The 123,313-nt window shown below is 46.5% G+C and overlaps 2 protein-coding genes and 1 pseudogene across 9 annotated transcripts; 1 reads left to right on the plus strand and 2 right to left on the minus strand.

Moving 5' to 3' along the window:
• The window catches only part of LOC124019913, a 174,347-nt pseudogene extending 127,761 nt beyond the window's left edge, over positions 1-46,586 (plus strand).
• Positions 46,587-60,954: 14,368 nt separating this feature from the next.
• Positions 60,955-64,906, minus strand: LOC124019917 (serine-rich adhesin for platelets-like). 7 transcript variants are annotated; one of them, XR_006835871.1, is made up of 2 exons: positions 62,754-64,906; positions 60,955-61,992 (listed from the first exon to the last, which is right to left on the minus strand). XR_006835871.1 is itself a non-coding variant. In XM_046335363.1 (2 exons), the coding sequence occupies exons 1-2, from the start codon at positions 64,904-64,906 to the stop codon at positions 63,164-63,166; spliced, it is 1,707 nt and encodes a 568-aa protein (XP_046191319.1). In that variant the 3' UTR covers positions 60,955-63,163. The 7 variants fall into 7 exon arrangements, 3 of the variants coding, with proteins under 3 accessions (XP_046191319.1, XP_046191316.1, XP_046191317.1); XR_006835870.1 differs by having other exon boundaries at positions 60,955-62,155; XR_006835868.1 differs by having other exon boundaries at positions 60,955-62,040; positions 62,582-64,906.
• A 290-nt stretch (positions 64,907-65,196) lies between these two features.
• LOC124019918 (receptor-type tyrosine-protein phosphatase O-like) lies at positions 65,197-120,906 on the minus strand. Of its 2 annotated transcripts, XM_046335364.1 has the most exons (15): positions 120,767-120,906; positions 111,827-111,963; positions 109,670-109,808; positions 103,768-103,888; positions 101,830-101,898; positions 98,456-98,539; positions 96,227-96,262; positions 91,519-91,600; positions 91,211-91,301; positions 90,932-91,008; positions 89,895-90,152; positions 73,008-73,162; positions 71,576-71,711; positions 68,209-68,328; positions 65,197-65,336 (listed from the first exon to the last, which is right to left on the minus strand). In XM_046335364.1, the coding sequence occupies exons 1-14, from the start codon at positions 120,870-120,872 to the stop codon at positions 68,227-68,229; spliced, it is 1,593 nt and encodes a 530-aa protein (XP_046191320.1). In that variant the 5' UTR covers positions 120,873-120,906; the 3' UTR covers positions 65,197-65,336; positions 68,209-68,226. The 2 variants fall into 2 exon arrangements, with proteins under 2 accessions (XP_046191320.1, XP_046191321.1); XM_046335365.1 differs by lacking the exon at positions 98,456-98,539.
• Positions 120,907-123,313: the final 2,407 nt, after the last annotated feature.

The following is a 123,313-nucleotide window of genomic DNA, read 5'->3' on the forward strand; positions in this document are numbered from 1 at the left end:
TGTAGTTAATCATTACAGATTTAAAGTAAATGCAACATGTGATACAGTATGAGGTACTACACCTCCTCTTCCACGCTATTCTTTTTCGCCAAGCTTGGAAAATACACAGAGAAGAGATAAACAGGGACTGCTGTTGTAAAGGAAAGTCCTAGTGTTTTACACTGATTGACTATAGCAGCATCTCCAGCAACAACAACACAGCTCATGTTGAGCCTGGCAGCGACTGTCAATCTACACCTACATTACATGACTTCATTTAGTGATTAACAAAGGAAGTCTGTCTGTGGTTGTGTGCCTTTTAAACACTACTGTCTTCTCTTGCAGCAAATCCTGAACCACATTCTGGACCACATCGAGTTCTTCGTGACCAAACTGCAGAAAGCGGCTGAGGCCTTCAACGAGCTCTCTAAGAGGAAGAAATCTAAAAAGAACAAGAAGAAGGGACCCGGAGGTGGGTGTTGTAGTTCTTTAGATCTAGTTTGTAGTCCTCCTGGCCTGGTCCTGATCTTCATTCTACTCTCCATGACCTCGTTACTGTTGGGTGTTGTAGTTCTTTAGATCTAGTTTGTAGTCCTCTGGCCTGGTCCTGATCTTCATTCTACTCTCCGTGACCTCGTTACTGTTGGGTGGTGTAGTTCTTTAGATCTAGTTTGTAGTCTTTCTGGCCTGGTCCTGATCTTCATTCTACTCTCCGTGACCTCGTTACTGTTTCCCATTTACATCAAAACAGGAAACAATTAGGAAAACAATTGATGTTGCTTGACTAGTGACTAGTGACTGTCCTACTGTAATACTGTATGTACTAGACTAGGGACTAGTGACTGTCCTACTGTAATACTGTATGTACTAGACTAGTGACTAGTGACTGTCCTACTGTAATACTGTATGTACTAGACTAGTGACTAGTGACTGTCCTACTGTAATACTGTGTGTACTAGACTAGGGACTAGTGACTGTCCTACTGTAATACTGTATGTACTAGACTAGGGACTAGTGACTGTCCTACTGTAATACTGTATGTACTAGACTAGTGACGAGTGCCTATCCTACTGTAATACTGTATGTACTAGACTAGGGACTATCCTACTGTAATACTGAGTGTTACCTGTCATGTCTCTCTCCCTCCTACTGTAATACTGTATGTACTAGACTAGGGACTATCCTACTGTAATACTGTGTTACCTGTCATGTCTCTCTCTGTCCACCAGAGGGAGTGCTAACACTGCGAGCCAAGCCTCCCACTCAGGAGGAGTTTGTTGACTGTTTCCAGAAGTTCAAACATGCCTTCAACCTGCTGGTAAGACACCAAAGATGAATGATGTTATTTAATATATACTTTAACTGTAAAAATAACACACAAAAAACATCTAACATTATTTACAAAAAATGTGACTTTCCATGTCTCTCTCCTCCAGGGGAAGTTGAAGTCCCACATCCAGAACCCCAGCGCTGATGATCTGGTCCACTTCCTGTTTACACCACTCAGGATGGTGAGAGACAGACTGCTCTACTCTGTTATTCCATGTTATATTCCTGTTCACACCAGTCAGGATGGTGAGAGACAGACTGCTGTACTCTGTTATTCCATGTTATATTCCTGTTCCTGTTCACACCAGTCAGGGTGGTGAGAGACAGACTGCTCTACTCTGTTATTCCATGTTATATTCCTGTTCACACCAGTCAGGATGGTGAGAGACAGACTGCTCTACTCTGTTATTCCATGTTATATTCCTGTTCCTGTTTACACCAGTCAGGATGGTGAGAGACAGACTGCTCTACTCTGTTATTCCATGTTATATTCCTGTTCCTGTTTACACCAGTCAGGATGGTGAGAGACAGACTGCTCTACTCTGTTATTCCCTGTTATATTCCTGTTCACACCAGTCAGGATGGTGAGAGACAGACTACTCTACTCTGTTATTCCATGTTATATTCCTGTTCCTGTTCACACCAGTCAGGATGGTGAGAGACAGACTGCTCTACTCTGTTATTCCATGTTATATTCCTGTTCCTGTTCACACCAGTCAGGATGGTGAGAGACAGACTGCTCTACTCTGTTATTCCATGTTATATTCCTGTTCCTGTTCACACCAGTCAGGATGGTGAGAGACAGACTGCTCTGCTCTGTTATTCCATGTTATATTCCTGTTCCTGTTCACACCAGTCAGGATGGTGAGAGACAGACTGCTCTACTCTGTTATTCCATGTTATATTCCTGTTCCTGTTCACACCAGTCAGGATGGTGAGAGACAGACTGCTCTACTCTGTTATTCCATGTTATATTCCAGTTCACACCAGTCAGGATGGTGAGAGACAGACTGCTCTACTCTGTTATTCCATGTTATATTCCTGTTCACACCAGTCAGGATGGTGAGAGACAGACTGCTCTGCTCTGTTATTCCATGTTATATTCCTGTTCCTGTTCACACCAGTCAGGATGGTGAGAGACAGACTGCTCTACTCTGTTATTCCATGTTATGTTCCTGTTCCTGTTCACACCAGTCAGGATGGTGAGAGACAGACTGCTCTACTCTGTTATTCCATGTTATGTTCCTGTTCCTGTTCACACCAGTCAGGATGGTGAGAGACAGACTGCTCTGCTCTGTTATTCCATGTTATGTTCCTGTTCCTGTTCACACCAGTCAGGATGGTGAGAGACAGACTGCTCTACTCTGTTATTCCATGTTATGTTCCTGTTCCTGTTCACACCAGTCAGGATGGTGAGAGACAGACTGCTCTACTCTGTTATTCCATGTTATATTCCTGTTCACACCAGTCAGGATGGTGAGAGACAGACTGCTCTACTCTGTTATTCCATGTTATATTCCTGTTCCTGTTCACACCAGTCAGGATGGTGAGAGACAGACTGCTCTACTCTGTTATTCCATGTTATATTCCTGTTTACACCAGTCAGGATGGTGAGAGACAGACTGCTCTACTCTGTTATTCCATGTTATATTCCTGTTTACACCAGTCAGGATGGTGAGAGACAGACTGCTCTACTCTGTTATTCCATGTTATATTCCTGTTCCTGTTCACACCAGTCAGGATGGTGAGAGACAGACTGCTCTACTCTGTTATTCCATGTTATGTTCCTGTTCCTGTTTACACCAGTCAGGATGGTGAGAGACAGACTGCTCTACTCTGTTATTCCATGTTATATTCCTGTTCCTGTTCACACCAGTCAGGATGGTGAGAGACAGACTGCTCTACTCTGTTATTCCATGTTATATTCCTGTTCACACCAGTCAGGATGGTGAGAGACAGACTGCTCTACTCTGTTATTCCATGTTATATTCCTGTTCACACCAGTCAGGATGGTGAGAGACAGACTGCTCTACTCTGTTATTCCATGTTATATTCCTGTTCCTGTTTACACCAGTCAGGATGGTGAGAGACAGACTGCTCTACTCTGTTATTCCATGTTATGTTCCTGTTTACACCAGTCAGGATGGTGAGAGACAGACTGCTCTACTCTGTTATTCCATGTTATATTCCTGTTCCTGTTCACACCAGTCAGGATGGTGAGAGACAGACTGCTCTACTCTGTTATTCCATGTTATATTCCTGTTCACACCAGTCAGGATGGTGAGAGACAGACTGCTCTACTCTGTTATTCCATGTTATGTTCCTGTTCCTGTTCACACCAGTCAGGATGGTGAGAGACAGACTGCTCTACTCTGTTATTCCATGTTATATTCCTGTTCACACCAGTCAGGATGGTGAGAGACAGACTGCTCTACTCTGTTATTCCATGTTATATTCCTGTTCACACCAGTCAGGATGGTGAGAGACAGACTGCTCTACTCTGTTATTCCATGTTATATTCCTGTTCCTGTTTACACCAGTCAGGATGGTGAGAGACAGACTGCTCTACTCTGTTATTCCATGTTATATTCCTGTTCCTGTTCACACCAGTCAGGATGGTGAGAGACAGACTGCTCTACTCTGTTATTCCATGTTATATTCCTGTTCCTGTTCACACCAGTCAGGATGGTCACACCAGTCAGGATGGTGAGACAGACTGCTCTGCTCTGTTATTCCATGTTATATTCCTGTTCCTGTTCACACCAGTCAGGATGGTGAGAGACAGACTGCTCTACTCTGTTATTCCATGTTATATTCCTGTTCCTGTTCACACCAGTCAGGATGGTGAGAGACAGACTGCTCTACTCTGTTATTCCATGTTATATTCCAGTTCACACCAGTCAGGATGGTGAGAGACAGACGGCTCTACTCTGTTATTCCATGTTATATTCCTGTTCACACCAGTCAGGATGGTGAGAGACAGACTGCTCTGCTCTGTTATTCCATGTTATATTCCTGTTCCTGTTCACACCAGTCAGGATGGTGAGAGACAGACTGCTCTACTCTGTTATTCCATGTTATGTTCCTGTTCCTGTTCACACCAGTCAGGATGGTGAGAGACAGACTGCTCTGCTCTGTTATTCCATGTTATGTTCCTGTTCCTGTTCACACCAGTCAGGATGGTGAGAGACAGACTGCTCTACTCTGTTATTCCATGTTATGTTCCTGTTCCTGTTCACACCAGTCAGGATGGTGAGAGACAGACTGCTCTACTCTGTTATTCCATGTTATATTCCTGTTCACACCAGTCAGGATGGTGAGAGACAGACTGCTCTACTCTGTTATTCCATGTTATATTCCTGTTCCTGTTCACACCAGTCAGGATGGTGAGAGACAGACTGCTCTACTCTGTTATTCCATGTTATATTCCTGTTTACACCAGTCAGGATGGTGAGAGACAGACTGCTCTACTCTGTTATTCCATGTTATATTCCTGTTTACACCAGTCAGGATGGTGAGAGACAGACTGCTCTACTCTGTTATTCCATGTTATATTCCTGTTCCTGTTCACACCAGTCAGGATGGTGAGAGACAGACTGCTCTACTCTGTTATTCCATGTTATGTTCCTGTTCCTGTTTACACCAGTCAGGATGGTGAGAGACAGACTGCTCTACTCTGTTATTCCATGTTATATTCCTGTTCCTGTTCACACCAGTCAGGATGGTGAGAGACAGACTGCTCTACTCTGTTATTCCATGTTATATTCCTGTTCACACCAGTCAGGATGGTGAGAGACAGACTGCTCTACTCTGTTATTCCATGTTATATTCCTGTTCACACCAGTCAGGATGGTGAGAGACAGACTGCTCTACTCTGTTATTCCATGTTATATTCCTGTTCCTGTTTACACCAGTCAGGATGGTGAGAGACAGACTGCTCTACTCTGTTATTCCATGTTATGTTCCTGTTTACACCAGTCAGGATGGTGAGAGACAGACTGCTCTACTCTGTTATTCCATGTTATATTCCTGTTCCTGTTCACACCAGTCAGGATGGTGAGAGACAGACTGCTCTACTCTGTTATTCCATGTTATATTCCTGTTCACACCAGTCAGGATGGTGAGAGACAGACTGCTCTACTCTGTTATTCCATGTTATGTTCCTGTTCCTGTTCACACCAGTCAGGATGGTGAGAGACAGACTGCTCTACTCTGTTATTCCATGTTATATTCCTGTTCACACCAGTCAGGATGGTGAGAGACAGACTGCTCTACTCTGTTATTCCATGTTATATTCCTGTTCACACCAGTCAGGATGGTGAGAGACAGACTGCTCTACTCTGTTATTCCATGTTATATTCCTGTTCCTGTTTACACCAGTCAGGATGGTGAGAGACAGACTGCTCTACTCTGTTATTCCATGTTATATTCCTGTTCCTGTTCACACCAGTCAGGATGGTGAGAGACAGACTGCTCTACTCTGTTATTCCATGTTATATTCCTGTTCCTGTTCACACCAGTCAGGATGGTGAGAGACAGACTGCTCTGCTCTGTTATTCCATGTTATATTCCTGTTCCTGTTCACACCAGTCAGGATGGTGAGAGACAGACTGCTCTACTCTGTTATTCCATGTTATATTCCTGTTCCTGTTCACACCAGTCAGGATGGTGAGAGACAGACTGCTCTACTCTGTTATTCCATGTTATATTCCAGTTCACACCAGTCAGGATGGTGAGAGACAGACGGCTCTACTCTGTTATTCCATGTTATATTCCTGTTCACACCAGTCAGGATGGTGAGAGACAGACTGCTCTGCTCTGTTATTCCATGTTATATTCCTGTTCCTGTTCACACCAGTCAGGATGGTGAGAGACAGACTGCTCTACTCTGTTATTCCATGTTATGTTCCTGTTCCTGTTCACACCAGTCAGGATGGTGAGAGACAGACTGCTCTACTCTGTTATTCCATGTTATGTTCCTGTTCCTGTTCACACCAGTCAGGATGGTGAGAGACAGACTGCTCTGCTCTGTTATTCCATGTTATGTTCCTGTTCCTGTTCACACCAGTCAGGATGGTGAGAGACAGACTGCTCTACTCTGTTATTCCATGTTATGTTCCTGTTCCTGTTCACACCAGTCAGGATGGTGAGAGACAGACTGCTCTACTCTGTTATTCCATGTTATATTCCTGTTCACACCAGTCAGGATGGTGAGAGACAGACTGCTCTACTCTGTTATTCCATGTTATATTCCTGTTCCTGTTCACACCAGTCAGGATGGTGAGAGACAGACTGCTCTACTCTGTTATTCCATGTTATATTCCTGTTCACACCAGTCAGGATGGTGAGAGACAGACTGCTCTACTCTGTTATTCCATGTTATATTCCTGTTCACACCAGTCAGGATGGTGAGAGACAGACTGCTCTACTCTGTTATTCCATGTTATATTCCTGTTCCTGTTTACACCAGTCAGGATGGTGAGAGACAGACTGCTCTACTCTGTTATTCCATGTTATGTTCCTGTTTACACCAGTCAGGATGGTGAGAGACAGACTGCTCTACTCTGTTATTCCATGTTATATTCCTGTTCCTGTTCACACCAGTCAGGATGGTGAGAGACAGACTGCTCTACTCTGTTATTCCATGTTATATTCCTGTTCACACCAGTCAGGATGGTGAGAGACAGACTGCTCTACTCTGTTATTCCATGTTATGTTCCTGTTCCTGTTCACACCAGTCAGGATGGTGAGAGACAGACTGCTCTACTCTGTTATTCCATGTTATATTCCTGTTCACACCAGTCAGGATGGTGAGAGACAGACTGCTCTACTCTGTTATTCCATGTTATATTCCTGTTCACACCAGTCAGGATGGTGAGAGACAGACTGCTCTACTCTGTTATTCCATGTTATATTCCTGTTCCTGTTTACACCAGTCAGGATGGTGAGAGACAGACTGCTCTACTCTGTTATTCCATGTTATATTCCTGTTCCTGTTCACACCAGTCAGGATGGTGAGAGACAGACTGCTCTACTCTGTTATTCCATGTTATATTCCTGTTCCTGTTCACACCAGTCAGGATGGTGAGAGACAGACTGCTCTGCTCTGTTATTCCATGTTATATTCCTGTTCCTGTTCACACCAGTCAGGATGGTGAGAGACAGACTGCTCTACTCTGTTATTCCATGTTATATTCCTGTTCCTGTTCACACCAGTCAGGATGGTGAGAGACAGACTGCTCTACTCTGTTATTCCATGTTATATTCCAGTTCACACCAGTCAGGATGGTGAGAGACAGACGGCTCTACTCTGTTATTCCATGTTATATTCCTGTTCACACCAGTCAGGATGGTGAGAGACAGACTGCTCTGCTCTGTTATTCCATGTTATATTCCTGTTCCTGTTCACACCAGTCAGGATGGTGAGAGACAGACTGCTCTACTCTGTTATTCCATGTTATGTTCCTGTTCCTGTTCACACCAGTCAGGATGGTGAGAGACAGACTGCTCTACTCTGTTATTCCATGTTATGTTCCTGTTCCTGTTCACACCAGTCAGGATGGTGAGAGACAGACTGCTCTGCTCTGTTATTCCATGTTATGTTCCTGTTCCTGTTCACACCAGTCAGGATGGTGAGAGACAGACTGCTCTACTCTGTTATTCCATGTTATGTTCCTGTTCCTGTTCACACCAGTCAGGATGGTGAGAGACAGACTGCTCTACTCTGTTATTCCATGTTATATTCCTGTTCACACCAGTCAGGATGGTGAGAGACAGACTGCTCTACTCTGTTATTCCATGTTATATTCCTGTTCCTGTTCACACCAGTCAGGATGGTGAGAGACAGACTGCTCTACTCTGTTATTCCATGTTATATTCCTGTTTACACCAGTCAGGATGGTGAGAGACAGACTGCTCTACTCTGTTATTCCATGTTATATTCCTGTTTACACCAGTCAGGATGGTGAGAGACAGACTGCTCTACTCTGTTATTCCATGTTATATTCCTGTTCCTGTTCACACCAGTCAGGATGGTGAGAGACAGACTGCTCTACTCTGTTATTCCATGTTATGTTCCTGTTCCTGTTTACACCAGTCAGGATGGTGAGAGACAGACTGCTCTACTCTGTTATTCCATGTTATATTCCTGTTCCTGTTCACACCAGTCAGGATGGTGAGAGACAGACTGCTCTACTCTGTTATTCCATGTTATATTCCTGTTCACACCAGTCAGGATGGTGAGAGACAGACTGCTCTACTCTGTTATTCCATGTTATATTCCTGTTCACACCAGTCAGGATGGTGAGAGACAGACTGCTCTACTCTGTTATTCCATGTTATATTCCTGTTCCTGTTTACACCAGTCAGGATGGTGAGAGACAGACTGCTCTACTCTGTTATTCCATGTTATGTTCCTGTTTACACCAGTCAGGATGGTGAGAGACAGACTGCTCTACTCTGTTATTCCATGTTATATTCCTGTTCCTGTTCACACCAGTCAGGATGGTGAGAGACAGACTGCTCTACTCTGTTATTCCATGTTATATTCCTGTTCACACCAGTCAGGATGGTGAGAGACAGACTGCTCTACTCTGTTATTCCATGTTATGTTCCTGTTCCTGTTCACACCAGTCAGGATGGTGAGAGACAGACTGCTCTACTCTGTTATTCCATGTTATATTCCTGTTCACACCAGTCAGGATGGTGAGAGACAGACTGCTCTACTCTGTTATTCCATGTTATATTCCTGTTCACACCAGTCAGGATGGTGAGAGACAGACTGCTCTACTCTGTTATTCCATGTTATATTCCTGTTCCTGTTTACACCAGTCAGGATGGTGAGAGACAGACTGCTCTACTCTGTTATTCCATGTTATATTCCTGTTCCTGTTCACACCAGTCAGGATGGTGAGAGACAGACTGCTCTACTCTGTTATTCCATGTTATATTCCTGTTCCTGTTCACACCAGTCAGGATGGTGAGAGACAGACTGCTCTGCTCTGTTATTCCATGTTATATTCCTGTTCCTGTTCACACCAGTCAGGATGGTGAGAGACAGACTGCTCTACTCTGTTATTCCATGTTATATTCCTGTTCCTGTTCACACCAGTCAGGATGGTGAGAGACAGACTGCTCTACTCTGTTATTCCATGTTATATTCCAGTTCACACCAGTCAGGATGGTGAGAGACAGACGGCTCTACTCTGTTATTCCATGTTATATTCCTGTTCACACCAGTCAGGATGGTGAGAGACAGACTGCTCTGCTCTGTTATTCCATGTTATATTCCTGTTCCTGTTCACACCAGTCAGGATGGTGAGAGACACACTGCTCTACTCTGTTATTCCATGTTATGTTCCTGTTCCTGTTCACACCAGTCAGGATGGTGAGAGACAGACTGCTCTACTCTGTTATTCCATGTTATGTTCCTGTTCCTGTTCACACCAGTCAGGATGGTGAGAGACAGACTGCTCTGCTCTGTTATTCCATGTTATGTTCCTGTTCCTGTTCACACCAGTCAGGATGGTGAGAGACAGACTGCTCTACTCTGTTATTCCATGTTATGTTCCTGTTCCTGTTCACACCAGTCAGGATGGTGAGAGACAGACTGCTCTACTCTGTTATTCCATGTTATATTCCTGTTCACACCAGTCAGGATGGTGAGAGACAGACTGCTCTACTCTGTTATTCCATGTTATATTCCTGTTCCTGTTCACACCAGTCAGGATGGTGAGAGACAGACTGCTCTACTCTGTTATTCCATGTTATATTCCTGTTTACACCAGTCAGGATGGTGAGAGACAGACTGCTCTACTCTGTTATTCCATGTTATATTCCTGTTTACACCAGTCAGGATGGTGAGAGACAGACTGCTCTACTCTGTTATTCCATGTTATATTCCTGTTCCTGTTCACACCAGTCAGGATGGTGAGAGACAGACTGCTCTACTCTGTTATTCCATGTTATGTTCCTGTTCCTGTTTACACCAGTCAGGATGGTGAGAGACAGACTGCTCTACTCTGTTATTCCATGTTATATTCCTGTTCCTGTTCACACCAGTCAGGATGGTGAGAGACAGACTGCTCTACTCTGTTATTCCATGTTATATTCCTGTTCACACCAGTCAGGATGGTGAGAGACAGACTGCTCTACTCTGTTATTCCATGTTATATTCCTGTTCACACCAGTCAGGATGGTGAGAGACAGACTGCTCTACTCTGTTATTCCATGTTATATTCCTGTTCCTGTTTACACCAGTCAGGATGGTGAGAGACAGACTGCTCTACTCTGTTATTCCATGTTATGTTCCTGTTTACACCAGTCAGGATGGTGAGAGACAGACTGCTCTACTCTGTTATTCCATGTTATATTCCTGTTCCTGTTCACACCAGTCAGGATGGTGAGAGACAGACTGCTCTACTCTGTTATTCCATGTTATATTCCTGTTCACACCAGTCAGGATGGTGAGAGACAGACTGCTCTACTCTGTTATTCCATGTTATGTTCCTGTTCCTGTTCACACCAGTCAGGATGGTGAGAGACAGACTGCTCTACTCTGTTATTCCATGTTATATTCCTGTTCACACCAGTCAGGATGGTGAGAGACAGACTGCTCTACTCTGTTATTCCATGTTATATTCCTGTTCACACCAGTCAGGATGGTGAGAGACAGACTGCTCTACTCTGTTATTCCATGTTATATTCCTGTTCCTGTTCACACCAGTCAGGATGGTGAGAGACAGACTGCTCTACTCTGTTATTCCATGTTATATTCCTGTTCCTGTTCACACCAGTCAGGATGGTGAGAGACAGACTGCTCTACTCTGTTATTCCATGTTATATTCCTGTTCCTGTTAACACCAGTCAGGATGGTGAGAGACAGACTGCTCTACTCTGTTATTCCATGTTATATTCCTGTTCCTGTTCACACCAGTCAGGATGGTGAGAGACAGACTGCTCTACTCTGTTATTCCATGTTATGTTCCTGTTCCTGTTCACACCAGTCAGGATGGTGAGAGACAGACTGCTCTACTCTGTTATTCCATGTTATATTCCTGTTCACACCAGTCAGGATGGTGAGAGACAGACTGCTCTACTCTGTTATTCCATGTTATATTCCTGTTCACACCAGTCAGGATGGTGAGAGACAGACTGCTCTACTCTGTTATTCCATGTTATATTCCTGTTCCTGTTCACACCAGTCAGGATGGTGAGAGACAGACTGCTCTACTCTGTTATTCCATGTTATATTCCTGTTCCTGTTCACACCAGTCAGGATGGTGAGAGACAGACTGCTCTACTCTGTTATTCCATGTTATATTCCTGTTCCTGTTAACACCAGTCAGGATGGTGAGAGACAGACTGCTCTACTCTGTTATTCCATGTTATATTCCTGTTCCTGTTCACACCAGTCAGGATGGTGTGAGACAGACTGCTCTACTCTGTTATTCCATGTTCCCGTTCCTGTTCACACCAGTCAGGATGGTGAGAGACAGACTGCTCTGCTCTGTTATTCCATGTTATATTCCTGTTCCTGTTCACACCAGTCAGGATGGTGAGAGACAGACTGCTCTACTCTGTTATTCCATGTTATATTCCTGTTCACACCAGTCAGGATGGTGAGAGACAGACTGCTCTGCTCTGTTATTCCATGTTATATTCCTGTTCACACCAGTCAGGATGGTGAGAGACAGACTGCTCTACTCTGTTATTCCATGTTATATTCCTGTTCCTGTTCACACCAGTCAGGATGGTGAGAGACAGACTGCTCTACTCTGTTATTCCATGTTATATTCCTGTTCACACCAGTCAGGATGGTGAGAGACAGACTGCTCTACTCTGTTATTCCATGTTATGTTCCTGTTCCTGTTCACACCAGTCAGGATGGTGAGAGACAGACTGCTCTACTCTGTTATTCCATGTTATCTTCCTGTTCCTGTTCACACCAGTCAGGATGGTGAGAGACAGACTGCTCTACTCTGTTATTCCATGTTATATTCCTGTTCCTGTTCACACCAGTCAGGATGGTGAGAGACAGACTGCTCTACTCTGTTATTCCATGTTATATTCCAGTTCACACCAGTCAGGATGGTGAGAGACAGACTGCTCTACTCTGTTATTCCATGTTATATTCCTGTTTACACCAGTCAGGATGGTGAGAGACAGACTGCTCTACTCTGTTATTCCATGTTATATTCCTGTTCCTGTTCACACCAGTCAGGATGGTGAGAGACAGACTGCTCTACTCTGTTATTCCATGTTATATTCCTGTTCCTGTTCACACCAGTCAGGATGGTGAGAGACAGACTGCTCTACTCTGTTATTCCATGTTATATTCCTGTTCACACCAGTCAGGATGGTGAGAGACAGACTGCTCTACTCTGTTATTCCATGTTATGTTCCTGTTTACACCAGTCAGGATGGTGAGAGACAGACTGCTCTACTCTGTTATTCCATGTTATATTCCTGTTCACACCAGTCAGGATGGTGAGAGACAGACTGCTCTGCTTTGTTATTCCATGTTATATTCCTGTTCCTGTTCACACCAGTCAGGATGGTGAGAGACAGACTGCTCTACTCTGTTATGCATGGTTAAGCCAGATTCCACTCCACTCCGTCCCCACAACCTTCCAGGTGATCCAGACCTCTGGAGGGTCAGAGCTGGCTAAGAGCCTAGGGGTTAGTGGTGAGGGTTAGGGTAATGGTTTAAGAGCCTAGTAGTTAGTGGTGAGGGTTAGGGTAATGGTTTAAGAGCCTAGTAGTTAGTGGTGAGGGTTAGGGTAATGGTTTAAGAGCCTAGTAGTTAGTGGTGAGGGTTAGGGTAATGGTTTAAGAGCCTAGGGGTTAGTGGTGAGGGTTAGGGTAATGGTTTAAGAGCCTAGTAGTTACTGGTGAGGGTTAGGGTAATGGTTTAAGAGCCTAGTAGTTAGTGGTGAGGGTTAGGTTAATGGTTTAAGAGCCTAGGAGTTAGTGGTGAGGGTTAGGGTAATGGTTTAAGAGCCTACTAGTTAGTGGTGAGGGTTAGGGTAATGGTTTAAGAGCCTAGTCATTAGTGGTGAGGGTTAGGGTAATGGTTTAAGAGCCTAGTAGTTAGTGGTGAGGGTTAGGGTAATGGTTTAAGAGCCTAGTAGTTAGTGGTGAGGGTTAGGGTAATGGTTTAAGAGCCTAGTAGTTAGTGGTGAGGGTAATGGTTTAAGAGCCTACTAGTTAGTGGTGAGGGTTAGGTTAATGGTTTAAGAGCCTACTAGTTAGTGGTGAGGGTTAGGGTAATGATTTAAGAGCCTACTAGTTAGTGGTGAGGGTTAGGGTAATGGTTTAAGAGCCTAGGAGTTAGTGGTTAGGGTTAGGGTAATGGTTTAAGAGCCTAGTAGTTAGTGGTGAGGTAGAGCATGGCGCTTGTAACGCCAGGGTAGTGGGTTCGATCCCCGGGACCACCCATACGTAGAATGTATGCACACATGACTGTAAGTCGCTTTGGATAAAAGCGTCTGCTAAATGGCATATATTATTATTATTATTATTGGTGAGGGTAATGGTTTAACCTCTTCTCCTCCAGGTGATCCAGACCTCTGGAGGGACAGAGCTGGCTAAGAGCCTAGTAGTTAGTGGTGAGGGTTAGGGTAATGGTTTAAGAGCCTAGTAGTTAATGGTGAGGGTTAGGGTAATGGTTTAAGAGCCTAGTAGTTAGTGGTGAGGGTTAGGGTAATGGTTTAAGAGCCTAGTAGTTAGTGGTGAGGATAATGGTTTAAACTCTTCTCCCCCAGGTGATCCAGACCTCTGGAGGGACAGAGCTGGCTAAGAGCGTGGTGGTTCCTCTGTTGACCATAGAGGCTATAGACTTCCTGCACTCAGCTGGGACGCCAGAGGAAAGACACCTGTGGGTTGCCCTGGGGGAGGGGTGGACCAAGTGCAGGTAGGAGGCTAGAGGTCACGACGGGGTTAACATGGGGTCATAGGGGGTGAATGTTTGGTTAACGTGGGTTTAACGGTAATATCGGTCTCCAACCTCTTTATTAAAGCATCTTCTGTTCACTTACTGATGGAGTAACACCATTATGTTAGTCTAACTGAGATGCTGCTGTATGGAGTAACACCATTATGTTAGTCTAACTGAGATGCTGCTGTATGGAGTAACACCATTATGTTAGTCTAACAGAGATGCTGCTGTATGGAGTGACACCATTATTCTAGTCTAACTGAGATGCTGCTGTATGGAGTAACACCATTATTTTAGTCTAACTGAGATGCTGCTGTATGGAGTGACACCATTATTCTAGTCTAACTGAGATGCTGCTGTATGGAGTGACACCATTATTCTAGTCTAACTGAGATGCTGCTGTATGGAGTAACACCATTATTTTAGTCTAACTGAGATGCTGCTGTATGGAGTAACACCATTATTCTAGTCTAACTGAGATGCTGCTGTATGGAGTGACACCATTATTCTAGTCTAACTGAGATGCTGCTGTATGGAGTAACACCATTATTTTAGTCTAACTGAGATGCTGCTGTATGGAGTAACACCATTATTTTAGTCTAACTGAGATGCTGCTGTATGGAGTGACACCATTATGTTAGTCTAACTGAGATGCTGCTGTATGGAGTAACACCATTATTTTAGTTGACCTGAGATGCTGCAGTATGGAGTGACACCATTATTTTAGTCTAACTGAGATGCTGCTGTAGGCCCTCCTTGGTTGGGGACAGAAGCACCAGATCATCAGCAAACAGTAGACATTTGACTTCAGATTCTAGATGGGTGAGGCCTGGTGCTGCAGACTGTTCTAGTGCCCTCGCTCTTTCATTGATTTAAATGTTTGAAGAGGGTGGGGCTTAAGCTGCATCCTTGTCTCACCCCCCGGCCCTGTGGGAAGAAATATATGTGTTTTTTGCCAGTTTGTGCACATGGATTTTATAATGTTGTATATTTTTCCCCCAACCCCACATTCTATCAATTTGTATAGCAGACCCTAATGCCAAATTGAGCCAAAAGCTTTTTGAAGTCAACAATGCCTCTCTCTCTCTCTCTCTCTCTCTCTCTCTCTCTCTCTCTCTCTCTCTCTCTCTCTCTCTCTCTCTCTCTCTCCTTTCTCTCTCTCTCTCTCTCTTCCTACCTCTTTCCCTCTCTCCCTCCCTCCCTCCCGCCCTCCCTCCCACTTACCCCTTCTCCAGGTTGGAGTGGCCTAAGGACCACTACTTCCCTCCGTGTACGCTGCAGTTCCGTGATGGTTGGGAACCTCCCATGATGCCGTTCGTCCCCCAATCACGAGAGGCAGAGCTGAATCAGCTGACCCAGACCCTCGCCCACTCTGAGATCCTTAGACAGGAGGAGATGGTTCACAGGCTGTCTACTGAGGTACGCACCCTGACCCCTAACCCCTGACCCCTAACCCCTAAACTACTCTGAGGTCCTTAGACAGGAGGAGATGGTTCACAGGCTGTCTACTGAGGTACGCACCCTGACCCCTAAACTATGACCCCTAGCCCCTATCAATAATGACAGTCCCTTCATCAATAATGACAGTCCCTTCATCAGTAATGACAGTCCCTTCATCAATAATGACAGTCCCTTCATCAGTAATGACAGTCCCTTCATCAGTAATGACAGTCCCTTCATCAATAATGACAGTCCCTTCATCAATAATGACAGTCCCTTCATCAGTAATGACAGTCCCTTCATCAGTAATGACAGTCCCTTCATCAGTAATGACAGTCCCTTCATCAATAATGACAGTCCCTTCATCAATAATGACAGTCCCTTCATCAGTAATGACAGTCACTTCATCAATAATGACAGTCCCTTCATCAGTAATGACAGTCCCTTCATCAATAATGACAATATTTTCATCAATAATGACAGTCAATTGATGAATAATGACAGTCTCTTGATCAGTGATAATAACTGAGAGTTCAGCTGATGTGTTTGTGTTATCTGTTTCCCTCAGCATCCGGGTGTACAGGACTTCCCGTCTTCACAAGGGTATGCATTGGACAACAAGGCCTACAAACGCATGCACCTCTCGGACCAGGGCACGGCCGTGCAGGCCTTCAACCAGGCCGTCTCACGACACGTAGACCGGTAACACTGTGGTCACCTGACTGAACCCAACGCCCTGAAGAACTGGCCATGTTTTACCGTCTATAAAACCAATGCCCCTCTGGGCACACTTCACTTACTCTAAATCTGAACTGTAAAACTGTCCCCTCTCAACTGGGAAACATATTATTTCCTGCTGTTGTAGCATCTTCCAATCTCATCTCTCTCTCTCTGAGAGAGAATAAACATCACATCCCAGGTAGTAGCTAGCTAACTGTAGAATAAACATCACATCCCAGTGAGTGGCTAGCTAACTGTAGAATAAACATCACATCCCAGGAATTAGCTAGCTAACTGTAGAATAAACATCACATCCCAGTGAGTAGCTAGCTAACTGTAGAATAAACATCACATCCCAGGAAGTAGCTAGCTAACTGTAGAATAAACATCACATCCCAGTGAGTAGCTAGCTAACTGTAGAATAAACATCACATCCCAGGAAGTAGCTAGCTAACTGTAGAATAAACATAACATCCCAGGAATTAGCTAGCTAACTGTAGAATAAACATCACATCCCAGGAAGTAGCTAGCTAACTGTAGAATAAACATCACATCCCAGGAAGTAGCTAGGTAACTGAAGAATAAACATCACATCCCAGTGAGTAGCTAGCTAGCTGTAGAATAAACATCACATCCCAGGAAGTAGCTAGCTAACTGTAGAATAAACATCACATCCCAGTGAGTAGCTAGCTTGCTAACTGTAGAATAAACATCACATCCCAGTGAGTAGCTAGCTTGCTAACTGTAGAATAAACATCACATCCCAGGAAGTAGCTAGCTAACTGTAGAATAAACATCACATCCCAGTGAGTAGCTAGCTAGCTAACTGTAGAATAAACATCACATCCCAGGAAGTAGCTAGCTAACTGTAGAATAAACATCACATCCCAGGAATTAGCTAGCTAACTGTAGAATAAACACCACATCCCAGGAATTAGCTAGCTAACTGTAGAATAAACATCACATCCCAGGAAGTAGCTAGCTAACTGTAGAATAAACATCACATCCCAGTGAGTAGCTAGCTAGCTAACTGTAGAATAAACATCACATCCCAGGAAGTAGCTAACTGTAGAATAAACATCACATCCCAGTGAGTAGCTAGCTAACTGTGAAAATAAACATCACATCCCAGGTAGTAGCTAGCTAGCTAACGATTGAATAAACATCACATCCCAGGAAGTAGCTAGCTAACAATTAAATAAACATCACATCCCAGGTAGTAGCTAGCTAGCTAACGATTGAATAAACATCACATCCCAGGAAGTAGCTAGCTAACAATTAAATAAATATCACATCCCAGGAAGTAGCTAGGTAACTGTAGAATAAACATCACATCACAGGAAGTAGCTAGGTAACTGTAGAATAAACATCACATCACAGGAAGTAGCTAGCTAACTGAAGAATAAACATCACATCCCAGTGAGTAGCTAGCTAGCTAACAATTGAAGAAACATCACATCGCAGGAAGTAGCTAACAACAATTGAATAAACATCACATCCCAGGAAGTAGCAAACTAAGGATTGAATAAATATCACATCCCAGTGAGTAGCTAGCTATCTAACGGTTGAATAAACATAATGAGCGTCAGGTAGTAGCTAGCTGGCTAAAGGTAGCAGCATGAGGGACAGGAAGTAGTTATTTCCTACTGGTGTAGAATCTGCCAATCTCATCTCTTACTCTCCCCTATTGGTTCACACCGGATCCTCTTACATTGTGTCTGTATTCACAGTGTTGTCTCCTTTCCATTGGGATTCTCATCCTCCGTTCTTATCCTCTTAGGGGTTAACAGGCTAACACTCTGACTCTATAATGTTCTACTGTATATAAAAACATCACAACTCTGGGTGCTAGGGGTAATCTGGATCAATCACAGCCCCCTCTATCCTCTCCCTCTACCTCTGTTCTTTCTCTAACCTCTGATGTTAAAGTTGGGCCACTTCTCCTCGGCTGGGACAGTCAGTAGCAGTAGCATGTCGGTGTCTGTGGTCCATGTTTGGCTTTATCCCAGTTCAGTCATGTCCATAAGCATGTAGCTTGTACCACCACACCGTGCAGTGTGTCTCCTGTAGTGTCGTACTGTACTGTGGGTTTTTTGGACGTTGAGATGTGCTTGGTCTGTTGTGCACAACGCATGTTGTGGTTTTGGATGATGATATGATTGGATACGACATGTACATTCATCCTCAGTGTATCAGTTCTACTGTTAGTCCATCCGTCTAACCCCTGACCTCTTAACCTCTGACGTGAACAGGAACTACGATGCCCACGGCAGCAGAGGTCAGCCGAAACTGTTTGCCAAATCCAAGTATGACTTTGTGGCCAGAAACAACACGGAGCTGTCATTGGTACAGGACGAGGTTGTGGAGGTAAGGAACGGTTAACCCAAACATTTAACATGAAGGCTCACTGCAACATGTAACGTCAGTGTAATAACCCCAGAATAGTAAAGACTGTTGTTTCAGACCCTGCGTCACGGCACATAGTTATGAACGTCTTTGTTTCACCAATGTTGTCTTGTGTCGATCACGAGAACACTCATTTTACGACAAGAACCACTAGATGGCAGTGGAGAGCACAGACACATGTTGTGCTCAATGTTTGACCCCAGGGGAGAACGATTTCCCCCTCTCGATGAAGCCCACAAAGTTCATGGCCGACCGCGGTACTGTAGGCATTGTTTGCAGAAAATGGGATACCGCAGTATAGTGAATGGGAAAATGGCTTTGTGGTTAATCTTAGTGTAAATAAAATAAAAAATCGAACACAATCATGTTACCAGTAAATACCTCTATTACACCAGATGTATGTTCTTGAGCCGATTAGTTTAAAAGAAGTTGGAAGGATCATTTAGTTGCTAATGGCAGCCTGCAGTACCCCAGTCAATCAGAGGAGGCAGCACTGAGTTAGCCTGCAGTACCCCGGTCAATGAGAGGAGGCAGCACTGAGTTAGCCTGCAGTACCCCGGTCAATGAGAGGAGGCAGCACTGAGTTAGCCTGCAGTACCCCGGTCAATGAGAGGCAGCACTGAGTTAGCCTGCATTACCCCGGTCAATGAGAGGAGGCAGCACTGAGTTAGCCTGCAGTACCCCGGTCAATGAGAGGAGGCAGCACTGAGTTAGCCTGCAGTACCCCGATCAATGTGAGGAGGCAGCACTGAGTTAGCCTGCAGTACCCCGGTCAATGAGAGGAGGCAGCACTGAGTTAGCCTGCAACGTCACTTTGTCGCAAAGCTCAAACTGTGAGCATGTTACGTATCCATCGGAAGCCATCTTAACAGATGACTTTGTCTTCAAATGCCCTATTGCCACTTCACATAGGAATGAGTGGTGTCATGGGATCGATGGCTTTGTCGATTCATATACAGTCATTGGTTTAACCACATCTACCCCAAGTCAGGTCCATCTACAACACACTGTAACCAATCCTCCCCCTGGTAACCCTGGTCAGGTCCATCTACAACACACTGTAACCAATCCTCCCCCTGGTAACCCTGGTCAAGTCCATCTACAACACACTGTAACCAATCCTCCCCCTGGTAACCCTGGTCAGGTCAATCAGAGGAGGCAGCACTGAGTTAGCCTGCAGTACCCCGGTCAATGAGAGGAGGCAACACTGAGTTAGCCTGCAGTACCCCGGTCAATGAGAGGAGGCAGCACTGAGTTAGCCTGCAGTACCCCGGTCAATAAGAGGAGGCAGCACTGAGTTAGCCTGCAGTACCCCGGTCAATAAGAGGAGGCAGCACTGAGTTAGCCTGCAGTAACCCGGTCAATGAGAGGAGGCAGCACTGAGTTAGCCTGCAGTACCCCGGTCAATAAGAGGAGGCAGCACTGAGTTAGCCTGCAGTACCCCGGTCAATGAGAGGAGATAGCACTGAGTTAGCCTGCAGTACCCCGGTCAATGTGAGGAGGCAGCACTGAGTTAGCCTGCAGTACCCCGGTCAATGTGAGGAGGCAGCACTGAGTTAGCCTGCAGTACCCCGGTCAATAAGAGGAGGCAGCACTGAGTTAGCCTGCAGTACCCCGGTCAATGAGAGGAGGCAGCACTGAGTTAGCCTGCAGTACCCCGGTCAATAAGAGGAGGCAGCACTGAGTTAGCCTGCAGTACCCCGGTCAATGTGAGGAGGCAGCACTGAGTTAGCCTGCAGTACCCCGGTCAATGTGAGGAGGCAGCACTGAGTTAGCCTGCAGTACCCCGGTCAATGAGAGGAGGCAGCACTGAGTTAGCCTGCAGTACCCCGGTCAATAAGAGGAGGCAGCACTGAGTTAGCCTGCAGTACCCCGGTCAATGTGAGGAGGCAGCACTGAGTTAGCCTGCAGTACCCCGGTCAATGTGAGGAGGCAGCACTGAGTTAGCCTGCAGTACCCCGGTCAATGTGAGGAGGCAGCACTGAGTTAGCCTGCAGTACCCGGTCAATGAGAGGAGGCAGCACTGAGTTAGCCTGCAGTACCCCGGTCAATGAGAGGAGGCAGCACTGAGTTAGCCTGCAGTACCCCGATCAATGTGAGGAGGCAGCACTGAGTTAGCCTGCAGTACCCGGTCAATGAGAGGAGGCAGCACTGAGTTAGCCTGCAACGTCACTTTGTCGCAAAGCTCAAACTGTGAGCATGTTACGTATCCATCGGAAGCCATCTTAACAGATGACTTTGTCTTCAAATGCCCTATTGCCACTTCACATAGGAATGAGTGGTGTCATGGGATCGATGGCTTTGTCGATTCATATACAGTCATTGGTTTAACCACATCTACCCCAAGTCAGGTCCATCTACAACACACTGTAACCAATCCTCCCCCTGGTAACCCTGGTCCATCTACAACACACTGTAACCAATCCTCCCCCTGGTAACCCTGGTCAGGTCCATCTACAACACACTGTAACCAATCCTCCCCTGGTAACCCTGGTCCATCTACAACACACTGTAACCAATCCTCCCCCTGGTAACCCTGGTCCATCTACAACACACTGTAACCAATCCTCCCCCTGGTAACCCTGGTCCATCTACAACACACTGTAACTAATCCTCCCCCTGGTAACCCTGGTCCATCTACAACACACTGTAACCAATCCTCCCCCTGGTAACCCTGGTCCATCTACAACACACTGTAACCAATCCTCCCCCTGGTAACCCTGGTCCATCTACAACACACTGTAACCAATCCTCCCCCTGGTAACCCTGGTCCATCTACAACACACTGTAACCAATCCTCCCCCTGGTAACCCTGGTCCATCTACAACACACTGTAACCAATCCTCCCCCTGGTAACCCTGGTAACCCTGGTTCATCTACAACACACTGTAACCAATCCTCCCCCTGGTAACCCTGGTTCATCTACAACACACTGTAACCAATCCTCCCCCTGGTAACCCTGGTCCATCTACAACACACTGTAACCAATCCTCCCCCTGGTAACCCTGGTCAGGTCCATCCACAACACACTGTAACCAATCCTCCCCCTGGTAACCCTGGTAACCCTGGTCAGATCCATCTACAACACACTGTAACCAATCCTCCCCCTGGTAACCCTGGTAACCCTGGTTCATCTACAACACACTGTAACCAATCCTCCCCCTGGTAACCCTGGTCCATCTACAACACACTGTAACCAATCCTCCCCCTGGTAACCCTGGTTCATCTACAACACACTGTAACCAATCCTCCCCCTGGTAACCCTGGTCCATCTACAACACACTGTAACCAATCCTCCCCCTGGTAACCCTGGTCCATCTACAACACATTGTAACCAATCCTCCCCCTGGTAACCCTGGTCAGGTCCATCTATAACACACTGTAACCAATCCTCCCCCTGGTAACCCTGGTAACCCTGGTCAGGTCCATCTACAACACACTGTAACCAATCCTCCCCCTGGTAACCCTGGTAACCCTGGTTCATCTACAACACACTGTAACCAATCCTCCCCCTGGTAACCCTGGTCCATCTACAACACACTGTAACCAATCCTCCCCCTGGTAACCCTGGTCCATCTACAACACACTGTAACCAATCCTCCCCCTGGTAACCCTGGTCAGGTCCATCTACAACACACTGTAACCAATCCTCCCCCTGGTAATCCTGGTCAGGTGCTGGATGACAGGAAGCAGTGGTGGAAAGTGTGTAACTGCTCCGGGGCGTCTGGTTATGTGCCAAACAACATCCTGGAGGTCACCAAGGCTGTGGACGTCACGGTGCGGGGGGAACCCATCTATAGCCATACTATACAGGTGAGTCCCTGGACGGTGTCTCTGAATAAGGTATTGATATTCTCAGCATTTCTATGTTAATATTAGTCATGTTGATAGAGTAAAATAATACAATCGTGGCCAAATGTTTTGAGAATGACTCAAATATTAATATTCACGTCTGCTGCCTCAGTTTGTATGATGGCAATTTGCATATACTCCAGAATGTTATGAAGAGTGATCAGAGGAATTGCAATTAATTGCAAAGTCCCCATTTGCCATGCAAATTAACTGAATCCCCCCAAAAACATTTCCACTGCATTTCAGCCCTGCCACAAAAGGACCAGCTGACATCATATCAGTGATTCTATCATTAACACAGGTGTGAGTGTTGACGAGGACAAGGCTTGAGATCACTCTGTCATGCTGATTGAGTTCGATGAACACACTGGAAGCTTCAAGAGGGTGGTGCTTGGAATCATTGGTCTTCCTCTGTCAACCATGGTTACCTGCAAGGAAACACATGCCATCATCATTGCTTTGCACAAAAAGTGCTTCACAGGCAAGGATATTGCTGCCAGTAAGATTGCACCTAAATCAACCATTTATCGGATCATCAAGAACTTCAAGAAGAGCGGTCCAATTGTTGTGAAGAAGGCTTCAGGGCGCCCAAGAAAGTCCAGCAAGCGCAAGTACCGTCTCCTAAAGTTGATTCAGCTGCGGGATCGGGGCACCACCAGTACAGAGCTTGCTCAGGAATGGCAGCAGGCAGGTGTGAGTGCATCTGCACGCACAGTGAGGCAAAGACTTTTGGAGGATGGCCTGGTGTCAAGAAGGGCAGCAAAGAAGCCACTTCTCTCCAGGAAAAACATCAGGGACAGACTGATATTCTGCAAAAGGTACAGGGATTGGACTGCTGAGGACTGAGGTAAAGTCATTTTCTCTGAATCCCCTTTCCGATTGTTTGGGGCATCCGGAAATAAAGCTTGTCCGGAGAAGACAAGGTGAGCGCTACCATCAGTCCTGTTTCATGCCAACAGTAAAGCATCCTGAGACCATTCATGTGTGGGGTTGCTTCTCAGCCAAGGGTGTGGGCTCACTCACAATTTTGCCTAAAAACACACCCATGAATAAAGAATGGTACCAACACATCCTCCGAGAGCAACTTCTCCCAACCATCCAGGAACAGTTTGGTGATGAACAATGCCTTTTCCAGCATGATGGAGCACCTTGTCATAAGGCAAAAGTGATAACTAAGTGGCTCGGGTCCATGGCCCGGAAACTCCCCAGACCTTAATCCCATTGAGAACTTGTGGTCAATCCTCAAGAGGTGGTGGACAAACAAAAACACACAAATTCTGACAAACTCCAAGCATTGATTATGGAAGAATGGGCTGCTATCAGTCAGGAAGTGGCCCAGAAGTTGATTGACAGCATGCCAGGGTGGATTGCAGAGGTCTTGAAAAGAAGGGTCAACACTGCAAATATTGACTCTTTGCATCAAATTCATGTAACTGTCAATAAAAGCCTTTGACGCTTATGAAATGCTTGTAATTATACTTCAGTATTCCATAGTAACATCTGACAACAAATATCTGAAGACACTGAGGGAGACTTTGTGAAAATGAATATCTGTGTCTCAAAACATTTTGCCACGACTGTAGACTCCTCCACGACATGTTCACCAGTCCTATTGACAGAGTAAAGCATCTCATCAGCCATTAAATCATGTCCCTGTCATACATCTCATATTCATCTCTGTCTGTCTGTCTGTCTGTCTGTCTGTCTGTCTGTCTGTCTGTCTGTCTGTCTGTCTGTCTGTCTGTCTGTCTGTGTCTGCAACCTGTCTGTAACCTGTCTCTGTCTGTCTGTCTGTCTGTGTCTGCAACCTGTCTGTAACCTGTCTCTGTCTGTCTGTCTGTCTGCCTGTCTGTGTCTGTCTGCAACCTGTCTGTCTGTCTGTCTGTCTGTCTGTCTGTCTGTCTGTCTGTCTGTCTGTCTGTCTGTCTGTCTGTCTGTCTGTCTGTCTGTCTGTCTGTCTGTCTGTCTGTCTGTCTGTCTGTCTGTCTGTCTGTCTGTCTGTCTGTGTCTGCAACCTGTCTGTAACCTGTCTCTGTCTGTCTGTCTGTCTGCCTGTCTGTGTCTGTCTGCAACCTGTCTGTCTGTCTGTCTGTCTGTCTGTCTGTCTGTCTGTCTGTCTGTCTGTCTGTCTGTCTGTCTGTCTGTCTGCAACCTGTCTGTCTGTCTGTCTGTCTGTCTGTCTGTCTGTCTGTCTGTCTGTCTGTCTGCAACCTGTCTGTAACCTGTCTCTGTCTGTCTGTCTGCCTGTCGGTGTCTGTCTGTCTGTCTATCGGTGTCTGTCTGTCTGTCTGTCTGTCTGTCTGTCTGTCTGTCTGTCTGTCTGTCTGTCTGTCTGTCTGTCTGTCTGTCTGTCTGTCTGTCTGTCTGTCTGTCTGTCTGTCTGTCTGTCTGTCTGTCTGTCTGTCTGTCTCCATTCCACCTGCTCCTCTTTGTCTTTCACATAAAGCTAATGATGCCAAAGAAGGAGTTTGAGTTGTTCAAGGTATGGTTGGTTGGACCAGAGTCATACTGTATATATTATATATATGGCTCTGGGTTAGAATGGCTCTGTGTGCTGAGTGCCTTTAGTGCAGTGATGGGCAGCTTTGATGGGGGCCACAAAAATCTGAACTTATCATGAGGGTGCTGCAGTGGCTCACGAGTCTGTTTACCCACTTCCATACCCACACATGCAGTCGGAGCCGGCCCTAACCTTCTGCAGTCGGAGCAGGCCCTAACCTCCTGCAGTCGGAGCCGGCCCTAACCTTCTGCAGTCGGAGCAGGCCCTAACCTCCTGCAGTCGGAGCCGGCCCCTAACCTTCTGGTGGCCCTAACCTCCTGCAGTCGGATCAGTTTCCCCTAACCTTCTGCAGTTGTCTCCCTTCCATGTTATAGACGCCTAGATTCCCTCTGTAGTGTATCAGTTTCCCCGAGCTAGTGGAGCCGGCCCTAACCTCCTGCAGTCTGTAGTGTTTTAGTTTCCCCTGTAGCCGAGCTAGTGGAGGGATCTGTCTCCCTTCCATGTTATAGACGTCTAGATTCCCTCTGTAGTGTATCAGTTTCCCCTGTAGCCGAGCTAGTGGAGGGATCTGTCTCTCTTCCATGTTATAGACGTCTAGATTCCCTCTGTAGTGTATCAGTTTCCCCTGTAGCCGAGCTAGTGGAGGAATCTGTCTCTCTTCCATGTTATAGACGTCTAGATTCCCTCTGTAGTGTATCAGTTTCCCCTGTAGCCTAGCTAGTGGTGGGATCTGTCTCCCTTCCATGTTATAGACGTCTAGATTCCCTCTGTAGTGTATCAGTTTCCCCTGTAGCCGAGCTAGTGGAGGGATCTGTCTCTCTTCCATGTTATAGACGTCTAGATTCCCTCTGTAGTGTATCAGTTTCCCCTGTAGCCGAGCTAGTGGAGGGATCTGTCTCTCTTCCATGTTATAGATGTCTAGATTCCCTCTGTAGTGTATCAGTTTCCCCTGTAGCCGAGCTAGTGGAGGGATCTGTCTCTCTTCCATGTTAGACGTCTAGATTCCCTCTGTAGTGTATCAGTTTCCCCTGTAGCCGAGCTAGTGGAGGGATCTGTCTCCCTTCCATGTTATAGACGTCTAGATTCCCTCTGTAGTGTATCAGTTTCCCCTCTAGCCGAGCTAGTGGAGGGATCTGTCTCTCTTCCATGTTAGACGTCTAGAATCCCTCCCTCTATATCCTCCACCTTGTGGTTTCATCTGAACCATATTACCACCACCTTGTCAATGTGCTGTGGTTTCATATGAACCATATTACCACCACCTTGTCAATGTGCCGTGGTTTTGAGGTTTCTTGTCAGTTGTCTTTGCACCTGAGTGAGTTTGCGGTGGGACAATTACAGTACAACAACTCACAACCGTGTTTTTTTTCCCATTTCCTCATGCAAGCAATTACTGGGAGAGTTGAACGAGGTAACTAAGCAACGTCTGCTTCATATTAGTACAGTTACTGGGAGAGATGAACGAGGTAACTAGGCAACGTCTGCTTCATATTAGTACAGTTACTGGGAGAGATGAACGAGGTAACTAGGCAACGTCTGCTTCATATTAGTACAGTTACTGGGAGAGATGAACGAGGTAACTAGGCAACGTCTGCTTCATATTAGTACAGTTACTGGGAGAGATGAGGCAACGTCTGCTTCATATTAGGTAACTAGGCAACGTCTGCTTCATATTAGTACAGTTACTGGGAGAGATGAACGAGGTAACTAGGCAACGTCTGCTTCATATTAGTACAGTTACTGGGAGAGATGAACGAGGTAACTAGGCAACGTCTGCTTCATATTAGTACAGTTACTGGGAGAGATGAACTGCTTCATATTAGTACAGTAACTAGGCAACGTCTGCTTCATATTAGTACAGTGGATGGATTCTGTTGGAGATGATTGTATCTGTTGTTTTTGATTATTATATATTTTTTTACCCCTTTTTCTCCCTAATTTCGTGATATCTAATTGGTAGTTACAGTCTTGTCTCATCGCTGCAACTCCCGTACGGACTTGGGCCGTGCGTCCTCCGAAACACAACCCAGCCAAGAAGCACTGCTTCTTGACACAGCGTGCATCCAACCCGGAAGCCAGCCGCACCAATGTGTTGGAGGAAACACTGTGCACCTGGCAACCTTGGTTAGCGCGCACTGCACCCGGCCCGCCACAGGAGTCGCTAGTGCGCGATGAGACAAGGATATCCCAGCCGGTCAAAACCCTACCCTAACCCGGACGACGCTGGGCCAATTGTGCGCTGCCCCATGGGTTTCTCGGTCGCGGCCGGCTGAGACAGAGCCTGGACTCAAACCCAGAATCTCTAGTGGCACAGCTAGCACTGCGGCGATGCAGTGCCTTAGACCACTGCGCCACTCAGGAGGCCCAGGCTAGATCTGTTCTGAGTTCACCACTACAGTCTCCTCGTCTCTTGTCCTCCTCAGAAACAGCGGACGGACTACGTCCCCAAACCCATGGCCCCCCCCATGCCCCCCATCCCCACACCCCCCATCCCGACACCCCTCCCTCCTGCCCCTCCACGTCTCCCCACCCCTCCCCTGCCCCCCGGCCGAACCCCCCGCCCCCTCCCAGCACGGTGAGCAGACAGAGCAGCAACACCTCCAGCGACTCCGGAAGCATCCCAGCCAGCGTCACCATGAGAGACCACCCAAACCAGAGACCCCAGCCAGTCAACCGTAAGGCACACCTGGCTTCATGTAACCTTAGGAAAGGTTGTTGGGTGTCTGTACTGTAATGTCTAATGGGTGTCTGTACTGTAATGTCTAATGGGTGTCTGTGTACTGTACTGTCTAATGGGTGTCTGTACTGTACTGTCTAATGGGTGTCTGTACTGTACTGTCTAATGGGTGTCTATGTACTGTACTGTCTAATGGGTGTCTGTGTAGTGTACTGTCTAATGGGTGTCTGTACTGTACTGTCTAATGGGTGTCTATGTACTGTACTGTCTAATGGGTGTCTGTACTGTACTGTCTAATGGGTGTCTATGTACTGTACTGTCTAATGGGTGTCTGTGTAGTGTACTGTCTAATGGGTGTCTGTGTACTGTACTGTCTAATGGGTGTCTATGTACCGTACTGTCTAATGGGTGTCTGTACTGTACTGTCTAATGGGTGTCTGTGTACTGTACTGTCTAATGGGTGTCTAATGGGTGTCTGTGTACTGTACTGTCTAATGGGTGTCTGTGTACTGTACTGTCTAATGGGTGTCTAATGGGTGTCTGTGTACTGTACTGTCTAATGGGTGTCTGTACTGTACTGTCTAATGGGTGTCTGTACTGTACTGTCTAATGGGTGTCTGTACTGTACTGTCTAATGGGTGTCTGTGTACTGTACTGTCTAATGGGTGTCTAATGGGTGTCTGTGTACTGTACTGTCTAATGGGTGTCTGTGTACTGTACTGTCTAATGGGTGTCTAATGGGTGTCTGTGTACTGTACTGTCTAATGGGTGTCTGTACTGTACTGTCTAATGGGTGTCTATGTTACTGTACTGTCTAATGGGTGTCTGTACTGTACTGTCTAATGGGTGTCTGTGTACTGTACTGTCTAATGGGTGTCTGTACTGTACTGTCTAATGGGTGTCTGTGTACTGTACTGTCTAATGGGTGTCTGTGTACTGTAATGTCTAATAGTGATCAAATGGCTGTTGTTGGGTGTCTGTGTACTGTAATGTCTCCTGGTGGCTGGGTCAGGGCAGGGTTAATATCAGGAGTCTGGATTAGTGTTAGGGTCAGGGGTCAGCGGTCAGGGTTGGGGTTTAGGTGGTATGGTTAATGTTGTGTCCTGTATGGAGGAGGGTCAGGGTTCAGGGTTTGGGTTTAGGTGGTATGGTTAATGTTGTGTCCTGTAGGGAGGAGGTTCAGGGTCAGGGTTAGGGTTTAGGTGGTATGGTTAATGTTGTGTCGTGTAGGGTCAGGGTTAGGGTTTAGGTGGTATGGTTAATGTTGTGTCCTGTATGGAGGAGGGTCAGGGTTCAGGGTTTGGGTTTAGGTGGTATGGTTAATGTTGTGTCCTGTAGGGAGGAGGGTCAGGGTTCAGGGTTAGGGTTTAGGTGGTATGGTTAATGTTGTGTCCTGTAGGGAGGAGGGTCAGGGTTCAGGGTTGGGGTTTAGGTGGTATGGTTAATGTTGTGTCCTGTAGGGAGGAGGGTCAGGGGTCAGGGTTTAGGTGGTATGGTTAATGTTGTGTCCTGTAGGGAGGAGGGTCTGGGGTCAGGGTTTAGGTGGTATGGTTAATGTTGTGTCCTGTAGGGAGGAGGGTCAGGGGTCAGGGTTTAGGTGGTATGGTTAATGTTGTGTCCTGTAGGGAGGAGGGTCTGGGGTCAGGGTTTAGGTGGTATGGTTAATGTTGTGTCCTGTAGGGAGGAAGTCCAACATGGAGGAGGTTCAGGACGAGTTGATGCACCGCCTCACGTTGGGTCGAAGCGCCAACAAGAAGTTTGCTGTTCCTGCTCGCAGCACCTCCCTCCCGTCCGTCAACATCACGTACGACTCCTCCCCTGACGAGGTCAAGGCCTGGCTGCAGCTAAAGGGGTTCAGCTCTGTGTACGTCATCTCACTACCGTTCAACAGGTCACTTAGAAATGTCCATGTTTTCCATGCAAACATACAGGAAATATAGTCAAGACGTTGACAAGGTTATAAATCATTATTTTTTTCAATTGAAATTATAATTGTGTCCTTCAAAACTTTGCTTTAGTCAAAGAATCCTCCATTTGCAGCAATTACAGCCTTGCAGACCTTTGGCAGTCTAGTTGTCAATGTGTTGAGGTGATCTGAAGAGATTTCACCCCATGCTTCCTGAAGCACCTCCCACAAGTTGGATTGGTTTGATGGGCACTTCTTATAGGGTCAAGCTGCTCCACATCACATTGCCTCCCCCAGACCATCACATTGCCTCCCCCAGACCATCACACTGCCTCCCCAGACCCTGCCTCCCCAGACCATCACATTGCCTCCCCAGACCATCACATTGCCTCCCCAGACCATCACTGCCACCCCCAGACCATCACACTGCCTCCCCCAGACCATCACATTGCCTCCCCCAGACCATCACATTGCCTCCCCCAGACCATCACATTGCCTCTCCCCCAGACCATCACATTGCCTCCCCAGACCATCACACTGACCTCCCCAGACCATCCCTCCCCAGACCATCACATTGCCTCCCCCAGACCATCCATTGCCTCCCCCAGACCATCACATTGCCTCCACCTCCCCCAGACCATCACATTGCCTCCCCCAGACCATCACATTGCCTCCCCCAGACCATCACATTGCCTCCCCAGACCATCACACTGCCTCCCCCAGACCATCACATTGCCTCCCCCAGACCATCACATTGCCTCCCCAGACCATCACATTGCCTCCCCAGACCATTGCCTCCCCAGACCATCACATTGCCTCCCCAGACCATCACATTGCCTCCCCAGACCATCACATTGCCTCCCCCAGACCATCACATGCCTGCCTCCACCTCCCCCAGACCATCACATTGCCTCCCCAGACCATCACATTGCCTCCCCCAGACCATCACACTGCCTCCCCCAGACCATCACATTGCCTCCACCTCCCCCAGACCATCACATTGCCTCCCCCAGACCATCACATTGCCTCCCCCAGACCATCACACTGCCTCCCTCAGGCCATCACACTGCCTCCACCAGACCATCACATTGCCTCCCCCAGACCATCACATTGCCTCCCCCAGACCATCACATTGCCTCCCCCAGACCATCACATTGCCTCCCCCAGGCCATCACATTGCCTCCCACAGACCATCACATTGCCTCCATACTCCTATGTAGATATTCCATAACAAATCTGCCGTTTCCAGTTTCAATAGTCATTTACAACATTAACAATGTCTACACTGTATTTCTAATCAATTTGATGTTATTTTAATGGACCAAAATTCAACTTTTCTTTCAAAAACAAGGACATTTCTAAGTGACCCCAAACTTTTGAAGTGTATATGTATGTAATATCATCTATATATCTATATGAGAATACATCCTATTGTATGGTATAGTACTGATACCTCCTCTCCTGACGAGGTCAAGGCCTGGCTACAGCTGAAGGGATTCAACTCGTTCAACTGGACATATAGAAATATTAGTTCTATCTGACTATGTGGAGATGACTGCTGGTGTCCCCCAAGGTTCTATTCTGGGTCCTGTGCTTTTCACTATTTAAATGAATGAGCTCAACTCTGGTGTGGCTTTTGTCTATTTCTACGGTGCTGATGACTGCCGTACTCCTGTGCTACTACCCGTCTCTACAGTACCATTACCAGTCTGGGAGTATTAACCGGAGCCCAGCTGTTCTCTCTAAATAAGGAGGAGCTGAAGACGGTGTGTCCAGACGACGGGGCCAGGGTCTTCAGTCAGGTGACCGTCCAGAAGGCTGCTCTGGAGGTGGGTAGTGCTTCTCCTCTTACTAAACCTGGTAACACTGAGCCGGCTAACCCTGCAAGCTAGCTGATTAACACTGTTAGACCAGGGATGAAGATACAGTAGCTAGCTGCCTTAAGGCAGAGTGCAGGGTTAAACCTGATAACACTGAGCCGGCTAACCCTGCAAGCTAGCTGATTAACACTGTTAGACCAGGGATGAAGATACAGTAGCTAGCTGCCTTAAGGCAGAGTGCAGGGTTAAACCTGATAACACTGAGCCGGCTAACCCTGCAAGCTAGCTGATTAACACTGTTAGACCAGGGATGAAGATACAGTAGCTAGCTGCCTTAAGGCAGAGTGCAGGGTTAAATCTGAACGGAAGGCAGCCAATCATAGCTGCCTCAAGGCAGAGTGCAGGGTTGAACCTGAATGGAAGGCAGCCAATCAGAGTGCAGAGTTAAACCTGAACGGAAGGCAGCCAATCAGAGTGCAGGGTTAAACCTGAAACGGAAGGCAGCCAATCAGAGTGCAGGGTTAAACCTGAACGGAAGGCAGCCAATCAGAGTGCGGGGTTAAACCTGAACGGAAGGCAGCCAATCAGAGTGCAGGGTTAGACCTGAACGGAAGGCAGCCAATCATAGCAGAGGATTCTACTGGCTGGGTGTCTGCTTTAGGGAATCTCTTCTTCTGAGTGTGTTTGATGTAACCACAGTACCTGCAAACACCTGTGTACCTATAAACACCTGTGTACCTATAAACACCTGTGTACCTGCAAACACCTGTGTACCTAAAACACATGTGTAACTATAAACACCTGTGTCTTTCTGTCTTGGTTAGAGGGGATAGTTCAGAGTGACATTCGTTATAGAATGGATGTTTCGGCGGTTGTCGTTCTTCACGTTCAATGATACCGAATTCCTAGCTGCAGTTTTAACCAGGTGGTATGGTTAAAAGGTGGTTAAAAGAGTGGCTTCAGGACTAGTCTCTGAATGTCCTTGAGTGGCCCAGCCAGAGCCCGGACTTGAACCTGATCGAACATCTCTGGAGAGACCTGAAAATAGCTGTGCAGCGATGCTCCCCATTCAACCTGACAGAGCTGGAGAGGATCTGCAGAGAAGAATGGGAGAAACACCCCAAATACAGGTGTGCCAAGCTTGTAGCGTCATACCCAAGAAGACTGGAGGCTGTAATCTGACAGAGGTGCTTCAACAAAGTACTGAGTAAATGGTCTGAATACTTATGTCAATGTGATATTTCTGTTTTTCTTTTGACATTTGCAAAAAAAAAACTAAAAAACGGCTTTTGCTTTGTCATTATGGGGTATTGTGATGTCATTATGGGGTATTGTGATGTCATTATGGGGTATTGTGATGTCATTATGGGGTATTGTGATGTCATTATGGGGTATTGTGATGTCATTATGGGGTATTGTGATGTCATTATGGGGTATCGTGATGTCATTATGGGGTATTGTGATGTCATTATGGGGTATTGTGATGTCATTATGGGGTATCGTGATGTCATTATGAGGTATCGTGATGTCATTATGGGGTATCGTGATGTCATTATGGGGTATCGTGATGTCATTATGGGGTATCGTGATGCCATTATGGGGTATCGTGATGCCATTATGGGGTATCGTGATGCCATTATGGGGTATCGTGACGTCATTATGGGGTATCGTGACGTCATTATGGGGTATCGTGACGTCATTATGGGGTATCGTGACGCCATTATGGGGTATCGTGACGCCATTATGGGGTATCGTGACGCCATTATGGGGTATCGTGACGCCATTATGGGGTATCGTGACGCCATTATGGGATATCGTGACGCCATTATGGGGTATCGTGACGCCATTATGGGGTATCGTGACGCCATTATGGGGTATCGTGACGCCATTATGGGGTATCGTGACGCCATTATGGGGTATCGTGACGTCATTATGGGGTATCGTGACGTCATTATGGGGTATCGTGATGTCATTATGGGGTATCGTGATGTCATTATGGGGTTTCGTGATGTCGTTATGGGGTATTGTGATGTCATTATGGGGTATTGTGATGTCATTATGGGGTTTCGTGTGTAGATTGATTGATGAGGAGAAAACAACATCTTTAATCCGTTTTAGAATAAGGCTGTAACGTAACAAAATGTGGAAAAAGTCAAGGGGTCTGAATAATTTCCCAATGCACTGTTTGCAGGTACATACAGGTATTTGCAGGTACATACAGGTATTTGCAGGTACATACAGGTATTTGCAGGTACATACAGGTATTTGCAGGTACATACAGGTGTTTACAGGAGTTTACAGGTACATACAGGTATTTACAGGAGTTTACAGGTACATACAGGTCTTTACAGGTACATACAGGTGTTTACAGGTACATACAGGTCTTTACAGGTACATACAGGTATTTACAGGTCTTTACAGGTACATACAGGTCTTTACAGGTACATACAGGTCTTTACAGGTGTTTACAGGAGTTTACAGGTACATACATGTATTTACAGGAGTTTACAGGTACATACAGGTATTTACAGGTACATACAGGTCTTTGCAGGTACATACAGGTCTTTACAGGTGTTTGCAGGTACATACATGTATTTACAGGAGTTTACAGGTACATACAGGTATTTACAGGTACATACAGGTCTTTGCAGGTACATACAGGTCTTTACAGGTGTTTGCAGGTACATACAGGTCTTTACAGGTGTTTACAGGTACATACAGGTCTTTACAGGTGTTTGCAGGTACATACAGGTATTTGCAGGTGTTTGCAGGTACATACAGGTCTTTACAGGTGTTTGCAGGTACATACAGGTGTTTGCAGGTACATACAGGTGTTTACAGGTGTTTGCAGGTACATACAGGTCTTTACAGGTACATACATGTATTTACAGGTGTTTACAGGTACATACAGGTCTTTACAGGTATTTACAGGTCTTTACAGGTACATACAGGTCTTTACAGGTACATACAGGTCTTTACAGGTGTTTACAGGAGTTTACAGGTACATACATGTATTTACAGGAGTTTACAGGTACATACAGGTATTTACAGGTACATACAGGTCTTTGCAGGTACATACAGGTCTTTACAGGTGTTTGCAGGTACATACATGTATTTACAGGAGTTTACAGGTACATACAGGTATTTACAGGTACATACAGGTCTTTGCAGGTACATACAGGTCTTTACAGGTGTTTGCAGGTACATACAGGTCTTTACAGGTGTTTGCAGGTACATACAGGTCTTTACAGGTGTTTACAGGTACATACAGGTCTTTACAGGTGTTTGCAGGTACATACAGGTATTTACAGGTGTTTGCAGGTACATACAGGTGTTTACAGGTGTTTGCAGGTACATACAGGTCTTTACAGGTACATACATGTATTTACAGGTGTTTACAGGTACATACAGGTCTTTACAGGTACATACAGGTCTTTACAGGTACATACAGGTATTTACAGGTCTTTACAGGTACATACAGGTCTTTACAGGTACATACAGGTCTTTACAGGTGTTTACAGGAGTTTACAGGTACATACATGTATTTACAGGAGTTTACAGGTACATACAGGTATTTACAGGTACATACAGGTCTTTGCAGGTACATACAGGTCTTTACAGGTACATACAGGTGTTTACAGGTACATACAGGTGTTTACAGGAGTTTACAGGTACATACAGGTATTTGCAGGAGTTTGTAGGTACATACAGGTCTTTACATGAGTTTACAGGTACATACATGAGTTTACAGGTACATACAGGTCTTTACATGAGTTTACAGGTACATACAGGTCTTTACATGAGTTTACAGGTACATACAGGTCTTTACATGAGTTTACAGGTACATACAGGTCTTTGCAGGTATATACAGGTGTTTTTTTTTATTTTTTTATTTTACCTTTATTTAACCAGGCAAGTCAGTTAAGAACATATTCATATTTTCAATGACGGCCGGTTTACAGGTACATACAGATATTTTCAGTTACATACAGGTCTTTGCAGGTACATACATGTATTTGCAGGTACATACAGGTCTTTACAGGTACATAAAGGTCTTTACAGGTACATACAGGTATTTGCAGGTATATACAGGTGTTTACAGGTACATACAGGTCTTTACAGGTACATACAGGTCTTTACAGGTACATACAGGTGTTTGCAGGTACATACAGGTCTTTACAGGTATATACAGGTGTTTGCAGGTACATACAGGTGTTTTCAGGGGTACTTGCAGTCTACATGCTCTTTAAAGCTTTGGCAAGGTGTGGTTTCTGTCTGGTCTCTGTCCTCCTGCAGGTCTTCTTCTGACCACTGCTGTCTTCAGACTCTAAACTCTCACTAAGGTATTGTTCCACTAGATCGGTTGTTCTAGGCTCTACTCTGTTGGCCAGCGTTCCTGTAGTCACGGCTCTCTTCTGTTCAGGACTTCTCCACACCTGTCTCACTAGGCTAACACACCTCATTGGTCTGTGGACTTCTCCACACCTGTCTCACTAGGCTAACACACCTCATTGGTCTGTGGACTTCTCCACACCTGTCTCACTAGGCTAACACACCTCATTGGTCTGTGGACTTCTCCACACCTGTCTCACTAGGCTAACACACCTCATTGGTCTGTGGACTTCTCCACACCTGTCTCACTAGGCTAACACACCTCATTGGTCTGTGGACTTCTCCACACCTGTCTCACTAGGCTAACACACCTCATTGGTCTGTGGACTTCTCCACACCTGTCTCACTAGGCTAACACACCTCATTGGTCTGTGGACTTCTCCACACCTGTCTCACTAGGCTAACACACCTCATTGGTCTGTGGACTTCTCCACACCTGTCTCACTAGGCTAACACACCTCATTGGTCTGTGGACTTCTCCACACCTGTCTCACTAGGCTAACACACCTCATTGGTCTGTGGACTTCTCCACACCTGTCTCACTAGGCTAACACACCTCATTGGTCTGTGGACTTCTCCACACCTGTCTCACTAGGCTAACACACCTCATTGGTCTGTGGACTTCTCCACACCTGTCTCACTAGGCTAACACACCTCATTGGTCTGTGGACTTCTCCACACCTGTCTCACTAGGCTAACACACCTCATTGGTCATTCTAAATCCAATCCACCACTTAGACAATCCAGTGTGCAGGTCAAGATACAGTATGTCTTGTACCAACTGCTCACATTGAAAAACAGTCTTAAGTTTGGATCAATATTTTCTCATACTTAAATAAGTATGATAACAGGCTGTTTTTCTAAATGTTGTGAAGCTGGCCAGCAGATGGAAACTAAAAACTGAGATTCCCCTTCCTAGATAACCACCAAGGTTTAAGAACCCTCTTCCTGGTCTCCTTCCTAGATAACCACCATGGCTTTAAGAACCTTCCTAGATAACCACCATGGCTTTAAGAACCCTCCTCCTGGTCTCCTTCCTAGATAACCACCGTGGCTTTAAGAACCTTCCTAGATAACCACCATGGCTTTAAGAACCTTCCTAGATAACCACCATGGCTTTAGGAACCTTCCTAGATAACCACCATGGCTTTAAGAACCTTCCTAGATAACCACCATGGCTTTAAGAACCTTCCTAGATAACCACCATGGCTTTAGGAACCTTCCTAGATAACCACCATGGCTTTAGGAACCTTCCTAGATAAACATCATGGCTTTAAGAACCCACCTCCTGGTCTCCTTCCTAGATAACCACCATGGCTTTAGGAACCCTCCTCCTGGGCTCCTTCCTAGATAACCACCATGGCTTTAAGAACCCTCCTCCTGGTCTCCTTCCTAGATAACCACCATGGCTTTAAGAACACACCTCCTGGTCTCCTTCCTAGATAACCACCATGGCTTTAAGAACCCTCCTCCTGGTCTCCTTCCTAGATAACCATCATGGCTTTAAGAACCCACCCCCTGGTCTCCTTCCTAGATAACCACCATGGCTTTAAGAACCCACCTCCTGGTCTCCTTCCTAGATAACCACCATGGCTTTAAGAACCCTCCTCCTGGTCTCCTTCCTAGATAACCACCATGGCTCATTGGTCTGTAGACCTGTCTAAGAACCCTCCTCCTGGTCTCCTTCCTAGATAACCACCATGGCTTTAAGAACCCTCCTCCTGGTCTCCTTCCTAGATAACCACCATGGCTTTAAGAACCTACCTCCTGGTCTCCTTCCTAGATAACCACCGTGGCTTTAAGAACCTTCCTAGATAACCACCATGGCTTTAAGAACCCTCCTCCTGGTCTCCTTCCTAGATAACCACCATGGCTTTAAGAACCTTCCTAGATAACCACCATGGCTTTAAGAACCTTCCTAGATAACCACCATGGCTTTAAGAACCTTCCTAGATAACCACCATGGCTTTAGGAACCTTCCTAGATAAACATCATGGCTTTAAGAACCCACCTCCTGGTCTCCTTCCTAGATAACCACCATGGCTTTAGGAACCCTCCTCCTGGGCTCCTTCCTAGATAACCACCATGGCTTTAAGAACCCTCCTCCTGGTCTCCTTCCTAGATAACCACCATGGCTTTAAGAACCTACCTCCTGGTCTCCTTCCTAGATAACCACCATGGCTTTAAGAACCCTCCTCCTGGTCTCCTTCCTAGATAACCACCATGGCTTTAAGAACCCTCCTCCTGGTCTCCTTCCTAGATAACCAACATGGCTTTAAGAACCATCCTCCCGGTCTCCTTCCTAAATAACCACCATGGCTTTAAGAACCCTCCTCCTGGTCTCCTTCCTAGATAACCAACATGGCTTTAAGAACCCTCCTCCTGGTCTCCTTCCTAGATAACCACCATGGCTTTAAGAACCCACCTCCTGGTCTCCTTCCTAGATAACCACCATGGCTTTAAGAACCCTCCTCCTAGTCTCCTTCCTAGATAACCACCATGGCTTTAAGAACCTACCTCCTGGTCTCCTTCCTAGATAACCACCATGGCTTTAAGAACCCTCCTCCTGGTCTCCTCCTGGTCTCCTTCCTAGATAACCACCATGGCTTTAAGAACCCTCCTCCTGGTCTCCTTCCTAGATAACCACCATGGCTTTAAGAACCCTCCTCCTGGTCTCCTTCCTAGATAACCAACATGGCTTTAAGAACCATCCTCCCGGTCTCCTTCCTAAATAACCACCATGGCTTTAAGAACCCTCCTCCAGGTCTCCTTCCTAGATAACCACCATGGCTTTAAGAACCCTCCTCCTGGTCTCCTCCTGGTTTCCTTCCTAGATAACCACCATGGCTTTAAGAACCCTCCTCCTGGTCTCCTTCCTAGATAACCACCATGGCTTTAAGAACCCTCCTCCTGGTCTCCTTCCTAGATAACCACCATGGCTTTAAGAACCCTCCTCTTGGTCTCCTCCTGTCTGTAAGCGTTGCCATCCCTCACCTCTCACCATGTAGCTCAGCCTGCACTGTCATGGAGAATCATATCATACCATATCACTACTACTACTACTAATGTCACTACAGGTCATTTTAGAACAGGTTGAGTGTTATTCAACTAATGGAACTGCAGGTAAGTTTAGAACAGGTTGAGTGTAATGTATAACACTACTAATGGAACTACAGGTCAGTTTAGAACAGGTTGAGTGTAATGTATAATACTACTAATGGAACTACAGGTCAGTTTAGAACAGGTTGAGTGTAATGTTTTATACTACTAATGTAACTACAGGTCAGTTTATAACAGGTTGAGTGTTATTCAACTAATGGAACTACAGGTCAGTTTATAACAGGTTGAGTGTTATACTACTAATGGAACTACAGGTCAGTTTAGAACAGGTTGAGTGTGATACTACTAATGGAACTACAGGTCAGTTTAGAACAGGTTGAGTGTAATGTTTTATACTACTAATGGAACTACATGTCAGTTTAGAACAGGTTGAGTGTTATTCAACTAATGGATCTACAGGTCGGTTTATAACAGGTTGAGTGTTATTCAACTAATGGAACTACAGGTCAGTTTAGAACAGGTTGAGTGTAATGTTTTATACTACTAATGGAACTACAGGTCAGTTTATAACATGTTGAGTGTTATACTACTAATGGAACTACATGTCAGTTTAGAACAGGTTGAGTGTGATACTACTAATGGAACTACAGGTCAGTTTATAACAGGTTGAGTGTGATACTACTAATGGAACTACAGGTCAGTTTATAACAGGTAGAGTGTTATTCAACTAATGGAACTACAGGTCAGTTTATAACAGGTTGAGTGTTATACTACTCATGGAACTACAGGTCAGTTTATAACAGGTTGAGTGTTATTCAACTAATGGAACTACAGGTCAGTTTATAACAGGTTGAGTGTTATACTACTAATGTAACTACAGGTCAGTTTAGAACAGGTTGGGTGTTATACTACTAATGGAACTACAGGTCAGTTTATAACAGGTTGAGTGTTATACTACTAATGGAACTACAGGTCAGTTTATAACAGGTTGAGTGTTATACTACTGGTTCTCAGTCCAAATGTCGGTAGGTCTGCAGGACAACAGCTCTCTCAGGCCAGAGCTAGCAAAGCCTACTGTCTGACCGGCCACAGGATTCTCCCACCAGACTGTCATCTACATTCACTAACAGTTTCCCTGTAGCAGCCCAGCTGGTGAGGCATCTCCCCTGTTCTCTAGTGGATTCGTAGAGTTATAAACACTAGAAGGGTTTCCAGAGAGACCTCACTACTGTTTTCAACTCTATGATTCAGCCCTGCTGGTGAGGCTTCTCCCCTGTTCTCTAGTGGATTTGTAGAGTTATAAACACTAGAATGGTTTCTAGAGAGACCTCACTACTGTTTTCAACTCTATGATTCAGCCCTGCTGTGATGAATGTGGACATTATTTAATTCCATAGTGTTCCCCTGTGGGAGACATCTCTACTGACTCTAACCTCCTTTCTCTGATATCTCTTTCTCTCTATATCCCCCCTCTCTCCTTTTCTCTCTCTATATCCCCCCTCTCTCTATATATCCCCCCTCTCTCCTTTTCTCTCTCTATATCCCCCTTTCTCTCTCTATATATCCCCCTCTCTCCTTTTCTCTCTCTATATCCCCCTCTCTCCTTTTCTCTCTCTATATCCCCCTCTCTCTATATATCCCCCCTCTCTCCTTTTCTCTCTCTATATCCCCCCTCTCTATATATCCCCCTCTCTCCTTTTCTCTCTCTATATCCCCCTCTCTCCTTTTATCTCTCTATATCCCCTTTTCTCTCTATATCCCCCTTTCTCTCTCTATATCCCCCTCTCTCCTTTTCTCTCTCTATCCCCCTTTCTCTCTTATATCCCCCTCTCTCCTTTTCTCTCTCTATACCCCCCTTTCTCTCTATATCCCCTTTTCTCTCTATATCCCCTCTTTCTCTCTATATCCCCCTTTTCTCTCTCTATATCCCCCTCTCTCCTTTTCTCTCTCTATATCCCCCTTTCTCTCTCTATATCCCCCCTCTCTCCTTTTCTCTCTCTATCCCCCCCCTTTCTCTCTATATCCCCCTTTTCTCTCTATATCCCCCTTTCTCTCTCTATATCCCCCTTTCTCTCTCTATATCCCCCTTTCTCTCTCTATATCCCCCTTTTCTCTCTCTATATCCCCTCTTTCTCTCACTATATCCCCATCTCTCTCCTTGTCTCTCTCTCTCTCTCCCTCCCCTCTCTCTCCCCTCCCCCTCTCTCTCTCCCTCCCTCTCTCTCTCCCTCCCCCTCTCTCTCCCCTCCCTCTCTCTCTCCCTCCCTCTCTCTCCCCCCCCTCTCTCTCTCCCTCCCCCCTCTCTCTCCCCTCCCTCTCTCTCTCCCCTCCCTCTCTCTCTCCCTCCCCTCTCTCTCTCCCCTCCCCCTCTCTCTCCCCTCCCCTCTCTCTCTCCCCTCCCCCTCTCTCTCCCTCCCTCTCTCTCTCCCTCCCCTCTCTCTCTCTCTCCTCTCTCTCTCTCTCCCTCTCCTCTCTCCCCCTCCCCCTCTCTCTCTCTCTCTCTCTCTCTCTCTCCCTCCCTCTCTCTCTCCCCTCCCTCTCTCTCCCCTCCCTCTCTCTCTCCCCTCCCTCTCTCTCCCCTCCCCCTCTCTCTCCCCTCCCTCTCTCTCTCCCTCCCTCTCTCTCTCCTCTCTCCCCTCTCTCTCTCCCTCCCCTCTCTCTCTCCCCTCCCCTCTCTCTCCCCTCCCTCTCTCTCCTCCTCCCTCTCTCTCCCTCCCCCTCTCTCTCTCCCTCCCCTCTATCTCCCCTCCCTCTCTCTCTCCTCTCTCTCTCTCTCCCCCTCCCCCTCTCTCTCTCCCCTCCCCCTCTCTCTCTCCCTCCCTCTCTCTCTCCTCTCTCCCCCTCTCTCTCCCTCCCCTCTCTCTCCCCTCCCCTCTCTCTCCCCCTCCCTCTCTCTCTCTCTCCTCCCCCTCTCTCTCCCCTCCCTCTCTCTCTCCCTCCCCCTCTCTCTCTCCCTCCCTCTCTCTCTCCCTCCCCCTCTCTCTCCCCTCCCTCTCTCTCTCCTCTCCCCCTCTCTCTCTCCCTCCCCCTCTCTCTCTCCCTCTCTCTCTCTCTCTCCTCTCCCTCTCTCTCCCTCCCCTCTCTCTCCTCTCCCTCTCTCTCTCCCTCCCTCTCTCTCTCCCCTCCCTCTCTCTCTCCCCTCTCCCTCTCTCTCCCCTCCCCCTCTCTCTCCCCTCCCTCTCTCTCTCTCTCCCCTCTCTCTCCCCTCCCTCTCTCTCTCCCCTCCCCCTCTCTCTCCTCCCTCTCTCTCTCCTCTCCCTCTCTCTCCCCTCCCCTCTCTCTCTCCCCTCCCCTCTCTCTCTCCCTCCCTCTCTCCTCTCCCTCTCTCTCCCCTCCCTCTCTCTCTCCCCCTCCCTCTCTCTCCCCTCCCTCCCTCTCTCTCTCCCTCCTCCCTCTCTCTCCCTCCCTCTCTCTCTCCTCTCCCTCTCTCTCTCCTCCCCTCTCTCTCTCCCCTCCCTCTCTCTCCTCCCCTCTCTCTCTCTCCTCCCCTCTCTCTCCCCTCCCCTCTCTCTCTCCCTCCCTCTCTCTCCCTCCCCCTCTCTCTCCTCCCTCCTCTCTCTCCCTCCCCCTCTCTCTCTCTCCTCCCTCTCTCTCTCCCCTCCCCTCTCTCTCTCCCCTCCCCTCTCTCTCTCCCCTCCCTCTCTCTCTCCCTCCCCTCTCTCTCCCCTCCCTCCTCTCTCCCCTCCTCTCTCTCTCCCCTCCCTCTCTCTCTCTCCCCCCCTCTCTCTCTCCTCCTCCCTCTCTCTCTCCCCCCTCTCTCTCTCCCTCCCTCTCTCTCTCTCCCCTCCCCCTCTCTCTCTCTCTCCCTCCTCTCTCTCTCTCCCCTCCCTCTCTCTCCTCCCCTCCTCTCTCCTCTCCCCTCTCTCTCCCCTCCCCCTCTCTCTCCCTCCCCCTCTCTCTCCTCCCTCCCTCTCTCTCTCCCTCCCCCTCTCTCTCTCCCTCCCTCTCTCTCTCCCCTCCCCCTCTCTCTCTCTCCCTCCTCTCTCTCTCCCCTCCCTCTCTCTCTCTCCCTCCCCCTCTCTCTCCTCTCCCTCTCTCTCTCCCCTCCCCCTCTCTCTCCCCTCCCCCTCTCTCTCCCCTCCCTCTCTCTCTCCCCCCTCCTCTCTCTCTCCCTCTCTCTCTCCCCTCCCCTCTCTCTCCCCTCCTCCTCTCTCCCTCTCCTCTCTCCCTCCTCTCTCTCTCTCTCCCCTCCTCCCCTCTCTCTCTCCCTCCTCCCCTCTCTCTCCCCCTCCCTCTCTCCCCTCCCCCTCTCTCTCTCCCTCCCCCTCTCTCTCCCCTCTCTCTCTCTCTCCCCTCTCCCCCCTCTCTCTCTCCCTCTCCCTCTCTCTCTCCCCTCCCTCTCTCTCCCCCTCTCTCTCCCCCTCCCCTCTCTCTCTCCCTCTCTCTCTCTCTCCCCCTCTCTCTCTCCCCTCCCTCTCTCTCTCCTCCCCCTCTCTCTCTCCCCTCCCCCTCTCTCTCCCCTCCCCCTCTCTCTCTCCCCCCCTCTCTCTCTCTCCCTCCCTCTCCCTCCCTCCCCTCTCTCCTCTCTCTCTCCCTCCCCTCTCTCTCTCCCTCCCCTCTCTCTCTCCCCTCCCTCTCTCTCTCCCTCTCCCTCTCTCTCTCCCCTCCCCTCTCTCTCCCCTCCCCTCTCTCTCCCTCCCTCTCTCTCTCCTCTCCTCTCTCTCCTCCCTCCCTCTCTCCCCCCCTCTCTCTCTCCTCCCCCTCTCTCTCCCCTCCCTCCTCTCTCTCTCCCTCCCTCTCTCTCTCTCCTCTCCCCCTCTCTCTCTCCCCTCCCCCTCTCTCTCCTCCCCTCCTCCCCTCCCCCTCTCTATCCCTCTCTCTCTCTCCTCTCCCTCTCTCTCTCCCCTCCCCTCCTCTCTCTCCTCTCCCTCTCTCTCTCTCCCCTCCCCTCCCTCTCTCTCCTCTCCCTCTCTCTCTCCCCTCCCCTCTCTCTCTCCCCTCCCTCTCTCTCTCCCTCCCTCTCTCTCTCTCCCCTCCTCTCTCTCTCCCCTCCCCCTCTCTCTCCCTCCCCCTCTCTCTCTCCCCTCCCTCTCTCTCTCCCCTCCCCTCTCTCTCTCCCCTCCCCTCTCTCTCTCCCTCCCCCTCTCTCCCCTCCCCTCTCTCTCCCCTCCCTCTCTCTCTCCCCTCCCTCTCTCTCTCCCCTCCCCCTCTCTCTCTCCCTCCCCCTCTCTCTCTCCCCTCCCTCTCTCTCTCCCCTCCTCTCTCCCCTCCCCTCTCTATCTCCCCTCCCTCTCTCTCTCCCCTCCTCCTCTCTCTCCCTCTCTCTCTCTCCCCTCCCTCTCTCTCCCCCCCCCTCTCTCTCCCCTCCCTCTCTCTCCCTCCCTCTCTCTCTCTCCCCTCCCCTCTCTCTCTCCCCTCCTCTCTCCCCTCCCCCTCTCTCTCCCTCCCCCTCTCTCTCTCCCTCCCCTCTCTCTCCCCTCCCTCTCTCTCCCCCCCCCTCTCTCTCTCCCCCTCCCCCTCTCTCTCTCCCCTCCCTCTCTCTCTCTCCCCTCCCTCTCTCTCTCCTCCCCTCTCTCTCTCCCCTCCCTCTCTCTCTCCCCTCCCTCTCTCTCTCCCCTCCCCTCTCTATCTCCCTCCCTCTCTCTCTCCCCTCCCCTCTCTCTCTCCCCCTCTCTCTCCCTCCCTCTCTCTCTCTCCCCTCCCTCTCTCTCTCTCCCTCCCCTCTCTCTCTCCTCTCCCTCTCTCTCTCCCCTCCCCCTCTCTCTCCCCCTCTCCCCTCTCTCCTCTCCCTCTCTCTCTCCCCTCCCTCTCTCTCCCCTCCCTCTCTCTCCCCCTCTCTCTCCCCTCCCTCTCTCTCCCCTCCCCTCTCTCCTCTCTCCTCTCCCTCTCTCTCTCCCTCCCCTCCTCTCTCCCCCCCCTCTCTCTCCCCTCCCCTCTATCTCCTCCCCTCCCTCTCCCTCTCTCTCTCCCTCCCTCCTCTCCCCTCTCCTCCCCTCCCTCCTCTCCTCCCCTCCCTCTCTCTCCTCTCCCCTCTCTCTCTCCCTCCCCTCCCTCTCCCCTCCTCTCTCCCCTCTCCTCTCCCTCCCTCTCTCTCCCCCTCTCTCTCTCCCTCCCTCTCTCTCTCCCTCCCTCTCTCTCTCTCCTCCTCTCTCCCCTCCCTCTCTCTCTCCCCTCCCCTCTCTCTCTCCCTCCCCTCCCTCTCTCCCCTCCCTCTCTCCCTCCCCCTCTCTCTCCCCTCTCTCTCTCCCCTCCCCCTCTCTCTCTCCTCCCCCTCTCTCCTCCCTCTCTCTCTCCCCCTCTCTCTCCCTCCCCTCTCTCTCTCCCCTCCCTCTCTCTCTCCCTCCCCCCTCTCTCTCCCCTCCCTCTCTCTCCCCTCCCCTCTCTCTCCCCTCCCCTCTCTCTCCCCTCCCTCTCCCTCTCCCCTCCCCTCTCTCTCTCCCCTCCCCCTCTCTCTCTCCCCTCCCCTCTCTCTCTCCCCTCCCTCTCTCTCTCCCCTCCCCTCTCTATCTCCCTCTCTCTCCTCTCCCCTCCTCTCTCCCTCTCCCCTCCCTCTCTCTCCCCTCCCCTCCCTCTCTCTCCTCTCCCTCTCCCCTCTCCCCTCTCTCTCCCTCTCTCTCTCCCCCTCCCTCTCTCTCTCCCCTCCCCTCTCTCTCCCTCTCTCTCTCCTCTCTCTCCCTCCTCTCTCCCTCCCCCTCTCTCTCTCCCCTCCTCTCTCTCTCCCTCCCTCTCTATCTATCTCCCTCCTCTCTCCCCTCCCTCTCTCTCTCCTCTCCCTCTCTCTCTCCCCTCCCTCTCTCTCTCCTCTCCCTCTCCTCCCCCCTCCCTCCCCTCCCTCTCTCTCTCCCTCTCCCCCTCCTCTCTCTCTCTCTCTCTCTCTCTCTCTCCCCTCTCCCCTCTCTCTCTCTCCCCTCTCTCTCTCCCCTCCCCCTCTCTCTCTCCCCTCCAGAGCAGTTCAGGGTCAGAGCTGCAGGAGATCATGCGGAGACGCCAGGAGAAGCTGTCGGTCACCGCCTGTAACTCAGGGGTCATGTGACGAGTGCAGCAGCCACTGAACCCTCCGGGCCTCGCCCAACCTCCCTCATGACCACGCCCCTTTACGTTGTCACGGTTTCTGTTTCCAGGACGCCACGGAGCGCGCCCAGTTCGCCGAGATCCTGAGACGACGTCAGCAGCTTCTGGAGCAGTCACCTTAGAAGAGAAGCAACACTAGACAGACAGACTGGAAGGTTCAACATGGACTACAGCACACAGAGTTAGCATCCCAACTGCATTTATACTACAGGGAGACCTGATGACAATACCTGTGCATTTATACTACAGCACACAGAGTTAGCATCCCAACTGGGGAGACCTGATGACAATACCTGTGCATTTATACTACAGCACACAGAGTTAGCATCCCAACTGGGGAGACCTGATGACAATACCTGTGCATTTATACTACAGCACACAGAGTTAGCATCCCAACTGGGGAGACCTGATGACAATACCTGTGCATTTATACTACAGCACACAGAGTTAGCATCCCAACTGGGGATGCCTGATGACAATACCTGTGCATTTATACTACAGCACACAGAGTTAGCATCCCAACTGGGGATGCCTGATGACAATACCTGTGGATTTATGTCCGTTATGTTTTGCACATGATGCTGGGAAAAATAGAAGGAGTAAATAGTTTCAACCTACACCTCATTGGACCAGAGTTGTCCTAGTTACAGGTAGGGGGGGGTGTAGGATAACACTGGACACAGAATGGATCAGGTGTGGTCTTGACCTACAGACGAAATAGAACCGATCAATATAACCATCGTCTGTGTATAGATTCTGATCTACACTATTTCAGTTATGAATGATAAGATGTTTATAATAACCAAATGTTGAATATAATCATTATTGTGTAAATCTTCTGGTTTACTGGTAAAGAGAATAATATTATATTGATGTATATATCCTCTTTTATGTTATGGTAATATGCCAAAATAGTAACTTGACATCAAATAAATTTCAGATACAGGTGTTTCAGAGTGTAAAGATGTTTTCTCTCATAAGGTGCATCAGATCATTTTGACTGTGATAAACATGCTTCCATTGAATCACGTATGTTGTCATAGCCAGTGGTGTAGGGTGACTGGAGAAGTGGGTAGACTCTTTCTTACCACGAACGGGCCAATCAGCAGTCTACAGTCTAATGGATATTTCCATCTGTAACGTGGTTTCTTACCACGAACTAGCCAATCAGCAGTCTACAGTCTAATGGATATTTGCCAATCAGCAGTCTACAGTCTAATGGATATTTGCATCTGTAACGTGGGTTCTTTTCCCCACAAATGCCATGTTGTAACATGGACTCTGTTCTAGGTCTACCGCCATGTGCACATTGCTGCACTTAAAAATGTGAAAAAACAATAGTTTATCTACATTGTAATGCTAAACATTCTGATCTGTTCAGGCTCATTGATAAGGCGGATACCTCCACTACACTACTTTGATATGCATCCTGGGGATTAAGAGGTGTGTAAACACAATGCCCACTGGGAAATAAGTGGGAATCTGGGGAATTCCTGAGGTGTGTAAACACAATGCCCACTGGGAAATAAGTGGGAATCTGGTGAATTCCTGAGGTGTGTAAACACAATGCCCACTGGGTAATAAGTGGGAATCTGGTGAATTCCTGCGTGTACCTCCACTGCACCAGTGACTATAGTTCTATCTTGTGGCACACTAGTCAGATCAATGTAACTAATCATGTCTACACAGGTGAGTTAACAGGTTAATCATGTCTACACAGGTGAGTTAACAGGTTAATCATGTCTACACAGGTGAGTTAACAGGTTAATCATGTCTACACTTACCTAGCTGACCTCTACACTTACCTAGCTGACCTCTAGACATGTTTAGTAGGTGACCTACCTAGCTGACCTCTACACTTACCTAGCTGACCTCTACACTTACCTAGCTGACCTCTACACTTACCTAGCTGACCTCTAGACATGTTTAGTAGGTGACCTACCTAGCTGACCTCTACACTTACCTAGCTGACCTCTAGACACGTTTAGTAGGTGACCTACCTAGCTGACCTCTAGACATGTTTAGTAGGTGACCTACCTAGCTGACCTCTACACCTACCTAGCTGACCTCTAGACATGTTTAGTAGGTGACCTACCTAGCTGACCTCTACACCTACCTAGCTGACCTCTAGACATGTTTAGTAGGTGACCTACCTAGCTGACCTCTAGACATGTTTAGTAGGTGACCTACCTAGCTGACCTCTACACCTACCTAGCTGACCTCTAGACCTGTTTAGTAGGTGACCTACCTAGCTGACCTCTACACCTACCTAGCTGACCTCTAGACATGTTTAGTAGGTGACCTACCTAGCTGACCTCTACACCTACCTAGCTGACCTCTAGACATGTTTAGTAGGTGACCTACCTAGCTGACCTCTACACCTACCTAGCTGACCTCTAGACATGTTTAGTAGGTGACCTACCTAGTTGACCTCTACACTTACCTAGCTGATCTCTAGACATGTTTAGTAGGTGACCTACCTAGCTGACCTCTAGACATGTTTAGTAGGTGACCTACCTAGCTGACCTCTACACCTACCTAGCTGACCTCTAGACATGTTTAGTAGGTGACCTACCTAGCTGACCTCTAGACATGTTTAGTAGGTGACCTACCTAGTTGACCTCTACACTTACCTAGCTGATCTCTAGACATGTTTAGTAGGTGACCTACCTAGCTGACCTCTAGACACGTTTAGTAGGTGACCTACCTAGCTGATCTCTAGACATGTTTAGTAGGTGACCTACCTAGCTGACCTCTAGACATGTTTAGTAGGTGACCTACCTAGCTACACACAGATATTATAATGGTAAAAAATCTCTTCAATCGGTTAGTTTTCCTGTCTCCAGGTTTTCGGAGGACTTCTCATTCCACAGGTAGTTTAAACTACAGACTTTGAGTCCAATGTTTTCTTAATCTGGGAAAAATGACTGGAAAACAGTGTTTTATTTAGTAAAACAATTCTACTCCAACACGGGGACAGTAACAGCAGTGTGGCGACTACAGACATGTCATGTTGAATCACCTTGTAGAGAATCACAAGTCATGTTGAATCACCTTGTAGAGAATCACAAGTCATGTTGAATCACCTTGTAGAGAATCACAAGTCATGTTGAATCACCTTGTAGAGAATCACAAGTCATGTTGAATCACCTTGTAGAGAATCCCAAGTCATGTTGAATCACCTTGTAGAGAATCCCAAGTCATGTTGAATCACCTTGTAGAGAATCCCAAGTCATGTTGAATCACCTTGTAGAGAATCCCAAGTCATGTTGAATCACCTTGTAGAGAATCACAAGTCATGTTGAATCACCTTGTAGAGAATCCCAAGTCATGTTGAATCACCTTGTAGAGAATCACAAGTCATGTTGAATCACCTTGTAGAGAATCACAAGTCATGTTGAATCACCTTGTAGAGAATCACAAGTCATGTTGAATCACCTTGAAGAGAATCACAAGTCATGTTGAATCACCTTGTAGAGAATCACAAGTCATGTTGAATCACCTTGTAGAGAATCCCAAGTCATGTTGAATCACCTTGTAGAGAATCACAAGTCATGTTGAATCACCTTGTAGAGAATCCCAAGTCATGTTGAATCACCTTGTAGAGAATCCCAAGTCATGTTGAATCACCTTGTAGAGAATCCCAAGTCATGTTGAATCACCTTGTAGAGAATCACAAGTCATGTTGAATCACCTTGTAGAGAATCCCAAGTCATGTTGAATCACCTTGTAGAGAATCACAAGTCATGTTGAATCACCTTGTAGAGAATCACAAGTCATGTTGAATCACCTTGTAGAGAATCACAAGTCATGTTGAATCACCTTGTAGAGAATCACAAGTCATGTTGAATCACCTTGTAGAGAATCACAAGTCATGTTGAATCACCTTGTAGAGAATCCCAAGTCATGTTGAATCACCTTGTAGAGAATCCCAAGTCATGTTGAATCACCTTGTAGAGAATCCCAAGTCATGTTGAATCACCTTGTAGAGAATCACAAGTCATGTTGAATCACCTTGTAGAGAATCACAAGTCATGTTGAATCACCTTGTAGAGAATCCCAAGTCATGTTGAATCACCTTGTAGAGAATCCCAAGTCATGTTGAATCACCTTGTGGAGAAGTCATGTATCCACTGCTTTTGACAATAGACACACAATCTGTCTGATATTGCAACATTTTATTTTTCCAACACACACACACACACACACACACACACACACACACACACACACACACACACACACACACACACACACACACACACACACACACACACACACACACACACACACACACACACACACACACACACACACACACACACACAGAGAGAGACATCCATTAAAACTCTGTGATGATAATCCTAGTAGCAGATCATCCCTCTAATTTAAGTGACACAATGCACAATAATGGCAGCAATGAGAAACAAGACTGACTGGACTGATGCACTGAGCAACAGAGAACTGTGAAACGTGTACAATACCCAACGTAGTTGTGACAGCCAGTCATATAGAGTACCCAACGAGTAACGTCTGTGTTTTGTCTGTCAGTAGCTGTGACAGCCAGTCATATAGAGTACCCAACGAGTAACGTCTGTGTTTTGTCTGTCAGTAGCTGTGACAGCCAGTCATATAGAGTACCCAACGAGTAACGTCTGTGTTTTGTCTGTCAGTAGCTGTGACAGCCAGTCATATAGAGTACCCAACGAGTAACGTCTGTGTTTTGTTGTCAGTAGCTGTGACAGCCAGTCATATAGAGTACCCAACGAGTAACGTCTGTGTTTTGTCTGTCAGTAGCTGTGACAGCCAGTCATATAGAGTACCCAACGAGTAACGTCTGTGTTTTGTCTGTCAGTAGCTGTGACAGCCAGTCATATAGAGTACCCAACGAGTAACGTCTGTGTTTCTCTCCCTGGTTCCAGCCAGTCATATAGAGTACCCAACGAGTAACGTCTGTGTTTTGTCTGTCAGTAGCTGTGACAGCCAGTCATATAGAGTACCCAACGAGTAACGTCTGTGTTTTGTCTGTCAGTAGCTGTGACAGCCAGTCATATAGAGTACCCAACGAGTAACGTCTGTGTTTTGTCTGTCAGTAGCTGTGACAGCCAGTCATATATAGTACCCGACGAGTAACGCCCAACTCCGGTCCTCCAGTACTCCTAACAGCCCAACTCCAGTCCTCCAGTACCTCCAACAGCCCAACTCCAGTCCTCCAGTACCCTAACAGACCAACTCCAGTCCTCCCAACAGTGTTTCCCAACTCCAGTCCTCCAGTACTCCCAACAGCCCAACTCCAGTCCTCCAGTATCCCCAACAGTGTTTCCCAACTCCAGTCCTCCAACAGCCCAACTCCAGTCCTCCAGTACCCTAACAGACCAACTCCAGTCCTCCCAACAGTGTTTCCCAACTCCAGTCCTCCAGTACTCCCAACAGCCCAACTCCAGTCTCCCAACAGCCCAACTCCAGTCCTCCAGTGTCCCCAACAGTGTTTCCCGACTCCGGGCCTCTAGTACTCCCAACAGCCCAACTCCAGTCCCCCAACAGCCCAACTCCAGTCCTCCAGTGTCCCCAACAGTGTTTCCCAACTCCGGGCCTCTAGTACTCCCAACAGCCCAACTCCAGTCCCCCAGTACTCCCAACAGCCCAATTCCAGTCCTCCAGTATCCCCAACAGCCCAACTCCAGTCCTCCAGTATCCCCAACAGCCCAACTCCAGTCCTCCAGTATCCCCAACAGCCCAACTCCAGTCCTCCAGTATCCCCAACAGCCCAACTCCAGTCCTCCAGTATCCCCAACAGCCCAACTCCAGTCCTCCAGTATCCCCAACAGCCCAACTCCAGTCCTCCAGTATCCCCAACAGCCCAACTCCAGTGCTCCAGTATCCCCAACAGCCCAACTCCAGTCCTCCAGTATCCCCAACAGCCCAACTCCAGTCCTCCAGTATCCCCAACAGCCCAACTCCAGTCCTCCAGTATCCCCAACAGCCCAACTCCAGTCCCCCAGTATCCCCAACAGCCCAACTCCAGTATCCCCAACAGCCCAACTCCAGTCCTCCAGTATCCCCAACAGCCCAACTCCAGTCCCCAGTATCCCCAACAGCCCAACTCCAGTCCCCCAGTATCCCCAACAGCCCAACTCCAGTCCCCCAGTATCCCCAACAGCCCAACTCCAGTCCTCCAGTATCCCCAACAGCCCAACTCCAGTCCTCCAGTATCCCCAACAGCCCAACTCCAGTATCCCCAACAGCCCAACTCCAGTCCTCCAGTATCCCAACAGCCCAACTCCAGTCCCCAGTATCCCCAACAGCCCAACTCCAGTCCTCCAGTATCCCCAACAGCCCAACTCCAGTCCCCAGTATCCCCAACAGCCCAACTCCAGTATCCCCAACAGCCCAACTCCAGTCCCCAGTATCCCCAACAGCCCAACTCCAGTCCTCCAGTATCCCCAACAGCCCAACTCCAGTCCTCCAGTATCCCCAACAGCCCAACTCCAGTCCTCCAGTATCCCCAACAGCCCAACTCCAGTCCTCCAGTGTCCCCAACAGCCCAACTCCAGTCCTCCAGTATCCCAACAGCCCAACTCCAGTCCTCCAGTATCCCCAACAGCCCAACTCCAGTCCTCCAGTATCCCCAACAGCCCAACTCCAGTCCTCCAGTATCCCCAACAGCCCAACTCCAGTCCTCCAGTATCCCCAACAGCCCAACTCCAGTCCTCCAGTATCCCCAACAGCCCAACTCCGGTCCTCCAGTATCCCCAACAGTACATATGTTTGTTGTGGCTCCGGAGAAGCACCTGATTCTATTTGACACCCAACTTGCCTTGACAAGTTGAATCAGGTGTTTTTGTCCAGGGGGTACTGGAGTTGGGCTGATGGGGTACTGGTGTTTGGCTGTTGGGGTACTGGAGTTGGGCTGTTGGGGTACTGGAGTTGGGCTGATGGGGTACTGGTGCCTGTTGGGGTACTGGAGTTGGGCTGATGGGGTACTGGAGTTGGGCCAACTGGTGTTTGGCTGTTGGGGTACTGGAGTTGGGCTGTTGGGGTACTGGAGTTGGGCTGATGGGGTACTGGAGTTGGGCTGTTGGGGTACTGGAGTTGGGCTGATGGGGTACTGGTGTTTGGCTGTTGGGGTACTGGAGTTGGGCTGTTGGGGTACTGGAGTTGGGCTGATGGGGTACTGGAGTTGGGCTGTTGGGGTACTGGAGTTGGGCTGTTGGGGTACTGGAGTTGGGCTGATGGGGTACTGGTGTTTGGCTGTTGGGGTACTGGTGTTGGGCTGTTGGGGTACTGGTGTTGGGCTGTTGGGGTACTGGAGTTGGGAAACAGTAGTGCACTATATAGGGAATAGGGCCCTGGTCTAAAGTAGTGCACTATATAGGGAATAGGGTCCTGGTCTAAAGTAGTGTACTGTATAGGGAATAGGGCCCTGGTCTAAAGTAGTGTATTGTATAGGGAATAGGTGGTAATTTGGGATGCTCCTTGTATGCGCCAGCAGGAAGATAACATGCAGTTAAAACCCTTCCATTTTGCTCCAAAAGGACGTGTTACTGCAGCTATGATAGAATAACCTCAACTAGGCTCTTCTGGCTCATGTTACGCTCACTGACACACTCCAGTTACACAATGAGTGGGTGGTACATGGAGAATCAGAGTTGTTCCAGAATGAGTACAGGGAGAAACAGAGTTGTTCCAGAATGAGTACATGGAGAATCAGAGTTGTTCCAGAATGAGTACATGGAGAAACAGAGTTGTTCCAGAATGAGTGGGTGGTACATGGAGAAACAGAGTTGTTCCAGAATGAGTACATGGAGAATCAGAGTTGTTCCAGAATGAGTACATGGAGAAACAGAGTTGTTCCAGAATGAGGGGGTGGTACATGGAGAAACAGAGTTGTTCCAGAATGAGTACATGGAGAAACAGAGTTGTTCCAGAATGAGTGGGTAGTACATGGAGAAACAGAGTTGTTCCAGAATGAGTACATGGAGAAACAAAGTTGTTCCAGAATGAGTACAGGGAGAAACAGAGTTGTTCCAGAATGAGTACAGGGAGAAACAGAGTTGTTCCAGAATGAGTACAGGGAGAAACAGAGTTGTTCCAGAATGAGTACATGGAGAAACATAGTTGTTCCAGAATGAGTACATGGAGAAACAGAGTTGTTCCAGAATGAGTACATGGAGAAACAGAGTTGTTCCAGAATGAGTACAGGGAGAAACAGAGTTGTTCCAGAATGAGTACATGGAGAAACAGAGTTGTTCCAGAATGAGTACATGGAGAAACAGAGTTGTTCCAGAATGAGTACATGGAGAAACATAGTTGTTCCAGAATGAGTGGGTAGTACATGGAGAAACAGAGTTGTTCCAGAATGAGTACATGGAGAAACAGAGTTGTTCCAGAATGAGTACAGGGAGAAACAGAGTTGTTCCAGAATGAGTGGGTAGTACATGGAGAAACAGAGTTGTTCCAGAATGAGTACATGGAGAAACAGAGTTGTTCCAGAATGAGTACATGGAGAATCAGTTGTTCCAGAATGAGTACATGGAGAAACAGAGTTGTTCCAGAATGAGTACAGGGAGAAACAGTTGTTCCAGAATGAGTGGGTAGTACATGGAGAAACAGAGTTGTTCCAGAATGAGTACATGGAGAAACAGAGTTGTTCCAGAATGAGTACATGGAGAAACAGAGTTGTTCCAGAATGAGTACATGGAGAAACAGAGTTGTTCCAGAATGAGTACATGGAGAATCAGAGTTGTTCCAGAATGAGTACATGGAGAAACAGAGTTGTTCCAGAATGAGTACAGGGAGAAACAGAGTTGTTCCAGAATGAGTGGGTAGTACATGGAGAAACAGAGTTGTTCCAGAATGAGTACATGGAGAAACAGAGTTGTTCCAGAATGAGTACATGGAGAAACAGAGTTGTTCCAGAATGAGTACACTGAGAAACAAAGTTGTTCCAGAATGAGTACACTGAGAAACAGAGTTGTTCCAGAATGAGTACACTGAGAAACAGAGTTGTTCCAGAATGAGTACACTGAGAAACAAAGTTGTTCCAGAATGAGTACATGGAGAAACAGAGTTGTTCCAGAATGAGTACACGGAGAAACAGAGTTGTTCCAGAATGAGTACATGGAGAAACAGAGTTGTTCCAGAATGAGTACATGGAGAAACAGAGTTGTTCCAGAATGAGTACATGGAGAAACAGAGTTGTTCCAGAATGAGTACATGGAGAAACAGAGTTGTTCCAGAATGAGTACATGGAGAATCAGAGTTGTTCCAGAATGAGTACATGGAGAAACAGAGTTGTTCCAGAATGAGTACAGGGAGAAACAGAGTTGTTCCAGAATGAGTGGGTAGTACATGGAGAAACAGAGTTGTTCCAGAATGAGTGGGTAGTACATGGAGAAACAGAGTTGTTCCAGAATGAGTACATGGAGAAACAGAGTTGTTCCAGAATGAGTACATGGAGAAACAGAGTTGTTCCAGAATGAGTACATGGAGAAACAGAGTTGTTCCAGAATGAGTACATGGAGAAACAGAGTTGTTCCAGAATGAGTACATGGAGAAACATAGTTGTTCCAGAATGAGTGGGTAGTACATGGAGAAACAGAGTTGTTCCAGAATGAGTACATGGAGAAACAGAGTTGTTCCAGAATGAGTACAGGGAGAAACAGAGTTGTTCCAGAATGAGTGGGTAGTACATGGAGAAACAGAGTTGTTCCAGAATGAGTACATGGAGAAACAGAGTTGTTCCAGAATGAGTACATGGAGAATCAGTTGTTCCAGAATGAGTACATGGAGAAACAGAGTTGTTCCAGAATGAGTACAGGGAGAAACAGTTGTTCCAGAATGAGTGGGTAGTACATGGAGAAACAGAGTTGTTCCAGAATGAGTACATGGAGAAACAGAGTTGTTCCAGAATGAGTACATGGAGAAACAGAGTTGTTCCAGAATGAGTACATGGAGAAACAGAGTTGTTCCAGAATGAGTACATGGAGAATCAGAGTTGTTCCAGAATGAGTACATGGAGAAACAGAGTTGTTCCAGAATGAGTACAGGGAGAAACAGAGTTGTTCCAGAATGAGTGGGTAGTACATGGAGAAACAGAGTTGTTCCAGAATGAGTACATGGAGAAACAGAGTTGTTCCAGAATGAGTACATGGAGAAACAGAGTTGTTCCAGAATGAGTACACTGAGAAACAAAGTTGTTCCAGAATGAGTACACTGAGAAACAGAGTTGTTCCAGAATGAGTACACTGAGAAACAGAGTTGTTCCAGAATGAGTACACTGAGAAACAAAGTTGTTCCAGAATGAGTACATGGAGAAACAGAGTTGTTCCAGAATGAGTACACGGAGAAACAGAGTTGTTCCAGAATGAGTACATGGAGAAACAGAGTTGTTCCAGAATGAGTACATGGAGAAACAGAGTTGTTCCAGAATGAGTACATGGAGAAACAGAGTTGTTCCAGAATGAGTACATGGAGAATCAGAGTTGTTCCAGAATGAGTACATGGAGAAACAGAGTTGTTCCAGAATGAGTACAGGGAGAAACAGAGTTGTTCCAGAATGAGTGGGTAGTACATGGAGAAACAGAGTTGTTCCAGAATGAGTGGGTAGTACATGGAGAAACAGAGTTGTTCCAGAATGAGTACATGGAGAAACAGAGTTGTTCCAGAATGAGTACATGGAGAAACAGAGTTGTTCCAGAATGAGTACACTGAGAAACAGTGTTGTTCCAGAATGAGTACATGGAGAAACAGAGTTGTTCCAGAATGAGGGGGTGGTACATGGAGAAACAGAGTTGTTCCAGAATGAGTACATGGAGAAACAGAGTTGTTCCAGAATGAGTGGGTAGTACATGGAGAAACAGAGTTGTTCCAGAATGAGTACATGGAGAAACAAAGTTGTTCCAGAATGAGTACAGGGAGAAACAGAGTTGTTCCAGAATGAGTACAGGGAGAAACAGAGTTGTTCCAGAATGAGTACAGGGAGAAACAGAGTTGTTCCAGAATGAGTACATGGAGAAACATAGTTGTTCCAGAATGAGTACATGGAGAAACAGAGTTGTTCCAGAATGAGTACATGGAGAAACAGAGTTGTTCCAGAATGAGTACAGGGAGAAACAGAGTTGTTCCAGAATGAGTACATGGAGAAACAGAGTTGTTCCAGAATGAGTGGGTAGTACATGGAGAAACAGAGTTGTTCCAGAATGAGTGGGTAGTACATGGAGAAACAGAGTTGTTCCAGAATGAGTACATGGAGAAACAGAGTTGTTCCAGAATGAGTACAGGGAGAAACAGAGTTGTTCCAGAATGAGTGGGTAGTACATGGAGAAACAGAGTTGTTCCAGAATGAGTACATGGAGAAACAGAGTTGTTCCAGAATGAGTACATGGAGAATCAGTTGTTCCAGAATGAGTACATGGAGAAACAGAGTTGTTCCAGAATGAGTACAGGGAGAAACAGTTGTTCCAGAATGAGTGGGTAGTACATGGAGAAACAGAGTTGTTCCAGAATGAGTACATGGAGAAACAGAGTTGTTCCAGAATGAGTACATGGAGAAACAGAGTTGTTCCAGAATGAGTACATGGAGAAACAGAGTTGTTCCAGAATGAGTACATGGAGAATCAGAGTTGTTCCAGAATGAGTACATGGAGAAACAGAGTTGTTCCAGAATGAGTACAGGGAGAAACAGAGTTGTTCCAGAATGAGTGGGTAGTACATGGAGAAACAGAGTTGTTCCAGAATGAGTACATGGAGAAACAGAGTTGTTCCAGAATGAGTACATGGAGAAACAGAGTTGTTCCAGAATGAGTACACTGAGAAACAAAGTTGTTCCAGAATGAGTACACTGAGAAACAGAGTTGTTCCAGAATGAGTACACTGAGAAACAGAGTTGTTCCAGAATGAGTACACTGAGAAACAAAGTTGTTCCAGAATGAGTACATGGAGAAACAGAGTTGTTCCAGAATGAGTACACGGAGAAACAGAGTTGTTCCAGAATGAGTACATGGAGAAACAGAGTTGTTCCAGAATGAGTACATGGAGAAACAGAGTTGTTCCAGAATGAGTACATGGAGAAACAGAGTTGTTCCAGAATGAGTACATGGAGAATCAGAGTTGTTCCAGAATGAGTACATGGAGAAACAGAGTTGTTCCAGAATGAGTACAGGGAGAAACAGAGTTGTTCCAGAATGAGTGGGTAGTACATGGAGAAACAGAGTTGTTCCAGAATGAGTGGGTAGTACATGGAGAAACAGAGTTGTTCCAGAATGAGTACATGGAGAAACAGAGTTGTTCCAGAATGAGTACATGGAGAAACAGAGTTGTTCCAGAATGAGTACATGGAGAAACAGAGTTGTTCCAGAATGAGTACATGGAGAAACAGAGTTGTTCCAGAATGAGTACATGGAGAAACATAGTTGTTCCAGAATGAGTGGGTAGTACATGGAGAAACAGAGTTGTTCCAGAATGAGTACATGGAGAAACAGAGTTGTTCCAGAATGAGTACAGGGAGAAACAGAGTTGTTCCAGAATGAGTGGGTAGTACATGGAGAAACAGAGTTGTTCCAGAATGAGTACATGGAGAAACAGAGTTGTTCCAGAATGAGTACATGGAGAATCAGTTGTTCCAGAATGAGTACATGGAGAAACAGAGTTGTTCCAGAATGAGTACAGGGAGAAACAGTTGTTCCAGAATGAGTGGGTAGTACATGGAGAAACAGAGTTGTTCCAGAATGAGTACATGGAGAAACAGAGTTGTTCCAGAATGAGTACATGGAGAAACAGAGTTGTTCCAGAATGAGTACATGGAGAAACAGAGTTGTTCCAGAATGAGTACATGGAGAATCAGAGTTGTTCCAGAATGAGTACATGGAGAAACAGAGTTGTTCCAGAATGAGTACAGGGAGAAACAGAGTTGTTCCAGAATGAGTGGGTAGTACATGGAGAAACAGAGTTGTTCCAGAATGAGTACATGGAGAAACAGAGTTGTTCCAGAATGAGTACATGGAGAAACAGAGTTGTTCCAGAATGAGTACACTGAGAAACAAAGTTGTTCCAGAATGAGTACACTGAGAAACAGAGTTGTTCCAGAATGAGTACACTGAGAAACAGAGTTGTTCCAGAATGAGTACACTGAGAAACAAAGTTGTTCCAGAATGAGTACATGGAGAAACAGAGTTGTTCCAGAATGAGTACACGGAGAAACAGAGTTGTTCCAGAATGAGTACATGGAGAAACAGAGTTGTTCCAGAATGAGTACATGGAGAAACAGAGTTGTTCCAGAATGAGTACATGGAGAAACAGAGTTGTTCCAGAATGAGTACATGGAGAATCAGAGTTGTTCCAGAATGAGTACATGGAGAAACAGAGTTGTTCCAGAATGAGTACAGGGAGAAACAGAGTTGTTCCAGAATGAGTGGGTAGTACATGGAGAAACAGAGTTGTTCCAGAATGAGTGGGTAGTACATGGAGAAACAGAGTTGTTCCAGAATGAGTACATGGAGAAACAGAGTTGTTCCAGAATGAGTACATGGAGAAACAGAGTTGTTCCAGAATGAGTACACTGAGAAACAGTGTTGTTCCAGAATGAGTACATGGAGAAACAGAGTTGTTCCAGAATGAGTACACTGAGAAACAAAGTTGTTCCAGAATGAGTACACTGAGAAACAGAGTTGTTCCAGAATGAGTACACTGAGAAACAGAGTTGTTCCAGAATGAGTACATGGAGAAACAGAGTTGTTCCAGAATGAGTACATGGAGAAACAGAGTTGTTCCAGAATGAGTACATGGACAAACAGGAATATATATACAGTGTGTCGGATGGGGAATTGCGGTAATAGAAGCCCTGTCATGTAACTCGTGATGCATATTTCTGATAACTTTCACAAAAGCTTTTCCAGAAATCCTGTTTGGAGGATTTCCTTCTATTTCCCTCCTATGTAATGTAAGGTCAATATGAGGTCAGGGTGGTTGACTCTTCACCTCTGTAAACCCATGTAATTTAACCTATGTAATGTAAGGTCAATATGAGGTCAGGATGGTTGACCCTTCACCTCTGTAAACCCATGTAATTTAACCTATGTAATGTAAGGTCAATATGAGGTCAGGGTGGTTGACCCTTCACCTCTGTAAACACTTGGTGCTCCTCTAACTAAGGAGTGGTCAGACAGACGGCTGGACAGAGACAGATGAGCTGGAGACGGATGGCTGGACAGAGACAGATGAGCTGGAGACGGACGGATGGACAGAGACGGATTGACGGAGACAGATGAGCTGGAGACGGACGGATGGACAGAGACAGATGAGCTGGAGACGGACGGATGGACAGAGACAGATGAGCTGGAGACGGACGGATGGACAGAGACAGATGAGCTGGACAGAGACAGATGAGCTGGACAGAGACAGATGAGCTGGACGGAGACAGATGAGCTGGACGGAGATAGATGAGCTGGACGGAGACAGCTGAGCTGGAGACAGACGGCTGGACAGAGACAGATGAGCTGGACAGAGACAGATGAGCTGGACGGAGACAGATGAGCTGGAGACGGACGGATGGACAGAGACAGATGGACAGAGACAGATGAGCTGGACAGAGACAGATGAGCTGGACAGAGACAGATGAGCTGGAGAGAGACAGATGAGCTGGAGACGGACGGATGGACAGAGACAGATGAGCTGGACAGAGACAGATGAGCTGGAGACGGACGGATGGACAGAGACAGATGAGCTGGACAGAGACAGATGAGCTGGACAGAGACAGATGAGCTGGACGGAGACAGATGAGCTGGAGACGGACGGATGGACAGAGACAGATGGACAGAGACAGATGAGCTGGACAGAGACAGATGAGCTGGAGACGGACGGATGGACAGAGACAGATGAGCTGGACAGAGACAGATGGACAGAGACAGATGAGCTGGACAGAGACAGATGGACAGAGACAGATGGACAGAGACAGATGAGCTGGAGACGGAAGGCCAGTACAGTAGCCCTAACTCTTAACTCAGTAGCTGCTGCACCAACATTCAAGATCATGTAATGATCCCTATTTAGTAAACACTCAACTGTTCGATAATGTACCTCAATAATAATGTACCTTGATAATGCTGAGCCAGAGTGAGGATTTGATTTGATATTTTTCCAGTTATTCCCTTTCCTTACTGTCCAGAGGTCCCATATAGATGGAGGTAAACTGGACTTCACCCCTCTCCCTGTGACATCAGAACTGTGCTGTCTGTAGGTCTGATGTCATCACCTGGAGACACAGGAAGTGCCTAATCTGATATGTACATTTACAACATGCACCGTTCATGTCTCAACACTCGATTGCAACTAATGCAATTATATAGCCTGGTAAACAAATGACAGTTTAGAACATCTTCTCTTGTTTCAGTAAAGAGATTTAAATGACAGTTAAAACCTCCCCCTCTTGTTGTTTCAGTAAAGAGATTTAAATGACAGTTAAAAACCTCCCCATCTTCTAGAAAACATCCCTCTTGTTGTTTCAGTAAAGAGATTTAAATGACAGTTAAAACCTCCCCCTCTTGTTGTTTCAGTAAAGAGATTTAAATGACAGTTAAAACATCCCTCTAGTTTCAGTAAAGAGGTTTAAATGACAGTTTAAAACCTCATCTTCTAGAAAACATCCCTCTTGTTGTTTCAGTAAAGAGATTTAAATGACAGTTAAAACCTCCCCCTCTTGTTGTTTCAGTAAAGAGATTTAAATGACAGTTAAAAACCTCCCCATCTTCTAGAAAACATCCCTCTTGTTGTTTCAGTAAAGAGATTTAAATGACAGTTAAAACCTCCCCCTCTTGTTGTTTCAGTAAAGAGATTTAAATGACAGTTAAAACCTCCCCCTCTTGTTGTTTCAGTAAAGAGATTTAAATTACAGTTAAAAACCTCCCCATCTTCTAGAAAACATCCCTCTTGTTGTTTCAGTAAAGAGATTTAAATGACAGTTAAAACCTCCCCATCTTGTTGTTTCAGTAAAGAGGTTTAAATGACAGTTAAAACCTCCCCCTCTTGTTGTTTCAGTAAAGAGTTTTAAATGACAGTTAAAAACCTCCCCATCTTCTAGAAAACATCCCTCTTGTTGTTTCAGTAAAGAGATTTAAATGACAGTTAAAACCTCCCCATCTTGTTGTTTCAGTAAAGAGGTTTAAATGACAGTTAAAACCTCCCCATCTTCTAGAAAACATCCCTCTTGTTTCAGTAAAGAGTTTTAAATGACAGTTAAAACCTCCCCATCTTCTAGAAAACATCCCTCTTGTTTCAGTAAAGAGGTTTAAATGACAGTTAAAACCTCCCCATCTTCTAGAAAACATCCCTCTTGTTTCAGTAAAGAGGTTTAAATGACAGTTAAAACCTCCCCATCTTCTAGAAAACATCCCTCTTGTTTTAGTAAAGAGGTTTAAATGACAGTTAAAACCTCCCCATCTTCTAGAAAACATCCCTCTTGTTTCAGTAAAGAGGTTTAAATGACAGTTAAAACCTCCCCATCTTCTAGAAAACATCCATCTTGTTTCAGTAAAGAGTTTTAAATGACAGTTAAAACCTCCCCATCTTCTAGAAAACATCCCTCTTGTTTCAGTAAAGAGGTTTAAATGACAGTTAAAACCTCCCCATCTTGTTGTTTCAGATTTTAAATGACAGTTAAAAACCTCCCCATCTTCTAGAAAACATCCCTCTTGTTGTTTCAGTAAAGAGATTTAAATGACAGTTAAAACATCCCTCTTGTTGTTTCAGTAAAGAGGTTTAAATGACAGTTAAAACCTCCCCATCTTCTAGAAAACATCCCTCTTGTTGTTTCAGTAAAGAGGTTTAAATGGCAGTTTAAAACCTCCCCATTTCTATACCAGACATTTACATTTAAGTCATGTAGCAGTTATGTCTCCACAGTACAGTAGGCAGCAGCATCATCAGTCTCAGGGCAGTGTGATGTGGACCAGACAGAAACACTATAGTCTCTCTCTCCTCTCAGCTCTCCTCTCCTGTCATCAAATGGCCACAGCCAATCCAAGGTCTCAGGGCAAGCACAACAATAGATCCACAGTCTAAACTGGCATACCACGGTTTCTAGCCAATAGAAACACAGTCTCTAGATTAAAACAGTCTCTAGCAAATAGAAACACAGTATTTAGCTTCTAAACTGATATTCCACAACCCATGTCTTGTCATGGTACTGTGATGTTGACAAGCTGGCAGTCGGCTGAAACGATACAGGCCTTTCCTCCAAGAGCAACCTGTCTGTAACAGGCCTTTCCTCCAAGAGCAGTCTGTCTGTAACAGGCCTTTCCTCCAAGAGCGACCTGTCGGTAACAGGCCTTTCCTCCAAGAGCAACCTGTCTGTAACAGGCCTTTCCTCCAAGAGCAACCTGTCTGTAACAGGCCTTTCCTCCAAGAGCAACCTGTCTGTAACAGGCCTTTCCTCCAAGAGCAACCTGTCTGTAACAGGCCTTTCCTCCAAGAGCAACCTGTCTGTAACAGGCCTTTCCTCCAAGAGCAGTCTGTCTGTAACAGGCCTTTCCTCCAAGAGCAATCTGTCTGTAACAGGCCTTTCCTCCAAGAGCAATCTGTCTGTAACAGGCCTTTCCTCCAAGAGCAATCTGTCTGTAACAGGCCTTTCCTCCAAGAGCAATCTGTCTGTAACAGGCCTTTCCTCCAAGAGCAACCTGTCTGTAACAGGCCTTTCCTCCAAGAGCAGTCTGTCTGTAACAGGCCTTTCCTCCAAGAGCAATCTGTCTGTAACAGGCCTTTCCTCCAGCGTCTCCGTCCAGGGTGGCAGTGTAAAGTAGAGAGTGAAAGTTTGTTGCAGTTGGAGACGGTGTCTGATATGTGAAGTTTGTTGGAGACGGTGTCTGATATGTGAAGTTTGTTGGAGACGGTGTCTGATATGTGAAGTTTGTTGGAGACGGTGTCTGATATGTGAAGTTTGTTGGAGACTGTGTCTGAGATGTGAAGTTTGTTGGAGACGGTGTCTGATGTGAACCTTGTTGTAGTTGGAGACGGTGTCTGAGATGTGAACCTTGTTGCAGTTGGAGACGGTGTCTGAGATGTGAAGTTTGTTGGAGACGGTGTCTGATATGTGAAGTTTGTTGGAGACGGTGTCTGATATGTGAAGTTTGTTGGAGACGGTGTCTGATATGTGAAGTTTGTTGGAGACTGTGTCTGAGATGTGAAGTTTGTTGGAGACGGTGTCTGATATGTGAACCTTGTTGTAGTTGGAGACGGTGTCTGAGATGTGAACCTTGTTGCAGTTGGAGACGGTGTCTGATATGTGAAGTTTGTTGGAGACGGTGTCTGAGATGTGAACCTTGTTGGAGACGGTGTCTGATATGTGAACCTTGTTGGAGACGGTGTCTGAGCTGTGAACCTTGTTGTAGTTGGAGACGGTGTCTGATATGTGAACCTTGTTGGAGACGGTGTCTGAGCTGTGAACCTTGTTGTAGTTGGAGACGGTGTCTGATATGTGAACCTTGTTGGAGACGGTGGCTGAGCTGTGAACCTTGTTGTAGTTGGAGACGGTGTCTGAGATGTGAACCTTGTTGGAGACGGTGTCTGATATGTGAACCTTGTTGGAGACGGTGTCTGAGATGTGAAGTTTGTTGGAGACGGTGTCTGAGCTGTGAACCTTGTTGGAGACGGTGTCTGATATGTGAATCTTGTTGGAGACGGTGTCTGAGATGTGAAGTTTGTTGGAGACGGTGTCTGAGATGTGAACCTTTTTGGAGACGGTGTCTGATATGTGAACCTTGTTGGAGACGGTGTCTGAGATGTGAAGTTTGTTGGAGACGGTGTCTGATATGTGAACCTTGTTGGAGACGGTGTCTGAGATGTGAACCTTGTTGGAGACGGTGTCTGAGATGTGAACCACTCTCATTTCAGTTCAGTTCCACTAAGTTGCTGTGTGAAAGATGGGTCCACACTCCCTCTAGACAAGGTACGTGTCCTTTTATAAGAGACGTTTCATCACTCAGAGGGGTCATGCTGCTGTCCCAACCAGCCTGGTTCCTGATGTCTCGGTCAGTTGTGCTGTAGTCCTGCTGAAGGTTGAATAGGAGAAACAACATCAAGCTTCATAGGGCCAGAACTCCTGGTCTGAGTCAGTGAACGAGCCTCCTTCAGACCCCTGTTCAATCCCACACAACTAACACCAATTAAAACTACAATCCATCTTCATGTTGTTCTTCTTGTGTTGTTGTCAGATTAGTCAAACATTCTGTGTTCATTTATTTTGTTGTATCAATGATGAAACGTGTCTCGGTAGAGAACGGATGCCTGAAGCACGGGAGTCTGAGTGATGTCACGGCCTGCAACAGGAAGAACAGGGTTAGTATAGAACTGCTAATGTAGGGACCTGCTCAGATATAGTCTCTCCATCTGATAACAGAGAGGTGATTCAGAGGGGTTAGTATAGAACTGCTAGTGTAGGGACCTGCTCAGATATAGTCTCTCCATCTGATAACAGAGAGGTGATTCAGAGGGGTTAGTATAGAACTGCTAGTGTAGGGACCTGCTCAGATATAGTCTCTCCATCTGATAACAGAGAGGTGATTCAGAGGGGTTAGTATAGAACTGCTAGTGTAGGGACCTGCTCAGAGGGGTTAGTATAGAACTGCTAGTGTAGGGACCTGCTCAGAGGGGTTAGTATAGAACTGCTAATGTAGGGACCTGCTCAGATATAGTCTCTCCATCTGATAACAGAGAGGTGATTCAGAGGGGTTAGTATAGAACTGCTAGTGTAGGGACCTGCTCAGAGGGGTTAGTATAGAACTGCTAGTGTAGGGACCTGCTCAGAGGGGTTAGTATAGAACTGCTAATGTAGGGACCTGCTCAGATATAGTCTCTCCATCTGATAACAGAGAGGTGATTCAGAGGGGTTAGTATAGAACTGCTAGTGTAGGGACCTGCTCAGAGGGGTTAGTATAGAACTGCTAGTGTAGGGACCTGCTCAGAGGGGTTAGTATAGAACTGCTAGTGTAGGGACCTGCTCAGAGGGGTTAGTATAGAACTGCTAGTGTAGGGACCTGCTCAGAGGGGTTAGTATAGAACTGCTAGTGTAGGGACCTGCTCAGAGGGGTTAGTATAGAACTGCTAGTGTAGGGACCTGCTCAGATATAGTCTCTCCATCTGATGACAGAGAGGTGATTCAGAGGGGTTAGTATAGAACTGCTAGTGTAGGGACCTGCTCAGAGGGGTTAGTATAGAACTGCTAGTGTAGGGACCTGCTCAGATATAGGTGATTCAGAGAGGATGACTATAGATTCAGAGGGGTGACTATAGATTCAGAGGGGTGGCTATAGATTCAGAGGGGTGGCTATATATTCAGAGGGGTGGCTATAGATTCAGAGGGGTGTCTATATATTCAGAGGGGTGGCTATATATTCAGAGGGGTGGCTATAGATTCAGAGGGGTGTCTATATATTCAGAGGGGTGGCTATATATTCAGAGGGGTGGCTATAGATTCAGAGGGGTGTCTATATATTCAGAGGGGTGGCTATAGATTCAGAGGGGTGGCTATATATTCAGAGGGGTGGCTATAGATTCAGAGGGGTGGCTATAGATTCAGAGGGGTGGCTATAGATTCAGAGGGGTGGCTATAGATTCAGAGGGGTGGCTATAGATTCAGAGGGGTGGCTATAGATTCAGAGGGGTGGCTATAGATTCAGAGGGGTGCCCATAGATTCAGAGGGGTGGCTATAGATTCAGAGGGGTGGCTATAGATTCAGAGGGGTGGCTATAGATTCAGAGGGGTGTCTATATATTCAGAGGGGTGGCTATATATTCAGAGGGGTGCCTATAGATTCAGAGGGGTGGCTATAGATTCAGAGGGGTGCCCATAGATTCAGAGGGGTACCCATAGATTCAGAGGGGTGTCTATATATTCAGAGGGGTGGCAAAAGATTCAGAGGGGTGGCTATAGATTCAGAGGGGTGGCTATAGATTCAGAGGGGTGGCTATAGATTCAGAGGGGTGGCTATAGATTCAGAGGGTGGCTATAGATTCAGAGGGGTGGCTATAGATTCAGAGGGTGCCCATAGATTCAGAGGGGTGGCTATAGATTCAGAGGGGTGGCTATAGATTCAGAGGGGTGGCTATAGATTCAGAGGGGTGGCTATAGATTCAGAGGGGTGGCTATAGATTCAGAGGGGTGGCTATAGATTCAGAGGGTTGGCTATAGATTCAGAGGGCTGGCTATAGATTCAGAGGGGTGGCTATAGATTCAGAGGGGTGCCCATAGATTCAGAGGGTGGCTATAGATTCAGAAGGGTGGCTATAGATTCAGAGGGGTGGCTATAGATTCAGAGGGTTGGCTATAGATTCAGAGGGCTGGCTATAGATTCAGAGGGGTGGCTATAGATTCAGAGGGGTGGCTATAGATTCAGAGGGGTGGCTATAGATTCAGAGGGGTGGCTATATATTCAGAGGGGTGGCTATAGATTCAGAGGGGTGGCTATAGATTCAGAGGGGTGGCTATAGATTCAGAGGGGTACCCATAGATTCAGAGGGGTGTCTATATATTCAGAGGGGTGGCTATAGATTCAGAGGGGTGGCTATAGATTCAGAGGGGTGGCTATAGATTCAGAGGGGTGGCTATAGATTCAGAGGGGTGGCTATATATTCAGAGGGGTGGCTATAGATTCAGAGGGGTGTCTATATATTCAGAGGGGTGGCTATATATTCAGAGGGGTGTCTATATATTCAGAGGGTGGCTATAGATTCAGAGGGGTCGCTATAGATTCAGAGGGGTGGCTATAGATTCAGAGGGGTGGCTATAGATTCAGAGGGTGGCTATAGATTCAGAGGGGTGGCTATAGATTCAGAGGGGTGGCTATAGATTCAGAGGGGTGGCTATAGATTCAGAGGGGTGGCTATAGATTCAGAGGGTGGCTATATATTCAGAGGGGTGGCTATAGATTCAGAGGGGTGGCTATAGATTCAGAGGGTGGCTATAGATTCAGAGGGTGGCTATAGATTCAGAGGGGTGGCTATAGATTCAGAGGGGTGGCTATAGATTCAGAGGGGTGGCTATAGATTCAGAGGGGTGGCTATAGATTCAGAGGGGTGGCTATAGATTCAGAGGGGTGGCTATAGATTCAGAGGGGTGTCTATATATTCAGAGGGGAGCCCATAGATTCAGAGGGGTGCCTATAGATTCACAGGGTGTCTACAGATTCTTACGTTGTGCAGGAGGCGTCACTAGGACTTGCTGATGTTCTCGTAGATGACATCACTGGTGATGGACTGTGTCTTCTTCTTCCACATCAGCAGGACACACTGGTGGATGAACACATACTGCTCCTACAGGAAGTGACGTCATACAGGAAGAATGTTTTAGTGACCGTGCATAAGTATGTCTGAAATGGCACCCTATTCCCCATATAGTGCCCTAGTTCTGACCAGAGCCCTATTCCCCATATAGTGCCCTAGTTCTGACCAGAGCCCTATTCCCCATATAGTGCCCTAGTTCTGACCAGAGCCCTATTCCCCACATAGTGCCCTAGTTCTGACCAGAGCCCTATTCCCCATATAGTGCCCTAGTTCTGACCAGAGCCCTATTCCCCATATAGTGCCTTAGTTCTGACCAGAGCCCTATTCCCCATATAGTGCCCTAGTTCTAATATAATAATAATAATATATAATATAATAATATAATAATATATGCCATTTAGCAGACGCTTTTATCCAAAGCGACTTACAGTCATGTGTGCATACATTCTACGTATGGGTGGTCCCGGGGATCGAACCCACTACCCTGGCGTTACAAGCGCCATGCTCTTCCAACTGAGCTACAGAAGGACCACTAGTTCTGACCAGAGCCCTATTCCCCATATAGTGCCCTAGTTCTGACCAGAGCCCTATTCCCCATATAGTGCCCTAGTTCTGACCAGAGCCCTATTCCCCATATAGTGCCCTAGTTCTGACCAGAGCCCCATTCCCCATATAGTGCCCTAGTTCTGACCAGAGCCCTATTCCCCATATAGTGCCCTAGTTCTGACCAGAGCCCTATTCCCCACATAGTGCCCTAGTTCAGACCAGAGCCCTATTCCCCATATAGTGCCCTAGTTCTGACCAGAGCCCTATTCCCCATATAGTGCCCTAGTTCTGACCAGAGCCCTATTCCCCATATAGTGCCCTAGTTCTGACCAGAGCCCTATTCCCCATATAGTGCCCTAGTTCTGACCAGAGCCCTATTCCCCATATAGTGCCCTAGTTCAGACCAGAGCCCTATTCCCCATATAGTGCCCTAGTTCTGACCAGAGCCCTATTCCCCATATAGTGCCCTAGTTCTGACCAGAGCCCTATTCCCCATATAGTGCCCTAGTTCTGACCAGAGCCCTATTCCCCATATAGTGCCCTAGTTCTGACCAGAGCCCTATTCCCCATATAGTGCCCTAGTTCTGACCAGAGCCCTATTCCCCATATAGTGCCCTAGTTCTGACCAGAGCCCTATTCCCCATATAGTGCCCTAGTTCTGACCAGAGCCCTATTCCCCATATAGTGCCCTAGTTCTGACCAGAGCCCTATTCCCCATATAGTGCCCTAGTTCTGACCAGAGCCCTATTCCCCATATAGTGCCCTAGTTCTGACCAGAGCCCTATTCCCCATATAGTGCCCTAGTTCTGACCAGAGCCCTATTCCCCATATAGTGCCCTAGTTCTGACCAGAGCCCTATTCCCCATATAGTGCCCTAGTTCTGACCAGAGCCCTATTCCCCATATAATGCCCTAGTTCTGACCAGAGCCCTATTCCCCATATAGTGCCCTAGTTCTGATCAGTGCCCTATTCCCCACATAGTGCCCTAGTTCAGACCAGAGCCCTATTCCCCATATATTGCCCTAGTTCTGACCAGAGCCCTATTCCCCATATAGTGCCCTAGTTCTGACCAGAGCCCTATTCCCCATATAGTGCCCTAGTTCTGACCAGAGCCCTATTCCCCATATAGTGCCCTAGTTCTGACCAGAGCCCTATTCCCCATATAGTGCCCTAGTTCAGACCAGAGCCCTATTCCCCATATAGTGCCCTAGTTCAGACCAGAGCCCTATTCCCCACATAGTGCCCTAGTTCAGACCAGAGACCAGATGGGGCCCTACAGTACCTCGGTCTGAGGGGAAAGGAGAGAGTCTGACCAGAGACCAGATGGGGCCCTACAGTACCTCGGTCTGAGGGGAAAGGAGACAGTCAGACCAGAGACCAGATGGGGCCCTACAGTACCTCGGTCTGAGGGGAAAGGAGACAGTCAGACCAGAGACCAGATGGGGCCCTACAGTACCTCGGTCTGAGGGGAAAGGAGACAGTCAGACCAGAGACCAGATGGGGCCCTACAGTACCTCGGTCTGAGGGGAAAGGAGAGAGTCTGACCAGAGACCAGATGGGGCCCTACAGTACCTCGGTCTGAGGGGAAAGGAGACAGAGTCTAACCTCTGTCTGGACCATGGAGAGTCTGAATGTAAAGTGGGACAGTGTCGATGAGACCTCATCTCAGATCCTAACCCTAACCCCCACTGGGACTGTCTCTTATCCTCTGTCTGAACCATGGAGAGTCGATGAGACCCCATCTCATCTCAGATCCTAACCCTTAACCCCCACTGGGACTGTCTCTTACCTCTGTCTGGACCATGGAGAGTCGATGAGACCTCATCTCAGATCCTAACCCTTAACCCCCACTGGGACTGTCTCTTACCTCTGTCTGGACCATGGAGAGTCGATGAGACCTCATCTCATCTCAGATCCTAACCCTAAACCCCACTGGGACTGTCTCTAACCTCTGTCTGGACCATGGAGAGTCGATGAGACCTCATCTCAGATCCTAACCCTAAACCTAACCCCCACTGGGACTGTCTCTTACCTCTGTCTGGACCATGGAGAGTCGATGAGACCTCATCTCAGATCCTAACCCTAACCCTAACCCCCACTGGGACTGTCTCTAACCTCTGTCTGGACCATAGAGAGTCGATGAGACCTCATCTCAGATCCTAACCCTAACCCCCACTGGGACTGTCTCTTACCTTTCTGGACCATGGAGATTCGATGAGACCTCATCTCAGATCCTAACCCTTAAACCCCCACTGGGACTGTCTCTAACCTCTGTCTGGACCATGGAGAGTCGATGAGACCTCATCTCAGATCCTAACCCTAACCCCCACTGGGACTGTCTCTAACCTCTGTCTGGACCATGGAGAGTCGATGAGATCTCATCTCAGATCCTAACCCTAACCCCCACTGGGACTGTCTCTAACCTCTGTCTGGACCATAGAGAGTCGATGAGACCTCATCTCAGATCCTAACCCTAACCCCCACTGGGACTGTCTCTTACCTTTCTGGACCATGGAGATTCGATGAGACCTCATCTCAGATCCTAACCCTTAAACCCCCACTGGGACTGTCTCTAACCTCTGTCTGGACCATGGAGAGTCGATGAGACCTCATCTCAGATCCTAACCCTAACCCCCACTGGGACTGTCTCTAACCTCTGTCTGGACCATGGAGAGTCGATGAGACCTCATCTCAGATCCTAACCCTAACCCCCACTGGGACTGTCTCTAACCTCTGTCTGGACCATGGAGAGTCGATGAGACCTCATCTCAGACACCATACCCAGGATGTCAGTATACTCATGTTCTCTGATGTGCTGCATCAGTCGGTCCAGAGCGATGAAGGTCCCTGTCCGGCCCACACCAGCACTGTGGAGACAACACAACATCCTGTTAGTGGAGAGACACAACATCCTGTTAGTGGAGAGACACAACATCCTGTTAGTGGAGAGACACAACATCCTGTTAGTGGAGAGACACAACATCCTGTTAGTGGAGAGATACAACATCCTGTTAGTGGAGAGACACAACATCCTGTTAGTGGAGAGACACAACATCCTGTTGGTGGAGAGATACAACATCCTGTTAGTGGAGAGACACAACATCCTGTTGGTGGAGAGATACAACATCCTGTTAGTGGAGAGACACAACATCCTGTTAGTGGAGAGACACAACATCCTGTTGGTGGAGAGATACAACATCCTGTTAGTGGAGAGACACAACATCCTGTTGGTGGAGAGATACAACATCCTGTTAGTGGAGAGACACCAGCACTGTGGAGAGACACCAGCACCTTGGAGAGACACCAGCACTGTGGAGAGACACCAGCACTGTGGAGAGACACCAGTACTGTGGAGAGACACCAGCACTGTGGAGAGACACCAGCACTGTGGAGAGACACCAGCACTGTGGAGAGACACCAGTACTGTGGAGAGACATGGCCCTGTAGAGCTGTCAACTCATGAATAACCTCTGATAACCGTCTGACATCTCACTATGGTTTGAGTGGCTCAGTTGCCTCTGCACTGATTGGAAAGGACTTGACAGCTGAAGACAACATGGTTGACATGGCTGTTAGTGGAGAGACACCAGCACTGTGGAGAGACACCAGCACTGTAGAGACAACATGGTTGACATGGCTGTTAGTGGAGAGACACCAGCACTGTGGAGAGACACCAGCACTGTGGAGAGACACCACCACTGTGAAGACAACATGGTTGACTCTCAATCAATGCAGTGAAAGAGTGTTCTGTAGAGAAACGTTTGTTACTAGGAAACTGTTTATAGTTTAAAAAGGCCTGGTTTTCTCAATTCTTTTACAAGTGACAATTTTCTCAAAGGAAACAGAGTTGTTTTGTTAATTGTTAGTTACCTTGTGGATTCCTACTTGTGTAGACTGGAAGTTTGGTCTGAAGGCTGTTTCTCTAAGGCCTACTGGCTTCCATTTGGGTTTCATATGTAGACTGGAAGTTTGGTCTGAAGGCTGTTTCTCTAAGGCCTAGTGGCTTCCATTTGGGTTTCATATGTAGACTGGAAGTTTGGTCTGAAGGCTGTTTCTCTAAGGACTACTGGCTTCCATTTGGGAGCTCTCAGACAACTCTGTCTGAGTAACATGTCCCTGACAGCATGGCCCCTGTGGTTGAGCCTGGTAGACCCTGTACGTACCTGCAGTGAACCACAATGGGTTCTTTGGTGCGGTTGGCCTGCTGGCGGACGATGTGTACGAACTGCAGGATGCTATCGATGGCGTTGACCGTGGGGACACCGTGGTCCGGCCAGGACGTGTAGTTGAGGTGGAGGACGTCCTGAGACTCGTCAGCCTGCAGGGGGAGACACCACGGAAAGACAGACAGTTAGACAAGGCTGATGGATCAGTATACATCAGATCTCTCCATCCGGGTCGAGCTAGCAGCAGGGCACCTCCTCCACCTCCACCTCCTAAAAAGGGGGAGACTTGCAAGCCGAAGAACACCACCCCAACCGTGAAGTACGGGGGTGGCAGCATCATGTTGTGGGGGTGCTTTGCTGCAGGAGGGACTGGTGCACTTCACAAAATAGATGGCATCATGAGTAGGGGAAATGATGTGGATATATTGAAGCAACATCTCAAGACATCAGTCAGGAAGTTAAAGCTTGGTCACAAATGGGTCTTCCAAATGGACAATGACCCCAAGCATACTTCCAAAGTTGTGGTAAAATGGCTTAAGGACAACAAAGTCAAGGTATTGGAGTGGCCATAACAAAGCCCTCACCTCAATCCCATAGAAAATTTGTGGGCAGAACTGAAAAAGCGTGTGCGAGCAAGGAGGCCTACAAACCTGACTCAGTTACACCAGTTCTGTCAGGAGGAATGGGCCAAAATTCACCCAACTTATTGTGGGAAGCTTTTGGAAGTCTACCCGAAACGTTTGACCCAAGTTAAACTATTTAAAGGCAATGCTACCAAATACTAATTGACTGTAAACTTCTGACCCACTGGGAATGTGGTGAAAGAAATAAAAGCTGAAATAAATCATTCTCTCTACTATTATTCTGACATTTCACATTCTTAAAATAAAGTGGTGATCCTATCTGACCTAAAACAGACAACTTTTACTCGGATTAAATGTCAGGAATTGTGAAAAACTGAGTTTAAATGTCTTTGTCTGAGGTGTATGTAGACTTCCCACTTCAACTGTATATGCTGGTTAGGCTCTACAGCCTTTTAAAGCAGATTCATGTGCTTTATTTTAAGATTTGGCCACTTTAGTTGTGATACAAACCTTATTAAAACATATAGGCCTATGGGCTAGGCTACATGAGGTGTGATACTAACCTTATAGGACTATGGACTAGACTACATGAGGTGTGATACTAACCTTATAGGACTATGAACTAGACTACATGAGGTGTGATACTAACCTTATAGGACTATGGACTAGACTACATGAGGTGTGATACTAACTAGACTACATGAGGTGTGATACTAACCTTATAGGACTATGGACTAGACTACATGAGGTGTGATACTAACTAGACTACATGAGGTGTGATACTAACCTTATAGGACTATGGACTAGACTACATGAGGTGTGATACTAACCTTATAGGACTATGGACTAGACTACATGAGGTGTGATACTAACCTTATAGGACTATGGACTAGACTACATGAGGTGTGATACTAACTAGACTACATGAGGTGTGATACTAACTAGACTACATGAGGTGTGATACTAACTAGACTACATGAGGTGTGATACTAACTAGACTACATGAGGTGTGATACTAACTAGACTACATGAGGTGTGATACTAACCTTATAGGACTATGGGCTAGACTACATGAGGTGTGATACTAACTAGACTACATGAGGTGTGATACTAACTAGACTACATGAGGTGTGATACTAACCTTATAGGACTATGGACTAGACTACATGAGGTGTGATACTAACCTTATAGGACTATGGACTAGACTACATGAGGTGTGATACTAACCTTATAGGACTATGGACTAGACTACATGAGGTGTGATACTAACCTTATAGGACTATGGGCTAGGCTACATGAGGTGTGATACTAACCTTATAGGACTATGGGCTAGACTACATGAGGTGTGATACTAACTAGACTACATGAGGTGTGATACTAACTAGACTACATGAGGTGTGATACTAACCTTATAGGACTATGGGCTAGACTACATGAGGTGTGATACTAACCTTATAGGACTATGGACTAGACTACATGAGGTGTGATACTAACCTTATAGGACTATGGGCTAGACTACATGAGGTGTGATACTAACCTTATAGGACTATGGGCTAGACTACATGAGGTGTGATACTAACTAGACTACATGAGGTGTGATACTAACTAGACTACATGAGGTGTGATACTAACCTTATAGGACTATGGGCTAGGCTACATGAGGTGTGATACTAACCTTATAGGACTATGGACTAGACTACATGAGGTGTGATACTAACCTTATAGGACTATGGACTAGACTACATGAGGTGTGATACTAACTAGACTACATGAGGTGTGATACTAACTAGACTACATGAGGTGTGATACTAACTAGACTACATGAGGTGTGATACTAACTAGACTACATGAGGTGTGTTACTAACTAGACTACATGAGGTGTGATACTAACTAGACTACATGAGGTGTGATACTAACTAGACTACATGAGGTGTGATACTAACTAGACTACATGAGGTGTGATACTAACCTTATAGGACTATGGGCTAGACTACATGAGGTGTGATACTAACCTTATAGGACTATGGGCTAGACTACATGAGGTGTGATACTAACCTTATAGGACTATGGGCTAGACTACATGAGGTGTGATACTAACTAGACTACATGAGGTGTGATACTAACCTTATAGGACTATGGGCTAGACTACATGAGGTGTGATACTAACCTTATAGGACTATGGGCTAGACTACATGAGGTGTGATACTAACTAGACTACATGAGGTGTGATACTAACTAGACTACATGAGGTGTGATACTAACCTTATAGGACTATGGGCTAGACTACATGAGGTGTGATACTAACTAGACTACATGAGGTGTGATACTAACTAGACTACATGAGGTGTGATACTAACTAGACTACATGAGGTGTGATACTAACCTTATAGGACTATGGACTAGACTACATGAGGTGTGATACTAACCTTATAGGACTATGGACTAGACTACATGAGGTGTGATACTAACCTTATAGGACTATGGGCTAGACTACATGAGGTGTGATACTAACCTTATAGGACTATGGACTAGACTACATGAGGTGTGATACTAACCTTATAGTACTATGGACTAGACTACATGAGGTGTGATACTAACTAGACTACATGAGGTGTGATACTAACCTTATAGGACTATGGGCTAGACTACATGAGGTGTGATACTAACCTTATAGGACTATGGGCTAGACTACATGAGGTGTGATACTAACTAGACTACATGAGGTGTGATACTAACCTTATAGGACTATGGGCTAGACTACATGAGGTGTGATACTAACCTTATAGGACTATGGGCTAGACTACATGAGGTGTGATACTAACTAGACTACATGAGGTGTGATACTAACTAGACTACATGAGGTGTGATACTAACCTTATAGGACTATGGACTAGACTACATGAGGTGTGATACTAACCTTATAGGACTATGGGCTAGACTACATGAGGTGTGATACTAACCTTATAGGACTATGGGCTAGACTACATGAGGTGTGATACTAACTAGACTACATGAGGTGTGATACTAACTAGACTACATGAGGTGTGATACTAACCTTATAGGACTATGGGCTAGACTACATGAGGTGTGATACTAACTTATAGGACTATGGACTAGACTACATGAGGTGTGATACTAACTAGACTACATGAGGTGTGATACTAACTAGACTACATGAGGTGTGATACTAACCTTATAGGACTATGGGCTAGACTACATGAGGTGTGATACTAACCTTATAGGACTATGGACTAGACTACATGAGGTGTGATACTAACCTTATAGGACTATGGGCTAGACTACATGAGGTGTGATACTAACCTTATAGGACTATGGGCTAGACTACATGAGGTGTGATACTAACTAGACTACATGAGGTGTGATACTAACTAGACTACATGAGGTGTGATACTAACTAGACTACATGAGGTGTGATACTAACTAGACTACATGAGGTGTGATACTAACTAGACTACATGAGGTGTGATACTAACCTTATAGGACTATGGGCTAGACTACATGAGGTGTGATACTAACCTTATAGGACTATGGACTAGACTACATGAGGTGTGATACTAACTAGACTACATGAGGTGTGATACTAACTAGACTACATGAGGTGTGATACTAACTAGACTACATGAGGTGTGATACTAACTAGACTACATGAGGTGTGATACTAACTAGACTACATGAGGTGTGATACTAACCTTATAGGACTATGGACTAGACTACATGAGGTGTGATACTAACCTTATAGGACTATGGGCTAGACTACATGAGGTGTGATACTAACTAGACTACATGAGGTGTGATACTAACCTTATAGGACTATGGGCTAGACTACATGAGGTGTGATACTAACCTTATAGGACTATGGACTAGACTACATGAGGTGTGATACTAACCTTATAGGACTATGGGCTAGACTACATGAGGTGTGATACTAACTAGACTACATGAGGTGTGATACTAACCTTATAGGACTATGGGCTAGACTACATGAGGTGTGATACTAACCTTATAGGACTATGGGCTAGACTACATGAGGTGTGATACTAACTAGACTACATGAGGTATGATACTAACTAGACTACATGAGGTGTGATACTAACCTTATAGGACTATGGGCTAGACTACATGAGGTGTGATACTAACCTTATAGGACTATGGGCTAGACTACATGAGGTGTGATACTAACCTTATAGGACTATGGGCTAGACTACATGAGGTGTGATACTAACCTTATAGGACTATGGACTAGACTACATGAGGTGTGATACTAACTAGACTACATGAGGTGTGATACTAACTAGACTACATGAGGTGTGATACTAACCTTATAGGACTATGGACTAGACTACATGAGGTGTGATACTAACCTTATAGGACTATGGGCTAGACTACATGAGGTGTGATACTAACCTTATAGGACTATGGGCTAGACTACATGAGGTGTGATACTAACTAGACTACATGAGGTGTGATACTAACTAGACTACATGAGGTGTGATACTAACCTTATAGGACTATGGACTAGACTACATGAGGTGTGATACTAACCTTATAGGACTATGGGCTAGACTACATGAGGTGTGATACTAACCTTATAGGACTATGGGCTAGACTACATGAGGTGTGATACTAACTAGACTACATGAGGTGTGATACTAACCTTATAGGACTATGGGCTAGACTACATGAGGTGTGATACTAACTAGACTACATGAGGTGTGATACTAACTAGACTACATGAGGTGTGATACTAACTAGACTACATGAGGTGTGATACTAACTAGACTACATGAGGTGTGATACTAACTAGACTACATGAGGTGTGATACTAACCTTATAGGACTATGGGCTAGACTACATGAGGTGTGATACTAACCTTATAGGACTATGGACTAGACTACATGAGGTGTGATACTAACTAGACTACATGAGGTGTGATACTAACTAGACTACATGAGGTGTGATACTAACTAGACTACATGAGGTGTGATACTAACTAGACTACATGAGGTGTGATACTAACTAGACTACATGAGGTGTGATACTAACCTTATAGGACTATGGACTAGACTACATGAGGTGTGATACTAACCTTATAGGACTATGGGCTAGACTACATGAGGTGTGATACTAACCTTATAGGACTATGGGCTAGACTACATGAGGTGTGATACTAACCTTATAGGACTATGGACTAGACTACATGAGGTGTGATACTAACCTTATAGGACTATGGGCTAGACTACATGAGGTGTGATACTAACTAGACTACATGAGGTGTGATACTAACTAGACTACATGAGGTGTGATACTAACTAGACTACATGAGGTGTGATACTAACCTTATAGGACTATGGACTAGACTACATGAGGTGTGATACTAACCTTATAGGACTATGGACTAGACTACATGAGGTGTGATACTAACCTTATAGGACTATGGACTAGACTACATGAGGTGTGATACTAACCTTATAGGACTATGGACTAGACTACATGAGGTGTGATACTAACCTTATAGGACTATGGACTAGACTACATGAGGTGTGATACTAACCTTATAGGACTATGGACTAGACTACATGAGGTGTGATACTAACCTTATAGGACTATGGACTAGACTACATGAGGTGTGATACTAACCTTATAGGACTATGGACTAGACTACATGAGGTGTGATACTAACTAGACTACATGAGGTGTGATACTAACTAGACTACATGAGGTGTGATACTAACTAGACTACATGAGGTGTGATACTAACTAGACTACATGAGGTGTGATACTAACTAGACTACATGAGGTGTGATACTAACCTTATAGGACTATGGACTAGACTACATGAGGTGTGATACTAACCTTATAGGACTATGGGCTAGACTACATGAGGTGTGATACTAACTAGACTACATGAGGTGTGATACTAACCTTATAGGACTATGGGCTAGACTACATGAGGTGTGATACTAACCTTATAGGACTATGGACTAGACTACATGAGGTGTGATACTAACCTTATAGGACTATGGGCTAGACTACATGAGGTGTGATACTAACTAGACTACATGAGGTGTGATACTAACCTTATAGGACTATGGGCTAGACTACATGAGGTGTGATACTAACCTTATAGGACTATGGGCTAGACTACATGAGGTGTGATACTAACTAGACTACATGAGGTATGATACTAACTAGACTACATGAGGTGTGATACTAACCTTATAGGACTATGGGCTAGACTACATGAGGTGTGATACTAACCTTATAGGACTATGGGCTAGACTACATGAGGTGTGATACTAACCTTATAGGACTATGGGCTAGACTACATGAGGTGTGATACTAACCTTATAGGACTATGGACTAGACTACATGAGGTGTGATACTAACTAGACTACATGAGGTGTGATACTAACTAGACTACATGAGGTGTGATACTAACCTTATAGGACTATGGGCTAGACTACATGAGGTGTGATACTAACCTTATAGGACTATGGACTAGACTACATGAGGTGTGATACTAACCTTATAGGACTATGGGCTAGACTACATGAGGTGTGATACTAACCTTATAGGACTATGGGCTAGACTACATGAGGTGTGATACTAACTAGACTACATGAGGTGTGATACTAACTAGACTACATGAGGTGTGATACTAACCTTATAGGACTATGGACTAGACTACATGAGGTGTGATACTAACCTTATAGGACTATGGGCTAGACTACATGAGGTGTGATACTAACCTTATAGGACTATGGGCTAGACTACATGAGGTGTGATACTAACTAGACTACATGAGGTGTGATACTAACCTTATAGGACTATGGGCTAGACTACATGAGGTGTGATACTAACTAGACTACATGAGGTGTGATACTAACTAGACTACATGAGGTGTGATACTAACTAGACTACATGAGGTGTGATACTAACTAGACTACATGAGGTGTGATACTAACTAGACTACATGAGGTGTGATACTAACCTTATAGGACTATGGGCTAGACTACATGAGGTGTGATACTAACCTTATAGGACTATGGACTAGACTACATGAGGTGTGATACTAACTAGACTACATGAGGTGTGATACTAACTAGACTACATGAGGTGTGATACTAACTAGACTACATGAGGTGTGATACTAACCTTATAGGACTATGGGCTAGACTACATGAGGTGTGATACTAACTAGACTACATGAGGTGTGATACTAACCTTATAGGACTATGGGCTAGACTACATGAGGTGTGATACTAACTAGACTACATGAGGTGTGATACTAACCTTATAGGACTATGGACTAGACTACATGAGGTGTGATACTAACCTTATAGGACTATGGGCTAGACTACATGAGGTGTGATACTAACCTTATAGGACTATGGGCTAGACTACATGAGGTGTGATACTAACTAGACTACATGAGGTGTGATACTAACCTTATAGGACTATGGACTAGACTACATGAGGTGTGATACTAACCTTATAGGACTATGGGCTAGACTACATGAGGTGTGATACTAACTAGACTACATGAGGTGTGATACTAACCTTATAGGACTATGGACTAGACTACATGAGGTGTGATACTAACTAGACTACATGAGGTGTGATACTAACTAGACTACATGAGGTGTGATACTAACCTTATAGGACTATGGGCTAGACTACATGAGGTGTGATACTAACTAGACTACATGAGGTGTGATACTAACTAGACTACATGAGGTGTGATACTAACTAGACTACATGAGGTGTGATACTAACTAGACTACATGAGGTGTGATACTAACTAGACTACATGAGGTGTGATACTAACTAGACTACATGAGGTGTGATACTAACCTTATAGGACTATGGGCTAGACTACATGAGGTGTGATACTAACTAGACTACATGAGGTGTGATACTAACTAGACTACATGAGGTGTGATACTAACTAGACTACATGAGGTGTGATACTAACTAGACTACATGAGGTGTGATACTAACCTTATAGGACTATGGGCTAGACTACATGAGGTGTGATACTAACTAGACTACATGAGGTGTGATACTAACCTTATAGGACTATGGGCTAGACTACATGAGGTGTGATACTAACTAGACTACATGAGGTGTGATACTAACCTTATAGGACTATGGGCTAGACTACATGAGGTGTGATACTAACTAGACTACATGAGGTGTGATACTAACTAGACTACATGAGGTGTGATACTAACCTTATAGGACTATGGGCTAGACTACATAATGAGATACTAACCTTATAGGACTATGGACTAGACTACATAATGAGATACTAACCTTATAGGACTATGGGCTAGACTACATGAGGTGTGATACTAACTAGACTACTTGAGGTGTGATACTAACCTTATAGGACTATGGACTAGACTACATGAGGTGTGATACTAACTAGACTACTTGAGGTGTGATACTAACCTTATAGGACTATGGACTAGACTACATGAGGTGTGATACTAACCTTATAGGACTATGGACTAGACTACATGAGGTGTGATACTAACTAGACTACTTGAGGTGTGATACTAACCTTATAGGACTATGGACTAGACTACATGAGGTGTGATACTAACCTTATAGGACTATGGACTAGACTACATGAGGTGTGATACTAACTAGACTACATGAGGTGTGATACTAACCTTATAGGACTATGGACTAGACTACATGAGGTGTGATACTAACCTTATAGGACTATGGGCTAGACTACATGAGGTGTGATACTAACTAGACTACTTGAGGTGTGATACTAACCTTATAGGACTATGGACTAGACTACATGAGGTGTGATACTAACCTTATAGGACTATGGACTAGACTACATGAGGTGTGATACTAACCTTATAGGACTATGGACTAGACTACATGAGGTGTGATACTAACCTTATAGGACTATGGACTAGACTACATGAGGTGTGATACTAACCTTATAGGACTATGGACTAGACTACATGAGGTGTGATACTAACCTTATAGGACTATGGACTAGACTACATGAGGTGTGATACTAACCTTATAGGACTATGGACTAGACTACATGAGGTGTGATACTAACCTTATAGGACTATGGACTAGACTACATGAGGTGTGATACTAACCTTATAGGACTATGGACTAGACTACATGAGGTGTGATACTAACCTTATAGGACTATGGACTAGACTACATGAGGTGTGATACTAACCTTATAGGACTATGGGCTAGACTACATGAGGTGTGATACTAACCTTATAGGACTATGGACTAGACTACATGAGGTGTGATACTAACTAGACTACTTGAGGTGTGATACTAACCTTATAGGACTATGGACTAGGCTACATGAGGTGTGATACTAACCTTATAGGACTATGGACTAGACTACATGAGGTGTGATACTAACCTTATAGGACTATGGACTAGACTACATGAGGTGTGATACTAACCTTATAGGACTATGGACTAGACTACATGAGGTGTGATACTAACTAGACTACTTGAGGTGTGATACTAACCTTATAGGACTATGGACTAGACTACATGAGGTGTGATACTAACTAGACTACTTGAGGTGTGATACTAACCTTATAGGACTATGGACTAGACTACATGAGGTGTGATACTAACCTTATAGGACTATGGACTAGACTACATGAGGTGTGATACTAACTAGACTACTTGAGGTGTGATACTAACCTTATAGGACTATGGACTAGACTACATGAGGTGTGATACTAACTAGACTACTTGAGGTGTGATACTAACCTTATAGGACTATGGACTAGACTACATGAGGTGTGATACTAACTAGACTACTTGAGGTGTGATACTAACCTTATAGGACTATGGACTAGACTACATGAGGTGTGATACTAACCTTATAGGTCTATGGACTAGACTACATGAGGTGTGATACTAACCTTATAGGACTATGGGCTAGACTACATGAGGTGTGATACTAACCTTATAGGACTATGGACTAGACTACATGAGGTGTGATACTAACCTTATAGGACTATGGGCTAGACTACATGAGGTGTGATACTAACCTTATAGGACTATGGGCTAGGCTACATGAGGTGTGATACTAACCTTATAGGACTATGGACTAGGCTACATGAGGTGTGATACTAACCTTATAGGACTATGGACTAGACTACATGAGGTGTGATACTAACCTTATAGGACTATGGACTAGACTACATGAGGTGTGATACTAACTAGACTACTTGAGGTGTGATACTAACCTTATAGGACTATGGACTAGGCTACATGAGGTGTGATACTAACCTTATAGGACTATGGACTAGACTACATGAGGTGTGATACTAACCTTATAGGACTATGGACTAGACTACATGAGGTGTGATACTAACCTTATAGGACTATGGACTAGACTACATGAGGTGTGATACTAACTAGACTACTTGAGGTGTGATACTAACCTTATAGGACTATGGACTAGGCTACATGAGGTGTGATACTAACCTTATAGGACTATGGACTAGACTACATGAGGTGTGATACTAACCTTATAGGACTATGGACTAGACTACATGAGGTGTGATACTAACCTTATAGGACTATGGGCTAGACTACATGAGGTGTGATACTAACCTTATAGGACTATGGACTAGACTACATGAGGTGTGATACTAACCTTATAGGACTATGGGCTAGACTACATGAGGTGTGATACTAACTAGACTACATGAGGTGTGATACTAACCTTATAGGACTATGGACTAGACTACATGAGGTGTGATACTAACCTTATAGGCCTATGGGCTAGGCTATATGAGGTGTGATACTAACCTTATAGGACTATGGACTAGACTACATGAGGTGTGATACTAACCTTATAGTACTATGGGCTAGACTACATGAGGTGTGATACTAACCTTATAGTACTATGGACTAGACTACATGAGGTGTGATACTAACTAGACTACATGAGGTGTGATACTAACTAGACTACATGAGGTGTGATACTAACTAGACTACATGAGGTGTGATACTAACCTTATAGGACTATGGGCTAGACTACATGAGGTGTGATACTAACTAGACTACATGAGGTGTGATACTAACCTTATAGGACTATGGGCTAGACTACATGAGGTGTGATACTAACCTTATAGGACTATGGGCTAGACTACATGAGGTGTGATACTAACCTTATAGGACTATGGACTAGACTACATGAGGTGTGATACTAACTAGACTACATGAGGTGTGATACTAACCTTATAGGACTATGGGCTAGACTACATGAGGTGTGATACTAACTAGACTACATGAGGTGTGATACTAACTAGACTACATGAGGTGTGATACTAACTAGACTACATGAGGTGTGATACTAACTAGACTACATGAGGTGTGATACTAACTAGACTACATGAGGTGTGATACTAACTAGACTACATGAGGTGTGATACTAACTAGACTACATGAGGTGTGATACTAACTAGACTACATGAGGTGTGATACTAACTAGACTACATGAGGTGTGATACTAACTAGACTACATGAGGTGTGATACTAACTAGACTACATGAGGTGTGATACTAACTAGACTACATGAGGTGTGATACTAACTAGACTACATGAGGTGTGATACTAACTAGACTACATGAGGTGTGATACTAACTAGACTACATGAGGTGTGATACTAACTAGACTACATGAGGTGTGATACTAACCTTATAGGACTATGGACTAGACTACATGAGGTGTGATACTAACTAGACTACATGAGGTGTGATACTAACTAGACTACATGAGGTGTGATACTAACTAGACTACATGAGGTGTGATACTAACTAGACTACATGAGGTGTGATACTAACTAGACTACATGAGGTGTGATACTAACTAGACTACATGAGGTGTGATACTAACCTTATAGGACTATGGGCTAGGCTACATGAGGTGTGATACTAACCTTATAGGACTATGGACTAGACTACATGAGGTGTGATACTAACTAGACTACATGAGGTGTGATACTAACCTTATAGGACTATGGGCTAGACTACATGAGGTGTGATACTAACCTTATAGGACTATGGGCTAGACTACATGAGGTGTGATACTAACCTTATAGGACTATGGACTAGACTACATGAGGTGTGATACTAACTAGACTACATGAGGTGTGATACTAACTAGACTACATGAGGTGTGATACTAACCTTATAGGACTATGGGCTAGACTACATGAGGTGTGATACTAACTAGACTACATGAGGTGTGATACTAACCTTATAGGACTATGGACTAGACTACATGAGGTGTGATACTAACCTTATAGGACTATGGACTAGACTACATGAGGTATGATACTAACCTTATAGGACTATGGACTAGACTACATGAGGTGTGATACTAACTAGACTACATGAGGTGTGATACTAACCTTATAGGACTATGGGCTAGACTACATGAGGTGTGATACTAACTAGACTACATGAGGTGTGATACTAACTAGACTACATGAGGTGTGATACTAACCTTATAGGACTATGGGCTAGACTACATGAGGTGTGATACTAACTAGACTACATGAGGTGTGATACTAACCTTATAGGACTATGGGCTAGGCTACATGAGGTGTGATACTAACCTTATAGGACTATGGACTAGACTACATGAGGTGTGATACTAACCTTATAGGACTATGGACTAGACTACATGAGGTATGATACTAACCTTATAGGACTATGGACTAGACTACATGAGGTGTGATACTAACTAGACTACATGAGGTGTGATACTAACCTTATAGGACTATGGGCTAGACTACATGAGGTGTGATACTAACTAGACTACATGAGGTGTGATACTAACTAGACTACATGAGGTGTGATACTAACTAGACTACATGAGGTGTGATACTAACTAGACTACATGAGGTGTGATACTAACTAGACTACATGAGGTGTGATACTAACTAGACTACATGAGGTGTGATACTAACTAGACTACATGAGGTGTGATACTAACTAGACTACATGAGGTGTGATACTAACTAGACTACATGAGGTGTGATACTAACTAGACTACATGAGGTGTGATACTAACTAGACTACATGAGGTGTGATACTAACTAGACTACATGAGGTGTGATACTAACTAGACTACATGAGGTGTGATACTAACTAGACTACATGAGGTGTGATACTAACTAGACTACATGAGGTGTGATACTAACTAGACTACATGAGGTGTGATACTAATAGACTACATGAGGTGTGATACTAACTAGACTACATGAGGTGTGATACTAACCTTATAGGACTATGGGCTAGACTACATGAGGTGTGATACTAACCTTATAGGACTATGGGCTAGACTACATGAGGTGTGATACTAACCTTATAGGACTATGGACTAGACTACATGAGGTGTGATACTAACTAGACTACATGAGGTGTGATACTAACCTTATAGGACTATGGGCTAGACTACATGAGGTGTGATACTAACTAGACTACATGAGGTGTGATACTAACTAGACTACATGAGGTGTGATACTAACTAGACTACATGAGGTGTGATACTAACTAGACTACATGAGGTGTGATACTAACTAGACTACATGAGGTGTGATACTAACTAGACTACATGAGGTGTGATACTAACTAGACTACATGAGGTGTGATACTAACTAGACTACATGAGGTGTGATACTAACTAGACTACATGAGGTGTGATACTAACTAGACTACATGAGGTGTGATACTAACTAGACTACATGAGGTGTGATACTAACTAGACTACATGAGGTGTGATACTAACTAGACTACATGAGGTGTGATACTAACTAGACTACATGAGGTGTGATACTAACTAGACTACATGAGGTGTGATACTAACTAGACTACATGAGGTGTGATACTAACTAGACTACATGAGGTGTGATACTAACCTTATAGGACTATGGACTAGACTACATGAGGTGTGATACTAACTAGACTACATGAGGTGTGATACTAACTAGACTACATGAGGTGTGATACTAACTAGACTACATGAGGTGTGATACTAACTAGACTACATGAGGTGTGATACTAACTAGACTACATGAGGTGTGATACTAACTAGACTACATGAGGTGTGATACTAACCTTATAGGACTATGGGCTAGGCTACATGAGGTGTGATACTAACCTTATAGGACTATGGACTAGACTACATGAGGTGTGATACTAACTAGACTACATGAGGTGTGATACTAACCTTATAGGACTATGGGCTAGACTACATGAGGTGTGATACTAACCTTATAGGACTATGGGCTAGACTACATGAGGTGTGATACTAACCTTATAGGACTATGGACTAGACTACATGAGGTGTGATACTAACTAGACTACATGAGGTGTGATACTAACCTTATAGGACTATGGGCTAGACTACATGAGGTGTGATACTAACCTTATAGGACTATGGGCTAGACTACATGAGGTGTGATACTAACCTTATAGGACTATGGGCTAGACTACATGAGGTGTGATACTAACTAGACTACATGAGGTGTGATACTAACTAGACTACATGAGGTGTGATACTAACTAGACTACATGAGGTGTGATACTAACTAGACTACATGAGGTGTGATACTAACTAGACTACATGAGGTGTGATACTAACTAGACTACATGAGGTGTGATACTAACTAGACTACATGAGGTGTGATACTAACTAGACTACATGAGGTGTGATACTAACTAGACTACATGAGGTGTGATACTAACCTTATAGGACTATGGACTAGACTACATGAGGTGTGATACTAACTAGACTACATGAGGTGTGATACTAACTAGACTACATGAGGTGTGATACTAACTAGACTACATGAGGTGTGATACTAACTAGACTACATGAGGTGTGATACTAACTAGACTACATGAGGTGTGATACTAACCTTATAGGACTATGGGCTAGGCTACATGAGGTGTGATACTAACCTTATAGGACTATGGACTAGACTACATGAGGTGTGATACTAACTAGACTACATGAGGTGTGATACTAACCTTATAGGACTATGGGCTAGACTACATGAGGTGTGATACTAACCTTATAGGACTATGGGCTAGACTACATGAGGTGTGATACTAACCTTATAGGACTATGGACTAGACTACATGAGGTGTGATACTAACTAGACTACATGAGGTGTGATACTAACCTTATAGGACTATGGGCTAGACTACATGAGGTGTGATACTAACTAGACTACATGAGGTGTGATACTAACTAGACTACATGAGGTGTGATACTAACTAGACTACATGAGGTGTGATACTAACTAGACTACATGAGGTGTGATACTAACTAGACTACATGAGGTGTGATACTAACTAGACTACATGAGGTGTGATACTAACTAGACTACATGAGGTGTGATACTAACTAGACTACATGAGGTGTGATACTAACTAGACTACATGAGGTGTGATACTAACTAGACTACATGAGGTGTGATACTAACTAGACTACATGAGGTGTGATACTAACTAGACTACATGAGGTGTGATACTAACTAGACTACATGAGGTGTGATACTAACTAGACTACATGAGGTGTGATACTAACTAGACTACATGAGGTGTGATACTAACTAGACTACATGAGGTGTGATACTAACTAGACTACATGAGGTGTGATACTAACTAGACTACATGAGGTGTGATACTAACTAGACTACATGAGGTGTGATACTAACTAGACTACATGAGGTGTGATACTAACCTTATAGGACTATGGGCTAGACTACATGAGGTGTGATACTAACTAGACTACTTGAGGTGTGATACTAACCTTATAGGACTATGGACTAGACTACATGAGGTGTGATACTAACCTTATAGGACTATGGACTAGACTACATGAGGTGTGATACTAACCTTATAGGACTATGGACTAGACTACATGAGGTGTGATACTAACCTTATAGGACTATGGACTAGACTACATGAGGTGTGATACTAACCTTATAGGACTATGGACTAGACTACATGAGGTGTGATACTAACCTTATAGGACTATGGACTAGACTACATGAGGTGTGATACTAACCTTATAGGTCTATGGGCTAGGCTACATGAGGTGTGTTAATCTTGTCTTTACATATCCCAAATAATATCTGTTCAGCGTTTAAAGTAGTTCTCGTGCAACTAGAGTTGTTTGGTTTGTTAAAGTTTGAAATCAGTGTTGTTGGTTGGTCATGTGATGCTGTAGACCCACTCACATATCCCAGTCTGAAGTTCCTTATGGTCCACTCTGGAGACTCTGACTCCAACAGCATCTCCACACTGATCTCTCCGTAGGTCACCGGCTCATCTGTGAATGGCCAGTAGTGGTCACACTTCACCCTGCGTCTCTCGTTGCACTGCGTCAGCATCACAATGATGTGGCTCTTCTGCTGCAGGATCATGTTCCAGAAGTCGTTCCTCGTCTCAGGCAGAGGACCCTGGGTAGCGATGTACTCTCTGGGTGATTTATAACCCTGTAGAAAACCAGTTGGTATGTACTGTTACTAACTGGTATGTAGCTGGTGTGTAGTGGTACTAACTGGCATGTAGATGGTATGAACTGGTACAAACTGGTATGTAGTTGGTATGTACTGGTACTTACTGGTATGTAGTTGGTATGTACTGGTACTTACTGGTATGTAGTTGGTATGTACTGGTACTTACTGTTATGTAGTTGGTATGTACTGGTACTTACTGGTATGTAGCTGGTGTGTAGTGGTACTAACTGGTATGTAGTTGGTATGTACTGGTACTTAATGGTATGTAGTTGGTATGTACTGGTACTTACTGTTATGTAGTTGGTATGTACTGGTACTTACTGGTATGTAGCTGGTGTGTAGTGGTACTAACTGGTATGTAGTTGGTATGTACTGGTACTTAATGGTATGTAGTTGGTATGTACTGGTACTTACTGTTATGTAGTTGGTATGTACTGGTACTTACTGGTATGTAGTTGGTATGTACTGGTACTTACTGTTATGTAGTTGGTATGTACTGGTACTTACTGGTATGTAGTTGGTATGTACTGGTACTTACTGGTATGTAGTTGGTATGTACTGGTACTTACTGGTATGTAGTTGGTATGTACTGGTACTTACTGGTATGTAGTTGGTATGTACTGGTACTTACTGGTATGTAGTTGGTATGTACTGGTACTTACTGTTATGTAGTTGGTATGTACTGGTACTTACTGTTATGTAGTTGGTATGTACTGGTACTTACTGGTATGTAGTTGGTATGTACTGGTACTTACTGGTATGTAGTTGGCGTTGATGTAGTCTGATCCCTCGTCGTTATGTAAATAGATCACCTTCACTCTGCTGAAGTCATCTGGGGAAAGTCATGGTTCTATTCAGTACTCATCAGTGATCCTGTCTGGTCCTACAGACAAACTACCATGTTAAAGCATACTGTTATATATGGCTTAGTGTCTGCTACTGTTTCCTGTCTGGTCCTACAGACAAACTACCATGTTAAAGCATACTGTTATATATGGCTTAGTGTCTGCTACTGTTTCCTGTCGGACACTCACACGGCAGGATGTTGGTGTAGCGGTTCTTGGGTCTGTTGATAGGCAGGTCTGCTGCATCATGGGAAAGATCCAGACCTACGCTCTTCAGCTCCTACAACATGACAGACACATGACAGACACATGACAGACACATGACAGACACATGACAGACACATGACAGACACATGACAGACACATGACAGACACATGACAGACACATGACAGACACATGACAGACACATGACAGACACATGACAGGCCATGAGCGACGACTCAAACACAATATCTAATCCAGCTTTAACATGATCATTAGGTCATCAGAATACTACCTCAAACTGCAGAGAGAACTTGTAGGCGGAGTCTTTGCTCATGTCTTTGAGGTACGCATCAAAGTCATCCATCTGGACAGGGCTGAAACACAACACACAGAACAGTCATCCATCTGGACAGGGCTGAAACACAACAGTCATCCATCTGGACAGGGCTGAAACACAACACACAGAACAGTCATCCAGCTGGACAGGGCTGAAACACAACACACAGAACAGTCATCCAGCTGGACAGGGCTGAAACACAACACACAGAACAGTCATACAGCTGGACAGGGCTGAAACACAACACACAGAACAGTCATCCATCTGGACAGGGCTGAAACACAACACACAGAACAGTCATCCATCTGGACAGGGCTGAAACACAACACACAGAACAGTCATCCAGCTGGACAGGGCTGAAACACAACACACAGAACAGTCATCCAGCTGGACAGGGCTGAAACACAACACACAGAACTGTCATCCATCTGGACAGGGCTGAAACACAACACACAGAACAGTCATCCAGCTGGACAGGGCTGAAACACAACACACAGAACAGTCATCCAGCTGGACAGGGCTGAAACACAACACACAGAACAGTCATCCAGCTGGACAGGGCTGAAACACAACACACAGAACAGTCATCCAGCTGGACAGGGCTGAAACACAACACACAGAACAGTCATCCATCTGGACAGGGCTGAAACACAACACACAGAACAGTCATCCATCTGGACAGGGCTGAAACACAACACACAGAACAGTCATCCATCTGGACAGGGCTGAAACACAACAGTCATCCAGCTGGACAGGTGACAGGGCTGACAGGGCTGAAACACAACACACAGAACAGTCATCCATCTGGACAGGGCTGAAACACAACACATGGAACAGTCATCCAGTTGGACAGGGCTGAAACACAACACACAGAACAGTCATCCATCTGGACAGGGCTGAAACACAACAGTCATCCAGCTGGACAGGGCTGAAACACAACACACAGAACAGTCATCTAGCTGGACAGGGCTGAAACACAACAGTCATCCAGTTGGACAGGGCTGAAACACAACAGTCATCCAGCTGGACAGGGCTGAAACACAACAGTCATCCATCTGGACAGGGCTGAAACACAACAGTCATCCAGCTGGACAGGGCTGAAACACAACACACAGAACAGTCATCCAGCTGGACAGGGCTGAAACACAACAGTCATCCAGCTGGACAGGGCTGAAACACAACACACAGAACAGTCATCCAGCTGGACGGCTGAAACACAACACACAGAACAGTCATCTAGCTGGACAGGGCTGAAACACAACACACAGAACAGTCATCCAGCTGGACAGGGCTGAAACACAACACACAGAACAGTCATCCAGCTGGACAGGGCTGAAACACAACACACAGAACAGTCATCCATCTGGACAGGGCTGAAACACAACACACAGAACTGTCATCCATCTGGACAGGGCTGAAACACAACACACAGAACAGTCATCCAGCTGGACAGGGCTGAAACACAACACACAGAACTGTCATCCATCTGGACAGGGCTGAAACACAACACACAGAACAGTCATCCAGCTGGACAGGGCTGAAACACAACACACAGAACAGTCATCCATCTGGACAGGGCTGAAACACAACACACAGAACTGTCATCCATCTGGACAGGGCTGAAACACAACACACAGAACAGTCATCCAGCTGGACAGGGCTGAAACACAACACACAGAACAGTCATCCAGCTGGACAGGGCTGAAACACAACACACAGAACAGTCATCCAGCTGGACAGGGCTGAAACACAACACACAGAACAGTCATCCAGCTGGACAGGGCTGAAACACAACACACAGAACAGTCATCCAGCTGGACAGGGCTGAAACACAACACACAGAACAGTCATCCATCTGGACAGGGCTGAAACACAACACACAGAACAGTCATCCATCTGGACAGGGCTGAAACACAACACACAGAACAGTCATCCATCTGGACAGGGCTGAAACACAACAGTCATCCAGCTGGACAGGGCTGAAACACAACACACAGAACAGTCATCCATCTGGACAGGGCTGAAACACAACACATGGAACAGTCATCCAGTTGGACAGGGCTGAAACACAACACACAGAACAGTCATCCATCTGGACAGGGCTCACAGTCATCCAGCTGGACAGGGCTGAAACACAACACACAGAACAGTCATCCAGCTGGACAGGGCTGAAACACACACACAGTTGGACAGAACAGTCATCCAGCTGGACAGGGCTGAAACACAAACACAGAACAGTCATCCAGCTGGACAGGGCTGAAACACACACAACAGTCATCCAGCTGGACAGGGCTGAAACACAACACACAGAACAGTCATCCAGCTGGACAGGGCTGAAACACAAACACAGAACAGTCATCCAGCTGGACAGGGCTGAAACACAACACACAGAACAGTCATCCAGCTGGACAGGGCTGAAACACAACACACAGAACAGTCATCCAGCTGGACAGGGCTGAAACACAACACACAGAACAGTCATCCAGCTGGACAGGGCTGAAACACAACACACAGAACAGTCATCCAGCTGGACAGGGCTGAAACACAACACACAGAACAGTCATCCAGCTGGACAGGGCTGAAACACAACACACAGAACAGTCATCCAGCTGGACAGGGCTGAAACACAACACACAGAACAGTCATCCATCTGGACAGGGCTGAAACACAACACACAGAACAGTCATCCATCTGGACAGGGCTGAAACACAACACACAGAACAGTCATCCATCTGGACAGGGCTGAAACACAACAGTCATCCAGCTGGACAGGGCTGAAACACAACACACAGAACAGTCATCCATCTGGACAGGGCTGAAACACAACACATGGAACAGTCATCCAGTTGGACAGGGCTGAAACACAACACACAGAACAGTCATCCATCTGGACAGGGCTGAAACACAACAGTCATCCAGCTGGACAGGGCTGAAACACAACACACAGAACAGTCATCTAGCTGGACAGGGCTGAAACACAACAGTCATCCAGTTGGACAGGGCTGAAACACAACAGTCATCCAGCTGGACAGGGCTGAAACACAACAGTCATCCATCTGGACAGGGCTGAAACACAACAGTCATCCAGCTGGACAGGGCTGAAACACAACACACAGAACAGTCATCCAGCTGGACAGGGCTGAAACACAACAGTCATCCAGCTGGACAGGGCTGAAACACAACACACAGAACAGTCATCCAGCTGGACGGCTGAAACACAACACACAGAACAGTCATCTAGCTGGACAGGGCTGAAACACAACAGTCATCCAGTTGGACAGGGCTGAAACACAACAGTCATCCAGCTGGACAGGGCTGAAACACAACAGTCATCCAGCTGGACAGGGCTGAAACACAACAGTCATCCAGACGGACAGGGCTGAAACACAACAGTCATCCAGCTGGACAGGGCTGAAACACAACACACAGAACAGTCATCCAACTGGACAGGGCTGAAACACAACACACAGAACAGTCATCCATCTGGACAGGGCTGAAACACAACACACAGAACAGTCATCCAGCTGGACAGGGCTGAAACACAACACACAGAACAGTCATCCATCTGGACAGGGCTGAAACACAACACACAGAACAGTCATCCAGCTGGACAGGGCTGAAACACAACACACAGAACAGTCATCCATCTGGACAGGGCTGAAACACAACACACAGAACAGTCATACAGCTGGACAGGGCTGAAACACAACACACAGAACAGTCATACAGCTGGACAGGGCTGAAACACAACACACAGAACAGTCATCCATCTGGACAGGGCTGAAACACAACACACAGAACAGTCATCCATCTGGACAGGGCTGAAACACAACACACAGAACAGTCATCCATCTGGACAGGGCTGAAACACAACACACAGAACAGTCATCCAGCTGGACAGGGCTGAAACACAACACACAGAACAGTCATCCAGCTGGACAGGGCTGAAACACAACACAGAACAGTGCGCATTGGTCCGATATTTCCCACTTCTTCTCAGAAGAGGAGGAGAATTGTTACAACACCTCACACACAGATTAACACACACACACATTAACACACACACATACATAATTAACACATTTCACACACACCCAGATGAACATACATCACACACCCAGATTAACACACTTCACACACACATATTAACACACACGGATTAACACAGTTCACACACACCCAGATTAACACACTCACACACAGATTAACACAGTTCACACACACCCAGATTAACACAGTTCACACACAGATTAACACAGTTCACACACACCCAGATTAACACACTCACACACATATTAACACACACGGATTAACACAGTTCACACAAACTCAGATTAACACACCCAGACACATATTAACACACACAGATTACCACAGTTCACACACACACAGATTAACACACTCACACACAGATTACCACACACACACACACACACACACACACACACACACACACACACACACACACACACACACACACACACACACACACACACACACACACACACACACACACACACACACACACACACACACACACACACACACACACACACAGATTAACACACTCACACACAGATTAACACAGTTCACACACAGATGAACAGATTTCCTCCCAAGCACATACTGCAGCAGACACACATCCGTTCCCTAGTAGTGTTACCTTGTTAGCTTCCGTTTCTTTAAAGCAGTCTTGCTCCTATAAAACACAGAGGGAAGAAATCCCTGATTCCACCATTTTATAATCAGACATTTAGTTCCCACCAGAAGTGATCCAACATCCAATCAAATCACTGCTTGTTGTCATTCTAGACAATAGAGGATAACCTACAGAACAGCAACATGCTATAGTGATGTCTGTCCCAAATCCCCAACTCATTGATCATACAAACACACCTGACTCGTCCGAGCTTCCTTATTCAACCCCCACTGGACCCACATCACCACCCAACGGGCAGACAGCAAGCAGACAGCAAGCAGACAGAGTGCAGACAGCAAGCAGACAGCAAGCAGACAGAGTGCAGACAGCAAGCAGACAGAGTGCAGACAGCAAGCAGACAGCAAGCAGACAGAGTGCAGACAGCAAGCAGACAGCAAGCAGACAGAGTGCAGACAGCGATCAGACAGCAAGCAGACAGAGTGCAGACAGCGATCAGACAGCAAGCAGACAGCAAGCAGACAGCAAGCAGACAGCAAGCAGACAGAGTGCAGACAGCTAGCAGACAGCAAGCAGACAGCGATCAGACAGCAAGCAGACAGCAGCAATCAGACAGCAAGCAGACAGAGTGCAGACAGCGATCAGACAGCAAGCAGACAGCAATCAGACAGCAAGCAGACAGCGATCAGACAGCAAGCAGACAGCAATCAGACAGCAAGCAGACAGAGTGCAGACAGCAATCAGACAGCAAGCAGACAGCAAGCAGACAGAGGGCAGACAGCGATCAGACAGCAAGCAGACTGCAAGCAGACAGCAATCAGACAGCAAGCAGACAGCAAGCAGACAGAGAACAGACAGCGATCAGACAGAGGGCAGAAAGCAAGCAGACAGCAAGCAGACAGAGGGCAGACAGCGATCAGACAGAGGGCAGACAGCGATCAGACAGCAATCAGACAGCAAGCAGACAGAGGGCAGACAGCAAGCAGACAGAGTGCAGACAGCAAGCAGACAGAGGGCAGACAGAGTGCAGACAGAGGGCAGACAGCAAGCAGACAGAGTGCAGACAGAGGGCAGACAGCAAGCAGACAGAGTGCAGACAGACAGCAAGCAGACAGAGGGCAGACAGAGTGCAGACAGAGGGCAGACAGCAAGCAGACAGAGTGCAGACAGCAAGCAGACAGAGGGCAGACAGAGTGCAGACAGAGGGCAGACAGAGTGCAGACAGAGGGCAGACAGCAAGCAGACTAGAAAGATCTCTGATCTGAACACACTCTGATCACCTCAGGATCCTGGGATTCTGACTCTTTTCTCCACCAGTTGATTGACAGTGGAAATGCAGATCATTTGTATGTGAAATGTCTGGCTACAGACTCCTTAAGTCACATCAATAAGAAAAGAGACCTTTCAGGTAGCTCGGTGTCTATGGTCAGAGAACAGCCTTTCTAACACAGGCCCCAGAACAGATACTTACCGAGGAGACAGAGAGGACAGCCTTTCTAACACAGACCCCAGAACAGTTACTTACCAAGGAGACAGAGAGGACAGCCTTTCTAACACAGGCCCCAGAACAGTTACTTACCAAGGAGGCAGAGAGGACAGCCTTTCTAACACAGGCCCCAGAACAGTTACTTACCAAGGAGACAGAGAGGACAGCCTTTCTAACACAGGCCCCAGAACAGTTACTTACCAAGGAGACAGAGAGGACAGCCTTTCTAACACAGGCCCCAGAACAGTTCTAACAGAGAGGCCCCAGAACAGTTACTTACCAAGGAGACGGAGAGGACAGCCTTTCTAACACAGGCCCCAGAACAGTTACTTACCAAGGAGACAGAGAGGACAGCCTTTCTAACACAGGCCCCAGAACAGTTACTTACCAGGGAGACAGAGAGGACAGCCTTTCTAACACAGGCCCCAGAACAGTTACTTACCAAGGAGGCAGAGAGGACAGCCTTTCTAACACAGGCCCCAGAACAGTTACCCCAGAGGACAGCCTTTTAACACAGGCCCCAGAACAGTTACCAAGGAGACAGAGAGGACAGCCTTTCTAACACAGGCCCCAGAACAGTTACTTACCAAGGAGACAGAGAGGACAGCCTTTCTAACACAGGCCCCAGAACAGTTACTTACCAAGGAGACAGAGAGGACAGCCTTTCTAACACAGGCCCCAGAACAGTTACTTACCAAGGAGGCAGAGAGGACAGCCTTTCTAACACAGGCCCCAGAACAGTTACTTACCAAGGATTAATATAAAAAGCCAACAGATAGTCAGTCCAAAGGCAGGATGGCAGGAGGGTGAGGAAGGCAAAGAGGCTCCTTCGCCTGAAGGGTTCAGACAGACAGGCAGACAGACAGACAGACAGACAGACAGACAGACAGACAGACAGACAGACAGACAGACAGACAGACAGACAGACAGACAGACAGACAGGTGGGGACAGACAGACAGGCAGACAGACAGTCAGGCAGACAGACAGTCAGGCAGACAGACAGACAGACAGACAGACAGACAGACAGACAGTCAGGCAGGTGGGGACAGACAGACAGACAGGCAGACAGACAGTCAGGCAGACAGACAGGTGGGGACAGACAGACAGACAGACAGACAGACAGACAGACAGACAGACAGACAGACAGACAGACAGACAGACAGGCAGACAGGCAGACAGGTGGGGACAGACAGACAGGTGGGGACGGACGGACAGGCAGACAGACAGACAGACAGACAGACAGACAGACAGACAGACAGACAGACAGACAGACAGACAGACAGGTGGGGACAGAACAGACAGACAGACAGACAGACAGACAGACAGACAGACAGACAGACAGACAGACAGACAGACAGACAGACAGACAGACAGACAGACAGACAGACAGACAGACAGACACCATTAGTATCATGGCAGAGAGGTAGAGCAGAGTAGTTGGATAGTTGGATTAGAGGTTATTCCTACTAACTCTAGCCAGTGTTAAACAGAGTTGTAGCCTCTCTCTCCCTGGTCTGAGAGTTAGATTAGAGGTTATTCCTACTAACTCTAGCCAGTATTAAACAGAGTTGTAGCCTCTCTCTCTCTCTCCCTGGTCTGATAGTTGGATTAGAGGTTATTCCTACTAACTCTAGCCAGTGTTAAACAGAGTTGTAGCCTCTCTCTCTCTCTCCCTGGTCTGATAGTTGGATTAGAGGTTATTCCTACTAACTCTAGCCAGTGTTAAACATAGTTGTAGCCTCTCTCTCTCTCTCTCCCTGGTCTGATAGTTGGATTAGAGGTTATTCCTACTAACTCTAGCCAGTATTAAACAGAGTTGTAGCCTCTCTCACCCTGGTCTGATAGTTGGATTAGAGGTTATTCCTACTAACTCTAGCCAGTATTAAACAGAGTTGTAGCCTCTCTCACCCTGGTCTGATAGTTGGATTAGAGGTTATTCCTACTAACTCTAGCCAGTATTAAACAGAGTTGTAGCCTCTCTCTCCCTGGTCTGATGGATTAGAGGTTATTCCTACTAACTCTAGCCAGTATTAAACAGAGTTGTAGCCTCTCTCACCCTGGTCTGATAGTTGGATTAGAGGTTATTCCTACTAACTCTAGCCAGTGTTAAACAGAGTTGTAGCCTCTCTCTCCCTGGTCTGATGGATTAGAGGTTATTCCTACTAACTCTAGCCAGTATTAAACAGAGTTGTAGCCTCTCTCCCTGGTCTGATGGATTAGAGGTTATTCTCTAACTCCCTGGTCTGATAGTTGGATTAGAGGTTATTCCTACTAACTCTAGCCAGTGTTAAACAGAGTTGTAGCCTCTCTCTCCCTGGTCTGATGGATTAGAGGTTATTCCTACTAACTCTAGCCAGTGTTAAACAGTTGTAGCCTCTCTCTGGTCTCTCTCCCTGGTCTGATAGTTGGATTAGAGGTTATTCCTACTAACTCTAGCCAGTATTAAACAGAGTTGTAGCCTCTCTCCCTGGTCTGATAGTTGGATTAGAGGTTATTCCTACTAACTCTAGCCAGTATTAAACAGAGTTGTAGCCTCTCTCACCCTGGTCTGATAGTTGGATTAGAGGTTATTCCTACTAACTCTAGCCAGTATTAAACAGAGTTGTAGCTCTCTCTCCCTGGTCTGATGGATTAGAGGTTATTCCTACTAACTCTAGCCAGTATTAAACAGAGTTGTAGCCTCTCTCACCCTGGTCTGATAGTTGGATTAGAGGTTATTCCTACTAACTCTAGCCAGTGTTAAACAGAGTTGTAGCCTCTCTCACCCTGGTCTGATGGATTAGAGGTTATTCCTACTAACTCTAGCCAGTATTAAACAGAGTTGTAGCCTCTCTCACCCTGGTCTGATAGTTGGATTAGAGGTTATTCCTACTAACTCTAGCCAGTATTAAACAGAGTTGTAGCCTCTCTCTCCCTGGTCTGATGGATTAGAGGTTATTCCTACTAACTCTAGCCAGTATTAAACAGAGTTGTAGCCTCTCTCACCCTGGTCTGATAGTTGGATTAGAGGTTATTCCTACTAATCTAGCCAGTATTAAACAGAGTTGTAGCCTCTCTCTCCCTGGTCTGATGGATTAGAGGTTATTCCCTAACTCTAGCCAGTATTAAACAGAGTTGTAGCCTCTCTCACCCTGGTCTGATAGTTGGATTAGAGGTTATTCCTACTAACTCTAGCCAGTATTAAACAGAGTTGTAGCCTCTCTCACCCTGGTCTGATAGTTGGATTAGAGGTTATTCCTACTAACTCTAGCCAGTATTAAACAGAGTTGTAGCCTCTCTCTCCCTGGTCTGATGGATTAGAGGTTATTCCTACTAACTCTAGCCAGTGTTAAACAGAGTTGTAGCCTCTCTCCCCCTGGTCTGATAGTTGGATTAGAGGTTATTCCTACTAACTCTAGCCAGTGTTAAACAGAGTTGTAGCCTCTCTCTCCCTGGTCTGATGGATTAGAGGTTATTCCTACTAACTCTAGCCAGTGTTAAACAGAGTTGTAGCCTCTCTCACCCTGGTCTGATAGTTGGATTAGAGGTTATTCCTACTAACTCTAGCCAGTATTAAACAGAGTTGTAGCCTCTCTCACCCTGGTCTGATAGTAGGATTAGAGGTTATTCCTACTAACTCTAGCCAGTGTTAAACAGAGTTGTAGCCTCTCTCCCCCTGGTCTGATGGATTAGAGCAATGGATTTGAACATTCAGATAGTCTGGTTGACTGAGGACAGCAGTTGTTTTGGGTTTGTGGTTCAGTGTAGAGATGTGGTAATTCCTACCAGTTGTAGGGCAGTTTGCTGTCTCTCTCCCTGGTCTGATAGTTGGATTAGATGTTATTAACTCTAGCCTCTCTCTGTTTTGGGTTTGTGGTTCAGTGTAGAGATGTGGTAATTCCTACCAGTTGTAGGGCAGTTTGCTGTCTCTCTCCCTGGTCTGATAGTTGGATTAGATGTTATTAACTCTAGCCTCTCTCTGTTTTGGGTTTGTGGTTCAGTGTAGAGATGTGGTAATTCCTACCAGTTGTAGGGCCGTTTGCTGTCTCTCTCCCTGGTCTGATAGTTGGATTAGATGTTATTAACTCTAGCCTCTCTCTGTTTTGGGTTTGTGGTTCAGTGTAGAGATGTGGTAATTCATACCAGTTGTAGGGCAGTTTGCTGTCTCTCTCAAACGAAGCGAAGTTGACAAATGTTTCTGCTCCGCACTCCCTGGAAGAAAGACATCGTTTAGCTACAAGCACTAAGATAAGTCACATTTACTGTATTACCCACACGATGACTAAAACAATAGAAAGAGGAAGTCAAATGTTTTCATGACTAAAACAATAAAGAGGAATTGAAAATGCTTTAACCAAAAATGCTACTATTCTATCTATTAACAGGCTCTGTGGACAATGACCTGATCTACACTGGACAGATCTAACCTGGTGCTCTGTGGGTAATGACCTGATCTACACTGGACAGATCTAACCTGGGGCTCTGAGGGTAATGACCTGATCTACACTGGGCAGATCTAACCTGGGGCTCTGTGGGTAATGACCTGATCTACACTGGACAGATCTAACCTGGGGCTCTGTGGGTAATGACCTGATCTACACTGGACACTAGTGGGAGGAGCCAGTGGTCATGGTAGTCAGGAGGAGAGGAGTCAGTGGTCATGGTAGTCCGGGGGGAGAGGAGCCAGTGGTCATGGTAGTCAGGGGGAGAGGAGTCATTGGTCATGGTAGTCAGGGGGAGAGGAGCCAGTGGTCATGGTAGTCAGGGGGAGGAGTCAGTGGTCATGGTAGTCAGGGGGAGAGGAGCCAGTGGTCATGGTAGTCAGGGGGGAGGAGCCAGTGGTCTTGGTAGTCAGGGGGAGAGGGGCCAGTGGTCTTGGTAGTCATGGGGGAGAGGAGTCAGTGGTCATGGTAGTCCGGGGGAGAGGAGCCAGTGGTCATGGTAGTCAGGGGGAGAGGAGCCAGTGGTCATGGTAGTCAGGGGGAGAGGAGTCAGTTGTCATGGTAGTCAGGGGGAGAGGAGTCAGTGGTCATGGTAGTCAGGGGGAGAGGAGCCAGTGGTCTTGGTAGTCAGGGGAGAGGAGTCAGTGGTCATGGTAGTCAGGGGAGAGGAGTCAGTGGTCATGGTAGTCAGGGGGAGAGGAGTCAGTGGTCTTGGTAGTCAGGGGGGAGAGGAGTCAGTGGTCATGGTAGTCAGGGGGAGAGGAGCCAGTGGTCATGGTAGTCAGGGGGAGAGGAGCCAGTGGTCATGGTAGTCAGGGGGAGAGGAGCCAGTGGTCATGGTAGTCAGGGGGAGAGGAGCCAGTGGTCATGGTAGTCAGGGGGGAGAGGAGCCAGTGGTCTTGGTAGTCAGGGGGAGAGGAGCCAGTGGTCATGGTAGTCAGGGGGAGAGGAGTCAGTGGTCATGGTAGTCAGGGGGAGAGGAGCCAGTGGTCTTGGTAGTCAGGGGGAGGAGCCAGTGGTCATGGTAGTCAGGGGGGAGAGGAGCCAGTGGTCATGGTAGTCAGGGGGAGAGGAGTCAGTGGTCTTGGTAGTCAGGGGGAGAGGAGTCAGTGGTCATGGTAGTCAGGGGGAGAGGAGTCAGTGGTCATGGTAGTCAGGGGGAGAGGAGTCAGTGGTCTTGGTAGTCAGGGGGAGAGGAGTCAGTGGTCATGGTAGTCAGGGGGAGAGGAGCCAGTGGTCATGGTAGTCAGGGGGAGAGGAGCCAGTGGTCATGGTAGTCAGGGGGAGAGGAGCCAGTGGTCATGGTAGTCAGGGGGAGAGGAGCCAGTGGTCATGGTAGTCAGGGGGAGAGGAGCCAGTGGTCTTGGTAGTCAGGGGAGAGGAGCCAGTGGTCATGGTAGTCAGGGGGGAGAGGAGTCAGTGGTCATGGTAGTCAGGGGGGAGAGGAGCCAGTGGTCTTGGTAGTCAGGGGGGGAGGAGCCAGTGGTCATGGTAGTCAGGGGGAGAGGAGCCAGTGGCTGTACTTGTTCAGCTCTATTTTTCTTACTCTTCTGACAGAAATATATTAAAAGCCAGAACTGTAGAACGGTTAGTGTCAGGCTGGTGTGTTCATTACGTGGAGAGCTCCCCCATATCTCACCTGGCCATCTGCAGGTGTTTCTTACGCAGCATCAGTAGGAAGAGGACCAGCAGGCTGAGAAGGAGGACACTGAGGACTGCTAGAGCAGAGATGGCAGCTACGCTGGGGTTCATCTCTCTGGCTGGGAGGACAATAACATACAGTCATTATCACAGTCATTATCACTGAGGACCTCTAGAGCAGAGATGGAGCTACACTGGGGTTCATCTCTCTGGCTGGGAGGACAATAACATACAGTCATTATCACTGAGGACCTCTAGAGCAGAGATGGAGCTATGCTGGGGTTCATCTCTCTGGCTGGGAGGACAATAACATACAGTCATTATCACTGAGGACCTCTAGAGCAGAGATGGGGCTACGCTGGGGTTCATCTTTCTGGCTGGGAGGACAATAACATACAGTCATTATCACTGAGGACCTCTAGAGCAGAGATGGAGCTAAACTGGGGTTCATCTCTCTGGCTGGGAGGACAATAACGTACAGTCATTATCACTGAGGACCTCTAGAGCAGAGATGGAGCTATGCTGGGGTTCATCTCTCTGGCTGGGAGGACAATAACATAGTCATTATCATGTCATTATCACTGAGGACCTCTAGAGCAGAGATGGAGCTATGCTGGGGTTCATCTCTCTGGCTGGGAGGACAATAACATACAGTCATTATCACTGAGGACCTCTAGAGCAGAGATGGAGCTATGCTGGGGTTCATCTCTCTGGCTGGGAGGACAATAACATACAGTCATTATCACTGAGGACCTCTAGAGCAGAGATGGAGCTACACTGGGGTTCATCTCTCTGGCTGGGAGGACAATAACATACAGTCATTATCATAGTCATTATCACTGAGGACCTCTAGAGCAGAGATGGAGCTATGCTGGGGTTCATCTCTCTGGCTGGGAGGACAGTCATTATCACAGTCATTATCACTGAGGACCTCTAGAGCAGAGATGGGGCTATGCTGGGGTTCATCTCTCTGGCTGGGAGGACAATAACATACAGTCATTATCACTGAGGACCTCTAGAGCAGAGATGGAGCTATGCTGGGGTTCATCTCTGGCTGGGAGGACAATAACATACAGTCATTATCACAGTCATTATCACTGAGGACCTCTAGAGCAGAGATGGGGCTACGCTGGGATTCATCTCTGGCTGGGAGGACAATAACATACAGTCATTATCACTGAGGACCTCTAGAGCAGAGATGGAGCTATGCTGGGGTTCATCTCTCTGGCTGGGAGGACAATAACATACAGTCATTATCACAGTCATTATCACTGAGGACCTCTAGAGCAGAGATGGGGCTACGCTGGGGTTCATCTCTCTGGCTGGGAGGACAATAACATACAGTCATTATCACTGAGGACCTCTAGAGCAGAGATGGAGCTATGCTGGGGTTCATCTCTCTGGCTGGGAGGACAATAACATACAGTCATTATCACTGAGGACCTCTAGAGCAGAGATGGAGCTACACTGGGGTTCATCTCTCTGGCTGGGAGGACAATAACATACAGTCATTATCACTGAGGACCTCTAGAGCAGAGATGGAGCTACGCTGGGATTCATCTCTGGCTGGGAGGACAATAACATACAGTCATTATCACTGAGGATCTCTAGAGCAGAGATGGAGCTACGCTGGGATTCATCTCTCTGGCTGGGAGGACAATAACATACAGTCATTATCACTGAGGACCTCTAGAGCAGAGATGGAGCTACACTGGGGTTCATCTCTCTGGCTGGGAGGACAATAACATACAGTCATTATCACTGAGGACCTCTAGAGCAGAGATGGAGCTATGCTGGGGTTCATCTCTCTGGCTGGGAGGACAATAACATACAGTCATTATCACAGTCATTATCACTGAGGACCTCTAGAGCAGAGATGGGGCTACGCTGGGGTTCATCTCTCTGGCTGGGAGGACAATAACATACAGTCATTATCACTGAGGACCTCTAGAGCAGAGATGGAGCTAAACTGGGGTTCATCTCTCTGGCTGGGAGGACAATAACATACAGTCATTATCACTGAGGACCTCTAGAGCAGAGATGGAGCTATGCTGGGGTTCATCTCTGGCTGGGAGGACAATAACATACAGTCATTATCACAGTCATTATCACTGAGGACCTCTAGAGCAGAGATGGAGCTATGCTGGGGTTCATCTCTCTGGCTGGGAGGACAATAACATACAGTCATTATCACAGTCATTATCACTGAGGACCTCTAGAGCAGAGATGGAGCTATGCTGGGGTTCATCTCTCTGGCTGGGAGGACAATAACATACAGTCATTATCACAGTCATTATCACTGAGGACCTCTAGAGCAGAGATGGAGCTATGCTGGGGTTCATCTCTCTGGCTGGGAGGACAATAACATACAGTCATTATCACTGAGGACCTCTAGAGCAGAGATGGAGCTAAACTGGGGTTCATCTCTCTGGCACAGTACACAGTACAGATTCAGGATTCAGCCTGCAGATTCAGCCTGCAGACAGAGCAATGAGGATCTGAAACTCAGCACTTGAGTCAGAGTGGTTGGGTGTGGTCCACTACAGCCAGCTGACATTGGCCTTCTAGAAAACAGAAACCAGATTTGACCACAGGAGAGAGAGAGAGTGGCAGTTAACCTCTTAAAAACAGACTTGTTCTGTAGTGTAAAACTGTAGAACTGTAGAGGTTTAACATACCTCTATTAGAGTGGTGTATGAAGGCTGACTGTACCTGTAGTAGAGATGTGTATGAAGACTGACTGTACCTGTAGTAGAGATGTGTATGAAGACTGACTGTACCTGTAGTAGAGATGTGTATGAAGGCTGACTGTACCTGTAGTAGAGATGTGTATGAAGGCTGACTGTACCTGTAGTAGAGATGTGTATGAAGGCTGACTGACTGTACCTGTAGTAGAGATGTGTATGAAGGCTGACTATACCTGTAGTAGAGATGTGTATGAAGGCTGACTGTACCTGTAGAAGAGATGTGTATGAAGGCTGACTGTACCTGTAGTAGAGATGTGTATGAAGGCTGACTGTACCTGTAGTAGAGATGTGTATGAAGGCTGACTGTACCTGTAGTAGAGATGTGTATGAAGGCTGACTGTACCTGTAGTAGAGATGTGTATGAAGGCTGACTGACTGTACCTGTAGTAGAGATGTGTATGAAGGCTGACTGACTGTACCTGTAGTAGAGATGTGTATGAAGGCTGACTGTACCTGTAGTAGAGATGTGTATGAAGGCTGACTGTACCTGTAGTAGAGATGTGTATGAAGGCTGACTGACTGTACCTGTAGTAGAGATGTGTATGAAGGCTGACTGACTGTACCTGTAGTAGAGATGTGTATGAAGCCTGACTGACTATACCTGTAGTAGAGATGTGTATGAAGGCTGACTATACCTGTAGTAGAGATGTGTATGAAGGCTGACTGACTGTACCTGTAGTAGAGATGTGTATGAAGGCTGACTGACTGTACCTGTAGTAGAGATGTGTATGAAGGCTGACTGTACCTGTAGTAGAGATGTGTATGAAGGCTGACTGTACCTGTAGTAGAGATGTGTATGAAGGCTGACTGACTGTACCTGTAGTAGAGATGTGTATGAAGGCTGACTATACCTGTAGTAGAGATGTGTATGAAGGCTGACTGTACCTGTAGAAGAGATGTGTATGAAGGCTGACTGTACCTGTAGTAGAGATGTGTATGAAGGCTGACTGTACCTGTAGTAGAGATGTGTATGAAGGCTGACTGTACCTGTAGTAGAGATGTGTATGAAGGCTGACTGTACCTGTAGTAGAGATGTGTATGAAGGCTGACTGACTGTACCTGTAGTAGAGATGTGTATGAAGGCTGACTGACTGTACCTGTAGTAGAGATGTGTATGAAGGCTGACTGTACCTGTAGTAGAGATGTGTATGAAGGCTGACTGACTGTACCTGTAGTAGAGATGTGTATGAAGGCTGACTGACTGTACCTGTAGTAGAGATGTGTATGAAGCCTGACTGACTATACCTGTAGTAGAGATGTGTATGAAGGCTGACTATACCTGTAGTAGAGATGTGTATGAAGGCTGACTGACTGTACCTGTAGTAGAGATGTGTATGAAGGCTGACTGACTGTACCTGTAGTAGAGATGTGTATGAAGGCTGACTGTACCTGTAGTAGAGATGTGTATGAAGGCTGACTGTACCTGTAGTAGAGATGTGTATGAAGGCTGACTGACTGTACCTGTAGTAGAGATGTGTATGAAGGCTGACTATACCTGTAGTAGAGATGTGTATGAAGGCTGACTGTACCTGTAGAAGAGATGTGTATGAAGGCTGACTGTACCTGTAGTAGAGATGTGTATGAAGGCTGACTGACTGTACCTGTAGTAGAGATGTGTATGAAGGCTGACTGACTGTACCTGTAGTAGAGATGTGTATGAAGCCTGACTGACTATACCTGTAGTAGAGATGTGTATGAAGGCTGACTGTACCTGTAGTAGAGATGTGTATGAAGGCTGACTGACTGTACCTGTAGTAGAGATGTGTATGAAGGCTGACTGACTGTACCTGTAGTAGAGATGTGTATGAAGGCTGACTGTACCTGTAGTAGAGATGTGTATGAAGGCTGCTGACTGTACCTGTAGTAGAGATGTGTATGAAGGCTGACTGACTGTACCTGTAGTAGAGATGTGTATGAAGGCTGACTATACCTGTAGTAGAGATGTGTATGAAGGCTGACTGTACCTGTAGAAGAGATGTGTATGAAGGCTGACTGACTGTACCTGTAGTAGAGATGTGTATGAAGGCTGACTGTACCTGTAGTAGAGATGTGTATGAAGGCTGACTGTACCTGTAGTAGAGATGTGTATGAAGGCTGACTGACTGTACCTGTAGTAGAGATGTGTATGAAGGCTGACTATACCTGTAGTAGAGATGTGTATGAAGGCTGACTGTACCTGTAGAAGAGATGTGTATGAAGGCTGACTGTACCTGTAGTAGAGATGTGTATGAAGGCTGACTGTACCTGTAGTAGAGATGTGTATGAAGGCTGACTGTACCTGTAGTAGAGATGTGTATGAAGGCTGACTGTACCTGTAGTAGAGATGTGTATGAAGGCTGACTGACTGTACCTGTAGTAGAGATGTGTATGAAGGCTGACTGACTGTACCTGTAGTAGAGATGTGTATGAAGGCTGACTGTACCTGTAGTAGAGATGTGTATGAAGGCTGACTGTACCTGTAGTAGAGATGTGTATGAAGGCTGACTGACTGTACCTGTAGTAGAGATGTGTATGAAGGCTGACTGACTGTACCTGTAGTAGAGATGTGTATGAAGCCTGACTGACTATACCTGTAGTAGAGATGTGTATGAAGGCTGACTATACCTGTAGTAGAGATGTGTATGAAGGCTGACTGACTGTACCTGTAGTAGAGATGTATGAAGGCTGACTGACTGTACTGACTGTACCTGTAGTAGAGATGTGTATGAAGGCTGACTGTACCTGTAGTAGAGATGTGTATGAAGGCTGACTGTACCTGTAGTAGAGATGTGTATGAAGGCTGACTGACTGTACCTGTAGTAGAGATGTGTATGAAGGCTGACTGTACCTGTAGTAGAGATGTGTATGAAGGCTGACTGTACCTGTAGTAGAGATGTGTATGAAGCCTGACTGACTGTACCTGTAGTAGAGATGTGTATGAAGGCTGACTGTACCTGTAGTAGAGATGTGTATGAAGGCTGACTGACTGTACCTGTAGTAGAGATGTGTATGAAGGCTGACTGACTGTACCTGTAGTAGAGATGTGTATGAAGCCTGACTGTACCTGTAGTAGAGATGTGTATGAAGCCTGACTGACTGTACCTGTAGTAGAGATGTGTATGAAGGCTGACTGACTGTACCTGTAGTAGAGATGTGTATGAAGGCTGACTGTACCTGTAGTAGAGATGTGTATGAACGCTGGCTCGCTGGGCGTACTGTAGCTATAACTGATCACACTGCAGTTATAGGAGGAGGAGGGAAGCAGGCTGGACACTGTCACCACATGGGACTGGGCTGTTAGAGGCTCCCGAGCCTGCAGAGAGAACAGAGAACATACTGGAAGGACAGAACACCGTACTGTAGGACAGAGAGAACAGAGAACATACTGGAAGGACGGAACACCGTACTGTAGGACAGAGAGAACAGAGAACATACTGGAAGGACAGAACACCGTACTGTAGGACAGAGAGAACAGAGAACATACTGGAAGGACAGAACACCGTACTGTAGAACAGAGAGAACATACTGGAAGGACAGAACACCGTACTGTAGAACAGAGAGAACATACTGGAAGGACAGAACACCGTACTGTAGGACAGAGAGAACAGAGAACATACTGGAAGGACAGAACACCGTACTGTAGAACAGAGAGAACATACTGGAAGGACAGAACACCGTACTGTAGGACAGAGAGAACAGAGAACATACTGGAAGGACAGAACACCGTACTGTAGGACAGAGAGAACAGAGAACATACTGGAAGGACAGAACACCGTACTGTAGGACAGAGAGAACAGAGAACATACTGGAAGGACAGAACACCGTACTGTAGGACAGAGAGAACAGAGAACATACTGGAAGGACAGAACACCGTACTGTAGAACAGAGAGAACATACTGGAAGGACAGAACACCGTACTGTAGGACAGAGAGAACAGAGAACATACTGGAAGGACAGAACACCGTACTGTAGGACAGAGAGAACAGAGAACATACTGGAAGGAAAGAACACCGTACTGTAGAACAGAGAGAACATACTGGAAGGACAGAACACCGTACTGTAGAACAGAGAGAACATACTGGAAGGACAGAACACCGTACTGTAGGACAGAGAGAACAGAGAACATACTGGAAGGACAGAACACCGTACTGTAGAACAGAGAGAACATACTGGAAGGACAGAACACCGTACTGTAGGACAGAGAGAACAGAGAACATACTGGAAGGACGGAACACCGTACTGTAGGACAGAGAGAACAGAGAACATACTGGAAGGACAGAACACCGTACTGTAGGACAGAGAGAACAGAGAACATACTGGAAGGAAAGAACACTACTATCTACTGTCTGATTCAGGCCTGTCTGAGTGGACTAATCCATTATAGAGGCCTGTCTGAGTGGACTAATCCATTGTGGAGGCCTGTCTGAGTGGACTAATCCATTGTGGAGGCCTGTCTGAGTGGACTAATCCATTGTGGAGGCCTGTCTGAGTGGACTAATCCATTGTGGAGGCCTGTCTGAGTGGACTAATCCATTATAGAGGCCTGTCTGAGAGGACTAATCCATTGTGGAGGCCTGTCTGAGTGGACTAATCCATTGTGGAGGCCTGTCTGAGTGGACTAATCCATTATAGAGGCCTGTCTGAGAGGACTAATCCATTGTGGAGGCCTGTCTGAGTGGACTAATCCATTATAGAGGTCTGTCTGAGAGGACTAATCCATTGTGGAGGCCTGTCTGAGTGGACTAAACCATTGTAGATGACAGCAGTGTACTATAGGACATAGGGAACAGGGTATCATTACAGATGACAGCAGTGTACTACAGGACATAGGGAACAGGGTATCATTACAGATGACAGCAGTGTACTACAGGACATAGGGAACAGGGTACCATTACAGTCTGGCAGTGTACTACAGGACATAGGGAACAGGGTATCATTACAGATGACAGCAGTGTACTACAGGACATAGGGAACAGGGTACCATTACAGTCTGGCAGTGTACTACAGGACATAGGGAACAGGGTATCATTACAGATGACAGCAGTGTACTACAGGACATAGGGAACAGGGTACCATTACAGTCTGGCAGTGTACTACAGGACATAGGGAACAGGGTATCATTACAGATGACAGCAGTGTACTACAGGACATAGGGAACAGGGTATCATTACAGATGACAGCAGTGTACTACAGGACATAGGGAACAGGGTATCATTACAGATGACAGCAGTGTACTACAGGACATAGGGAACAGGGTACCATTACAGTCTGGTAGTGTACTACAGGACATAGGGAACAGGGTACCATTACAGATGACAGAGCATCTCTTACCTTGAGGTCCTTGTTGATGGTGTTGGTGGGTTTACAGAGCACCTGGTAGAAGTCAACCACTCCCTCCCCGCTCCAGAGCAGGGTCACTGAGGAGTGGGTGGCGTTCACCGCGTACAGGGACCGCGGAGGGGCTGGCTCTGTCACAAACACAACAGGAGAAACGCCTGGGTCAACCTCCACAGACACAGGTAGGACTGTCTTGTCTACTGTTAACCTCTAGTTCAGACACAGGTAGACTGTAGCTCTGCTGTCGTCCCAGACTGTCTTGTCTACTGTTATCCTCTAGTCCACAGACACAGGTAGACTGTAGCTCTGCAGTCGTCCCAGAATGTCTTGTCTACTGTTATCCTCTAGTTCAGACACAGGTAGACTGTAGCTCTGTGGTCGTCCCAGACTGTCTTGTCTACTGTTATCCTCTAGTCCACAGACACAGGTAGACTGTAGCTCTGCAGTCGTCCCAGAATGTCTTGTCTACTGTTAACCTCTAGTCCACAGACACAGGTAGGACTGTCTTGTCTACTGTTAACCTCTAGTCCACAGACACAGGTAGGACTGTCTTGTCTACTGTTATCCTCTAGTCCACAGACACAGGTAGACTGTAGCTCTGTGGTCGTCCCAGACTGTCTTGTTTACTAGTTAGACCGAACTACTGAGGGATGTGGAAAAGAAGGCAGGCTGTGTCACAACCCCAGGTTCACTTCCTCAATCAGCGCAGTTATAAGCTGCTATTGTGACATCCAACATCCAGTATACAGTCGTGGCCAAAAGATTTGAGAATGACACAAAAATACATTTTCATGAAGTTTGCTGCCTCAGTGTCTTTAGATATTTTTGTCAGATGTTACTATGGAATAATGAAGTATAATTACAGGCATTTCATGAAGTTGATGCAAAGAGTCAAGAGTTTTGCAGTGTTGACCCTTCTTTTTCAAGACCTCTGCAAACCGCCCTGGCATGCTGTCAATTAACTTCTGGGCCACATCCTGACTGATGGCAGCCCATTCTTGCAAAATCAATGCTTGGAGTTTGTCAGAATTTGTGGGTTTTTGTTTGTCCACCCGCCTCTTGAGGATTGACCACAAGTTCTCAATGGGATTAAGGTCTGGGAGTTTCCTGGCCATGCACCCAAAATATCAATGTTTTGTTCCCAGAGCCACTTAGTTATCACTTTTGCCTTATGGCAAGGTGCTCCATCATGCTGGAAAAGGCATTGTTCATCACCAAACTGTTCCTGGATGGTTGGGAGAAGTTGCTCTCTCAGGATGTGTTGGTACCATTCTTTATTCATGGCTGTGTTCTTAGGCAACATTGTGAGTGAGCCCACACCCTTGGCTGAGAAGCAACCCCACACATGAATGGTCTCAGGATGCTTTACTGTTGGCATGACACAGGACTGATGGTAGTGCTCACCTTGTCTTCTCCGGACAAGCTTTATTTCCGGATGCCCCAAACAATCGGAATGGGGATTCAGAGAAAATGACTTTACCTCAGTCCTCAGCAGTCCAATCCCTGTACCTTTTGCAGAATATCAGTCTGTCCCTGATGTTTTTCCTGAAGAGAAGTGGCTTCTTTGCTGCCCTTCTTGACACCAGGCCATCCTCCAAAAGTCTTCGCTCACTGTGCGTGCAGATGTACTAACACCTGCCTGCTGCCATTCCTGAGCAAGCTCTGTACTGGTGGTGCCCCGATCCAGCAGCTGAATCAACTTTAGGAGACGGTCCTGGTGCTTGCTGGACTTTCTTGGGCGCCCTGAAGCCTTCTTCACAACAATTGAACCGCTCTAGTTGAAGTTCTTGATGATCCGATAAATGGTTGTTTTAGGTGCAATCTTACTGGCAGCAATATCCTTGCCTGTGAAGACTGTTTTGAGCAATGATGACGGCAGGTGTTTCCTTGCAGGTAACCATGGTTGACAGAGGAAGAACAGTGATTCCAAGCACCACCTTCCTTTTGAAGCTTCCAGTCTGTTATTCGAACTCAATCATCATGACAGAGTGATCTCCAGCCTTGTCCTCGTCAACACTCACACCTGTGTTAACGAGAGTGTCACTGATATGATGTCAGCTGGTCCTTTTGTGGCAAGGCTGAAATGCAGTGGAAATGTTTTTTGGGGGATTCAGTTAATTTGCATGGCAAAGAGGGACTTTGCAATTAATTGCAATTCCTCTGATCACTCTTCATAACATTCTGGAGTATATGCAAATTGCCATCATACAAACTGAGGCAGCAGACGTGAATATTAATATTTGAGTCATTCTCAAAACATTTGGCCACGACTGTATTATTTTACTCTATCAACATGACTAATATTAACAGTGGCTTCTCAGAGGAGCTGATAGTTTGTCCGTTTGGCTCCATTTGGTCAACACATTGAACACTGAGGTCAAAGTGAGGACATGTTGGAAGCTGGGTAACCAGGCTCCTTCTCCATTTGGTCAACACATTGAACACTGATGTTAAAGTGAGGACATGTTGGAAGCTGGGTAACCAGGCTCCTTCTCCATTTGGTCAACACATTGAACACTGATGTTAAAGTGAGGACATGTTGGAAGCTGGGTAACCAGGCTCCTTCTCCATTTGGTCAACACATTGAACACTGATGTTAAAGTGAGGACATGTTGGAAGCTGGGTAACCAGGCTCCTTCTCCATTTGGTCAACACATTGAACACTGATGTTAAAGTGAGGACATGTTGGAAGCTGGGTAACCAGGCTCCTTCTCCATTTGGTCAACACATTGAACACTGATGTTAAAGTGAGGACATAAGATAATTGCGTATTATCGTATTTCGCCGTCCTAACGTAGTCTTCACTAGCCTTCACTAGCCAGCTAGCTAACGTCCACTGATTAGCTGCACTGGAGAAACTATTACACTCAACTGAACGACTTGATTAGTGTAGTGTTAGCTAGCTACATAGCTGTCTTTGCTGTCTTCGTATCATCGTATCCAAGATAATTGTGTTGTTTAGGTTTAGAGTGTGTAGTCTTAGAGTGATTATCTTAATTTACCGAGGTTAGCTAGCCAGCTATTTGTCGTCCTTAACGTAGGTGACTCTGCTAGCTAGCCAACGCTAGCCAACGTCTTCTGTATAGAACTCAACAACCCGGTCGCATTCACAGGTAGTATCACATTTTCACTTCATTTCATTACAGTACAACGGTTTGATTTGTTTGATCGTAGCTAGCTACATAGCTAACTACATAGCCGTCTTTGTATCAAAGATAATTGTGTAGTCTAGAGCGATTTTCTAGGTTCGCTAGCCAGCTATTGTCGTTCTTTAACGCAACGTAACGTAAACAACACTGCTAGCTAGCCAGCTAGCCCCGAATAGCAACACTGCAGAAACTATTACACTCAACGGAACGACTTGATTAGTGTAGTGTCAACAACGCACCCACTGCCAGCTGGCCTACTTCAGCAGTACTGTATCATTTTAATCATTTTAGTCAATAAGATTCTTGCTACGTAGCTTAACTTTCTGAACATTCGAGACGTGTAGTCCACTTGTCATTCCAATCTCCTTTGCATTAGCGTAGCCTCTTCTGTAGCCTGTCAACTATGTGTCTGTTTATCCCTGTAGTCTCCTCTCTGCACAGACCATACAAACGCTCCACACCGCGTGGCCGCGGCCACCCTACTCTGGTGGTCCCAGCGCGCACGACCCACGTGGAGTTCCAGGTCTCCGGTAGCCTCTGGAACTGCCAATCTGCGGTCAACAAGGCAGAGTTCATCTCAGCCTATGCCTCCCTCCAGTCCCTCGACTTCTTGGCACTGACGGAAACATGGATCACCACAGACAACACTGCTACTCCTACTGCTCTCTCTTCGTCCGCCCACGTGTTCTCGCACACCCCGAGAGCGTCTGGTCAGCGGGGTGGTGGCACCGGGATCCTCATCTCTCCCAAGTGGTCATTCTCTCTTTCTCCCCTTACCCATCTGTCTATCGCCTCCTTTGAATTCCATGCTGTCACAGTTACTAGCCCTTTCAAGCTTAACATCCTTATCATTTATCGCCCTCCAGGTTCCTCGGAGAGTTCATCAATGAGCTTGATGCCTTGATAAGCTCCTTTCCTGAGGACGGCTCACCTCTCACAGTTCTGGGCGACTTTAACCTCCCCACGTCTACCTTTGACTCTTTCCTCTCTGCCTCCTTCTTTCCACTCCTCTCCTCTTTTGACCTCACCCTCTCACCTTCCCCCTACTCACAAGGCAGGCAATACGCTCGACCTCATCTTTACTAGATGCTGTTCTTCCACTAACCTCATTGCAACTCCCCTCCAAGTCTCCGACCACTGCCTTGTATCCTTTTCCCTCTCGCTCTCATCCAACACCTCCCACACTGCCCCTACTCGGATGGTATCGCGCCGTCCCAACCTTCGCTCTCTCTCCCCCGCTACTCTCTCCTCTTCCATCCTATCATCTCTTCCCTCCGCTCAAACCTTCTCCCACCTATCTCTTGATTCTGCCTCCTCAACCCTCCTCTCCTCCCTCTCTGCATCCCTTGACTCTCTATGTCCCCTATCCTCCAGGCCGGCTCGGTCCTCCCTCCCGCTCCGTGGCTCGATGACTCATTGTGAGCTCACAGAACAGGGCCCGGGCAGCCGAGCGGAAATGGAGGAAAACTCGCCCCCTGCGGACCTGGCATCCTTTCACTCCCTCCTCTCTACATTTTCCTCCTCTGTCTCTGCTGCTAAAGCCACTTTCTACCACGCTAAATTCCAAGCATCTGCCTCTAACCCTAGGGAAGCTCTTTGCCACCTTCTCCTCCCTCCTGAATCCTCCTCCCCTCCCCCACTCCTCCTCTGCAGATGACTTCACAACCATTTTGAAAAGAAGGTCGACGACATCCGATCCTCGTTTGCTAAGTCAAACGACACCGCTGGTTCTGCTCACACTGCCCTACCCTGTGCTCTGACCTCTTTCTCCCTCTCTCTCCAGATGAAATCTCGCGTCTTGTGACGGCCGGCCGCCCAACAACCTGCCCGCTTGACCCTATCCCCTCCTCTCTTCTCCAGACCATTTCCGGAGACCTTCTCCTTACCTCACCTCGCTCATCAACTCATCCCTGACCGCTGGCTACGTCCCTTCCGTCTTCAAGAGAGCGAGAGTTGCACCCCTTCTGAAAAAACCTACACTCGATCCCTCCGATGTCAACAATTACAGACCAGTATCCCTTCTTTCTTTTCTCTCCAAAACTCTTGAACGTGCCGTCCTTGGCCAGCTCTCCCGCTATCTCTCTCTGAATGACCTTCTTGATCCAAATCAGTCAGGTTTCAAGACTAGTCATTCAACTGAGACTGCTCTCCTCTGTATCACGGAGGCGCTCCGCACTGCTAAAGCTAACTCTCTCTCCTCTGCTCTCATCCTTCTAGATCTATCGGCTGCCTTCGATACTGTGAACCATCAGATCCTCCTCTCCACCCTCTCCGAGTTGGGCATCTCCTGCGCGGCCCACGCTTGATTGCGTCCTACCTGACAGGTCGCTCCTACCAGGTGGCGTGGCGAGAATCTGTCTCCTCACCACGCGCTCTCACCACTGGTGTCCCCAGGGCTCTGTTCTTGGCCCCTCTCCTATTCTCGCTATACACCAAGTCACTTGGCTCTGTCATAACCTCACATGGTCTCTCTTATCATTGCTATGCAGACGACACACAATTAATCTTCTCCTTTCCCCCTTCTGATGACCAGGTGGCCAATCGCATCTCTGCATGTCTGGCAGACATATCAGTGTGGATGGCGGATCACCACCTCAAGCTGAACTCGGCAAGACTGAGCTGCTCTTCCTCCCGGGAAGGACTGCCCGTTCCATGATCTCGCCATCACGGTTGACAACTCCATTGTGTCCTCCTCCCAGAGCGCCAAGAACCTTGGCGTGATCCTGGACAACACCCTGTCGTTCTCAACCAACATCAAGGCGGTGGCCCGTTCCTGTAGGTTCATGCTCTACAACATCCGCAGAGTACGACCCTGCCTCACAGGAAGCGGCGCAGGTCCTAATCCAGGCACTTGTCATCTCCCGTCTGGATTACTGCAACTCGCTGTTGGCTGGGCTCCCTGCCTGTGCCATTAAACCCTTCAACTCATCCAGAACGCCGCAGCCCGTCTGGTGTTCAACCTTCCCAAGTTCTCTCACGTCACCCCGCTCCTCCGTTCTCTCCACTGGCTTCCAGTTGAAGCTCGCATCCGCTACAAGACCATGGTGCTTGCCTACGGAACTGTGAGGGGAACGGCACCTCAGTACCTCCAGGCTCTGATGAGGCCCTACACCCAAACAAGGGCACTGCGTTCATCCACCTCTGGCCTGCTCGCCTCCCTACCACTGAGGAAGTACAGCTCCCACTCAGCCCAGTCAAAACTGTTCGCTGCCCTGGCCCCCAATGGTGGAACAAACTCCTCACGACGCCAGGACAGCGGAGTCAATCACCACCTTCCGGAGACACCTGAAACCCCACCTCTTTAAGGAATACCTAGGATAGGATAAGTAATCCCTCTCACCCCCCCTTTAAGATTTAGATGCACTATTGTAAAGTGACTGTTCCACTGGATGTCATAAGGTGAATGCACCAATTTGTAAGTCGCTCTGGATAAGAGCGTCTGCTAAATGACTTAAATGTAATGTAATGTAAATGACATGTTGGAAGCTGGGTAACCAGGCTCCTTCTCCATTTGGTCAACACATTGAACACTGATGTTAAAGTGAGGACATGTTGGAAGCTGGGTAACCAGGCTCCTTCTCCATTTGGTCAACACATTGAACACTGATGTTAAAGTGAGGACATGTTGGAAGCTGGGTAACCAGGCTCCTTCTCCATTTGGTCAACACATTGAACACTGAGGTCAAAGTGAGGACATGTTGGAAGCTGGGTAACCAGGCTCCTTCTCCATTTGGTCAACACATTGAACACTGATGTTAAAGTGAGGACATGTTGGAAGCTGGGTAACCAGGCTCCTTCTCCATTTGGTCAACACATTGAACACTGATGTTAAAGTGAGGACATGTTGGAAGCTGGGTAACCAGGCTCCTTCTCCATTTGGTCAACACATTGAACACTGAGGTCAAAGTGAGGACATGTTGGAAGCTGGGTAACCAGGCTCCTTCTCCATTTGGTCAACACATTGAACACTGATGTTAAAGTGAGGACATGTTGGAAGCTGGGTAACCAGGCTCCTTCTCCATTTGGTCAACACATTGAACACTGATGTTAAAGTGAGGACATGTTGGAAGCTGGGTAACCAGGCTCCTTCTCCATTTGGTCAACACATTGAACACTGATGTTAAAGTGAGGACATGTTGGAAGCTGGGTAACCAGGCTCCTTCTCCATTTGGTCAACACATTGAACACTGATGTTAAAGTGAGGACATGTTGGAAGCTGGGTAACCAGGCTCCTTCTCCATTTGGTCAACACATTGAACACTGATGTTAAAGTGAGGACATGTTGGAAGCTGGGTAACCAGGCTCCTTCTCCATTTGGTCAACACATTGAACACTGATGTTAAAGTGAGGACATGTTGGAAGCTGGGTAACCAGGCTCCTTCTCCATTTGGTCAACACATTGAACACTGATGTTAAAGTGAGGACATGTTGGAAGCTGGGTAACCAGGCTCCTTCTCCATTTGGTCAACACATTGAACACTGATGTTAAAGTGAGGACATGTTGGAAGCTGGGTAACCAGGCTCCTTCTCCATTTGGTCAACACATTGAACACTGATGTTAAAGTGAGGACATGTTGGAAGCTGGGTAACCAGGCTCCTTCTCCATTTGGTCAACACATTGAACACTGATGTTAAAGTGAGGACATGTTGGAAGCTGGGTAACCAGGCTCCTTCTCCATTTGGTCAACACATTGAACACTGATGTTAAAGTGAGGACATGCTCCTTCTCCATTTGGAAGCTGGGTTAACCAGGCTCCTTCTCCATTTGGTCAACACATTGAACACTGATGTTAAAGTGAGGACATGTTGGAAGCTGGGTAACCAGGCTCCTTCTCCATTTGGTCAACACATTGAACACTGATGTTAAAGTGAGGACATGTTGGAAGCTGGGTAACCAGGCTCCTTCTCCATTTGGTCAACACATTGAACACTGATGTTAAAGTGAGGACATGTTGGAAGCTGGGTAACCAGGCTCCTTCTCCATTTGGTCAACACATTGAACACTGATGTTAAAGTGAGGACATGTTGGAAGCTGGGTAACCAGGCTCCTTCTCCATTTGGTCAACACATTGAACACTGATGTTAAAGTGAGGACATGTTGGAAGCTGGGTAACCAGGCTCCTTCTCCATTTGGTCAACACATTGAACACTGATGTTAAAGTGAGGACATGTTGGAAGCTGGGTAACCAGGCTCCTTCTCCATTTGGTCAACACATTGAACACTGATGTTAAAGTGAGGACATGTTGGAAGCTGGGTAACCAGGCTCCTTCTCCATTTGGTCAACACATTGAACACTGATGTTAAAGTGAGGACATGTTGGAAGCTGGGTAACCAGGCTCCTTCTCCATTTGGTCAACACATTGAACACTGAGGTCAAAGTGAGGACATGTTGGAAGCTGGGTAACCAGACTCCTTCTCCATTTGGTCAACACATTGAACACTGATGTTAAAGTGAGGACATGTTGGAAGCCAGGATCTCCAATCCTCTTCTCTGGCTACACACATCTCTCTTTCATGTCATTCTCTCTCTGTTTCTCTACAACCTTTTGTTGCTGCTTTGAGACAAGTTGTCCCAGAGACCCCCTGGTGTGTGTGTGTGTGTGTGTGTGTGTGTGTGTGTGTGTGTGTGTGTGTGTGTGTGTGTGTGTGTGTGTGTGTGTGTGTGTGTGTGTGTGTGTGTGTGTGTGTGTGTGTGTGTGTGTGTGTGTGTGTGTGTGTGAGAGTTGTGATTGCACAGGTGTGCATGTGTATATGAGCATGTGTTGTGTGTGTGTGTGTGCGTACCCAGTTTAATGATGTTGGGGACAGAGGAGTTGCGTTTGCCTTCGGTACAGGCTGATACAGTCAGGTTATAAATGTCTCCTGGAGGCAGAGCCAGACTGGCACCCATCACATTACGGGTGACCTGCAGGGGGAACAGGGATAAAACACTGTCAGAACAACACTACACACACCCATCACATTACGGTGACCTGCAGGGGGAACAGGGATATAACACTGTCAGGACAACACTACACACACCCATCACATTACGGGTGACCTGCAGGGGGAACAGGAATAACACACTGTGAGGACAACACTACACACACCCATCACATTACGGTGACCTGCAGGGGGAACAGGGATATAACACTGTCAGGACAACACTACACACACCCATCACATTACGGTGACCTGCAGGGAGAACAGGGATATAACACTGTCAGGACAACACTACACACACCCATCACATTACGGTGACCTGCAGGGGGAACAGGGATAAAACACTGTCAGGACAACATTACACACACCCATCACATTACGGGTGACCTGCAGGGGGAACAGGGATATAACACTGTCAGGACAACACTACACACACCCATCACATTACGGTGACCTGCAGGGGGAACAGGGATAAAACACTGTCAGGACAACATTACACACACCCATCACATTACGGGTGACCTGCAGGGGGAACAGGGATATAACACTGTCAGGACAACACTACACACACCCATCACATTACGGTGACCTGCAGGGGGAACAGGGATATAACACTGTCAGGACAACACTACACACACCCATCACATTACGGGTGACCTGCAGGGGGAACAGGGATAAAACACTGTCAGGACAACACTACACACACCCATCACATTACGGTGACCTGCAGGGGGAACAGGGATATAACACTGTCAGGACAACACTACACACACTGATGACAAGATCACACCCTCAGGAGGCTGAAAAGGTTTGTCATTAGTTCTCAGATCCTCAAAGGGTTCTACAGCTGCACCATTGAGAGCATTTTGACTGGCTGCATCACCGCCTGGTATCGCTCGACATCCGACCGCAAGGTGATACAGAGAGTATTGTGTACATCCCAACACATCACCGCCTGGTATCGCTCTACATCCGACCGCAAGGTGATACAGAGAGCTCCCTGCCTTCCAGGAACTCTATACCGGGCGGTGTCAGAGGAAGGCCACCCAAGTCAAAAGACTGTTTCTGCTACCAGAATCACACACACAATACCCCTATACGACAAAGCAAAACAGGGTTTTAGAAATGTTTGCAAATGTATTAAGAAGGTCTGGGGGTGTGGAGGTATGGAGGTGTGGAGATCTGGGAGGTGGGGAGGTCTTTGGGAGGTCTGGAGGTAGTGGTCTGGAGGTGTGGTCTGAGGTGTGGGAGGTGGAGGTATGGAGGTATGGAGGTGTGGGAGGTGTGGAGGTGTGGGAGGTGGGAGGTGTGGAGGTGGAGGTATAGAGGTGTGGAGGGTGGAGGCTGGAGGTGGGGAGGTGGGAGGTCTGGAGTGTGGTCTGGAGGTCTGGAGGTGGAGGTGTGGTCTGGAGGTGGGAGATGTGGAGGTGTGGAGGTGGGGGAGGTGGGAGGTGTGGTGTGGAGGTATGGAGGTATAGAGGCAGGAGGTGTGGAGGTGTGGAGGTGGGGAGATGTGGAGATGTGGAGTGTAGAGGTGTGGAGGTGTAGAGGTGTAGAGGTGTGTGAGGTCTGAGGTCTGAGGTGGGAGGTGGGAGGTCTGAGGTGTTGAGGTCTGGAGGTCTGGAGGTGTGGGAGGTGGGGAGGTGGAGATGTGGAGGTGTGGAGGTGTGGGAGGTCTGGAGGTGGGAGGGGTGGAGATGTGGAGGCAGCTGGTGTGGAGGTCTGAGGTGGAGGTCTGTAGGTCTGGAGGTGGGGAGGTGTGGAGGTGGGGGAGGTGGGGGGAGGTGTGGAGGTGTGTAGGTCTGGAGGTGGGGAGGTGTGGAGGTGTGGAGGTGGGGAGGTGGGGAGGTGTGGAGGTGTGGAGGTGTGGAGGTGTGGAGGTGGGGAGGTCTGGAGGTGTGGAGGTGTGGAGGTGGGGAGGTGGGGAGGTGTGGAGGTGTGGAGGTGTAGAGGTGTGGAGGTATAGAGGTGTGGAGGTGTAGAGGTCTGGAGGTGTGGAGATGTGGAGGTGTAGAGGTATAGAGGTGTGGAGGTGTGGAGGTGTGGAGGTGTGGAGGTGTGGAGGTATAGAGGTGTGGAGGTGTGGAGGTATAGAGGTATAGAGGTATAGAGGTATAGAGGTATAGAGGTGTAGAGGTGTGGAGGTATAGAGGTATAGAGGTGTAGAGGTGTGGAGGTGTAGAGGTATAGAGGTATAGAGGTATAGAGGTGTAGAGGTGTAGAGGTATAGAGGTGTGGAGGTGTGGAGGTATAGAGGTGTAGAGGTGTGGAGGTATAGAGGTATAGAGGTATAGAGGTGTAGAGGTGTAGAGGTGTAGAGGTATAGAGGTGTGGAGGTGTGGAGGTATAGAGGTGTAGAGGTATAGAGGTGTAGAGGTATAGAGGTATAGAGGTATAGAGGTGTAGAGG

The sequence above is a fragment of the Oncorhynchus gorbuscha genome, unplaced genomic scaffold (genome assembly GCF_021184085.1).
Source record: "Oncorhynchus gorbuscha isolate QuinsamMale2020 ecotype Even-year unplaced genomic scaffold, OgorEven_v1.0 Un_scaffold_722, whole genome shotgun sequence".
Taxonomy (NCBI): Eukaryota; Metazoa; Chordata; class Actinopteri; order Salmoniformes; family Salmonidae; genus Oncorhynchus; species Oncorhynchus gorbuscha.

Coding starts and splice junctions, on each gene's coding strand:
- LOC124019918 (XM_046335364.1), bottom strand. CDS start 120,872: ATGGGTGCCAGTCTGGCTCTGCCTCCAGGAGACATTTATAACCTGACT. Junction 101,899..103,767: donor AAACACCTGCAGATGGCCAG/GTGAGATATGGG, acceptor TCTTTCTTCCAG/GGAGTGCGGAGCAGAAACAT. Junction 91,601..96,226: donor AAGAAACGGAAGCTAACAAG/GTAACACTACTA, acceptor GTTGTGTTTCAG/CCCTGTCCAGATGGATGACT.
- LOC124019917 (XM_046335360.1), bottom strand. CDS start 64,906: ATGAGAGTGGTTCACATCTCAGACACCGTCTCCAACAAGGTTCACATC. Junction 63,862..63,891: donor CCGTCTCCAACAAACTTCAC/ATATCAGACACC, acceptor AACAAACTTCAC/ATATCAGACACCGTCTCCAA.